The 144,179-nt window shown below is 39.0% G+C and overlaps 6 protein-coding genes across 6 annotated transcripts; 3 read left to right on the top strand and 3 right to left on the bottom strand.

The window, feature by feature from the left end:
* The first annotated feature begins 49,845 nt into the window (after nucleotides 1-49,845).
* Nucleotides 49,846-76,575, top strand: quob (quattro b). Its single transcript, XM_079460031.1, has 23 exons — nucleotides 49,846-50,122; nucleotides 58,188-58,385; nucleotides 59,693-61,601; nucleotides 62,395-62,565; nucleotides 63,160-63,283; nucleotides 63,572-63,665; nucleotides 64,079-64,165; nucleotides 65,059-65,175; nucleotides 65,333-65,428; nucleotides 65,565-65,713; nucleotides 65,937-66,075; nucleotides 67,463-67,582; nucleotides 67,940-68,134; nucleotides 68,545-69,599; nucleotides 70,254-70,503; nucleotides 70,824-70,913; nucleotides 71,207-71,437; nucleotides 72,230-72,400; nucleotides 72,564-72,741; nucleotides 73,540-73,656; nucleotides 73,758-73,967; nucleotides 74,328-74,521; nucleotides 74,675-76,575. Exons 1-23 carry the CDS (start codon nucleotides 50,120-50,122, stop codon nucleotides 74,714-74,716), a joined length of 5,940 nt encoding a protein of 1,979 aa, XP_079316157.1. The 5' UTR covers nucleotides 49,846-50,119; the 3' UTR covers nucleotides 74,717-76,575.
* A 192-nt stretch (nucleotides 76,576-76,767) lies between these two features.
* tgm2b (transglutaminase 2b) lies at nucleotides 76,768-88,298 on the top strand. The gene is made up of 13 exons (XM_079459615.1): nucleotides 76,768-76,870; nucleotides 79,876-80,055; nucleotides 82,256-82,474; nucleotides 82,670-82,788; nucleotides 83,300-83,428; nucleotides 83,613-83,793; nucleotides 83,922-84,057; nucleotides 84,503-84,606; nucleotides 84,703-84,942; nucleotides 85,513-85,788; nucleotides 85,879-86,039; nucleotides 86,285-86,421; nucleotides 87,532-88,298. The coding sequence occupies exons 1-13, from the start codon at nucleotides 76,867-76,869 to the stop codon at nucleotides 87,680-87,682; spliced, it is 2,037 nt and encodes a 678-aa protein (XP_079315741.1). The 5' UTR covers nucleotides 76,768-76,866; the 3' UTR covers nucleotides 87,683-88,298.
* A 2,937-nt stretch (nucleotides 88,299-91,235) lies between these two features.
* On the bottom strand, nucleotides 91,236-94,126 carry vstm2lb (V-set and transmembrane domain containing 2 like b; the record flags this gene model as incomplete). The annotated part of the gene is made up of 4 exons (XM_079460060.1): nucleotides 94,019-94,126; nucleotides 91,908-92,098; nucleotides 91,665-91,709; nucleotides 91,236-91,574 (listed from the first exon to the last, which is right to left on the bottom strand). The coding sequence occupies exons 1-4, from the start codon at nucleotides 94,101-94,103 to the stop codon at nucleotides 91,236-91,238; spliced, it is 660 nt and encodes a 219-aa protein (XP_079316186.1). The 5' UTR covers nucleotides 94,104-94,126.
* Nucleotides 94,127-109,571: 15,445 nt separating this feature from the next.
* tgm5l (transglutaminase 5, like) lies at nucleotides 109,572-115,787 on the bottom strand. Its single transcript, XM_079459552.1, has 15 exons — nucleotides 115,737-115,787; nucleotides 115,336-115,515; nucleotides 114,452-114,865; nucleotides 114,122-114,240; nucleotides 113,680-113,808; nucleotides 113,422-113,599; nucleotides 112,970-113,105; nucleotides 112,676-112,779; nucleotides 112,143-112,385; nucleotides 112,045-112,068; nucleotides 111,768-111,797; nucleotides 111,452-111,658; nucleotides 110,739-110,902; nucleotides 110,451-110,587; nucleotides 109,572-109,777 (listed from the first exon to the last, which is right to left on the bottom strand). The coding sequence occupies exons 1-15, from the start codon at nucleotides 115,741-115,743 to the stop codon at nucleotides 109,624-109,626; spliced, it is 2,226 nt and encodes a 741-aa protein (XP_079315678.1). The 5' UTR covers nucleotides 115,744-115,787; the 3' UTR covers nucleotides 109,572-109,623.
* A 10,726-nt stretch (nucleotides 115,788-126,513) lies between these two features.
* On the bottom strand, nucleotides 126,514-128,460 carry pxmp4 (peroxisomal membrane protein 4). Its single transcript, XM_079459800.1, has 4 exons — nucleotides 128,313-128,460; nucleotides 127,955-128,017; nucleotides 127,501-127,699; nucleotides 126,514-127,269 (listed from the first exon to the last, which is right to left on the bottom strand). Exons 1-4 carry the CDS (start codon nucleotides 128,423-128,425, stop codon nucleotides 127,009-127,011), a joined length of 636 nt encoding a protein of 211 aa, XP_079315926.1. The 5' UTR covers nucleotides 128,426-128,460; the 3' UTR covers nucleotides 126,514-127,008.
* A 3,064-nt stretch (nucleotides 128,461-131,524) lies between these two features.
* On the top strand, nucleotides 131,525-143,969 carry acvr1bb (activin A receptor type 1Bb). Its single transcript, XM_079460727.1, has 9 exons — nucleotides 131,525-131,803; nucleotides 135,244-135,489; nucleotides 135,612-135,860; nucleotides 135,944-136,174; nucleotides 136,640-136,807; nucleotides 136,938-137,094; nucleotides 139,997-140,121; nucleotides 140,207-140,337; nucleotides 141,095-143,969. The coding sequence occupies exons 1-9, from the start codon at nucleotides 131,740-131,742 to the stop codon at nucleotides 141,218-141,220; spliced, it is 1,497 nt and encodes a 498-aa protein (XP_079316853.1). The 5' UTR covers nucleotides 131,525-131,739; the 3' UTR covers nucleotides 141,221-143,969.
* The last annotated feature ends 210 nt before the right edge of the window (nucleotides 143,970-144,179 follow it).

Genomic DNA, 144,179 nt, shown 5'->3' with positions numbered 1-144,179 from the left:
ACTAGCATTTTACCAGATTATGTCTAAAACGGCCCGTGATTGGTTCAGGCCCGTGATCTGGGACAGGCTGCCCATGGTGCTCTGATGTTCCTTTTTTATCACAGTGTAAAGGTGGGATAAAAGTGTCATGTCACACTAGCTGCTGTATCCATTGGCCACCTCAGAGCCATTCATGAATTAACCCCAGAAATGTCTCCTGTGCCCATGGGTTACACCAGACAGGAAGAAAGGAGAATTCAGTTAGGTCTATTTTTGCAGCAGGTGCACCATCAGATTTGTGGCATTGTGTGTACATTTGTGATAGGGTGGTCTTTTGTCGTTCACTTACACTTCATTGAGCGGCGGTTGGCCTACCTGTAAGCTTCGACTGAACATCAGTCTGTATTTCCTGTTCTTTATATTCTCTTTCTCTGCTCTCTCTCTCTTTCAGTGTAACTGCTTTTTGTCTGTTTCTTGCTCTCGGTCTCTCTCTCTTTCAAGTGACAGCTGCGGGAACAACAATTAGGTCAAGCTCCACACTTGGGCCTATTTTAAGCTTGTAAAAAAACATGTCCATTTCAGTGTGGGCATTCAAATCAAAGTCTTGATTCAATCCAGGTCTATTCATACATGTATGAAATCAGTGATATTTATAAATATAAAGTTACAAATTTGTATTCAAGTCAACATGAAATCAAAACATATCCCCAAATAAAAGAAATGTTCGTCTGTAGAATCTTCAATTAGACGTCCCAGGTGTTATTTTGTGTAGGATCTATTGACAGAAATGCAATATAATATACATAACTATGTCTTCAGAAGTGTATAAAGCTATTCCCTGATCCTATTCGATTAAAATTCATTAAGCAGAATATTGGACTGATCTTTCATGAGAAAGGGCTAGACAACGTGCTGGTGGTTTTATCTGGAAAGGAAGAAGGCTTATGTTAATTCACAAGAACTCTGAAATAATATACGAGAGGGAAAAGAAGCACTCTCTGATGCCGTTTCCCAGAATTTCAAACATCTGCTTACAATGACCAAAGCATGCAGTGTTTTAGGCATTATAAAATAAATACCAAAGTCCCTTTAAGGGTCTAGCAATAAAATACGTAAGGAAACTGAGGTTATCATAATTCATGCATGAATGGATTAAGAATTATAACAGAAATAAGAATCAAGATTTTTATGAGACAAACTCCAATGAATTGTCTATTATAATTAACTAAAAAGAAAACCTTTTCCCTTTTCAGAAATGAAACCACTTTCATGTAAATTTCCATAAACAAATACACACCGACAGAGTGATTGATAAACATCTTCCAGTGTTGTTGATTTTCTCAATCAGTCATTGAGATTATAACATTAAAGCGTTTAGCACTACAGGCAAACAGAAAGATCAACCACGTGATTGCTGTGTGGACAAAATGGCCCCATGAACACCAGTTTACTCTGATTCACTCCACATGAATGAATTCTTGGACGGGGGAGGAAGATGGCGGCGTGAACAGTCAAAAGTTTCGAGCTCTCGGTGCCTAACTTTTAGTAGGAAAACAGTTAACATAGTTGTCAACAGAATTCATTTGCTTTAGATGGTAAGATATTCTGTAAGATATATTTGACCTTAAACATGCCTAAATCTGCACAAAAAAGGGCCAGTGACTCCGGGAAACCAGAATCACGTGTAGCGGCTAAAGATGGCCATGACTACGAAAGCAGTATGATTGAAGACACGCTTCTGGTAGAAAATGAAGAATTTCCGCCATTGCCTGTGACTCCAAGCAAACCTCCACTTGCAAAAAAACCAACGCTCGTCAAAGTTCACACTGGTAATGTATCTAATGCCGATGAGATTGTAACAGCGCTCGCTAATCTTATCAATACACGGAGTGATGCCCTGGAAACGATGGTACAAAACGCCTGTGCAGAAATAAAAGAGCTAAAAAACAAAATGCTTTACATGGAGAAACGAATGGACAGGGGTGAACAAACATCCAGGGTATGTATGAGTCGGGTGACGGATTTGGAACGGTATGGTAGGCGCTGGAACCTGCGGCTCAACGGTCTGCCAGAGACGACTACAGAGAATGTGCGAGAGGAGGTTATCCGCGTGTGCCAAGAAGTGCTACCACAAGAAGCAGCGAAACTACCTGATTCTATAGATGTCGCTCACCGGCTGGGAACCAAACGTGCTAATGAGACGAGGCCTCGCGCAACAATCATTCGGTTCACGGCCAGGAGATTCAGAGATGCTGTATGGAAGGCGGCTAAAACCAGTGAGTTTCTCCGGAATCAAGGCATGCAGTTTAAGGAGGATCTGACAAAGGAGGACAGAGACTGCAGACAGAAATTGTGGCCTCTAATCAAAAAAGCGCGCGATGATGGCAAATCTGCTTACTTTGTCGGAGGCCGTGCTTTTATTGAAGGAACTGAAGTCACGGGGTGAGGCAAGGATCTTTCTTTCTATAGGATAGTCCTACTGTCTCAAGATTCTCAGAAATCTGAGTTCATTTGTTGCACTGAACGCCATGATGCTGCTGTTAACTTCGTTCGCAATGTACAATATTAGTAACACTTATGTCCAGGCTATATCCTGTGTTCAGAAAGGTATATGGCTAGTTGTTAAAGTTTAACAGTAGCCTATGTTATATTGTTCTTTCTATTCTATCGATATGTTAATATTAAGCAAGAAATAAGAGAGAATTAACGTTTAGCCAGCGTGAGTAACTAAATAGTAGTATTTTCCTTCATATAATTACTGCAGTTATTCAAGGGACGCTGATCTCGATACCACTTTGATTTAATTTTTATACCAGTTTGACCAGACATTTTAGTTCTCTATTCTTAAACTAATCTGTCACATTTGTCACTTATTTCGTTTAATGCTAGGGGGTTAAGAAATATAGTTAAAAGGAAAGCTTTATTTCTCTTTGCCAAACAGTTTAGGGCGGATTTTTGTTTTGTACAAGAAGCTCACTCTATTAAAGAAGATACAAAATTTTGGACTTCACAATGGGGTAACTCGGTATGGTTCTCTCATGGATCTGAACACTCCGCTGGAGTAATTACTTTAAAGAATAGATTTAATGGAGATGTTCTTCAAACAGAATATGATCCTGCAGGACATTTTATTTGCCAAGTTATTATGTATGTTGATAAAATACTAATATTAGGAAATTTATATGGGTATAATAACACTTTGGAAAATAACAACCTTTTCGAAAAAATTGAAAATATATTTATGGACTGGTTACATAAATATCCAAATGCCATTCTGTTAGTTGGGGGGGATTTTAATATTATACTAAATGGAACTATGGATAAGTGGCCACCAGGTCGACCTAGCATAAACAACAACAATCTTAAAAACTTCATGGATAAATTCAACCTTACAGATATTTGGAGAGCCAAATTTTCACATAATAAGATATTTACATGGAGTAATAAATCAGGATCTAGTCAATCCAGAATTGACTACTGGTTATTGTCTGAGAGTTTTAACAAAGATGACGTAGAAGTTGACATTATTTCTACTCCACTCACAGATCATAAAGCTATCAGCATTAATATAAAATTTTCCACCGCAAGTTGTTTTATGAATGGATCATATTGGAAGCTTAACAATTCTCTGCTACTGTATGATGAAGTAAAAAAAGTAATCACTGGGTTGATAAGTAGCTTCTGGTTTAAAGCAAATAGGGAGGATGCATTTTGTTCAAATTGGGAACTTCTGAAATTTGAAGTCTCTAAATATTTAAGGAAATTTGGTAGCCAGATAGCTAAACACAAAAGAGCTAAAGAAACCGACATAGTTGTTGAAATAACAAAACTAGCAAATAAATGCCCAGACAATTTGATGGATGAAGAAAAATTACAATTGTCAGATCTGCAAATTAAACTAGACGATCTATATAGAAAAAAAGCTGAAGGTGCGTTTGTCCGTTCAAGGAGACGTTGGCTCGAAGAAGGTGAACAAAATTCACAATACTTCTTTAATTTGGAGAGACACCATATTAATAACAGCATTGGTAAATTAAATGTGAATGGGGTTGTAACAAAGGACCATAAACTAATTTCTAATTACTGTTGTGAATTTTTTAAGAAAATATATGCATCCAATTATTCTCCAGCGGTATCTGATGCCTTTCTGAGTTCTATAGAGGTGAAAACTATTGACAAAAATGAAAATGAACTTTGTGATATGCCCATTTCTGTTGAGGAAGTGATAGGGGCAATTAATCACTTGAAAAATAATAAATCGCCAGGTACGGATGGTTTGACCGCAGAATTTTATATGCAATTTATTGAAGATTTGGCCCCTTTTTTACTTAAGATGTTTATTGAAAGTATTAATAATCAATGCCTTCCACCCACATTGACTCAAGGGTTAATCACTTTAATCCCCAAACCAAAAAAAGATTTGCTTTCTATTGATAATTGGCGTCCAATTAGTTTACTGAATAATGATTATAAAATATTTGCCCTGATATTCGCTAAAAGACTTAAAACTGTATTGGATTCAATTATTGATGAAACACAATCTGGCTTCATGAGGAATAGGCATATCACAAACAACATAAGATTAGTTTTAGATATTTTGGATTATCCTGAATTTAATAAAGATAATGGGTTCATTCTTTTTCTTGATTTCTGTAAGGCTTTTGACTCCGTAGAACATCAATTTATTTTTGAGTCACTTAGAAAATTTGGTTTTGGCAATTTCTTCACTAACGCAATTAAAACCCTTTATAAGAACAACAACAGTTCAATTAAATTGTTGGGTGGCACTTCTGGTAGGTTTAATTTGTCTAGAGGAATTAGGCAGGGTTGCCCGGTCTCTCCTTATTTATTTCTGATAATAAGTCAACTCCTTGCTAATCATATTAAAGCCAGTCTCGATTAAAGGTATGACTATTATTGATAGAGAACTTGTTATAACACAATTAGCAGATGACACCACTCTTTTTCTCCAAAACGATAACCAAATACCCATTGCAATTCAAATAATAGAAGCGTTCTCTAAAGCATCTGGTGTTTATCTGAATGTAAAGAAATGTGAACTCATGGCGGTCAAAGAATGTTCAGTGGCATCTTTTTGCAACATTCCAGTTAAAACAGAAGTCAAATACCTAGGAATTACAATAAATAAGAATCAAAAGAATAGAAGTTCATTAAACTTTAATCCTGTTATCCAAAAAACTCAGAGGACGTTTAATCAATGGCTTCTAAGAGACTTGTCATTAAGAGGGAGAGTTCTGATCTCCAAAGCAGAAGGCATATCCCGGTTAATATATACAGCTATGGCTCTTCAGGTTGATGATAAAATATCGAAGGAGATTGATAGAATGCTTTTTGGTTTTGTTTGGAAAAATAGGATACATTATATAAGAAAATCAGTATTAATGAACTCGTATGAAAATGGTGGTCTCAATTTCCTGAATTTTGCTACATTAAACAATACATTTAAAATCAAGTGGATTAGACAACTTGTTAGGTATCCGGTCTCTATTTGGAATATTATTCCCCTCCATATTTTATCTAGTCTGGGTGGCATACATTTCTTCCTTGTTTCCAATTTTGATATTAACAAAATACCTGTAAAACTTTCTGCATTTCATCGTCAAGCTTTTCTGGCTTGGAGTTTAATTTACAAACACAACTTTTCACCACACAAATACTTTATCTGGAATAATAAGGACATTCTTTTCAAACAAAAAACTATTTTCTTTGAAAATTGGTTTCGAAATAATATTGTTCTGGTAGACCAACTTTTTAATTCAGACGGCCTTCTTTTTACTTATAAGGAATTCTTGTCCAAATATAATATTCCTATACCACCAAAGGAATTTGCAATTGTTTTTGGAGCAATTTCTTCTAAAATATGCATGTTATTTAAACAACAAAAAAGATTAGATTACCAGCAACTTCCACCCCTTTCACCAAATCAGTCCCTTGTAGGTAAAATATGTTTCTCCACTCATTATAATTATAACAGGTCAATAAGAGCCCTTTTTCAGGGAGATATTGTTTCGAGACCAAATGTTATTGCTTACTGGAGTCAGTTTGTGAGTGATGTTGACTGGAAAAAAGTCTGGCTTCTACCCAATCGCTATCTTTTAACAAATAAGGTTAAAGAAGTATCTTTTAAACTTCTTCATAGAATATACCCTGCTAAACACTATTTAGCCAAATTTAAAAAGGATATTGATGAAAGTTGTAGTTTTTGCAAAAACAAGCCAGAAACAGCTGTTCATTTATTTTGGCACTGCCCTTATGTATCTTTTTTTTGGCAAAATGTGCTTTGTTTCATTGTTGGAAATATTGATAAAAATTTTACATTACTGTGGAAAAATGTTCTACTGGGTGTTGTAAACTCAAAAGATAAACAACCCTGCACTTATTTTATTAATTTTCTTGTTTTAATGGCTAAATTCCACATTCATAAATGCAAATTTTCAGGGAAAAAGCCGTGTTTTGTTGCATTTGAACATGAAGTGAAGCTTTATATTGAGACAATATTGCCCTCGAAGAAACAAAAAGCTATTAAAATTCTGCAAGCATGTACACTCTTTGAAGTATTCCTATAATACTGACTGTACCTCCCCCTAGCTTTTGAAATGTTTTGAAATGTACTGTATTTCTATTGTCTGTTTTGATACTTTCTTCAATAAAAAAAAAAAAAAAAAAAAAAAAAATGAATGAATTCTTGCTACACCCACATACACGTTTACACTGGATTGATTTACTCATGCCGAGTGTTTGTGTGTCTGTGTGTTCGAGTGAACTAATAATGTCATCGATTTTAAAGGTCCAGTGTGTAACTTTTGGGATTATCTATTGATATAAATGCAATATAATATACAGTACATAGCAAATCCTTCAGAAGTGTATAAAGAGCTTTCACAATGAAGCCTTATGTTTTTATTACCTTAGAATGAGCTATTTCTATCTACATACACCGCAGGTCACCTTGCGTGTAATTGGCCATGTTCTGTCAGCCGTTGTAGTGTTTCGAAAGGGAGGGGTGGAGTAGCGGTTGGTTGCAATTCGCAACCTTGCCGCTAGATTTCAGTGACTGGACCGTTAAGGCAGATTTCAATATCACATGCTACATCAAGTGCTGTAAAAAAGGACCAGTTTTGCATCTCATTAATAAAAATTAAAACAGGGCTGTATGTTAACTTCTTTTTGCACATAGCAGGTCATCACACCTTTAAAAAAATTCTGAGATCTGTTTTTTATGCTTTCCTATACAGTAGTAAATACATTTGTCTATAAAAATACGGTAGTATACTATAATATTTACTACATTAGACTACAGTAAACTTATTGTAACCATAGTATATTTGAACCTTACTATAGTAAATATTACAATGTACTATAGTGTTTACTACAGTTTATAAATGTAAAGATAAAAAAGACTCTAACAGTGAAATGCTTGTAAAATAAACTTGGAACAACTTTGTGGATGAAGTTCATGTGTTTATGTCCTCGTATAATAAGATATAGGCAAATCCACGAGTGTTTACGCTTATAATATGTTAAAGTGTGCGATTAATTTACTTATAGACACACAGAACAAGCAGATGACATGTTTAAATAACGTAGTTTCGTGATCCTTCCACGTTTTCCCACATCGTGCAGATCACAGGGCTCTAGATCAAGTGGATGCAGCTGGAGAACAAGTTTTAATTGCAAAAACTAAATAAAAACTCAAATAAATAGTGATGCGCCTTAAGGTGGTGCACACTATAACATGTATTCTTAGCACAGACCAATTATTTCGTAGCATGTGCAACTGTACAGCCCTGAAAAATACTGTGAATTTTCAAAAGCTTCCTATAAATAAATTGATCATTTAAAAGCCATTTAAATTAATGGAAGAATAATGGATTTATGGAGGAAGAATGTAAAAAGCTGGCAAACAATCGTACTTAAATTCAACTTTAATCTAATCTAAAAGGTTTATTTTTATTTATTTTCATATAGCAGGTGTACATGAAAATCAACGATTTCACAGAATATTAAAAATAATTTCCCTAAAATTGAAAGAGTAAATAAACAATGTAGCAGGCACAGTCTGGTACTAGTGTAAGTGTATGAATAACATCTTTTGATGGAATTTGTTACAACACAGCTTCCAGACAACAGCTTTTGACCCCAAGAACACACAAAATCACAATATTTATCTCCATGTCAGTGTACATTACAAGTATGAAAAACGGCATTACTGCATGTGCGTCGAAACAATCCAGATCTTGACTTTTGCGATGAGAATCGCAAAAAATGCTATTTTCCAAAAGAGAAGTATTCTGATTTAAGCAGCAATAAGCAGTATTTGCATGCAAAGGCGCAAACTTTACGTCAACAACACCAGTTTACTATTACAACAGAGAAAGTATTCCTTTTTATACCAATTTTTGGACTGCACGAATATTAAACTAATAAGTGAGAAATTAAAACACTTATACAATTCCACATACAACAACATTTCTGCATATATAGAGCAACAGTCTATATCAAATATACAAAAGAGACCCTTGTAATGTTAATACATTTATAGTTATCTCAGTGTAAAGTTCCCGTACCTCAATCTACTTTACACAGATGTTCAACTCTACTCATGATGGAACCAGCGCTGCTTTTCTCCCAGTGGGCTTTTTTCTAACCTTGAGACAAAGAACTTCTTTAACAAGTGCACGGACGTAGGTCACAACACATAACATTACAAATGAATGTAGTATATAAATATGTAAATAAAGAGTACCTTTAACAAATAAGTGTAACAAAAATCAGAAACTAAATATAAAGCACCATTGATTTAATCAATGTCCATCTCTATAGTGGCCAAAATGAATATACATATGGGTAAAACCAGGCTACCAGAATAAAGCAACATTAGAAAAACCTCAGTAATACTTTATTTTACGTACTGTAGAAATAACTGCTCTGATCTTTGAATTGAATGAAATCTGAATCTAGATTTATTGCATGCGTGGTTCTCTATGTAAATATCGCAAACACTACAACGCAGTCCTGCAGAATAAAAGGTAGACAATATTTTATATAGTCTTTAATTGATGCGTTTGCCTTTCTTACACAACGTACACAAGTCGGGAATAAAAACACTTTACAGTAACTGACAGTAGTCATACATTTTATTCTGTTTCTATTTAATAACCAGTGCCAGTCTAACTGTAATATAATCCATAAAGCAGGTGATCGTGTTTTGGGAAAATAACACAGAGAGATGACTTGTGCTGAAGGTTATTTCACTCTGAAGGGAATTCCGATATGGGTCCATATGACAACCATGTAAATCACCTGCCTGCCTTTCAACAGACTCATTCTGTGTCCAGGTCTTTAAAGTGAGACTCCAGCTGTGATGAAGAACCTCAAACAGTTTTTCATCTCCTGCCTTTATGAAAAGACAACGGCAAGGGCAAGGGCAAGGTCAGCTTCTTTATTTAAATTCTAAGGAGGTTTCAGAACTCTGTTATATACTATTTAATCATCATTATAAGTAATTGGGACTTGAGTCTTAAATTCCTACATTTAATGTGGATGTCAATACCATGAAACTACTTAAAAGACTACTAAAAGAAGTTTATTTGCCAAACGTATCTCTTGAAGAAAACAAAGACACAAACATCTTAGATATATATTTTGAACACATCGATACATTGGTAATTAATCGTCGCTGTTATTCTAAAACCTCGGATGTCTAAAAGTTTTTGAATGAAATGGAAAAATCACTATTCTTTTTAAATGGTTAAAAACTGTGATGTCAAAGTTGACAAGCACTTTTTAATACTTTTCATTGGTTGCATATTTGCAAAACCAAGTGACAAACATAAAGTGTGATTTATAGCAATGTTTGGCAAAACATTTTAATCACGAAATATGGACATACAAGGTTTGGATTTGGAGATTTGGATAACTTTAATGATAAATGTATGTCTAATTTTGGACCCAATCTGACACAGCATAAAGTAATACATAAAACTGAAGTCATTCAATGATGTTTTCAATTCACAGATTACCAAGATGATGGTTAAAGCCAAACGTTAGAGGTCCAAAACCTTTAAACTTCTGCAACCATTTCGTCAAACATTAAAATTATTCTGCCAAGTACTTGTCAGACAGTAACTCCACTTTAAATATCACCATAACTGTAATTCACCACACACAGAGTTGAATTTCTCTTTTGTCTAGTTCCTAAGAATCAAAAGCAGTCGTGATGTAGCACCACATCAGGAAAAAGAGAACTGTCCATTTGAAGCTGTCCTCGATCTCAGCGTAATTGGCCTGATTTGTCGAGCTGCACGGCAAAAGAAGTGAATGAAAGTCATCAAAGTTTAATGCGCTGCTTTTAATACTCTCCCAAAGGACTGACAAGCCTCTTTACAATTAGACACAGTGTCCTGGAGTCACACGCGTGCAGACTGGCTGGAACAAGATGAGTTTAAAGCATAGCGTGTGCTTGGTCAATTACTAGTGAAACGTTCTTTGTGGCTCTCGATATAGAGACGTATGGGGTTCAGCAGAAACCCAACCTGACAAAAACAAGCGCTGTGATTTCAATGGCTCTCGTGGATCACAGACACACTTTAAAGGCTTATATCATGAGAAATCAAAATGTTCTAGACCTTTAAAAGGAGTTTACAGCACCATTAGAAATATGCTGTTACTTCCAGAACTGAAAAGTTCCTCTTAAAATAACATTTGCTAAAACTAAACTGTTACACAATCTGAATTTTTACAACTTTCTCATGTAAACAGGTGGAAATATTTGAATGAACACAAAGACGCACATTTAGACATCAACAGCACATATTCTGCTTTCAGGACCTTGGTCCATATCCAATTAATTTAGTGTAGAAGAATAAACATTTATTTAATTTATACTTCACCATCAGACATTCACACTGAAGCATGAGGAAGACACCGTAATCCCATTTACAGTGCATTTAATCTATACAATTTGTTTCTTAACAGTATGTGTGTCCCATGGGAATCGACCCAATGACCTTAAAACGCTGGGTTGTGATGCTGGGTTCTTCCCCGCCTACTTAGAATGTTAAGCTATGCTAATATGTTACTTGCAATTTAAGTGTTCACTGTTAACACATAATCAGTAGTTAACTGCTTTCATTTTTCTCTGAATTATTAGACTGATCAGAATTAGAGCGCAAGCACATTTCCATTTTCAATAGACACTTTTGTTTCATTCAGGGCTAACGTATATGTACAGTACATTTAGTCCTGGTTAGCTTAGCGTTCAGACTGGCATTTTAACAGCGAACCTAAAGATATCCAACCTAGCGCTTACGTGTAAAGTCGCAACGTGATTGTACAGCTTTTATGATTTATGACTTACCAGACATTCAAAACAATGCTGTGTGTTGGGTTATACATAGGTATATTATTATTTTTTCAGCAAGCTGGTAACCCGCAAAGAAGTGTTTAAAGCAGTCAAAAGGTGACAGGAATTCCTCCGTTACATGCACAAGCACAGATCTAATAAAAACTCCTTTTATATTTCCAAATAACTTTCGGGTCGTATATTCTTATAACTTCCTGTTTTTGGTTTGGTTCGTTGCAATTAGTCCGTGTTGGGTTCATATTTCATTCGAACAGCACCAGAGTTGGTTAACTTACAGAAGGCTGGTGCAACCCTACCCAACACAAAGACTGCAGACCAAGGTACCAAAGGAATCAACAAAACCGACTATTGACACTGGCAACAAAATCCAGGTAAAGGGGAGAATGCAGTAAATATGCTCTGGTAGATTTGTTGAAGCCATGAACAGCATCAAGGTTCATCCAGCAATAGACAATTCACCTGGGATGTTACTGTCTACCAATAAATCCATTTAGAATCCAGAGCACATGTACAGAAATAAACACACACTAAACCTGCCTTGAGATTAAACACTCATTAAACAGACACGGGTTCTGACACAAAAAAACTAATTAAATTTGAATATGAAAAGAAATCTGCACATGGCGATATGTGCACAGAAAGACAGAAAAAACACTCGGGGAAGAAATTGCTCATTTCACATAGCTACTACTTTAGTAGCACGTCCCTGATATGATTGACATCACTTCATTTGCATTATAATTGAGAAACGGCATCTATTGCCCTTGATTAGTCATTGTACATCTGGCTAAATGGAGCTGCTGCATAATTAAATGAGAGTTACAAACAAAACAAATACTGTATGAAAACCTGAGCAACCCAATCAACTGCGAGCGCGCGGTTCATTTCTGCTGCGGTTCACAGATGGCCCATAGCTCCTCTCCTTTATAAAACATACACAAGTGTCTTAAAAGCGAATCAGAATTAGGAATTAGCATTAGCAGGATTTAACAGAATTAGGAAAAGATGCAGCTGTTTGTTTCTTTTGTATGTAAAGTCAGCCATAAAAAGCGTACACGTCTCATAAAACGTGTGCAAGGGGAAAGGTAAACTTCATCTTCAGAAGGACAAACCTGTTTGTAACTCTTCTCTGTTCTACAGGCCACGGTCAGCCTGCTAAAAATACATTCCCGCTCTCTTTGTCTTCTGTCACATCTTTAATCTTCACCGCTTCGTCCTGTTTCTCTGGCTTCGGGGAAGTGAGCTTTTAAAAGATTCATTTTTAGCCAGAGGGCTCGTGACATCCTTATCACTTGTAGCCGTTATCATACAGGACAATCTTTACAAGAGGACGATCTTCCCATACAAGGTTACTCAGTGAAATAATTATCAAGGCAAATGTTGCTGATAGAAGTCGTTTCTGTATCATCTGTGACCAAACAACAGCTTAACAGAGGAAACGCACACACAAGTTGTCTTGTCGAGGATTTCTGTCATTTACAAAGTGTACATAAGCAAGTTCACTGAGTGTCTCTGCTGGAAATGTAAGATCGCAAGGAGTTGGTAATCATCTGACCGTGACACACAAGGTGGCAGAAGGGACTGTTAGTTCCTTCAAATCCAATGCAGCTGTACTGGCGAAGGATCTCTATACTGTCAGTGTCAATCAGTGCACATGTAATCAGTCCGTTTCATATGCAAATCAATAATTTACTGCATCATCACAACTGATGATGTGCCTACAATGTTTTATTGCGTAAATACCTTCATTTATCAGTAAACATGTTGATGCAGCTTCTATGAAGAATTTATACATCAACACAATACACCGCTGCCGAGAACCTACATATATTTTGAGTAAAAGAATATAGGATGCCCCTATTGGTTTTGTGTGGGGAGGGGGGGCAACTTCACGCAGGTGTTAGAGTGTTGATGCGAATGAATCATGAAACCACTGCAATGAAACAAACTTGCAGTTGGAAACATAGAAATAAAAGATGCATTTTAATAAAATAACATAATAATATAATAATTTGACTATATAACATATATGGACAAGCTCTACTAAAGCAATAAGCCTCTGGAAAAAAGCAGCGCATGCAGGAGTTATTGCTTTTATAAATTATTGGTTTTATAAAACCAAAACGGTTATTACATATGAGTCGCAAGGCCAGATGCAACAACAGTGGGATAGTGATACTTACACCGTGTCTACACCGGACGTGGTGCCCCATCCAGTGTGGACAAAATGTTAAATTATAATGGGTTCTAATTCGTTCTATTTTCTCTTGTCATGTCGCACAGCACCGTAAGGCTATGTAATGCATTCATCAGTTATAAATCAGGGTTTTTTATGTCACCTTGGATCACAGCTCAACCAATCAGAATCAAGGACCTGTCTTATGACTTCTTGTGGAGAAGTAACACTGTGGTTTTTCTATTAAACCTAACGGTAGTGACAGTAGGTTCCAAGAAAACATATGCAGTATTCCAAAATAAGATCAAGTTTTTACTAAGACCATGTAATTTCTAAAAGTATGTCCAATACTGGCATACTACAGTATCGTAGATGCTCAAAAGTTCTCCACTGAAGTATTCAACCTCTCATACAGTTATCTGCCCTAGGCAATGTGGTGTTTACCTATAAAATGTTTATAAAATAACTACACTTAACAAAATTATAAACGCAACACTTTTTTTTTTGCCCCCATTTATCATGAACTAAACTCTGTTCTTTCGATGTACAAAAAAGGCCTATTTCTTTCAAATATTGCTCACAAATCCGTCTAAATCTGTGTAAGTGAGCACTTCTCTACCGAGGATATCCATCCACCTCACAGGTGTGGCATATCAAGATGCTGATTAGACAGCATGATTATTGCACAGGTGTGCCTTAGGCTGGCCACAATAAAAGGCCACTAAACAATGTGCATTTTCTGTATTGGGGGGTCCGAAAACCAATCAGTATCTGGTGTGATAACTATTTGCCTCACGCAGTGCAACACATCACCTTTGCATAAAGTTGATCAGGTTGTTGATTGTGGCCTGTGGCATGTTGGTCCACTCCTCTTAAGTTTTGGTCCGCTCGCTGCCTGTTTCCGACCCCTACTGTAAAGGCTCTTATTGAAACCCTTGTCACAGTTCACATTTTCTGCCATAACGTAAATCTTAGCCTCAGACTTCACACCCATTGACTGTGGCTGAATGTTTTATTCATGACACACAAAAAGGGGAACACTTTTGAAATTATGAAATCATCTGATTGGTTGAATTCTTCTGACATATTGACATTGACATTTTCATGTCCCTAAACTGTGACCAGTTGCTTTACATGCCAGTCGGATGGCTTGATGGCGGTGCTTTGCCATAGAAAGCTATTATGGAGTCCATGGGGCTTTTGTCATTAGTATAAATCTATGCAAGACTAGACTGGATGGTATGTCATCTTCAAAAAGCTACTTAACCTATAAATAAATCAAATATGGATATAGAAGATTACGTTAATTATTTGGTGCACATGTAAAAATATGAGAGATATTAAACTTAAGTAAATAATACAGTTTAGAAGGAATTCTAAATTAAGATCCAGATTTCCATAGTTGACCAATGAGGATCAAGTAGAGCACTGTGCAATAAACTTCTTTAAGCAAGTCTCAGCTTGTACATAAACCCAATCATGTATTTAACACGAGCAAACCAAGACCCCCTCGCTCCCACTACCTTCTTCAAAAGTGTGATTTTTCATTCAGTGCTAATTTGAGAAAGACAAACAGCTCGGGGCTCTCAGGACAGCCTGCTTGACATTTTCACAGCGTCAATTATTCACACATTTGACAATACAGCCGACAGCCCAACAGGCTACTGCAGCTAAATGAATAAAGCATGTTATTTCCTTTTTTCTTTTCGCTTCTTTTTCTCTTTCCTTCTTGTGTCCTTCTTTTTCCCCGTCTGCTTTTTATCAATTCTTCAATGAAACATGTGCATTGTAACGTATAAAGTTCAAAATCACCATATTTCATGGCTGAAACAAATTCTATGAGAATGTAATATCACATTCAGTTTCACATTTATAACGGAACGCAAGTACGCTTTCAAACAATCTTTAAAACTACGTTATAACTACATAATCCTCTCTATCAGGTTTACCATCATAATATCATAAGAAGACTAGAAGAATTTACTGTACAACAGGACAGCTCACTTGGGCAAGCATGCAAACCAGCTAAATTCACCACAACACTGTATCTTTCCGCTCTTTGTTCTTTCTACTTTTTCCATCTTTACAGAGATGCCTCTTTTCTCCTGCAGCATAGCCTGAGTTTATGTAGACTTTTTTTGCGATTCACGTTTGCGTTTCTCTCTCTATTGATGCAACTCTGTGAAATCAGGCAGACGATCTGCGGGACAAATCGCTCATCTCCATTTCTGTGGACATTCAATAGGAGGAAGTGCATAAATAATGTAGACGTCAGCGATGTTCTGCTAGATCAGCCGTCTGATTCTGTCCAGATTGTGTTATACGAATGACTCGTCCTTCATTTTAACACACAGCTGTGTTTCATGGGCAATTAGGCCCTATTTGTCTGCGTATTTAGGTTAGAACCATCAGTGCTATGAATTGTTTTATATAAAAATCTCTGTTGGGATTTCGAAGGTCGTTTAAAATAGCTTGAGGAAAGCGTTTTCTCTCGAGCCTCTGTCGCACAGCGGAGAGAACGGTGACATTTTAGAATCAACGCAGTGTAAATCTTTTAGCCGGCGGATTTAACGACATGACGTTTAAAGACTGAAAACATTTACGGTGTGTCATATGTGTGTACGAGAGAGAGAGATGGCTCATCTTTACTCATGTTCCTTGTCAGAACAAAACTAAGGCACAGAACATGCTCTACACTTCTAGCTACGAAAGCCAGTTTTGCATTAATATGATTAAAAATGAAACAAACTGCAAGTCACATGTGTTGCCACAAGAGGAACTTTACATCATTTTTTTCAGGTGAGCTTCAGGTTGAACGGGCACTACTGTATACTGCTATAAACAGGTCAACAGTTTTAAGGAAGGTACGAATCAATTGGTACGCATCAATAACGGTAATGTAAAAATGGTTCTAAATGTAATGGTAACGATACAGAGAAAAAATACATCGTGATCACTTTCAGTGCTATTATTTGCTACTGCACGATAAATCGACAGCCAATAAAAATCATTATTGTGCACATTCAACATGTGAAACCGATGGTTAAATGCCAGTGTGGATGCTAATATTTTTCGGTCCTTGAACTGAATCTTAATTACTTAATACTATAAACTCAGTGCGTTATTTAATAAACTAATATTATTAAGTACATATAAAGTGACGTTTCTTAAAATGCAGAAAATCTATGTTCTGTCAAAATGACCTTACCCTGTAAATGTAAACTGTTGCTCTGTTTTGACATCAGTTGACCTGAGAGCTCATCGTAAAGGAAGACACATGCAATTAAACCTGCATAGCCAGAAGCATTTACCATCAATTGTGTAGATTATGTTGTTGCGCTTTGCGTTTTCCGGCTTCTGATTTTACTTTGTAGTTCAAGACCACAGTGAGGTCGCTTTAGCAGTGAGATGAGGTTTATTCATGCCAAAGAAACACACACACTTACTGAAATGGTGCTGCTAAAGTGAATGTTAATTTGGAGGCATAAAGACACAGCTGGTCTTGCAAGACGTGACTATTGCGTCACAGCGGAGAGAGAAACACTGCTCTCAGCCTGAGGAGTGTTTATATATCAGTAAGCACTATTGAAAAGGCTATTGATCTGGCTATGATTAGCAGTCTATTCATGTCCTTTGCTGTGACTGCTGGCCCTCACCCTCTTATTGACTCTGTGATGGACTGACTTCGGCCCATTCAAGAGAAGCCTGTCTGCCTTTTTACAATGGAACACTGAGATAAGATATAAACCCCCACGTTCTCTGAGGGTTTTGCTGCGATAAGATTTCTACTGCAAGGTAAAGTTAATGTTTGGTGTGACCGTGATCAATACAAAGCGAGAATTGGACTCGGACGGCACACAGAGGCAGCAGGATCAATTTATAGACGAAGTGCTATGCAAAGTGTAGCAGACTTGAACATTTGTGTTGAGTTTAGACATAGCTTTAGGACCACTGCTTCGTTTCATATGCCGAGCTACTGAGACAGATGGTGTGTATCTAAATTCACAAATTCCGTTCTGCATTTATTAATCATTTTAGTGTCAAATTTTAAATCAAAGCCTCCTTAGATGTACTGACATCTAAGCTTTGTACCAACCCTTACACCGTGTCTACACCAGATGCAGCATGACGCAACCAAAGACAATAGAACGTATTAGAACCCATTATGATTTTTAACTTTGTCCACACTGGCGCGACAATCCCATTAGAACAAGCCGTGTGTCGTGTCCGGTGTACGAAAAGTCCCTATTTAGTAGGATTTAAAGGCGCCATACGGTACTGTAGGGGTTGTGAAAAAGGAGTAAGAAAAACAAATTGAACACTGTAAAAAGACTTTAGTGGCTTACAATGTTTGGACAAACAGGATTTTCAATGATTTGGCCAATTGGTTCAAAGCAATAACAGAATACTGAACAACTATAATATTGTACAATATGACACAAATTAAACATTAGCATGCCAAGAATATTACTCAGAAGTGCAAACAGCAGAAGTTATCTGGATCTGCTAAAATGTGCCCACAGAAGATTCAAGCATTTGCCAAGCATCGCCATCCCCTCAGCCTGCCAGAGCATTATCACAGCTGAGGGTCAGAGCGCTAGCTTAAACTCAAATGAGCGCTAACACAATCTGAGCAGTTCTGTGAAATAACAAGCATCCGTTACACAACACGCTTTTCATTTAAAAAGGTGCAGACGTTGTGTGTGGAGCTTTTTGATGTAGGAGATGAACAAAACTAAAGAACACACAGGGAACTTATTGAAAAACAAGAACGACATAAATGACTACAAAAGGAAAAGTAAGACAACTGCTGAACAGTAGAGGCTACCGCTTATTCATTCATTGAATCCTTCACTCCCAAAATTGGTCAAAACCAACCTGCCTCAGAAATTGAATTGAAACGATCCCCAACACAGAACACACAGTCGTTTAACAAAGCTCTTTTATTTCCTCTTCTTATACAGAGATTATCTGGACAACACCTCTGGCTAGACCCCACCACAATCCTTCAACAAAACATTGATATAGCCTAGGGACACATTCTCAATATCAGATACACAATAAATCAAAAGGAAATCAATGTTCCAAGTCGACTAAACAGTACAATGCCAGCAAATAAAGCAGAATAGTGTTCAAAACCCACATTAAACCTGTGTGCTACAGAGGTCGATATAGTTAGTAATCTAACAAGCCCCTAGGAAAATGAACCATGAGTTATTAGGGAAATCACAGTAGCCTAGCCTACTATTTCCATAGTTTTACTACAAATAGCCTTACATGGTAAACTATGGTTACTGCTGCGAGACAGTAGCATATAGTAAATGTATATTTGGTTTCATAAACTATGGTATAGTCAAGCGTGTGCTGTCTACACAGAGAGAATTTCTGGCTTCTTGAAATCGCTTGGTGCCCAAAAAGCTGCCTGGGTAGGAAGCATCCTATTTTTTGAGACGCCAGAGCCGCATTAGACAGACAGCTGAGAAACACACACACATACAGTGCATGAATGTGTCTGTCTGAACAGCCTATATACAGAAACAGCTAAACACACAAGCCGCAACTTATCAACTCAAACAACAGTCAACGATTCGCATAAAATGATGCAGACGCGCTCTCATCCACATCAAACTCAACGACTCAAAAGTCAAGATATGAAAAAAGCACAGCGCACGTCTGAGTTTTTACCTCAGATGTTCAGACGGTTGTTTTCATCCGCTCTTGAGAAATATTAAACTTCCCAGTCAGCGCAGGTCTTCGTCTAAAACCGAGCTCAGGTCTGTCCGCGCGTGAGACAGCGAACAGTGTGTGCTGACGAGTTTTTAACTGAGATAGGAAATGTTTCGTTTCTCCTCAAAATCAATGTGTCTCCGGTAGGCGCGAGAACGAGCAGCTCGAATCTCCATCATCCCACCGCGCTGAGACCATCACACTCAATGAAGCCGTGCGCGCGCAGAGAGTGAGAGAGAGAGAGAGAGAGAGAGAGAGAGAGAGAGAGAGAGAGAGAGAGAGAGAGAGAGAGAGAGAGAGAGAGAGAGAGAGAGAGAGAGAGAGAGAGAGAGAGAGAGAGAGAGAGAGAGAGAGAGAGAGAGAGAGAGAGAGAGAGAGAGAGAGATCAGCACCACAGACAGCGACCTCCAACAGTCTCGTTACCGTTAGGCAAATAAATAACCATGGGTTCTATCATTAAGGGAGAGTAACCATGTCGTTTTCCGATTATAATTGACATCGACACTGTTATCGAATTAATGTCTTCTATGTAAATAGACTACTTATGACTCATTTCTAAATGGACAAAAACCGGAACCTACTCGCGCTGAATAATGACACCTATGTTTTCTGTAAATCTGTTTATATCAGAATATATTCTATATCCGAAATGTGTCCCATAGTTAATGCTAATTTGAATTATTTTCATGTTTATTACTGTGAAGCTGCATTGTATATACTCTAATGGTCAAACGTTTTTGGACACTTTAAAAAAAACTTGCGAACAAACGTGTTTTTTTCATGACAAAACTAATATTATTTTGGAAAAGGATGACCTTGGCGGAATAATGAAGAAAGAACAGCCAATAAGAGCACGAAATAACAGGGTGAGACCTCAAGAAGCTGCTTGATAAAATGACAATAAACAATACATTCTGCAAATTCTAGTCAAAAGGTGAAGACGATAAAATATAACATGTTTTAAATATTATTTTTAGTAAGCTTTACATAATTCTCTTTGTTTCCTTTGTTTTATTTCATCATTTTGATGAGTTTGTTTATGAGAAAGAATATGAACAAAACCTTTGACCGGTAGTGTAAATAAAGTTGACTTGACAGAGCGAAATATAAATGCTACTGGTCAATTCTAAATGCAATATTTTATGTTTATGTAACCTACCTCTCAACGTTATTTTATAAATTAATATCTGACCCTATTGTTTTCAATGAAAATTCCGTAAGATTCACACGTGAGACAGGTTAAAGATGCCCAATGAAGAGTGAGTTGAGCTAAATTTGCATTGAATAAGGACATAAAATCCAGTCTGTTTGTCAGATAGAGCTGTCATCTGAATGACCTTAATGATGTGGAAACAAGAATGCAAGTTGTGCTTTAATGCTATGGTGTCAGACACCAAACAGGACGAGGACCACAAAAGCGTCACGTTCAAACGTTTATTTAAGGGTTGGGGGTTAAGGGGGTTTCAGGGGTTCCGGGGGGGTACAGGAGTTCCAAGAGTCTGCGTGTGTGTGTTCCCCCAGTAGCCGAACAGCGATGGCAGGAGCTGGATGATCCGGGAAGTCCTGGGGGAAACACACACACAACAGCAATTGAAACGAAGCAGCAGTACAGTCAAGGACTAGGCGGTATTCGTAGAAGAGGGATGGAAGGCAGGTCAAGATTACCGGGGCTGGAGAACACAGAAGTAGTTGAGCGGGTCCGGGATCACAGGCAAAGAGTCAGAGACGTTTTCCAAAACAGGCAGGTAACGGGTGCTGGTTGCAGACGATCTGACAAATGTGGACTGAAAAGCAAGGCTTTAAATACAGGGCATGATGAGTGGTGAATGCAGTGCAGCTGGTAGGTAAACGAGGGTGAGGCAGAGCAGAGCAGGAACAGGTGGAGGTCATCAGACTTCAATCAGCGTGTGTTACCAGGCAGAGAGAGAGCTCATGACAGAACCCCCCCCCCCCTAAGGGACGGCCCCAGAAGTCCCCAAGAGTGACACCATGTCGGGAGGGCGGAGGGGAGCCGGTGGAGGGCTAGAATTCCTCCGAGCGGTCCGAGTGAACCTCCTCATCTCGGAGGGAGCTGGAGGGTCGTGGACAGAAGACGGGACAGGTACCGAGACAGGGTCAGGCACAGGACAGGAAGCCGGGCGGGCAGGACGGTTAGGGACCCCTCTGGGGCGGCCCCTACGGATTGCAGGTTGATCAGGATGCAGACGGTGGAAGTCGGCGATGAGTGTCCGGTCCACAATCCGACTGGCTGGCACCCAGGTTCTCTCCTCAGGTCCATAGCCCTCCCAGTCGACGAGATACTGGAGGCCCCTACCTCGCCGTCTGGACCGAAGCAGGCGTCGAACGGTGTACACCAGCCCACCGTCAACGAGGCGAGGAGGAGGAGGAGGAAGCGACACGGGGACCAGCGGGCTTTCATGCGTCGGCTTGACTTTCGAAACATGGAAAGTAGGGTGCACTCTCATGGAGGTTGGCAACTGGAGCCGGACTGCGGTTGGGCTGATGACCCTCTGGATAGGGAACGGGCCGAGGAATCGAGGTGCCAGTTTACGCGACTCCACCCGCAGTGGGAGATCCTTGGCTGACAGCCACACCTTCTGGCCAACACGGTAGGCGGGTGCCGGCGATCTTCGGCGGTTAGCCCCAGTGGCATAGCTGACAGCTGACTTGAGTAGCGTGGCACGAGCTTGTGACCAGGTACGACGGCAACGGCGGGCATAGGCGAGGGCAGACGGGCAGGACACATCTCCTTCCTGGCTGGGGAACAGGGGGGGCTGGTAGCCATACACACACTGGAAAGGTGACATACCAGTGGCAGAGCAGGTGAGGGAGTTGTGAGCATACTCTATCCACATCAGTTGTTGTGCCCAAGCCTGGGGTTTGCGAGAAACCATGCACCGCAGCGCCTTCTCCAGCTCCTGGTTTGCCCGCTCGGATTGACCATTGGACTGGGGGTGGAACCCAGAGGTGAGACTCACTGTGGCCCCTAGAAGACGGCAGAACTCCTTCCAGAATGTAGAGGTGAATTGCGGTCCTCGGTCAGAGACAACATCCCTGGGCAGCCCGTGTAGACGGAAGACATGATCAAGAACAGCCTGGGCAGTCTCTCTGGCAGATGGCAGTTTAGGGAGGGGAATGAAGTGTGCCATCTTGCTGAACCGGTCAACCACAGTGAGAATGACCGTCATCCCACCTGATGGTGGGAGGCCAGTTACAAAGTCCAAGGAGACGTGGGACCAGGGTCGTGTGGGCACAGGCAAGGGCTGGAGTAAACCAGCAGGGGGCCGAGTGGAGGACTTGTTCTGATTGCAGGTGGGGCAGGCACGGACGAATTCTCGGACATCCCTTCTCAAAGAAGACCACCAGAAGCGCTGGGCAAGGAGATGGCAGGTGCGGGCGGAGCCCGGGTGGCAGGCAAGGCGGGAGTTGTGTCCCCACTGTATGACCCGGGACCTCAAATTCTCTGGGACGAAGAGACGACCGTCTGGGCATGCACTAGGACCCGGATGGTCACGGAGGGCCTCTTGAATTTCCTCCTCGATATCCCAGGTCAGGGCAGCTACAACGCAGGGATCGGGCAGAATTGATGCAGGTTCCTGGGAAGGGGCGTCATCCTTATGAAACTGACGGGAGAGAGCGTCCGGCTTGGTGTTCCGAGAACCTGGGCGGTATGACAGGGTGAAGTTGAATCTGGTGAAAAACAAGGCCCAGCGGGACTGTCTGGGGTTAAGACGTTTGGCATTGCGGATGTATTCGAGGTTTTTGTGATCGGTCCAGACCAGGAACGGAACGGTGGACCCCTCCAGCCAGTGACGCCACTCCTCCAGGGCAAGCTTGACAGCCAACAGCTCACGGTTTCCAACATCATAATTGCGCTCTGCAGTTGAAAGCCGGCGAGAGAAAAATGCACAGGGGTGCAACTTGTTGTCCTCCTCTGCCCGTTGAGAGAGTATGGCCCCGACTCCCACGTCCGAGGCATCCACCTCAACAACGAACTGCCGGTCTGAATCCGGCATCTGGAGGATGGGGGCAGTGGTGAACCGGGCCTTGAGGGTATGAAAGGCTGTGTTGGCCTCTGGGGTCCAGAAAAAGGGGTGTTTGATGCTGGTCAGAGCTGTGAGGGGAGCGGCGACGGAGCTGTAGTTCCGGATGAATTTCCAGTAGAAATTGGCAAAACCGAGGAATTGCTGCAACTTCTTCCTATTCCCCGGAACTGGCCAGGAGGTAACTGCCGAGACCTTTGCAGGGTCCATCTGGATATTGCCTTCAGCGACGATGTATCCCAGGAATGACACAGTCTGAGCATGGAACTCGCATTTCTCCGCTTTGACGTAAAGAGAATTCTCCAGGAGCCGTCGAAGAACCAGCTGGACATGACAGGTGTGTTCGGACAGAGTTCTGGAGAAAATTAAGATGTCGTCCAGGTACACGAAGACGAATTTATTCAGCATGTCCCGCAGCACATCATTCACCAGCGCCTGGAATACCGCTGGGGCGTTGGTGAGGCCAAATGGCATTACCAGGTACTCATAATGGCCGGTGTGGGTGTTGAATGCAGTCTTCCACTCGTCACCCTCCCTTACTCGGACTAGGTGGTAAGCATTTCTAAGGTCCAGTTTGGTGAAAATAGTGGATCCCTGGAGCAACTCAAAAGCAGAGGTGAGTAAAGGCAGAGGGTACCTGTTCTTCACTGTGACATCATTCAGACCTCGATAATCAATGCAGGGGCGAAGAGACCCATCTTTCTTTCCCACAAAGAAGAACCCGGCACCAGCAGGAGAGGAAGACGGGCGGATGAGTCCAGCTGCCAGGGAGTCCCTGATGTAATCCTCCATAGTTTTTCTTTCAGGAGGGGATAGTGAGTAGAGGTGACCTTTAGGTGGAGCAGTCCCAGGGAGGAGATCAATGGCACAGTCGTACGGACGGTGTGGGGGCAGAGATGTGGCTTTGGTCTTGTTGAACACCTCTCGGAGGCCATGGTAACATTCAGGGACATTAGAAATGTCGGGGGCAGTGCTGGGGGGTACTGAGCCGGGGGGCAGCGAGGCAGCACGCAAACAGGTCAGGTGGCAGGCATTTCCCCACTCTTTCACAGTTCCGGAGGCCCAATCGAGGTGAGGATTGTGAAGACGGAGCCAAGGGTAGCCCAGGATTAGGGGTTGGCCTGGAGAGCTGAGCAGGTGGAAGCGGATGGTCTCTCGGTGGTTTCCTGACACCATCATTGAGATGGGGGCTGTGATGCTGGTAACTGTGCCAATTACGTGACCGTCCAGGGCCCGGGCTGGAACAGGAGTGGACAAGCGATGGCTTTCCAAGCCCAGCTGACGAGCAAGTCCTGTGTCAATAATGTTTGCTTCTGCGCCAGAGTCCACCAGGGCTGCCAGGGTGTGGGTGGAATCAGACAGGTGAAGACAGACTTGGATGAGGGGTTTACGGCTGATGGAGGGCTGAATGTTCATTGAGCTCATCCGGATTCCTCCTACATCTGGTGAGCTCCGGCTTTTGCTGGACAGGTGGCGACTCGATGACCATCACCACCACAGTACAGGCACAAGTTGGAGGTGATGCGTCGCTGGCGCTCTGCAGGGGTTAGGGAGGCGCGGCCGATCTCCATCGGTTCAGACTGATCCGGCTGGCTAGATGGTGTGGCAGGTGCGGACAGAAGGGCAGTTGGGACACTCCGTGTGCTGGTGGATGGACTCTGGCGCCCTCTCTCACAGCGGCGGGCCTGGATCCTGCGGTCGATGCGGACAGCCAGAGCAATGGCTTCATCAAGAGTGGGGGGTTGATCATGGGAAACCAGCTCGTCCTTTATGTAGTCCGCCAGGCTGTGGAGGAAGGCATCCACCAATGCTTCCATGTTCCAGGAGCTCCGACTTGCCACAGTTCGAAAGTCAATGGAGTAATCCGCAACAGTCCTTCTGCCTTGGCGAATACTCATCAGGGTCCGAGATGCCTCTGCTGTTGTGGATTCCAAATCGAATACCTTGAGCATCTCCTCTGCGAATAGGTTGAAGGTTGCACATGCTGGGGTCTGGCGCTCGAACTCCGCCGTTCCCCAGAGTCGAGCTCGGCCCGTCAGGTGAGTGATCACGTAACCGACCCTCGCCCCTTCAGTGGCAAAAGTCCTGGGTTGCAGGGTAAACTGGACACGGCAGCTCGTCAGGAACGCCCGTACCTGGGTTGGGTCGCCGCTGAACCGCTCTGGATTGCCGATCCTGGGTTCTGGGGCTCCGGCAGCCACGGCAGCAGTGGACTGGGCAGGAGACTCGGGTACTGGGCCGGTGAGCAGGCTGGCTGGGGCTGGGCCGGTGGGACCAGGCAGAGGAGAAAGGTTGGTGAGAAGTTGAATGATCATTGCAAGTTGTTGCTGTTGCTGCTGGAACTGCTGAAGCTGTTGGTAGCCGGCTTGAAGTAGGGAGGCAATGTCAGTAGTGTTGCGGTTTACCTCTCTCTCTGTCTCTTCCAGGCGTTGCATGGCGGTGGGTGGTTCTGGTTCGTTGGTTTCCATGCTGGTTCGACCGTGCGCTGGGTCCATGTTTGGTCAGATCGTACTGTCAGACACCAAACAGGACGAGGACCACAAAAGCGTCACGTTCAAACGTTTATTTAAGGGTTGGGGGTTAAGGGGGTTTCAGGGGTTCCGGGGGGGTACAGGAGTTCCAAGAGTCTGCGTGTGTGTGTTCCCCCAGTAGCCGAACAGCGATGGCAGGAGCTGGATGATCCGGGAAGTCCTGGGGGAAACACACACAACAGCAATTGAAACGAAGCAGCAGTACAGTCAAGGACTAGGCGGTATTCGTAGAAGAGGGATGGAAGGCAGGTCAAGATTACCGGGGCTGGAGAACACAGAAGTAGTTGAGCGGGTCCGGGATCACAGGCAAAGAGTCAGAGACGTTTTCCAAAACAGGCAGGTAACGGGTGCTGGTTGCAGACGATCTGACAAATGTGGACTGAAAAGCAAGGCTTTAAATACAGGGCATGATGAGTGGTGAATGCAGTGCAGCTGGTAGGTAAACGAGGGTGAGGCAGAGCAGAGCAGGAACAGGTGGAGGTCATCAGACTTCAATCAGCGTGTGTTACCAGGCAGAGAGAGAGCTCATGACATATGGTGCGTTATGAATGGTTGTAGATGTCGAACTCCAGTACACACTGTTACACACAGTACTGAACACAATACTTATGTCTTGACAGACAGACATGAATAAAGTCTTGATTTTTCTACAGGCTCTAGTGTGGAACAGAAAGAGAAAACTCATCTTACCCTGAAAACCCTTGTGGACTGTGACGTGTTAATATCTTATCTTTGAGGAGGAGATGCGAGTGCTTGACTCATTTAATATGATTCTCAGAAGTGATGCTTGATGTATTTGGATGCATTTATTTTATGGAAAATAAACTGGATGAAAGCAGATGTCAAAATCAAGTGTACAAACAAATCTGAAAACTACCGTTAATTCTTTCTCTAAGAATGTGGCCTTTTTAAACTACACATTTTTAATCAGGTCCACCTCCACTCACAGCCAACACATGGACCTATAACAAATAAAAATGGGTATAATAAATGTTTTAAATATTTCATATATACCATGTTTTATTTGGTAAATGTATTTGTTTATATAATTTCTAGACCTGTAGTTGACCTCTGATATTTAACTCTCTAACAAATGGCAATTTTTGGCATGCCTATCTTTGAATTCCCTTTTCCACGGAATCAAAGTTGAAGCAAGATCGAATTCAAATCTGTCCACAGAGGTGAAAGTTTCTGCCACTGTAAGGCCATAAAAATAATGAAAACAAAAAATCTTTGATATAATTTATCAAGGCAAAACAAACACAAAAACAAATCTCCCAAAGCATTTTCTACATTACAAAAAGTAAAGCATGCCAAAGCCACAATTTAATCTGATCAAACCTTTTTTTATTCTTATTTTTATTATGCAATCCATTACATCTTTCTTTTCCAATTAATCTCTATAATTGTCTTTGAGTATTTTGCAAGTACTTTCTTCTCTTTGTATACGATCAAAAGTTAAAACTACATATGTTTGTCATACCAAAACAGCAGTGCTGCTTCATGCAGGGCGGCCAAAACATCCACGAATGGTAAACGGTAAATAAAGGTGTTTTGTATCCGTCAGTATCATGCGACCATCCTGTTCAATAAAATGCTGCATCTTTTACTCGTTTTGGAGCTTTTTACTCACTCAGGTTTCCCTGCAGCGAGATCAGATGAAGATCAGACAGAGATAAGTGGGAAGATGTCAGATGCACACCATGAGATCATGTGACGTGGCATCTGATGGCCAGATGGTTATGAGACACATGATTGCCAGTGTTACAGAACATCCATGTTCAGACAGGAACAGCTGCCCTACACCAAATTTAGCATTAATCCGTTTTATAAAAACTGCAAAAAGGGGCTCACAAAAACAGCTTTCAGTTTTAGGACATTAGTTAGGATTATGTTTTTAGGATATGTGAAATAGAATCTTTATAAGATAGAAGGGGGGTTGACAGGGTCATAGCGCAGGCCGGACTCAATCCTGCGAGAACCGCAGTTGTAATATGGAATGAGCATATCGCTGCTGTCCTTCTGAAACCTCCATATTTCGGGATTTTACTTTTGCCATAAATAAATATTATTTTGAAATCAATATGTTTGTCACTGGGTTTCGCAAATACAGTATCTAACCAATAAAACATATTAAAAAGTCAAATTTGGTAACACAGTATTTACTGTACTTTTATCATTTCCTGAAAAACAGTGAAGTCGGACATACAAGATTTTGGAAGAACAGTGAAGATATGTGCGAACCGCTACACCACGGTTCTCATGTGTTTGAAGCTAAAGTCTATTAAAACAATATGTGTGCGTTGAAACTGAACAGCTTAAAAACATGAGAAGATATTTTGAAAAACATTGGTAACTTCTACTGTATGGACACAAAACCAACGCACGACAATGAGTGTCATCGCTGTTCGGTTTCCAACATTCTTTAAGATCTTCTTTAGTGTTCTGTGGAAGAATGTCAAGATGGTAAGTAAATGATGATAGAATTACAATGTTTGTGTGACTCTCACTTTAAAGCAGTCGAAGTAGAAATATAAGAACGATACTCTGACCAAACAGATGCAAGGCATACAGTTTTAACACAACTATAGGGCCAATATTTACGAACCTCCGACTTTTTGATGTTATTGCATAAACTTAATGTTACATAAAAAGAAATGTTACACATTTCTAACTCAGGACTGCCTTAAATGGAGGTGCTGTTATATTTGAGCTAACTTCTGGGAACAATTCTTAAAACCCACAAACACATTTGAACTTATTTTGTAATTTCTAAGAGAACACATATCACTTCAAAAATGAATGTAGTAAAATGATGTTAAATTCATAACCTTACCATGTCTCTTTCTTTCAAGCTGCTTTTGTGACCAAACAAATCGCTCATATAATCTCGCATGGTGTGTGAGTGACTGCCTAGAAATGACTCTATAACACCTCTTCACCAGAATGCAGAACATCTCTCAGAAGAGCTCTTAAAAAGATCTTAGTGCTTTTCTCATTAATTATCACTTCCAAAGATGCACTTTTACAACATCAAAACAAGTCTATTCTCAAAGCTGCGATTCACACAGTTTCCATAGCAAGAGACAGAGAAGAATGAAAAAAACAAAGACACGGTATTAATGTTTGAGCACTCAGATAGCTTTACGACTGGCACATCTCCTGGAATATAATGGAGAGATTATTGGTTTCAGTTGTGTCGAGTGACAGTAAAATGATATCCTGTCTAAAGGTTAATACAGTCAAGATGTTAAAACTAAATGTTACCAATTGCACAAGACCATGCATTATAAAGTTAATAAAATATACAGTAAGTGAAGTGGCTTCACGTAGCGTATATGGGAAGTGGGTATACACTGCATAAAGAAGAATGTGTGTCTCAATGACTGTACAGCAATGCTGTCAGACAAATTATTTTTAAAACGGTCTCACCGAACAGGAAATATCAGCACAAACAACTGTCAGGAAAACATGAGCCGACTCCCCCCCCTTTCTAATGCACACAAACATATACATTGCTATAATGATAAAATATCAATCTCACCCGCATTATGTAACCTTTGGCCCATACCCATGATGCATCTATGCGAGGCTTCATTACTGCAGCATTTTTTGCCACAAGCTGCTGTTATTTCATAGGTATTCCCATGAAATCACCACAATGAGGTTAAGACTGTTGGATTTTTATATGTGGTATAACCGTAGGCAAAAATATAAACCTTAAAAAATAAAAGCACAGTACTTCTCAAAAAACTAAAATATTTGTGTCATACTACAGACACAGCCGGTGGAGTTATGAGGTTTGTTTAAATTGCCAACCTACTGTAACAATGCAATTTTACTTTTAAACCCTTGTTTCCCATGGCTAGGACAAAAAGTGATGCCTGAACATTCTGAAAAAGCAATCATGCTGAAATTAAATTCTAGAATTTAAAAACAGGATCCATTCAAAACATGATAAGAATTGCCTTTACGATTCAGCGATTAACTGTGATTTATCGCGTCCAGAATAAACGTTTGTGTTCACATAATGATACATCTGTGCACTGAACATATTTTGTATATAAACAAATACTGTACACATACATATATTTATGGAAAATATAAAAATTAATAGATGTTTATTGATCATTTAAGTTAAAATAGAGTATAAATAATACTATATATATTAAAATTAATATATGCATGTATGTGTACGTATGTGTTTCTAAATACAAAATAAATATGCGCAGAGACATATGTTACTGTATGTAAACACAAACTTGGATGCGATTAATCAAGATTAATCATTGAACAGCCCTATAAGTATATAAAAGTTTCTGCGTGCACCTTAAAACACATTGTACATGAGAACAACATTCTTCTAAACAAAAGAATGTGTGCACATGTTCTTGTAAGATGTTGGTTTTTACCCAGCATTGCATTTTCTGTGGTGGATTCGGTGATGTTGGTCTGAAACCACCAGAGCGGCTATTTAAATCCACATCAGCAACACAGAGAGAGAGAAAGCGGGAGTGAGGGAGAGAGATTGCTCAGCCCAGGGCGAAACACAGACGAATACACAAACTACTTCAAACACACAGAAATCACACTCTGGCATTCAGTCTAAATGGCCACATGTCATGTTTCCCTTTTACTCATCTGACTTCAGCCTCACACACACACACACACACACACACACACACACACACACACACACACACACACACACTGTTAGTGCACGAGGTAAATTGACATCAAACAACGCAACCCCCGACGAAACATCATGGCCGACCCTCTTGTCCGGTTACAGTAAATCCTGTAAATGACAGAAGCGTCTGTTTCCTCTCTGCCTCTACACATTTCATTGAATGAGATGAGGTCCGCTGGTGCTTTTGTCTTCTGTCAAGCCACTGCAGGATTAACTGGGGCATTTTAAAAAGCAGATTATGGGAGGATTTGTTGAGCAGATGAGACCGGTCCTGTTCTCCTCATGTTCCATTAACTAATTGTTATGTCTTACCTCACACGCTCCTTTGACCAGACCAACACGTGCTGCAGGATGGAGAGCATGATAGACATCCAATTGAGAGAACGACATCCTCTAGATCCTGTTTATTGTTTTTTTCACACAGCACATGTACAGATGTCACTTTCACAGTGCCCTCCACTATTAATGGCAGCCTTGGTAAATATGAGCGAAGAAGACTGTAAAAATAAATCTGCATTGTTTCTCCTTTTGATCTTTTATTACAAAAATCTTAAAAATTCAAGTAAAGAAATGTGAAGTAGGGGGAATATCAAATTGTGATTTATTTCTCTAATACACCCTGACCCCAATTATTGACACCCCTAGAAATTCTTATGAGTAAAATAAATATACCACCAGATCTTCATTGATGTGGACCTACTTTTATACCAGAGGTTCTGGACATCTTGATCAGATATATGGCATCATGTTTTATATCAAATACCAACAGATACTGTATAAACATCATGATAATGGGTCGTGGTTAGGTCTTCCATCAGCACATTGGTTCAAAACAAACATCCAAATCAACACAAAATCTGTAAATTCACACAAAATCAAGATCTTGCCAAACATCCCAGTTCACACACCTGAACCCTATAGAAAACGAGTGGGATGAACTGAAGAAGAGGGAGCAACAACATTTGAAGGATCTGGAGAAATTCTTTATATATTTTACTGTAGTTTAATACATAATTGTAAACTAGTTGTATGCTTATAGTCTACAAACGATACACTTCACTTACACTTAAAAGTACACTTCTGTGGACCAATTTAGTCCCAAGTATAGTATTGTCCACCACTATATTTGAAATGTCTAAATAAAAGATCAATACAAATATACTTAAACTTTGCTTATACTCACTGTGCATCCACAAAAGTTTCATTTATGTCTACTTTCTCATTTCTCCTAAGCAGCTGAGACGAATATGACAAACTTTACTAAACCCATTGTGAGAATTATTATTTTTTGTTATGAGATTTAAAGAAGCAATGTCTGAGCAATACTTTCCATTCAGTAAATTGCATAAAACGTTTGGAAAATGATTGAGACAAAAGGCTTCAGAAAAGCCTTTTTCCTAAACAGTAATAAAAAAATCTAGATTCAGTGCTTTAAACATTCACCACTTTCACAATAATGCAGATGTGCACAAATCATGAAAGTGGTCAATTATGCAGTGATATATCTTGAGCGCTGATGAAGTTTTTCCTTTTTGGTGTCCTGACAAACACTGTATTGGTGCTGCAGTGTAAAATGTCAATTTAATCTTTATCTTGCTAATTGGATATTGTACATTATGGAACACAAATAACAATGTTGCAGTCACAAAAATATTAACAAAACCATAAGTCCTTCAAACACAGAAAATCTTTAAACGAGCCCCACATTTTTGCCAGTACCATCAGATATATGTATACTGCCATACTAGAATGCCCTCAGGCTAAAGGGCATCCTGGCTTATTTCTAACCCTGTCACTACCAGCACAAACCATCAACTGTGACAATTAGGCCATTAAATCAGACTACAGAAGAGCATTTCAGACTGACATCTTCTCTTGCCCAAAAACATTTTTTGTTACTAAATGTCCATATCGGTTCTTGCTAGCCTATTAACAACAGAAAGTCTAATGCTTTCCAATAGAAATATTATAAAACATCAGCTGTGTACCATTAAAACATCACAAATTTGTTAGTGTAGTTTAGAGACCCGCAAAGTGGGTTGTTAAAGCTTCCATTAAAACCAACACAATACCCATTATAACCCTTACTTTAATCCTCTTTAATGGTTTCTATTGTTTTTTTCAGGAAGGTAGAACATATAGCAATGTATTAACACGTATAAAACAAGATATTACACATTATTACACATCAACTAATTTACACCATTTATTATTTATTAATAATGACTCGTTTTTACCATTTATTATTTCTCGTTATTTAACGATACAAATACAAAATAACACTGATGTAAAATGGGACGGATTTGACTTCAGAGCCAAAACTGTGGGCTCAGGTTTTACATACATTTTATGGCTCTAAACCATTGTCCGACTGGCTGAGTTCCATGTTTAACCAGCTATATTTGTATCCGAAAAGCATGACAAAACTTTAGCGTTTTCCAGATACACATTCCCCATCTATCATCCGTGTGAAAATGGAATAACATATTTTGGGATGGTGAAATATAATAATAATAATCTTGGTATTATGATTAATAAAATAAAATTATTTTTTATCCCATGTCCATACCTAACAGAAAGGCACAGAGACAGTCTACATCACCATTACACGATACATCGTCTACTTAGCACCATACACGTCATACGGACATGTCTTGGGGGCTTTTGAAGAAGATTTTTCATTGGTTTCTTGACAATATTCAAGTGTGATATCATCTCTATATGCATCTAAATCGAAGCGAGAATATTGGATTAGGTAATATAACAGATTCAATCTCACTACATTAGGTTAGACCAATAAGTAATGTGTGGGAATTAAGGTAGAAATAGCTCTCTAACTTAATAACTGTCTGGATTCATTTTTCACACGTTTATTTTGTTCACACTGAGTGTTACCTGACCAGGGTATTTGCCTAATCGCATACAGACAGCAAGTCTTTGGAAGACTAAAATATTTCCGTGTGAACATAACCAGAGTAAATACAAGCCATTTAGTCATTCATAATGTTCACTCCATCACTCGTTTTGGCATAAACAAATAACTTTTCAAAACAAAGACGAGCGAGAGGGTGAACACAGAGAACACTGAAACCCTTGATGGATAAACAAATCAAACTGTGCTGCAAAGACCTGATTGCTTTGGGGGAAAATATTGAAAATATTAGTCTTAAATTTGTAGCATAACGTGCAAAAGTATTGACCAACAAAACGACATCATCTCGCGGCAGTTTGTAAATATTTTACAAAGAGACAAATTCTTATTAATTGAACGTTTTGTACGTTTTAGTATCATTTTCTTTCTCCCGTGATGGGAAGGGGTGGGGCTAGAGAAGGTGCTTCAGGATGACTTTTTTCTAACAATCATACATTTTTGAATGATTTACATGTTATTATATCGTACGAATAAACCACCCAAAAATAGCAAAATAAATTTTGGGAGTGTGAAGAGAGAGTGGGAAAACTACCTTACCGGTAGAAGCAGCAATATCATTACCATATCACATTACCGTACGGCACCTTGTGTTTCTCCACATCCTGCCACCGCACCATTATTCACTGAAGCTAATGGGATCTCAGAGGGTGTCTAAGTGCCCTTACGTGTTAACGCTATAGGGTTTGCTCAAATCCAAATAGTAAAAGAAATCTTTGACCTGACAGGTGAAATAAAGTAAAATAAATTATCTGTTCACATAGGTGCGGCTGAATGCGCTACAGAGCGTTTGGAAGGTTTGTGTGTGCCTGAAATATCACCAGACTACATCTATTAAAGTATGCGCGCTGCACAGCAAACGTCCTCCTTACAGGCAGTGAGTTCTGAAGACGAGAGAGGAATAAACTTCAGCCTTAACTGTTATTTTTATGACACAATGAGAGATCACTAAGCTTCTGATTTGCCATCGAGCAGCACTGGTACACACAGACATCATGACCTACTTCGAGTTTGGGCTCACAGTGATAACTTTGGACCTGAATGCTAAAAAACATGAATACCAAAAAGCAGCATATATACATCAAGTTCATTCTGAATACCTTAGCAAGCACCCACAACACCCTAGCAACCACAGAACAAGGCACAAAACATCCCCCAGAACACCCGAGCAAAGAACTAAGCAAAACACATAACCACTTATAATGTATTATCATACCCTGGCAACCCTCCAAAACAACAGTGACGTGCACTCTTGCACAAGGAAACCGCCAGGGTTAAAAAAACATTCATTAATTTTGTTACATGTCTGCTTAAAAACATGAATACTTCATGGTCGTGGGCTAAAGTCCATTCAGAACACATTTGCAACCACACAGCAACTACCACATTATCCTAGCAACCACATAGCAATGCACCAAAATCCACTCAGAACAATTTAAGAACCACAAAGTGATGCCATGAACACCAACCCTCCCCCCCAGCAACCACGTAGCCAATTGGTTCAGACTGGTTCAACTGACCCCTAAAATGTCTTATCAAATCACATAGCAACACCCTGGCAACCACCCACAATACAACTGTGACAGACATGGTTGCACAGGCAAAGGTAATGAAAGATCAACAACCTAGTAAACACTTGGACATATGACGTGTGGATATCAGCTTAAAAACGGAAATACATCAAATCCCCTATGAACACTTTAGCAACCCCCTATCAACCATGAGCAAGGCACCATAATAATTTCACTCAGAACCTTAGCAACCACTCACAACATCCCAGCAACCTAGTAGCAAAGCACTAAAATCCCCTCAAGTACCTTATCAACCACATAGTGATACCAGCAACTGCACAGTGAAGTTGAATGAACCTCTCTGAATGTCTTAATAATCACATAGCAACACCCTGGCAACCAACACTTTGACAGGCACGCTTGCAAAAGGGAAATACTAAATAAAATAATACAACCACTCATGTGGGCCATGAATTGTGGAAATGGCTGATTAAAAATATTTAGCTTTAATCATGTTCATTATCATCATTGTTGCCATAACGATGAGCTGCTCTCTCGCATCACAGCATCCGTTATCATGCAAGAAGGACTACACAGCTCCAGCGTTCTTAACAACACAAACAGGTCACTTCCAGCTCTGCCTATCTGCAGTGCGGCTTCACAGAATCACCCAGGGCTTGTGTGTGTGTGTGTATGTGTGTGTGTGTGTGTGTGTGTGTCTCCGACGGCTCTCTGACCCAAATTCGGCTTCTCTATCGAGCACGCAGGTGAAGATTTGTCACACTCCACCTAAGCAGGCCTGTGCTGCAGCATTCTGCATGTGATCTCAAAGTGGCTATATTTGTTCTAAGGAGGACACGATGCTTCTCTGTTTTCCAGAAACTTCACACATAAGTTCACAGTGGACTAAACAGACGTGTGACAAAAACAATGCTGTGCCTACATTCTCCTTTCGATGTTGAATATGATCATGTGCAGGGCTGGGGAGTAACGTAATACATGTAACTTAATTATGTATTTAAAATACTTAGAGTAACTGTATTCCATTACAGGTACTTTTAAATGGGTGGGAATCAAATTACAGTTACATCCGAAAAGTATTTTAGATTACCAAAGGGATTACCTGCAATGTTTAGGTCATTTATTTCATTTAAACATTAATATAAATTGTAACAGACAATTAATGTATGGAATATAATCTCCAATGAGGGAACACTGTAAAATTGATGTTGTTTAAAATAAGCCAAGTCCTCTGTTTGGTGATCCTTTTGTTTTATGTACCTTATTAGTTTTACAAAGTATTCTAAAGTATTTAGATTTAATTACAAAATTTGTGTAATCTAACAAATACTTTACAGATTTTTGTAATCTGTAGTGAAATGTACTTCCCAACCCTGTTTCTATAGCCAGATGTAGGAAAAAAGCTTAAGATATCCACGTATTTTCATTCAAACAATAAACAATTACACCCACATGCTCACACATGACTGCATCCATGTCATATAGTACTTTAATTCATTTAGGTCTGACAAATAATAAAGCAATATTTCTCATGTAAAACATGGCTCACATGCGCCATCTAGTGGATGATGTTGCTACTTCAACCAAGGTTATCATAGTTTACTCAAATAAAGCTATTGAAACATTTCTGTTATTTAAAAAAACACTGACCAAATGTTATTCGAACACAAATTAAAATCGGTTCCTAAGCAAAACACTAAAATAAAGAGTTCAGAGTAACTATTTTTAATAAACTAAATATATGTTATTAATATATGTAAACAGAGATACAATTATTATTAATAAAATAAATTAATAACACAGATTAAAAGTAAGTATACTTTCTTATACACACTAAAACTATTAACTAACTTAACTCGTATAATAATATAATAAACACATAATAACATATAAGAATTAAATAAAAAATTCACGTAACCAAGTTTCAAAGAATGAAACTGAAATGAACATGAAAACTACAAATTTTAAAATAAAAGCTTTCAATAATTTTTTCAATTAAAAAACAAACAATTTCAATAAAACTATAATAAAACTAAAAAACAACACTATAACTTTGACTTCAATACATTTCTGGCAAGTAGCAATTACAAAATTCTTATCACTTTAAAATCCTTGCCAGCAAGTGACATTTTTGTTCACAATGTAACATCAAAAAGAAAGAATAAAATATAGCAATGGGTAGCAATTGTGCTTTGTAGTTTTATTTATTTGAAGTTCTTATAAAATCAAACTCTCTCTCACACACACACACATACGTTGTTTCATAAAGTGACAGTTTTTAAACTTAGCTGACCTAACCCCACCCCTAACCAAACCCTCACAGAAACCCTGAGAACTTATGATACATTGTTTATATTATATGACACTACCCATGTAGTAATACAAATCTATGTCCTCGTAAACCACATATTGAAACACACACACCTGTTGGCAGCCGCACCTGCCACTGTTCTATCTGCTGTCGGTCGACTTCACACACATGGAGTTACACAGCTCAGATTGGAGGAACGGCAGAGTGAAGACCCCGGCTCATGGTGAGTGGGAGAGCGTTTTCATTTACAACTCTATCTGACACTGAAAACACATGTGCGCTGCACTGTTTGCATGGTTACTTTAGGAAGGACTGTTTTGGTTTTGTGTGTTTCTTTGTTGTTGTTTCTCTTTATGTGTTTCAAAACGAAACAAAAAAGAGCATCAAACATGACAAAATATAAAAACGCTTAATCTAAATTTTGTTTATACGGTTACAATGACTGAAAGTACAGTATTCATTTGTCACGAGGTCACAGTGACAGTCAATAATAATAATATCTTATAGAAGGACATGAAGTAAGCAGTGTTTTTGGCAGGGGAAGTGTTTATAGCAGTTTCACTTCAGTCTGTACGTCTGACAGGCAGCAAGGGACTTTACAGTATGTGTTCTGTAAATTCTCTTTAACATTATCTGAACTGCCTTAAATATAACACAGTACAGAAATTATCTCTAACTTTATCAATACTATGTCTGTATTTGAGCTCAGTAAAGCAGGACTGGGAATCAAATTATGGTTCCTTTGGTACGTAGGATAATAAAAGGGAGAATAATGATACTTGAATGGCCTATTGAAAAGAGAACGTTCAGGTTTATGTCAATCCACCTGCAGCCTTCAGGCAATAAAAGATCTCAATTCATTCTCGTGCTCAGATTGTTGATTCAGGATGAGATCCTTTCAGCTCAATTCAATGTATACACAACAAGATTCCTCTCTGAATCGAGCGCTGATGAAACAGGCGGAAAACAGGTATGAATTAGATTTGGAAAAGCCATTTTTAATCTTTTCAGAGTAACCCTGTAAACGTATTCTTCGTGCATATTACATCAGGTGATGTGAGGTAACATATACTAAACCTAGTCAGCTGCTTGTGTAGTATTTTAAGTCATGCATGCATTTCCGAATGGTAACGCCATTGATTTGTCTACAGCGTCTTTCAATAAGTCTCTATTGAATAGATATTAAAACATATAATAAAACAATCCCAGAATGCATCGCAGGAAGTAAAAATATTCATTAATGGACTACTTGCACGTAGACATCCGCGTTCACCTCCATGCTGCTCTGTCCTTTTCGGAAAAGTGTTCAGCATATCTAGAAGCAGAGGTCATGGTAGATTGTTTATATATAGAACGGTCACTTAATTCAAATAATAAATTCTGTTTGTGATGTTAAAATGCTTTAATGTGGGTTTTATTACAGATCTTAAATTAGCAGCAGTTCACATGCTTATATATTTTATAAATGTATACTAGACTCCTGAAAACAACCTAAAAAACAACCTTCCATCGCTTTCCTAAACGGTGTTAGTCTCATTCATATATTATATTTCATACATTTTAATGACAATAAAATGACATCATGCAATGTTCTATGTGGATTTTAAAATAATTGTAAATACATATAACCGGAACCTAAAGAGCCGTATGATTTCAAGTTAGAAGTACGTCACGAGGCTACGTGCATCTAGTCCATAACATTATAGATATTTCTTTTATTATTGTAATACATTCTGTTAGGCGATCTGAAATATATTATAACTATGCATCACCTGTCTGTGTTGATTCCAGACAGACTGTCGGTCCATCACGCACATTCAACTTCAGCAATTTCAGTTACATGTATTAGGGCAAAAACAGGCAACACAAGTGATAACATTGTGTCTTAGATACAAACTACTCGATATCCATATCTTGGCTGTTTTAGCCTTTTTAATGCTTGTTTAGTCTCATTTCAAATCATTTCAAGTCATTTTGAGGCCCTCTTTAAAGTTTGTTGAGGACCCCTAGTGGGCCCCACCCCCTGGTTGGGAAACACTATGTCAGCTTTAGCTTATTTTGTAATGTTTTATCTCCAGTCTCCTGATAAACGTCTGTGTGACCCGCCCACAGTCAGAGAGTCAGACATGAAGTCATTGTTCAAGTCCACCTCAGACCCGCGCGGGCTCATGTCCCGTCTGCTGTGTATGATTGTACAGGAAGTTATGTCTGACTGTCTAATCCCTTCAGAGGCCAGAGCTATAAACAATGTTATCATGCTCCTCTGGTTGTTGATGAACCCTAGACAAAAATACAGACTCAATATGAATGTATAATTCATTTATGGAGGGGAAAACCTTGTTACAACACTTTTGGAGATAAGGAGTTAGTAGAGAATAATGTTTGTTTGAATCCTTTAAGTGTTACTGGTCAGCTGCTTTAGAGTCAAGAGAGCAGAATGTACATAGAGTCTTCTGATCCCTTAAAGGAACAGTTCACCAAAAAGTCTCATTTGCTCACGCTCGAGTTGTTTCAAATCCATGTAAATGTCTTTGTTTCGATGAACACAGAGAAAGATATACGGAAGAATGCTTTTAACCAAAAACATCTCGGCCACCATTGACAACCATAGAAGGAAAAATGATAATGGAGTCAAAAGTGCCCCGGAACGGTTTGCTTTCCTAGATTCTTCAAAATATTTCCTTTTGTGTTCTACAGAACAAAGATATTTATAAAGCAAATTTTCCTATGGAAGTCAACGGTGGCAAAGAAGTGACTATATAATTGACTATAAAAGCACCTTTGTGCACAGTTTGTATTAATGTGGCACATTTTTTACAATCTAACTGCAAACAGTCAACATTTCTAAAAATGAGCTACTGCTTATAGCTCGAAGGACACCTTTTGTCAGATTTGAATACTGAGGAATTCATTTTCAATGTAACATACAGTACAACGGTCAGTCAAAACTGAAAGTCATGATATGTGATGTTGACATTAAATAGAAGAGTTTTGTCACCTGCCCTCCAAACCTCAGAACATAATTATAACAGGCAGTTTGTGTGTCGGTACAATGCGAGTGCTTATGTGAGAAAACCTAATTTTGGATGTGATGGCTCAGCATTAGAACAAATGGAGACAGATGTCATTTCTCTGCGTATATGACAGCCAGACTACCGGTTGATAACGTGCTTGCTTCGTGTAAACACATATAATGTTCTCACAAACAAAATGCAGGCATGTTTGCTTTTGCTTGCAATGTCCAGACATTCTCTCAGACAAACAGCTTTAATCAAGTAAACAATCAGAAGAGTTATGTGAGCTAAGAGTGTCTGACCTCCTCAGTCTTTAAACTGTATCTGTCACACAGCAATAAAACATTGGGTCATTATTTACTCACCGTCATGTTGTTCCAAATCTCTGTGATTAAATTTTTTTCTGTAAATCAAAATGAGTCTGTTCAGTCGACACAATACATTACACTGTTAAACTGTGAGTTTACATTAAACAATTTAAAAAGTAAATTTTAAAGCTGTGAAATCAATGGAATATACTGTTTAAATTCAGTAAATGTAAGTAGAACATTTTAATAAATCTGAGTAACTCAAATATTTCTATCAAAATATCAACCAAAAATATTAAGTGTATATCAAAAATATAATTGAAGTATTTGTTTTCTTTAGAGAAATTAACTGTTGGATTTTTAATATGTGCCACTAAATGAAATGATTTTAAAAACGTTTTATTTAATTCAGTGTATTTAAATGTATACATAGCTGTTTATTTTTTAATATTTACTAAGCTCACATAATTATTTTTAGAATGTAGGCCTATTGCTTACATTTGTGTCAGTTGCTTTGTATTGTATTATGACTTTATTAAATATCATTTATAGGTTTTTTGGTGAACATTCTATTAGACATTACCTTTTGACTTACTCCTTTGAAGGAAACATTTAAATTCATCATTTATCCTCACACTGAAAAAAGTACTTAATTGCAAAAATTTTTGTGTTAATTTACTTAATGTTTGCACACAGTTTTTAAATAAATGAGCTTAAAACAAATGTGTGCAAAAACGTGTCACACAATTTAAGGTCTTATGTGTATGGAGGATCTATTGACAGAAATTCACTATAATAAATATACATAACTGTGTCTTCAGAAGTGTATAAAGACGTTTCATAAGGAAGCATTATTACATTAGAATGAGCTATTTCTATCTACACACAAGGTGTCTTTGCAATTCGCCATGTTGTTTCTACAGTAGCCATAAAAATACAAAGTGCTCTGTAGTGCGCCTTCGTAAATACGTTATCTCCATTGGCAAAGAAGCGAAAACATGACAACATCTTAGCCCTGTCAGAGCTGCCATAGAGCAGGATGATTTGATGTAGAAAACTATACATCACTAAAAAGGGACTTAAGCTGTTTTGTGATGACATGAATTTTCATTTGTTGGGCTGTGCAGGTTCCATTAGCCAGCAGGGGGCCCTATTTTCACTCTGTTTTCACATGAATGTGCAGCAATATTGTTGAAATGCGTGTACATTTTCCTCCTGATGTTCCTGTATGTAAACAGGATGTCCTCTAGGCCAGATTGACTACATTTCCTCCTCCATGTGTGCGACTGTAAGCCCCTCTCACCTCTAAAGGATACAACATCAGGAATCTTCTTACAATCACACAGGCTCTCATGCGCTCCGGGCAGCATCTGAAAGTCGTTAAAACAAATGATGAGGGGGAGAACAATGCCGCGGAGTCTCTCCATCAGTTGTGTTGTCTGAACAGGGTCACTGCGCTCATGGGAAGCTGACGCGATTTGTCAGTCTGTGACAGCAGCGTCCTGCAGTGCAAGATGTTGAACGTCAACTGAAACAGTACCTCTTTATAAGTCATGTAAGGTTATTAAGAGATAGTTCACCCAAAAATAACAACTGTGTCATTTATACACCCTCGTGCTATTCAAAACCCGTATGACTTTTTTTCTTCTGTGAAACACAAAAGAAAATATTTTGAGAAACGTCTCTGTGGTTTTGTGCCCATACAATTGAAGTCAATGGGGTCCAATGTTGTTTGGTTACCAACTTCCTTCAAAATATCTTATTTCTGTTCTGCAGAAGAAGGAAGGCATGCAGATTTGAAATAACATGAGGGTGAATAAATGGTAAATTAATTTCACTGGTGTGGACAGAATTTCATGACATTCAGAACAGTTTCCTATGTCATCTCTAGCACAAGACTGATCACTTTCTATACAGGCATTCACAAGAAACACTTTTTCTGTCAAACTCAAAACATAAGTCAACTACACACCTTGTGTCTGTATATCGGAACAGTCAAAGACACATCTGCAACAGTTTAAAATGCCAAATGGAATTACAGTTCTTTCTACTGAATGTGTGTGTGTGTCTGCGCGTGAGTGTGTACGTGTGTGCGTGTGTGGGAGTGTATTGACCGGTAAATGTATGCGTGCCTCCAGCATTACACAGGAGAATTGTATTTCCCTCTAATTCAACAGTGAAAAGGAGAAAGGAACCACAATAGGTATTTTAATGACGGCACATTTCATGTCTACTCATATTAAGAGCAGCGGTGGAGCAGAAAAGTGCAGGACTGAGGTGAAATAAGGTGTGTTTTGGTACTAACCATGATTAGGGTGTCTGGCTCATATTATATTTAAATAGGGTGTGACTCTCTCTCTCTCTCTCTCTCTCTCTCACACACACACACACACACAGTATTCAGAAAGTCTGCATCCCGCCCTTGACCAGCGCTCCTACTGTCCTACAAACTCCTATCTTGTGAGGCCAGTGAGCATTCCTTAACATTTACTCAAACGAGCAAATAAAAGAATGCATTTGGAAGATGCTTTTATTAAAAACGACTTTCATTGCATACATTTAATCAGTATGTGCGATATCTGAGATCAAACCCATGACCTTTGCGTTGCTAACACAATACTCGCGGCTACAGGCTCAGGATGCTTTCAGACCTGCAGACTTTTTAAATAGACCTTTTTTGCAAACAAAGATTAAATAATAAACACATTCAATTATACACGGCTTTTATCTTGTTATTGACGATGAGAAGAAACCTCTGATCATATTCCAGCCGCACCCTGACACACACACCCCTGTTTCAGTCTGCGTGGGAGTTTGCCTTTTGACCTGCTTATATACTGCTATTAATTCAATTCCAATTCTAGTGGTTTGCACTTTTTGCATTGTTGAAAAACAGCTTTACAGTAAATACATATTAGTACAGATAGCAGTGGCAAAAGTAAAATTATTTGCATTTTTTAAGATGTACAGGAATGCTTGTCATTGCATCCGAAGGCTCGTAAAATGCTTATGAGAGAAGACAATGTATCAAAACTAGAAATGCACCGATACTACATTTCTCCACTGATTCCATTAGCCGAGTAATATCTACATATTCTGAAGATTAAATTAATATAACTTTCTGAATGTTATTAATTTATATAGTGACTATTAATATTGAACATCAAACTGGTGAAGTTTCTTAACATTTTTCTATACACAGAGTAAAAATTCAATACATTTTCCTGTCGTCTTTGATTGACATGATATATCAGCCCTGATCATCGGTTGTTTTTAAACTATTGACCGAAGTGTGAAAACTTGCTTGTATTGACCAATACTGATTATTGGTCGATATATCGGTGCATGTTTAATCAAAACTGTTTATCATGTTTTGACACTGAGGGCTATTTAAACATGCATCTATGTGCACGGTCTAAAGCACAAAACGAAATGAAAACTGCGTCGGGCTGAAATGAGCCTGCCGCAGCATTGCGCCGAGTATACGATAGAGCCCTGAGACATTTAAACCATTTGCATGTATCAAATTAATGGGACAGCGCTTTCTAGTTTTAATGGAAAGGGACCAAAAAAGAACTTTTAACTTTAGGGGCGGTTTCCCGGAGCCTAGTCCCAGACTAATTTAAATGATATAAAAAGTAGAAAAGTGTGTCTTAATCGAAAAACAACTTGCACCAACATATCGTAAAATATATCACCGATATATGATTGTTTTGTCTCAAGATGCCCACCAGTAATGTTTTTTGTAAAGTATGTTTTAAAAAAATGTAGATATCCTAATTTAAGATATATCCCTGTCCGGTAAACCACCCATTCAACTTTAACATATATTAATTTAACAGATGCTTTTAATCAAATGAGGATGCATTTAACCTTTGACCTTAACAGTAAGATCAGAAGTGTACAAAAAACTACGTTTAATAGCTACGTTAAATCAAATTCAGATTACTTAAATTATTTTAAAAAACTAGTTGCATTTCATTCAATTTATGAAATGTTGACAGTTGAAATTTGTGAAATTATTTTCATTACCTAATTATGGAAAAACGTGGTAGTTTACCCCAAAAATATTCTGTCATCATTTACTCACCATCTTGTCATTTCAAACCTGTATTTTTCTTTCTTCTGCAGAACACAAAAGCAGATGTTCTGAAGAAAGTTGTTAAACCGAAAAGCACTGGCCCCCATTCACATTTCAATTGTTTGGACAAAAAACCAATTGTGATTGGGGGCTAGTAAACAATATTCTTCAAAGTATTTTCTTTTGTGTTCTGCAGAAGAAAGAAAGTCATACAGGTTTGGAATGACATGAGGGTGAGTAAATGATGACAGAATTTTTATCTTTGGATGAACTAAGCACAACTTTTCACAGTGTATGTTTGCAAAGAGTAAGAGATAATTTTTGTATTAGTCTTCCTACTAGTATTATAATGGTTCAAGGTGATTTTTTCCACTGAACACAAGCAAACGCTAAAATGTCTACATTTATCAGCAGTGGTCCATCTCTGTGTAATAACCAGCTGGTAATCGTTTTTTGTTGACCTGCATCTGAAACAAATCAGAATTGATTCTTGATTGACTGCAAAAAGTCTTACATCAGTTTTATGAGAATCATATGATAATGGCGAGTTACTAAACATATGACCAGAATCAGATTAGACTGGACCTGATTTAAGGTCGTGTCTTAGGTTTCATCAAAATGACAACAGGATGGTTTTCCCAGGGCCCCTGCCAAAATCTTCAAAGGGTGAATCGTCCTCATGGTAGAAAATAAAGCAGCAAGAAAGTGTCATCAAGAAGCACCACCTTGATTCTTTCAACTCCAAGCTGTTTCTTTTTGGTTGGGCAGCAGTGCAAAGAGATCCCGATGGACCAGGAAACCTCAAGTGACTTAACCTCAGATTATACTGAAGGCTACTGCTAGAGTAAGGGTCTCTTACCACTGAAGCTTATGATTTAAAGACCACCATGAGTGTGTGTGGGGGGTGGCACCTACTGTACAACACTGTGATCTAGAAATAAAGAACATCATTCAAACACACCTCATATTGCCTCAATTTTAAAAGGAATGTCCTAAGAGGTCTTACAGTCAGCGTTAGATGGATGATTCAAAGATACAGTAAATCCAGAGGTTACAAATTCCTCTACCTCATTCTTTACGAGCCGACTCTACTGTTAAAGGTCCAATGTATGCAATTGAGCGGCATCTAGCGGTGAGGTTGCGAATTGCAAGCCAGGTCTCACTCCACTCCTCCCTTTTGAAGCACTACGGCGACTGACACAGGACTAAGGTGTTGTCACGTTTTCTCTTCTTAGCCGAAGCAGATAACGTAACTACGAAACGTGCTCCGAAGAGCAGATTGCCCGTTTAGGGCTACTGTAGAAACAGCATGACGAAGTCCATACAAGGAGACCCGCGGTGGATGTAGATAGAAATAGCTCATTCTAAGGCAATAAAAACACATTATGTAAGGTCTTTATACACCTCTGAAAGACAAAGCGTTGCATATTATATTGCATTTCTGTCAATAGATCCTCCTAAAAAATAAACATTGGCCCTTTAAACCAAAAAAGTCCTCCCGTCCCGGTTTCTCCTTTCAAAAGGTTGAACGTGTCATTTATCAAACAAAAGGTTTTGAATGAACTGTGAAATCCCGTTGTTCTGTCTTCACCAGCACATATCATTAAAAAGTGAAGCTCATTCCTGGAGTCAAAATATTAACACAGACTCATGAAAAAGCTGCAGATTGAATGTGAAACAGCTGATCGTGTTGGAGAAGCGCTCTGCTATTTACTAGACAATAATACATGTTTAACATGTCAAATGCATGAATCTGTTTAGGACTTCACACGCAAAACCAGCCAGTAAACCAGCTGTCAAAACTTGAAAACATTTGCTTATTTCACCACACACAATGAATCAAATCATCTACATCTGTCTTTACTCCAGATGTGCTCCTCAGGGAACAACTGAGAGATTAGACATACTTCTGTTAGCTCATTTTTTCTGTCTGTGATGAAAGGATGGATTTAGCATTTAGCATTTTACAATGTTTTAAAGCTTGTCAGACTAAGATTGAGACAAAAGTTTATCTTACTTTACAATGTGTGTGTGTCAGAAAGAACAGCTACGTCCATAGGAAAAAATTCACATACGGCCTGTAACCTCAAGTGTCTTTAATGAAACACTGAACGCTGACTCTCTCCCGCACGCACAGCTTGAATCTGCTCATGATGGTTTCATTAAGTATGTGTGTTTGTATTGTAAAATACCACATAACATTTCAGGATTAGTGCTGATTTAGGGGATTAACTGAAATTGTACCAATACTTTAAACAACACATTATGTGCATGTGTTTATACTGTAACTACGAAGGAGGGATTATTGCTTTTGTTTACAATGAAAGGAAATGGGATAGGAGAAAAAAGAGAGTTTCTGTGTGTGGGCGATGCAGGGAGAGTAGGAGCGACCCCCTGATGGAGGGTGAGACCCCTGCTGGCTCAACAGCTTCAGGCCTTTAGGCTGGTTTAGGAGTCTTGTGTTTAATGCAGCAGAGTCCAGCTGAATCTACAGCCAACAGCAACCACATCTGTCTCTCTCTGGATCTCTCCCTCTGTGTGTCTGTGACGCTCTGCTGTTTCATGCTGTTTTTTTCTTTCCAAATAATCAACACATTATTTCTTAATAATACATCTCTTTTAATTGTCACTCATGCTTGTTAAGTAAAACCTCTTAAGTATTGAGTATACAGAGCCGGTTATTGGCTTTAACTCTCCCTAAAGGGATAAATGTTCATTTATTTATCATCATGTGGTTCAAATGTGTATGACTATTTCTTCTCTAGAACAAAAAAAGAAGATATTTGGAGTAATGTCTTAGTGGTTTTTGTGTTTAACAAAGTACTACACTTCAGCATAAGTGACTTTTACTTAAAATTATTTTATAACAGCATTTATATAGCGCTTTTCACAATGTAGAAAGTTCCAAAGTAGCTCTACAGGGGAAAATAAGAAAACCGAAAACACAAAAATGGTAAAACACAGAAAATGGTGTTTATATAACAGGTTAAATTATTCTAGTTAATAATATCATATTAATGCAGTCTCCCGGTGGTTTATTTAGCATATTTGCATTATGTGAATGCTTGTCTAAAAAGATGTGTCTTTAATATAGATTTATATAAGGCGAGTGTGTCTGATCCTCTAATAGCGCCGGGGAGGTTATTCCAGAGTTTAGGTGCTACGAATGAGAAAGCTCGACCCCCTTTGGTGGATTTAGTTCATTATCAAAAGTCCTGAGTTTTGAGATTTTTGTCTTGTTTTGCCATACAATTGTCTACAAATCAAGACGCATTTTCTTCAGAAGCAAGGACAAGTCTTGTTTTCGAAAAATCTAAATTGAGTAAATAGTTTAAAAAAGCATAAAAAATCTACAATGTGGCAAAAAACTTTAAGATTAAGATTTTCTTACCCAAATTCCATATGTTTTTATTGTTTTAAAAAGGCCCGGATTATGAAATGAAGAGGCATCTAATGGTGAGGTTGCAAATTGCAACCAACGGCTCACTCCGCCTTTCTAAGCACTACAGTGGCTGACACAGAACTAATATGTCATCATATATTTGCTTATTTGCCAAAGGAGATAAAGTTTTTATTTAACACGCTTTATAGAGCAGATTGCCCATTTATGGCTACTGTAGAAAAAACATGACGAATTCCATGTGAGGGGACCAGCGGTGTATGTAGATAGAAAAGCTCATTCTAATCCCCAAAAATTACACGTGGCACCTTTAAACTTTAATTTAATTGTTCACTTTCATGAAACAATATTCCATATCTTAGGCCACTTTGCTTCTCAAATAAATGTATCTTGATTTAAGAATTTGACAAAAAAATTTATTCGTTTTTTTGCAGTGTAAACTCATCCAAACCTTTTCTAAATGATAAGTAGAGATCTTTGCGGGTAGGACATAAAAATCACCAAAACTCTGCTGGGCTCACACCAAACGCTTTATCCTGGTTATTCGCTCTTTATTACTTGCGTACACGAAAAACATTACACACAGAGAGTGTCTTCACACGTCTGGACGGTCAAACAAACAATGCGCTGTTTATGCAAATGTTTCACTCGTGTTGAAAATGTTCTACTTTCACGGAAGCCACCTGATTCGCGGCATTTGCGTCACCGGGCGCACGTTCACTTCTATTTTGCGTCTTTGCATTGACATTATATGTAATTTACTCACGTAAATCGCTTATTTTCTGTCTATTACACATTAAGACAGAGAACACATACGTAAGTTTACTTGAATATCATTGAAACTTCGGGATTGACCTTATCCTGGACGTAACATTACCCTTGCAACTATGCAAAACAGTTTTGCACAAGAAAATCTCCAGTTCATTGCTTTTTTGTTCAGAACATTCTGTGCGTTAGTGTTCTCATCTCTGACCATATCTGCTTCACACGGTTCAGACAGGCTTTGATATAACTTTTCATAGACTCTTTCATTCTTATCAGCAAATAACAGCTATTACACGGATGCATCCATCTCCTTCCCACCAAATCTTCCCTTCGCTCATTTATTCATTTGTGTTATTTCCCACGGTAACAGCAAGGCATTGAACAATGTTGGTAACTTGTGATCACCAAATTCTTTATTTCAGTAATCGGTGAAGCACAAGGGCTCTTTTATCCACACTGATAGTCTCTTTTTGACGTTGATGCTATCAGAAAAAGAAAGAGAGAGAGAGATTTTGTATAATGTTAAACCAGAGTCAGTTTTTTGTACTTTTCAGCGACTCTCATTCAACTATCTCCACTTAAAAACGTCTGTGAATAATTTTCAGGTGTGTGCGTGCATGTGTGTGCACGCATATGTGTGTGTGATAGAGCGAGCGAGAAAAAGAGAGAGAGTCACAAGAGCGGACAAGTGAAGTTTATACACATTCCAAGCCATCTGTGCCAAGAAACTTGCTATCCCTCTCTCTGATGTGTTTAGAAGAAAAAACTCAACTGTACTAAAGGAAATGAAAGAGTTTAGGAAGGCTGTAGTGGTCGCTTTGTTAGACTAAATGTGTGCGTGCGTGTGTGTATGTGTGAAGGGAGGTCCTGATTTGCCACTGAGAAAAGTATGAAAACCCTTCAGGGGGATTTCCTCTGAAAGAAAGACCTCCTCCTCTCTCAGCCTTTACTTTCTCTCTCTCTCTGTCACGCTGAAAACGCTCTTTACAGTCAAGACAAAACAGCGCAGTGAGTGGACAACACCGCGCTTGACATTTAGCAGTTTTCAGCAGGCAACTTGCAAGAACTTGCTAAACAATGGCTGTCTTCCACTGCATTCCAAATACAACAGCACAACACACACCCTGGATGCACCTCTGGATGTAAGGAGTCATGGGAATGGTGCCAGTTTATCTCCAGAAGTAAATCGGGAGTTTGTTTTGTTGGAGAGAGGATGACAGCACAGTAGACTGGATCCTGTCATCAAGATGGTAAATAAAACTCGTTCGTTTTTTACGTCTGACCCATTGAACTACTGATAGCTGTCTGATGTTGAGGGTTAAGATTTAATGTTACATTCAATTTCTTTGTAAGTGCACAATGAATTGTTCTGGTCAACCAAAGCTCTACCAACTTCAGAAATTCAAGTTTGAGATATATTGTGACCTCAAAAAACAAAGCTTGAGAGCTTGTAAAACTGACTTATGATCAGCTATCTTGTTCCTAACACTAGTCTCTACGTATCTCACAGATACGCACTTGTTTAGATTAGACAATAACTAAAGGTTATGTACACAAGTTTGAAATGAATATCTGTCTTTGCATTTCATATGTCCACCTATTGTATCAATGACAGCAATAGTGGAGCTATTGCAGACTTAGTTTATGCAAACATCCATGTGATCTAGAAACTTGTGTGCTTTAATGTCACAAATTAACTTGCAAAACATTTGATCCGTGACTCAGAAGAAGCCTTTACATATGAACTTTGCATTGCCAAAAAAGAACACAGATTTAAAATGGTCTTAGACATTTGGACTATGATCAAGAGCTTTCACACAAGACCAATTTTCCAAAGCACATCTCAGTTTCGTGTCTGGTTTGAATGACTGATGGTGTTCGGCTGGGGGACAGTTGTTAGTTATTTGATCAGGTGTGTTTTATCTGATATGTGGTTTTTTCTGACATTTCTGTTGACCCAACATTTGTTTAAGTCTTAAAAAGGTGTACACACATACAGTATGTAAAATATAAATAGGGTGTCACAGTCAAGCTTCTGTAGAGAAAAGAAAATCACATGCATTTTGCCAAAAACAAATTAATTTTTTCAGGATAGCGTGTTGGGCTCTGAGCCAGTGTGGTATCCACTTTTATTATAAAAAAATAGTGTTTACTAGCCTCATCCTCACTATACAACTACACTATCATTAAGAGAGATCTGAGACCAATCAGAGAAGTCTCATTAACATTGAAATGAAACATCAGACAATCTCAGTAGTGATGCCTGCTCTTACAAAACGCTTACGTTCATGTCTCCCTTGACTCTCAATCCACTTCCAGATTTGTATACATTTGAATAATTTGCAACAAATGAACGCATTTGGAAAAACGAACAATACTGATTTTTACAAAACCATGAACTAATAGAGACAATGGTTTCATATTGTACTGTCAAATTTAAATACATATCATCACTCGCAATGCTTCATGAAATTTCATTTCATCAGGAATTTAAAGGAATTGTTCACTTTCAACATACATTTTTATGATAATTTACTCAGCCCTGTTGTCATCCAAGACGTATATATATATATTTTTCTTTAGTCGAAAATAAATTAAGGTATTTGATGGAAACATTCCTGGATTATTCAATGGACTTCAAAACGGTTCAAGATCAAAATTACAGTTTCAGTGCAGCTTCAAGGGGCTTTAAACGATACCAGATGATGAATAAGGGTCTTATCTAACAAAACGATTGGTCATTTTCTAAAAATATAAAGACGTATATGCTTTATACAAATGCTTGCATTGCTCTGTTCTGCGAAGCGCGTTCACAACTTCACGTGTTACGTATATACGTTGAAAAGGTCACGCTTAAAGGGACGAAATCCAGGATACGCACATGAAATGACCATTTTAAACAAAAAACTGACGCAAAGACAATTGAATATCTGTCATTGAACACTCAACAACTTTTGAACTGTCCTCCTTCTCCACATTTGTAAACACTGAGCTCTTTGAAGCTGCACTGAAACTGTAATTTTGACCTTCAACCGTTTGGAGTCCATTGAAGTCCACTATATGGAGAATAATCCTGGAATGTTTCCATTCTGGATTTGTCTGGATTGATTTAAGCCTTTATCGAAGAATCTTTTGAAATCTCCATGGAGAAAATGAAGAAAAACAAAGACTGGGGCCGACGCTCTGTTCTGTTAAACCAGACCAAGGTTAGTCAGTGAATGAGATAAAATTCCTCCCTGTACATACCCAATTGAGTACATCAGCAGAATTAAGTGTACAGTAGATTGGTCTTGCAAAAAAAATCTTATTATGCAACACTTGTCAACACATTACTGTAACATCCTAATGTGTCTGACTCTGAGTTTGGGGATATTTCTGCGATACGTTTAGCGTTCCTTTATGGGAGGGCTGCACACCTGCACACTTGTTTTCATACCACATTTAATGTGTGCGTTTTACAGCTGAACTCGACGGATGAAAACAACACCAAACTCTCACATTCACGCACACAAACAACGCTCTCGCTGTGCTCGGGCCGTTACGACCTCTGACAGACCTTGACAACACCAGCAACACACAAGTACAAATATTACCACACAACACTCTCACACACACACACACGCACGCACGCACGCACGCACGCACGCACGCACGCACGCACGCACGCACGCACGCACGCACACACACACACACACACACACACACACACACACACACACACACACACACACACACACACACACACACACACACACACACACACACACACACACACACACACACACACCTAACCACAGAATACACACCTCCTGGCAGCTGTTATGCTAGGTTTTAAACCAGACGACGTCCACAGAAGTGCACTTATTGACAAACAATTTCGTCAAAACTGAAAGTCCCAAAATAACAGGAATTCCGGGAAACATTTGTGCAGGCTGGTTAAAACAGGTGGTTTTTGTAAATGTTTTTGTTTCCTGTCTGTTTGTCATTTGCATATTGCTAAGCTAATACTAACAGCATAAAATGCATAGCGCACAAATATGTGTAAAATTGGCAACACTTATTATTGGACAATTTGATCTACGGTAATGTCTAGAAGAGACTTCGTAAACCGTGTAAAATGCTCACGATGTAGAAATCTCGCTAGCTTTTGATTTTACATATTTGTATTGGCGTTGCCTACTTATTAAATTGGCGAGCTGTATACTGTCGAGTATGATCCATTAAGGACAGAACATAAAGTGAATAGGAAACAAAAAAGTAATTTTTCCAGCAAAGCTAACACATTTTCACTGATGATAACCACACGGCCAATGATGACATGTCGTAAAACATCTTGCCAAGAACCTGCCGGCTGACATATTTGTATGCCTTTGTATCACATTGAAGACGAGCATCAACAGCTGTGCGTGATGTGTATTTTGTTTTCTCTGACCCCTCCGAGTTCCTGTCATGCACACACAGACGGCACTGATTCACTTCTGCTCTTTATTAGCATGTTGCACGTGATCCAGATGTTCAATCAGTTGGTGTCTCAGATTCTAGATCAGTATCTTTAGATCATATAGAGCAAAAAAGCCAGGTTTAAGGTGCATTTGCCAAAACCACAGTAAGTACATTGTAAGTTCTTTCCTATGTCTTTGCCATTTCTTCTTTTCTATCAAACAGTCTCATAATCTACTGCATTTATTTTATCCCCACACCGATGACATCAGCGATTATGCTACTCCGTTAAAACCACTATTATCTCTCTGTTATCACACAAACAAACAAAGTGCAGTATATTTTCATGAGTTGTGCAATATTGTAAGATCCTAAGTTGGTCTTCTTATATAATGCAAATAATAATGACATTTGGATTTCCGATCGATCGGCACCCTGATGGTGGAAACAATGCAAAACATTCAAAGAATTCTCAAATGTGGTAAACTGAAAGTGATATTCTGTACATGTGTGCAAGAGTTACGATGGGAGTCACGGCTGTCTGTGTGTTTTGAGTTGCTAATATTTATTTTGGAAATATGTCCCATGACCCTCAATCAAATTCTAATGAAATATGATATTCATCATCATTTGGAGGTAGTGTTGCGGTCTTGGATCTCAGCGAGAAACCACAGAGCGTTGTTTCATCTGAAGGGAAAACTGGGGAGAAGGTCAAGAAAATATACGAGTTATTTAATAAGTTGGCAGTGGGTAGAGAAAGAAGTGTTCGCAAGACCTGCGAGTGACAACGGTGATATATGACTGTGTTAAGATTAAATATGTCCGGACTCATTTATGATTTGCCTGTAGAGACACAAAGAATGTGTAATAAAAATAAAGGCCATGAGAGATAAAACATTGTTTATTTGTTTTCTGAACAATGACAACAGAGGTCTCTACTATTCGCAGATCTTCTGCAATAAAAAAGGTAAATGTAAAAATATAATGCACTAACAATAATTGTGCATCGGATAGCAAAATAATAAAAAGACATTTCCTACATATTTTGTTGATGACGTTAAAGGCACGCCCAATCAAATTATGTGGCATTCTGGTGCAAATTCATTGGTCGAGCTAGTCAAAATAGACAATGTGCCAACGTGGACAGGTGGTGTGACGTGCCCTCATCCTCGAAAACTATGAAAAATTCACAATTAATTTTGTATAAACTATTCAATTTAAAGGAAAAAACACACTGGCTGCATTAAACGCAGATGCACAGAAGAATAAAGACCACAATGTTTTGTGCCATGACAGAACATGAAAACCGTAAATTTGAAGAGACATTTAGAAAACCAAAATGGCCTATTTTTCTATTCAGTCTATGTTATATTAATCATGTGGGTCACCACCAGATGATGAAAGTCGGGGTTCCAAACCAAACACCTGCTCAAACCCCAAGAACCAGATATCCATCCCAAATACCCTATGCAACAAAAAATTATTATTGATGATAAGATCCTTTTTTGCTCAACCTGTTTCGAGAAAGCTTAGGAAAAGTGTAGCCTGACAAGTGAACAAGTGAAGTAAAAAAGGCGTAGCGAGTCAGATGTTGTGGATGTTTGTCTGCTGAGAGTGGGCAGAGGCTGGAGAATGCTCCATTACGCTGTGAATGCAGAACATTGTGCCAAACTCCTTCTGTGAGGAGTAAAACTACAGTGGCTCAGACACAAAGACAACAGTGTCTTAAAGACAGCGAGGAAAGGAAGGACAAGACGGAGACGTTGCTGGAATTTGACTGCTGAAATGAGAAACTCTGAAAGGCTTTAAAATCAGATTGGTGTTTATCTCAGGAGTGCAGATGGATTTTTCAGGCTTCGACCATTTGTTTATTCAGTTGCAGCCCTGAAGTGATAACAGAGCTGAAGAAAGGCTTTTAAATGCCAAAAGTGGCGCTTTTGTCCTGTGCCAGATGTACAAGTCGAGACATATTTTGTGCGCATAACACACAATTTAGACACTGTATGGTGCCTTCCTGGAACTATTTGCATTTCTTATACATATTTATACACATATCGTATTTCTATTTACGATTTCTTATTCCTCAAAACCTGTATATGACTGTTTCTTCTGTGGAACACCAAAGATATACTGTAAGAAGAATGTCTTAGTTGTTTTGTGTCCATAGTCTCATACAATGGAAGTCAATCGTAGCCAGTGTGGTGTGGTTACCAACGTTCTTCAAAATAATTTAATTTGTGTTCTGCAGCAGGAAGAGAGTCAAACAGATCTAAAACATGCATGACACTTATGATTTATGAAGCATGTCCGATTCACATGACTAAATGAAATCAAATCTCTCAGAACGAAAGCTTACAGCTGAGCTTTGGTCTGTAAAATGCCATTTTCTCTCTCTCTCCCTCTGTGTAATTACAGACAGCCTTACGCATTGCAAAATGTGAACCCGCATTAGATATTTACATTTAATGCAGGGTTAGAAACCGTAGCATCAAATCCAGTGACTGGGGCGAAGCTGCAGGTGAGAAGATCCCGGCACATCTGTTAAACATTATTTTCTTTTAGATGGATGCTTCACACATGAAAGCATGTACTTACAAACATCTCCAGATATCAAATGAGCCTTTCCATGAACTTTCCAAAGTTCAGCCAGGAGGCTCAATCCAGGCTGGACTTTGGTGCTCCATATATCCATCCAGAGATGTGCGATTGACAACCTCCTGAATGGAGTTTCCAGACAAGGGGAACAACGCCAGGCTCCAGATATCCCTCATTTGGGATCCGGATGATTTATTAAATGAAGTTTGACTTGGACGTGTTGGGAACGCTAAGGTGTGGATGTGTAATGCAAGAGGATGGGGGGTAAGCAGAGCACCGGGCACAGGGCCACATTGAGAAAGTGATCTGGGCAGAACAAGAGGAGTGTTTACCTAAAGGGAAACGATTTCAGGAGGTTCATCCAGAGGACCGGCGAGGTTACGCATGCGTCCAGAGTGGACCACCCTGAATGAGACGCAAAAATAACAGTTCACGGATAAGTAGAAAAGCTATTGTGTCTGTCTACAGTCGTACCAAATTATAAATCATTAAACATATCGAGGGAGGTGGTGTACTAATACTGCTCAAAGACAGAAACACAAAAAAGTTAAGAAGATGATAATCAAATATGCTTTTCATTCATCGCCAGATTCCGGGAATCAGCGAGCGAACCCAGGGCAGACAAACTCACAGCAGATAAACATCAGCATACTTCTCCGATGAGACATCTGAAGTCTGTGTCACTCAATGACTAAAACAATAGAGATCAGACTGAGGGTCTGGAGGTGAACGTTGCCCCTCAGTTCATGAAACATCAACATGAAGCCACAATTAAACAAATAGATTTGATGAAAATGTGCCTGGTGCCTGGTTCAAAATGCGATAGAAAGCGTGGCATTTTGGGTGGTTGCCAAGCGTTGCTAAGCTGATTTGTTTTTGTTTGTTGTTCTTCTCAAGGAGACATAAACTTCCTGTCTGAGATCCCACACGGGTCCTGTAATCATCCTAACCAGACGTCTGTTGAGCTAACAGCTGAAACAAAACAAACCAGCAAAATACATATCAGGATTTAAAGGATTCGTTTCTTTTCATGGTTAATCATTTCACTGCGCTGTATGAAGATCATTTTAAACATTGAGTCTAACAGTCTTAAACTCTGACCTGTGGAAGTGTGTTCTTCACCCTTGAACAGGTTTTCTCAGACTCATTTTCCACACAACACTCCCAGTCTTGATCTTCCTGCATCTGCTTTGCAAATCATTCCAAGTCGAACAATTGAAACCCGAACGCAACATTTTCATGAGCTAGCTGAAATACTGTACATGCATGATAAATATTTGGGAGAGCAAATATGAGAATCACCAGTGTATCTGCAGTAATCCTACATAAGCGCATACATACAGTACACGGTCACTGATGTTTCTGGATTATGCACATATGTTCTGTACGAAAACATTTGTAACCCCTCTCTCAGCACTGGGCTGGTTCAGACCCAGTTTTCTTTGTTCTCCTTTGTTTTACTTGTCTAATGAGACAGATCTCCCCTGCATGAGCCATCTCAAATGAAGTGTTTCTTGGACAAACATACTTTAAAGAGCCCATATTTCCTTCAGATGGACAGATCTATTTCATGAGGCCAAAATCTTCATTGTCTCGCTCTTGGGCTTTGCAAGTGAGATTTAGGAGGGGTTGAAGTTATGAAAAGGTTTGGCCTCGGGCAGTTGACAACAGCCTCATTTCACTGCTTCAAACAAAGGATTCAGGGCGTTTATAAATATAATGCCGGCAGTATAATGTGTCCTGAGATGTAACACTGGATATTTGTTACAAGAATAGAGAAACTAATTCACAAATGATTGCTGTCCATTGAACATAAGAAATTAAATGTTATTATGCCAAAATATAATTTAAACCTGGGGAAAATAATATTTCAAAAATATTCACATCATGATAGCAATCGATAATTAAACCGGTCAAAATATGAAATTATATATCTTCCGTAAAATCACTGCATCTGACCAGTCAATCTATGTATTTGCATTACTTTTACGCCCTGCTCACACATAAATCACAAGCTTAAAAGGATGTTGTAGTGTTTTACTGTAAGGTCTCATCGGTGAATGAAAGTCATTGATGTGAAGAGGTGTGGCTTGGGGAGAGCTCTGAAAAGAGGGCGGGATCTTTCCCCCTTTTATATTTCAATGCTAGCTTGCTGTATATCATGCTGTAATAAAGTTAGGATCTGTTCATTTTGCAGTTGGCTCCATTATTTGAGGTGAAGTTTTAATCGATTGACAGCCCTAAAATAAATCTCTCTCTCTCTTGATCTCTTCCCATCAGAACCCGTCATCTCTGGAGTGGTCCATTCAGAGCGCGCTGTCGGCCCTTTACCCGCCCTTTGAGGCCACTGCTCCCACTGTTCTCAGCCAACTCTTTCGCACCATTGAGGAATGTTACCATGGAGATGCACTGCAGTGCCTGCTGGACTTTCTCATCCCAGCCAAACACATCTTAGAGAGTGTACAGCAAGCTGCGTGTGTGAGTACAACATACTCAGCGGAACACAACATCAGTGCTTAAGATCTGATATCTGACATCAACACCAAACAACTCATAGTTGATGAAAAGCTTATGAAGCAAACAAATGTATGTAATGCTTTAGATTACGGCCCGTACTGCATAACTAACCACATTTTACAGCATAACTAATTGTAACAGTGATGGTCCTCTACAGCACATATCTCTAGGTAATGATAAACAATATGAAAGTTTGGGGAATCAAGAAGTCAGGAAATTCAAGAAATATTTATATTTATTGACTTTTCTTTACTTAAGGAGGTGTCACAAATTATTTATTTTAATTATGCTGAATATTAATGTGTAAAATGTGCAAAATCAATGTTGATATCTTGAGATTATAATCAAGTATTTCAAGAGTGGTTTGATGTGGATGTTTATATAGCATGCAGTTCCATCAGCCGTAATCTAAAGCGTTACCCATTCTTATTTTGTTTATAAAAGGAATAGTTCAACCTGAAATTAACATTTTGTCATTATTAACTCCGCTCCCTCCAAACACATGACTTTATTTCCTCCAAACACAGAAATACTGGATGTGTAATGCAAAAAATATTTCAGAAACTAAAAAGCAGTCAACATTTGAGTCCTCTATTCCCAAATCTAAAGTAATACAAATTAAATATGACGGCTGCGAAGACTTTTCTTAGTAAAACACGATTTGAATTTCAGTCACTTCCTCAATTAAAACTCAAGACTTGACATACAGCACACATTTTCTGTGGACTACTGTTACAATCATTTACAGTATGGTGCTTTTCTGTCCTGTTTAAACTTAATAGGCTGTGCTCACTCTATGCTCTACTTATCAAAAACAGTGAAATTCTTCAGAATTTCTTCATCTTACACAGAAGTACAAGTCAAATGGTTTTAGAATAACATGGCAATGGGTAAATGATTTTGGCGTAAACTAAAGTTTAAAGAATCAAGTGGGTTTCACTGCAAAATGAAAGCAGTTTCCTGCACAGTCCTTTCATCCGTGGGGATTTTTATGGTACAGCTCCCACATGCTACCTTTTCTTGTCCACTAGACAAGGATTCTGCTTTATTTTCAGAAAGATCAAAGCCCTTCTGAGGCAGATTCATCTGAAGGAGATTCAAGAATGTTTGTCTCCAAGCCAATAAATGGCATCAATAAAGTCAATCCCACCAACGCCATTGATAAGTCATGAGCCTTTAAGAATCTGGCGGTCATAAAATCCTTTACTCTTAAATTTATTAGCCACTCAAACTACTTTTTTATTTCCTGTCTTTCTCTTCTCTACTAGGCTGCATATTCTGATGTCCTCTTTCGCTGTGAGGGATGGCCGTTGTGCCTAAGTGATCGGGTGGTGGTTCAACTTGCACCTATCAACCCTTTACTGCTCCGGCCTGGAGATTTCTACCTGCAGGTCGAGCATTTTGGAGATCAGTCAGCCCGAATCGTCCTCAAAAGTCTTCTTGTGCAGGAAGACCTCCTGGGGCAGGACAATCCGGTGCTTCAAGCCGGATCCAGAGTGCTGCAGGGACCCGAAGTTGAGGGGATACCAATACCCGAGACGTCCTACCCCAGCATTTTCACAGAGTCTTGGTTAAGAGAAATAAACAACGGCCGTCATGGTAAGCCCCTACATCAGTGTGTGCTATCCTCCGACCGGGGGGTTGTAAAGGTCCCTTGGACTGAAATTGCCAACCCAGAATTCCTTGATAGACCCAAAGCTAATATCTGGGCTGAAACAACATCATGCACGATGGCAACTCTCAAAGTGGATGACCTTCAGACTAAGATATCTGGAAACGTGGCACACTCACAGTTACCTGTAGATCTCCTACAACTTGAGATGGAAACCAGGATCCTTCCTGCCGAAGATGGGATGGTTGTTTCAGTTCAGCTGGTGGAGGGCGGCACCAGATTGGTTAAGGTTGAGCAAGGAAACCCAATCAGCAGTTTTGCTGGAAAGCCGGTTGGTTGGGTCTCTCCCAACACCTGGGACAGTAGACACAGCCGAGAGCTGGAAGGGGAATATGTGGACTTGCTGGAGTTCGCGAAGGAGAAACAGACCCTCAACAAAATAGCAATGCCAACACAACCACTAAGCTTCAAGCTGGTCAGGACCGCTCAACCTGAATCAAAAAGCAACCTGTGTGATGAGCACTTCAGCGTCTTGGATAAAAACATTAACCCATGCTTGCAACCCACACAGCCATCGGAGAGCATGCAGAACAATCTAGAATCCAAATGCAGGTATCGACAGTCCTACATGGCAGCTCTACGAAACCCTGTACATTTTGAGAGAGCAAGTATGCTCCGCCCCGTGGATGAATCAAAGCCAGAAGTAGCCGAGGCTGAGCCAAGCTGTGATAGATATGGAGTTGGCCTCCAACATCCAAGTTGCATGTCTGGCGAGACACCAAAGCAAACAGACAAAAACCCAATACAGGGCTTTGAGATCTCAGCCCAAGTAGAGCAAAGTCCAATAAACGTCTGTCAGAAGTCAACCCGGCCAAGTGAGAGCATACCTCATGGCCGTAGTTCGAGGGAGAACTTGAAGTCTCCTGAGCAGTGTACATCACAACAGAGCCCAGACACGTCCCAAACAAAACACCACAAGTCACATGATCTTCACGAGACTGCAGTGGGAAATAAAGACAGGGAAATACCTGACAAAAGACTCCACTGTCTAAACGACTCCATCAAACAAGATCAGTTTCAGGTGCGGGTCGGCGGTCAAAAGCACGGCAAAACCCAACACTTACCTAAAATGGGGCTAAGGGCATTACCCGACCACAGCGGACTGAGACAAGATCTGTGTTTGCGGCGACTCAATGTCATTCAACAAAACCAGCTCACGCAAAACTCTGAACAAACATCCCTGTTATTTCAGCATCAATGCAGTAAATTTCAAAATGAGAACAGTCCATCGGATTACAAAACCCCCAGTGATGGCAGACAGCATGGAAGAGACTTGGATTCACCTGCACAGGTGTTGAAAGTGGCAGGTAAAAGCCGGCCAAAATTCCGCTCTTCCTCATCCGTCTCAGAAACAGCCCGAGAGTGCATGCAGTCACACAAGGTGACCAACAGAAGCCACAGTGACGTCTATCCAGGGATCATCCCGACTGTATCCATAATCCAGGGAATAAAACACACTGCTAATTTGGTGTCCCCGAAACTAACCAGACGACACGAACGAAAGGGTGAGTGAGATTTTTGAGATACGAACTTCTGGTTGTAACTTGTTATGAGATGTCACAAGCATTTACATCAAGCACAAAGAAAAATCCTTCTGTAGCCCCTTTCTGTTTACATTAATTGATTGCATACAGATGTTTTTCTTTCATCAAATCTTGATTTGCTTTTGAAAGAACACACAAAGAAACTGCACAGTCCCTGGTGAACAGCAATGCTTAGTCATTAATATGAAGCCCTGTCTCGAGTCTTGTAGCTGTCTGCCATTAGAATCCTCACTATGTCATTTTGCATGCTCACAACAAGCGCAACTAGGCATTTCGGCAGATTTACAGACAACCTTTACCCTTTTCCTCTGCTGGGAGGAAAATATACCCATCTGAAAGGTCATCTTGAAAGAGTGCAGTGTGACACAGGTCAAAGGTCAACAGCACACGCGGCGTTCCACATGGGGAATTTCTGCAGCCCTTCATCTGATCTTCCTTTTTTTGCAGAACAGAACGAAGGCATTCATTACAACCAAGCGCCAGAGTTCAAAAATAACTACACCCCCAACCGTTTATGGGGGAGCTGTTTCATGTCTTTTTGAATGGGAAGAGGAGGACGGTTGCTTTAGTTTTTTTAAAGGGACTTTTTTTTCAATAGCACCATCTAGCTGTTAAATGTCGTCTTTATACCCAAGAAACAAAAACAAGGCTTGGATTTGTTGCCAAACTACAATATATTTTTACATAAATCTAGATACATACAAATACATCTAGGATGACAATGACATGATGATCATTTTTTGTTTTTGAAAAGTTTCCTTATCCGGGAAAACTGGAGCTCCAGTTGGCAATGGAAGAGAGCTTCAGGACATCAACAATGACCAGCTCCAGATGAGCCAGACTGAGAGCGCAGGGCAGGCAACTCTCTTTTCCCAACACCCCACAACCAAGAGTCTTCTACACCTAGGAATGATCTGTTTGCCAGGTATGCCTACTGTTAATTTACAATTGTAATTTGACATTGCAAAATCATGGATTAAAGCCTGGACTGGTATACAAAATGTAGAACAAAAATGAACATACACAATAATTCGAACTCAGTGGCAGGCTGCAGCAGTTAAAAAAACGTTGTAAGGCAGAAAATGTTAAAAACATTTGCAGTACACAACAAAGCATGATGCAGGGCAAACTATATCCCACAATGCAATGTAGTCAACCTTTGATTTACAATGTGATTAAAGACTCCTTTCTCAAACTGCCAAAAGGTAATTCGCACAAATTAAAAACGATTATGCAACTCAAATGCAAAGTGATGAGATTATGTGCATAATGTATTTTATATAGAATAATGTTTCACATACTATTTTAAAGCAGTAGTAGGCAGTATGCAATCCATACTGCACAGTAAATGATAAACTTAGGATTCTATGAATATAGTAAAAATACTAAAGTACTGAGTGCACCTTTAGTAGTCAGAATGGAAACATTCCTCATAAAATCTGCCGTGGACTCTGCATTTTTAATGGTGATATGACACAACAAAACTAAAAACTAATGTCTATCCTCTTACCAACATCAGGGAGTCGTGATAGAGCTGGTCGAGCTGTGGTGGAGGTGTACGGGGGACGGACAGGGTGGGCATCGGCCCAGCACTCTCCTCTGGACCTCTGCAGACTGCTGCTCTACCTGCACTCCATACCCAGGTACCAAACACATGAGAGATGTCTGCACTATCACCACAAGAGGGCAGTAGCTGCATGAGTAATTCAGAATGAACAGGATTATACACTTGGAGAGTATTTGAGTTAAGCACTTTTTTTAATTTTTAGAACTTTTGAAATTTGATTTCGATATAAATTCAGTTCCTGAACGAGAGTTTAAAATCAGGTAGCATATAAAATATAAAAATTTATCTAAAGCATTTTTTACATTCAAATGAATTAATTTCAAAGTCATGCACGGTCTTGAATACATTGTGTGTATTTATGCAGGATGGAGGTGAGAGATCTGGGACTGACCGTTGTGATTGACAGCAGGAAATCTCCACCGCCCTCGGTCTTCTATAAATCTCTGCTCTTGGTTCAGGTAAGGACATGCCTGCCAAACCAATACAATACCCTTTTTCTCCACAATATATTAGAAAAATAAACAAGATGAACAATGTATTTGCATAAATGCTCATAATGGTTACAGGGCTAAAAGATGTACACACAAATGATTGTTGAGTAGAAGGAAATAAATTCCCAAATTAAAAATGATTTAAATGATATAATAAAAAATGTTAATGAATAACTGTTATTATTTATATTTAATATGTTATTTTACTTTGTGCACCATTGTTATTATATTCATAAAATATGTTTACACTGTTCTTGTTTGTACTTATATATTCTGTAACAGAAAATTTTAGTTTAATAAGAATGATTTAAAGTAACCTGTTGTTTAGTGGCTCATTCACACACTGACCATTGTGTGCCTTCTCGCCTCTATGTGTATAGGAACAGGCCCTTCATGCAGTACACACTATTGTTATGCTTGTTGAGAAAGACGTGAATCCTCGACCCGAAAGACATCCTGGTTTACAGGTAGCCCAAGTGAATCATCACACCAGTCCCAACACATCCACAATGACTCAATATTGTCCTGCTGCCCACGCCAGCTCTTCTATTTAACATCTGACATCAACGAGTTCAGAATCAGACCTACTGTACACACTCTGAAGCTGCTTCATGAGAGAGCAGCTGTTCTGAATGAGTCGTTTAAGTAAACAAATCTTTCTTGTTCACGCTGGTGGTGCTTCGTTGTGAGCGTCTGAGCGACACTCATTGTTCTAAACAAGTCTTTAAAGTGAACAAAAAATTATTTGCCCATCTCAGTTGTTTGCTAGGAGCAGCATTTATCTTGTTAATATTCTGTGATACTGCGAAGAATAAACAAGATGAACTTATTTTAGCTATGTTTGCATATTTGCACCGCAGTGCTCTTTACTTCGTAAAGTTGACTTAGCAGTTAGCACAATTAGCTAAAACTAGCTGTAAATGAGCTAATTAGATAGCAAATTAGCTAACCTTTTGTTTATAAAAATCCATGGACTTGTTACCGTTGTGCACTGTCCTGCGGTATCTTAAACAGGTCAGCTGAGGTACATTGTTCACATTGAGGTGTGAATGCTATTAAAACACTGATTAGATTCAGATTTTTTATTGAAATGTGTTAACTGTACTTGCATTTGCTGTTCATATAAAAAGGTTGTTGTAATATTACACGTACAAGACCGAAGTTAACTTCCGGTCTATGTTTGGTTATAATCTAACAATTTATTTTATATTACATTTATAGTTATATTAAATCATATTAATATTTTATTATATATTAATTGTATAATTAAATAGGATTAAACTGGTTTACCTTGTGTACATAAACACTAACAAATGATGGCAAACCTGCGGTCACCTGCTTACATTGTCATTTCTATCAGATAGATGTTGTGACATCACTGAAGGCTCTTCATAAGGTGGTTGATGCACAGCAGTTGACCTCTGACCTCGGAGGAAACTTTCCTTACAGTCACGAGGACTGGCTGCAATTTCACCAGGTAAAATCAGTCGAGATTCCTCCATCTTTTGCACTTTTGATCTATTGTGACGGTGTTTCCACTGTACTGTAGATTACCTTGTGAATTCAGCGTCCACTTTAATGGATAGGAACAACGTTTAGCTGATGGTTGAATGTTGAATATTTGTGTGTTTCAGAAACTGTCCCTCTTTCAACTCGACCTACAAGCGGCATCTTCATTATTGCATGCAGCAATCAGAAAACTGGACGTTAAAAAAACTGAATCTGCACAGGTAAAGCTTCATGCAAAAAATGAACAGATTTTATGAACCAACAGATGTTAAACCATGTTTAGAATGTGTTGGTTTTACCTCATCGATGATAATATGCGAGTATGCCACTCCTAAACTAACTTATCCAATTTTACAGGAAGTGATGTCCTGTATCCAAGAGCAACGAAGATCCATGAAAATAGTGCTTGAAGATACGCGTTTGGTCACACTCCAAAGAGAAGGCGGGGCTATTCTCGCCAGAATGCGAAAGGAGGAGCCAAGATTTGTTCATTCGGAAGACAACAGGTGTGTTTTCTCGCTTAGTTTGAATCTCATCAGGCTTAATATGGGGTCACTAAACCCTCTCAGAAATCCTGATGTTTGGACATCTGTTAGTTAATCCTGTGGTTACCCCATTCACCATGAGTTTGTCAAGCTAATAACACATACAGAAATAAAAGCTACTCTCTTTCAGTGCAAATGCATCGCAGGGCTTATAACATCCTTATGTTTGCATCTCTCTATTCAGGCACTCAATGGAGTCTGTGACTTGTCTGTATAACCAGGTGGAAGAGGCCGTTCACACACTAGTGATGAGATCGAACCAGTCCCTGCAACACCTTGAACATGTTCTTTTGGTGAGAGAGACGGCAGATTCGCTTAACACGGTATGACACAGTATTTTAATGACATTTTTGTTATACTCACATCTCACAGATGATACACAAGTACATAAAAGGTTACACTGTGAGCTTGTGGTTTTACTAAAGAGTAAATCAGCCAGTATTATCTAAACATGCTGTCTTTGTCATGATCCTGCCTCTCCTTTGTCTTGGTTTTTGAGTCTTGTGGCAGGATCATGTCAGTCCCATGTGTTTTGTGTGGAGAAAGAGCATTGTTTTGGTTTGTCACGCCATGCTCTCTCTCCGGTGTCGCGTCCTTTAGCCCCGCCCCATTGTTTCCCTGTTAGCAGCCCATTAGTGTTAGTCTTGTCACCAGCCCTGGTCCATCTTTCCCTTAGTGTTTTATTCCCCTCACCTGCCTCGTGCAATCCTCCTGTTAGCTTTCCTTTAGTGTTTCATTCATGTCACCTGCCGCCACTCTCCCTGTGTCATCAGTCTTTGTTAGTGTTTCCCTTTTTCAAGCCCCAGTTTCCCTCTGTCTCTTGTCGGTTCATTTTGCACATTTACTCTTCCTAGTCTGTCTTGTTTACCCTGCCTTGTATAGGATTACCCGTGTTCCTGTTTCCTGGATTCAATTTTGTGGACTTATAGTTTATTTATTATTCTTAGCACCTCTTTTGTTTTGTCCCCCTTGTGGGAAGTTTTAGTTTTCGGTCTTGTCTTGTTTTTATTCATGTTTTCCCCATCGAGGGTATTTGTTTAAATAAAGTTTTGTTGTTTAACACGTCTGCCTGCGCTTGGGTTCTGTCCAAACCTCATGACAGTCTTAAAGTGATTGTTCACCCTAAAAAAAAGAATGTCCTCCTGTCATTTCAAACATGTTTGGCTTTCTTTCGCAAAATACAAAAGAATTTTGTTAACTGTCCCCCATTCATTTGCATTGGTTTTGTGTCCATATAATAGAAGTCAATGTGGGCCAGTGCTGTTCGCTTGCCAACTTTCTTCAGAATATCGTCTTTTGTGTTCCGCGGAAGAAAGTCATACAGGTTTGAAATGAAAATAATTTTCCTTTTTGGGTGAACTATCACTTTATCAGCACTGGGCTTCAAGGAGGTTTCATAAGAGGCTGAATTTAAAACTCCTCAGCTGTTTATCTTTATGATAACCTCTGGATGTGGCCACCCGGTATTGATCATACAGTACACCCACAAGTAGTGTACATTCTATTTCATGTATATTGACTTAAGACTGGCCTAACATATACAATGGTCTTGGATTTAGTTTCTTTTGCAAAAGTCCTAAGAGGCCCAATGAAGACGCTCACCAGCATCCAAAACAAAATGTCCTGGTTTTGACCAGCTGTTTTCAGCTGGGAAAATGTTTAAGCTGCACTTAAGTCAATTGTTTTATCAGTGATTGTGAATGTTTGTAGATCCAGACCTGGTGTAACGCAGAAGAACAGTCATGGAAGGACAACGTTGACAAGGAGGAAACTCTGCCGAAACTTGAGCAAAAACTAAAAGATATTCAGTCTGTTCTGATGCAAGCAAAGGTAAACCAACTTGAATGAGACTCATCTGAAGTGTGTCATTGCAGTTTTTTATTTGCAAAAACATTAACAGGTTCCACATACACAGATAAACAGATAACTAGTATTTATAAAGCGCATCACAGGGTTAAAAAGTTGATGCGTTACTGCCAGTGGTGTGGACTCCAGCATGTGTTATCATTATTAATTTATGTGAAGGGGTCAGCACGTAAATCAAAGACATGATGAAATACCAGTTTATTTTCTGATAATGAAAATAGTTTGGAAATATGCTATCTTTAGTTATGGATGATTAAAGGTAAAGTTTATGAGATTTCAGACATGTCTGAGATATTGCTTGACATGTTATGTGATTTCAAGGAGAAAAAGGAGAAAGGAATGTTGTTGATAAAAGCAGCGAAGAGAAATAGGCAAGAAACACAGTTTCATGAAACGGACGCATTTCGCTGCACCGTCACCAGCTTCAAAACCACCATGACTGGCTTCCTCTTAAGGGCTGAAGAACGTAAATCTGAGCTGGAGATATCTCTTGACCTCTATCGTTTCTGTGAACAGGTGAGCTCGCAAATGTATAAAATCTACCTGAAAACTCAATTTACCCCTAAAGGCTGATTGACTGATACAACAAATTTCACTGACATAATAAATTAAAAAAATTAAATGAGAGGAATGCAAGGCAGGGATTTTATTTGAGAAAGTTGAGATTTAAAGTAAAAGCACTTTAAGAGAATGCATTGCACACTCTGAATAGGATGGGAGGGTTGCAAAATCAGTGAGGTCAGCCAAAAAACAAAGTTGTTTCAGAGGCAGAGCACTTTTGGAGACGGAGAAACTGCTTACTCAATAAACTATATAAGTGTAATAACTTTGAAAAGAAAATTCAAGTTTTTTGTTCCTCTGAATAATTTTTTAACAGTCTCTTTCCGTCTCTGATTGATACACTTTTCATCTTGTTTGTTTCACAGGCCTCAACTCTTGTCAAAGAGTGCATGCAGTATTTGGGGAGCGTGACCTCTCACTCCTTCAGCGTGCTAAAGGCTTTTGAGGAGAGGTTCAGAGACTTCTCGCCCCAACACTTTGAGGAAAAAAGAGAGGCGCTGTTAGAGAGGCACCCTGACGGGATATGGATGTGGAATGCAGTCTGGGCTCAGTGCCGAGACATCAGACAGAGGCTAAGCGAGATATTGCAGGCCTCTTATAGAAATCAGAGCCCTCCGACATCTCCACAAAAGGAAAATGTGGCGACCAAACATCCTTACAGCCACCTGGAGAGTCTGGCCCAGAATGTGTTTACCACTTCTACTCCTGAAAAAAGGGAAGGTGACCCCCAGACAAATCCAGCCGGCGATCATATAGAGAACCAAAACTGTAACACTGAGACTGTGGCAATATTAAACTTCCCCTTTAAGCCAGTGCAATATACATTATCAAACTCAGAGCAAAGTTCAGCCAAAGTCTGGTTAAAAGACAGCAGTCACCCTTTCCACCGAAGGTCAAGTGAAGGAAGTGTTCAGAAATATCACAAAGTCCAGATCACAGAAATCAGGAAGTGCCCTCTGATGAACTCTCACAGCGATGGTGATCTCAGGAACGCCGAACATCCCGATGAGATGTACTGTTCAGCACGCTATCGACCACTGGTCAGCTCATGTAGTGAGGGCTCTTGTGCATCCACCAGCTGTAGCATTTCTACAAGTAAAGACAATGCTACAGTTAAGGCCATTACCCAGACATCTATAAATTCATGTCAAAAAGATTTCCTACCAAGAGCATCAAGTCTGGTCAGCTATGCAGAAATAGCATCATGCAATGGACAGAGCTCTAGTCTGTCTCACAAAGACAGCTTTGGTTCAAGCGTTTCTCAACCGAGCCAGAGTAACCGAGCCAAAATAAAAAATAAATTCAGCGATGACACCAAATCAATGATGTCTCCAACAACACACTCGGTCATTCCAGTCAAAACGCAGGACGAGTCGATCTCTATGCCTACTTCTACATTGGAAATCAACAGTACTGTATTGTAAGTCACATGAGGAATCTGTACATTTCAAGAAACATCTAGTATACAGCTATATTCCAAAACCAATTGAGTAGTCTTGTTGCCTAAATAGGCAGCTAGCTTATTATAAGTCAGCATCAATTTGACTTCGAATTGACTGTAGAATTTGCATTCCTCTTAACTTTGTTTAGATTTTTTAACTGATTATAGTATGTTAAAACATGGATGATCCATATTATCATTTAGAGACTTTCTTTCTTCCGCAAAACACAAAAGAAGGTCTTTTGAAGAAAGTTTGTAACCAAACAGCGCCGGCACCTATTTACTTCTATTATATGGACACCAAACCAATGCAAGTGAATGGGTGCCATTCTTTAAATATCTGTTTTTTGTGCTGTGCGGAAGAAAGTCGTTTTTGAAGTTGATCTATCATAATTTCTGAATAAAACGGAAACCAGACCACACTTTCGGGGCTTATTTCTGCGATGACAACCTGCTGCCTGTACATTATCCCTTATATAAAACATGTTAAATGCCATTAAAAATCAAAAACACAGTCTTATCAATTCATCAAAATGTTTTTTCATACAACATTTTGTAGGATGAAATCTGCAGAAGAATGTCCAAGAGTAACAATGACGCATGCGGTTCATTTTTCTTTTTGCCTTCTGCCAGAAAACTGCGGCTCATCATTGAGGAGTTGCTCAAAACAGAGAGGGAGTATGTGAGAGCGTTGGGGTACGTCGTAGAGCACTACATGCCCGAGCTAGAGCGTCCTGACGTTCCTCAGGACCTGCGGGGACAGCGAGGAAGCATCTTTGGAAACTTGGAGAAACTGCGTGATTTCCACCAGCATCACTTTCTTAAAGAGCTGGAGATCTGTCTACAAGAACCCTTCAGTGTGGGACGCTGCTTTTTAAAACATGTGAGAGCTTTAAGCACGACCCGTCATGAGTCTACACTAGCCCAATATATGTAGTAGTCAAAGTAGGTATCAAATGACATTTGACACAAAATTAACTTGTGGCACCACTACAAACAAAATGATACCTGGGTCAATACCCATCTAATGGTACCCATCTACTGTAGATAACACTCTGGGTAAGATTCTTGTGGTGCGTCGACATAAAGATGTTCAGAACAGTCACAGATACAGGCAAAAACATACATGATAACATATGATGACTCATGATTACGGGATATGTTTTCCAGTCGGTGATTCTAACCATATGTTTCTCAAATCAGAAAGAAAACTTTGGCCTATACGCTTTATACAGCAAGAACAAACCTCGCTCGGAGAAACTGCTCATCAGTCATGGAAAAGAGTTCTTCAAGGTGACTTTGTTTGTACCTTATTCTTACTTGTCCGCAGTTATCCTTATTTTCCTTAATAGAACATGAGACACTGCTGTATTTAGTAAGAATGATAAAAACCTAAAACGTATTTGAATGTAAATATGTAAATTATAATCGTAGATTTAGGAAAGGCTGTCAGAAGATACATTTTAGCGATACTATGCATTTTGGGGTCTTTGTACGTACAGATTGCACACACAGATCACATTCATGTGCTTTACTGTGTGAGGTGTTTCTTCACCTAATATTTGTTGTCTTTGGCTTATTTTCAGGAAAAACAGCAGCTGCTGGGAGATAAGATGGATCTGTCATCATATCTCTTGAAACCGGTGCAGCGCATCAGTAAATATAGCCTGTTGCTGCAGGACATGCTGCGGGAATGCGAAAGCGGGCCACATGCAGGCCACGAGCCTGTGGAGATACAGACCGCCTTAGAGATCATCCAGTTCCAGCTTCGCCACGGCAACGATCTGCTCGCCATGGATGACATTCAGGACTGTGATGTGAGAATGGAGATAAACACGCAATAAACATTTATACACATTACACTGTGCCCAATATAGTAATAGGTCATGTAGTTATGCTGGTATCAAACTTTATATTTTATATTAACAGGTAACTGACCATGTTGACTGAGAGAGGATGTTTTTATAGAAAAGGATAGATGGGCGTGATGTTAGGGCCGATGTTGTTGACCACAACACACATTGACTATAATTACAAAGATAAATACCTTCATTTTTCTTTGCCTTTATTTTAAGACTGTGCGCTTTAAAAAGTACAGAAGCTCAGGGGGTGGTGAGAATTATAGATAAAGTACACTTTCACCACTCACACATACAGTAAGTGGCAAACTGTTCTTTGAAAGAGAAATCTTGTAGATTAAGGATTATTTAAAGAAAACTATATACAGTATACATTTAGAATCACAAAGTGATTGACTAGGGTAAATCATTGTTAGATACATTTTCTATCAACAGTCTTCTATGACTGACCTGCAAGAATGAATGTACAGCGCCGTGGGAGAACCAGGGAAAAATACACAACACACAACTATGTGAGCGTCTAGCTGATTCCTGAAGGCCTCCAAGTAGTAGACAAAGACGAACGCATACGAGAGCCTTATAAATATACTTAAACTATCATAAAAATCTTTGGTGTAAATCAATTTCTAAGCATATAAAAACAAGATTTGCTGCAATTTACTCTACATGCATTTTAACTTGGCTCAGTTTTGGAGAGATCAGGATGTCTGATATAATATATTGTTGTAATAAATTGTTTTGCCCGTACAGGTGAATCTGAAGGAACAAGGACAGCTTATTCGTCAAGACGAATTCCTCTTGACCTTCAGGAAGAAAAAATGTTACCGTCACATCTTTCTCTTTCGAGATCTCATACTTTTCAGCAAAACTAGGAAAACGGATGTGGGGAATGACATGTATATCTACAAACAGTCCTTCAAGGTAAACCACTGCTGGCATAACACTCTATATAAACCGGTAGTCAAAAACATTGATGGCTATGCATATTTTCGTATAGCTTAAAAAAAACATCTTTTTGATAATAATTCTTATTTCTTTTTCGATGGTGATGCAACTGTATTATTGTCCATCTCTTGTGTCTCAGACATCAGACATTGGTATGACCCATAATTTTGGAGACAGTGGGTTGTGTTTTGAGATCTGGTTTCGAAGAAGGAAGTCACAGGAAATATACATTCTTCAGGCGCAAAGTCAAGAAGCGAAAGAGAATTGGACTAGAGACTTAGAGCGAATTCTCTGGGAACAAGCAATACACAACAGAGGCAAGCAAACTTTTTCATACTTTATTATCATGAAACAGAATTGCTCTGTGCGCTGTAAAAAAACAACCCGCAGAATCTACTCAATAAAATTGAGGTAACTGATGAGAAGTGTGGGGAAATCAAATATTGCCTTGTCCTTTTGCACCGAAACATTCATTTCTCACACCCTTTGCATGACACATGACCTTTTCCAGGAAATGATTGCAGCTGAATGTCAATCTTTGTAACTTAGAATTAGTGGCTCCTTCGTGCTTTCCTGTCAGCGTGTGAGTCAGTCCTGTAACATCAAAAAATGAACACGGAGAATACTCAATGGAAAAGATTTTCACAAATTTGCTGCTTGGTATAAATATACAGTATATGCCAACCCTGAGTGGTTAAGGTTAGATTCAAGCAGTCAACAGGAGAGATATTATCAATTTGTCAAAATGGGTGTTAGGCAAGCTCTCCGGTGTGGTGCAGACTTTCAGTAAATTATGTTCTTTAATGCTTGCCAGAACCCCTTTTTTTCCAAAACCCTGTGCACTCACACACACACTCACACACACACACACACACACACACACACACACACACACACACACACACACACACACACAAACAAACACTTGGAAAGGGTTGTAATTACAACTGGAACAAGAGAACAGTGGTGCATCATCACACATACTGTACAACACCAGATGCCATATTAACCTTATAAACAAGCAATATTATTAAAAGATTTAGTGCTGTAACAGTATAAACACAGTTGTCTGCTGATGTCAAATGTCCTGATGGTCTGTGATGGTCTTCACACAGAAATCCGCATGCAGGAAGGAGTGTTCATGGGCATCGGTCATAAACCCTTCATGGACATCACACCGAGCGAGATGGCCATCAATGACAGAGCCATCAACTGTGCTTTAACAGGACGAGGTAAAACATGTGCAAGTGCAGTGTTTAATCCATGAGGAATCTTATTCAACTCAAATTGAAATGTAAAATTAACATATGTTTTATTTCCTTGGACACCTTAGGTGGACTTCCTGTCCTTCGCTTGAATTCTACGGGTTCGGCCAGCTGTACGTCATCCTCCGGTAGCCATTCCTCATCTTCTGGGTGGGGCTCTCCTGTGGGACATCTGATTGGTCCCACCAGTAGAGATGTTGTCCGGTTTGAATGTGGAACCTCAGGAATCCTGGAGGAAGAGGATCTGGATCAGGATAGTGGAAACCAGAGTGTACTTGGTATGTTCACACAAGATATCAGATGTAATTTCTCATTTGGGATGGTCTCATCTCAACATATCTACATGCGCATTTACCCAACAATTTCTTTCCAAACTTGATGGTTGTTCATTTTTTTATCGTACAGAACATTTAAATCTTTCTGACGCTCTTTAGTTTCAGTGACCTCATCTGTGTCAGAGTCCAAAAACAAATTTAGAAATATGACGCAGACAGCATTTCAAATTACACGTTCTGCTACTGCTAACTGTCTTCAATTCAAAAACACTAATCCAGACTCATTTTAATTTCAATGCTTCATTATTTTTAGAAAGTAAATGTTTGGCTAATTGCACCCTTTGTTGTGTGTGTTTGTTACAGTGGACAGTTCTGAATCGTCCGGTGAGAGTGTGAGTTGCTTCAGCAGTTCAGCCCACAGCTCCCATTCTGTGATTGGTGGATGCGGTGAACACGGCCCATCTGAGGTGCCAGTCATTGGTGTGAAAAAATGTAAGGCCCACAAACAGGAAAGCAACGGGAAACCTACCAACCCACTGATCCAGCCAAGCTCTAAAGTATGAGGCCTACACATACCTGTTTTTACATTATTACAGTATGGTGCAATATATATATATACATATATATATACACAGTATATTACAGACACTATTATTAAATGATTAAAGTGCTTATTGATATACAATGAATTTTATCTTTGTTCTTCTCAGGTTCAAGGGAGAAACATAATGGGAAAATCAACAGAAGTTTAACCAGTCTTTATTCTTTGTACGTTAACACTATCTATCACATGCCTTTTATATTATCATGCATTATGCCTGTGGCTCACTAATGGACTTAGTAATAAAGCTTATTTTATTTATTTATTTTGGTGTGTGTTGGTTGGTTGAAACCAGAGGCATGTCCTCGGAAGTAAAGCAAAAGCATTAAATGAATGGGACGAGGGCCAAACAAAAGTAATCGAATTACACTTGAAGTATATTTTGTTAAAGATGGTTTCCATCATTGTAGTTAGTTCTTTTTTATGCTTAAAGTGATCATTTTTCTAATAAGCCTGTTTTTAATTAGTTATAGGATGTTTAAAAACAACGTGTGACAACGTGATTTGTGTGTCTGCTTTTGAGTTGTTGGGGAATTTGTGCAGGACCTTGACACTGCAGCTTCACCAAACACCATTACAACATTATGTCATCCATGCACTATGTCAGCGGCCATATTGTGGCTTCTTGTTGTCACTTAAAGCCTATAAAATATTTTTTTCTCCATTTCCAACTAAGTATGTTGGACAGGTGATAATGCACACAGATATGGGTCTTGTTAAGTATTTATGCTTAAGTGTTACTGTAAAACTCTGCATATAAACATCACAGATCTAAGTGAAAGAGACACGGTAGACATTGTGTCTTAAGAATACAAGAGACTACAGACAGCTGTTTACTATGTGCCCAATAAAAAATTTACAAATAACTTTTTTTAAATAGTATTGCAGTCGCAAACATGGAAAATTACTCTAATGAGGGAGGAGATTCAAAGACTTATTATATCTCATACCTCAGCTGATGTTTACTTGCTTGTTCGTCTGTTTGCACTCATCAAATCGGACACATTTGGGAATCTTTCTAGATCCAGAATACCTCTCCAAGTTTATACCACTGACAGTCAGGGCTTCATACACTTTTGGAATTTGAAAACCATCAACAGGAAGTCCAACAGGTGTGTTAGCCAAGAGTAAAGCTCACACACACAGGGAGAAGGCATCTCTTTAAAACCCGGACTAAACTAAATGTAATACTTTTTTATGCTTAAAGTGATCATTTCTCTAATAAGCTTGGTTTTAATTACTTATAGGATGTTAAAAAAGGACTGTGACAACTTGATTTGTGCGTTTGAGTTATAGCTTCACCAAACAACCATTACTGTGCCGGCTCCAAATTATTTCAGCGGCCATATTATGCTATATTATGCATATTATGCTCTTGTTTTCACTTATGAGCCTATAAAACATTTTTTTCTCCATTTCCAACTAAGTATGTTGGACAGGTGATTATGCACACAGATGTGGTGTTTTTGTATTCGTTTTATCATTTAAATCTATTTGTTTACCCCTTCATCCCTGCTGCCTTGCACGTGGGTTCTTCCACCACGTTCACGACAGATTCGTTTTTAGTAACTTATGTTAAACTGTTGTTTTGAGCCAATACCTTGTCATTTCTGCGTATGAGTAATAATACCATAATGTTTTTTAGTTTTTTTATGAGTACCGTCAAGGGTTAAACAAATCATGTGTTTTTCGGATTCAGCATGTTAAACTCCATCAATAAATGGCACTTTTAATCATTAATCATTGTGTTATCATAATGTCTGTGGTCTTCAGAAAACGGACTTTGTTTTTTGTCCTGTAAATGTACTGTAAAGGAACCATCTTGCCCGAAAAATTATCCTTTACCTGAGGTTAAGAAGATCCTGGAGAGATTACATTTTTTTATCTTAAAAATATTGTCTGAAGGACAAATGAACTGTCTTTTTTCATTACTTTATGTTTACCTTACTACATTGAAAACGTCGTGAATCTTCATAATTTAATTGCATAATAAATGTATCTAAATACCGCATTGATGACCAATCGTATTCTTGTAGTTTACAAATATCATGGTTCATGACTAATGGACATTTTTGGTTAATATTGTTGTGCTACAAATGTCACAATTAAACTGTGGTTACTGGAGAAATACCGTGTTTGATTTTCGCAAGAGGGGCGTGTCGCTCTCTCACACACGCGGGGGCGCGTCGCTCTGACGCGTCCAGAGGAAACGCGCTTTCGGTAATAAAGACCCGAGCGGGTCGCGCACACTGAATATCACAGACTCAACAGGATCACAACGACATCACAGACATTGAAGCCATGGGTAAGTGCCTCGACTCTGAGTATGACAAGAGTTTTTCTCATGTTTCTATCATGTAACTATAATAACCTGAAAATTGTTAGTTTTGTTTCATTCAATTAAGTCAATAATATTATTATTATAACTCATTTGACTCATATCAGTCTATTCCACTGTTTTATAGCAACTAAAGTCATTTGCAACCTATTAACTTGCTTGTCTTATTCTGTCCACTATGGACCAGTCACATTGTAAAATATTGAACAATAAGGATTGTCCTATGCATCACTTGCAATATCAATAGATGTAAATGCACTGTTTGTGTTTTTTCAATGCTATTTTATTCGCTTTTTTTCTTTTTAACTGTATCTGGAATATGCACATTTATAAATGCACATTTTATTTATAATTTATAGCATATCACGTTAAACCTTAAATTACGTTAAATTAAAGATGTTTTTTCTTGTGTCTAATATATCTGTTTAATTGTTGATGGAGGTGTTGGCATTAAGATGAACACTAGACCGTGTAGGTTATTTTGGGGCATCTCTGCTCTGTATGAATATACAGTTCAGTGTATTCATGAGTGTGGCGTCACCCTGCGTAAGTGTTATTTTTTCTGTTTGCTGTGTAGATTCCACTCCTCTGCATGTAAACATTACAGATCTAAGTGAAAGAGGTACTCATTACGTCTTTAGAATGTAAGAGACTATAGACAGCTGTTTCCTATGTGCTCAACTAAAATATTTACAAAGAGTATTTAAAAATAGTACGGCAGTCGCATAACCATACATGGAAATTACAGAAAAGAATCTAATGAGGGAGGAGATTCAAAGACTTATTATATCTCATACCTCAGGCGATGTTTACTTGCTTGTTCGTCAGTTTGCACTCATCAAATCGCACACATTTGGGAATCTTTCTAGCTCCAGAATACCTCTCCAAGGACCGACAGTCAGGGCTTCATACACTTTTAGAATGTGAAAACCATCAACTAGAAGTCAAACAGAGGTGTGTAAGCCAAGAGTAAAGCTCTCACACACATACACAGGGAGAAGGTATCTCTGTAAAACCCAGATTAAAGCTTTGTTAAAGAATACAGCAGAACTGATAGAAACCAGATGACACCCCACAGAGCACACACACTATTAATCTACACAAACACACAATTACACACTTGCACTAATTTCTTCGCCCTACAAAACATCTGTTAAACATAAACCCCATCCACAATACATTCTTTACATCTTTAACAGATGGCCCATAAGAAACATCTCCGCCTCAACCTTGAAACATACAGGTCAAGGTCCAGCTGAGACACATTATGTCAGCAGAACACAACATAGACGTTTGTAAAGGAACTGTTGTGTTGAAGTTTCTTACTCGGTATTTTTTGCAGTTCTAATCACAAATGTTTGTTGTCCCTTTGCAATTGTTTACTTAACACTGACTTTTGTGACAAACAAGCATTTCGACATGTGTATCTCAAGCACAGACGAGAAAGAAAGTTGTGTGAAAGTTCCAAGGCGTTTTCCTTTCAAACTCTGAAAGCCTTTAGGGAAAAGACAGGCAACCCCACCTGCCTCAAGGAAATGTTCAGATGGAAAACAGGACATGGGAGTTAATATGGTTTTGAATTTGTAAATGGAATGAATGGTATGCATTGAAATGATGGCCGACTCAAGCAGTTTGTTGTGATTTATAACCTAATCTTCAACCCATAGGTCATTTGTCCCTTCCTTAAGATACAACCTATTGGAGCGTTTCATTTTATTAGCACCTCCACCGGAGGCAACTCCCCAGAAACTTTCAACTCGATGTGTTGATGGGTTTATTGTGAGTGTTGATCTGAGGTTCTGGTAGCTCGGTTGGTAGAGCCATCTTATGATATCACATGCAACACGAGACAGTTTTTTTACGACAGCTAGACACTTACGACGCTTAATTTTAAAATTTAACTGTCGGTCGTAATATGCTGCTCACACAAACGACCCAAGGGGTCTTTTTTTTAGGACAGGCACATTATAGCAAGTAGTAACCACAGAAACAATGTGACTGCCATCTGGAAAGTGTTTGTTTACAAAGTTATCTAATAAAATGGCAATAAAGAGCTAACAAACACCAAGATACCATGGTTCTCATATCATACTTCTTGGACAACCCATAATGATGTGCACAAACTCTTGGATGTATTGCGATATATTTCAAGTTAATGAGAAATAAATGAAGGACGAAACTTGACATTATTCATCAACAATTTATTTATTGATAGTATTTGGATTGAGTAGACCATTTTAGAAGATGCAAACAATGCTGTTTAATAATAATAATAATAATAAATTTTATTTGTATTGCGCTTTTCTAGTACCCAAAGCGCTACAGTACAGTACAAAAGTAAATACATTAAAAATACATTAAAAAGAAAACAAACAAGAAATAAGACCAAATATACACATCAAGTGTCACCAATTTAGGCACAGACATCTTAAAAAGAAGGGTTTTTAACTGTTTCTTAAAACTTGTTAGTGTTTAAGCCGAATACATCCAAAAGAACATTTATATCCTAATCAAAATGTTCAATTTCTTTCAGATGTTTTATATATGTAAGATTTTAAATAATATTAATGATCAAAACTTCTGGTCCAGTGTTTACTTTACATCTTGCGAAGTGGTCTTTAATGGTGTTAAGAAAATTTGGTTTCACATAAACTTTAAATTAGAGACTCATCGATATAACAGCCGATTATTGGTATTTTTTGAAAAAAGCAATTTTATCTGTGAATCAATTTGTGAATCAATATTGATAGTCATTATATGAAATTATAACATTCAGAAAGTTAAGAAATATTAATGTAATTTTCAGAATGGGTTTTGGCAGATAATATAATCGGTATCAGTGAAAAATGTTACTATTGGTGCATCTCTACTTTCAATGTAACTTTTTGTCTACTTTCTTTGTATACCTTCTCTTTGTTTCGCTGTGAAAGTCAACCTGCAGCAGGATAACCTCCATCCTTTTTTTCTCACAGCTCTAGATATTGGTACTTGGGATCTCGCATGCAAGTTTAACAACACAGACCACTACACAGAGCTAAACGGCACGGATCGACTGATCGTGAGAAGAGGGCAACCCTTTACCATCAACCTGTACCTCAACTCTGGATCTTACCAGCCTGGAGTCAGTCAGCTTCACCTTGAAGCAGAAACAGGTAAACCTGACGGAGGGTTAATACTTGGAATACATTTCCTGCATTATTGACTTACCCTCACGTCATTGCTTGTATATACTATTGGCTATTTCTGAAAAAAAAGAAATTTCCTTCATCATTCATTCACCGTCATACCATTTCAAACCTTGTGACTTTCTTGATTCTGCAGAAAACAAAAGAACATAATTTGAAGACATTGATAACCAAACAACATTGGCCCCATTGACTTGCATTGAATGGACACAAAACCAATGAATAATTTCTCAAAATATCTTCTTTTGTGTTTCATTGAAAAAAGAGTGATGTACACATTTTGAACAACATGAGCGTGCATAAATTATGTCAGAATTGTTATCTTTGCATGTATGAACTATCCCTTTAATAAGTTTTACCAGCAAGATTCCCTAAGTCAAACAAGATCATGCTGTGGGAAAAGCAATTGTTGATGGTGAACAACCTGTCGTCAACCAGCTTGGACCAACTTCAAAATCATGCCAGCTGTTTAGAGCTGTCTTTTCAACAGGCAGCTCTAAACCATCTCTAGGCACGTGTCCACAGCTGCAGGCTCTTAGTCTCTGGGACTTTATTATCTGATTGCGTCCCCGCGACTTGAACCAATGTAAAAACGCACTGGAATGCCTTTATTCAAAGGCTAATTTGTGTCCCGAACCATTTTCTTTAACAGCAAAGTTCTTAATAGTTGTGTTTGGCTAGGGTAATGCTGCCGTTTCCATGTAACAGGATGTCATATTTCTGATGTGTTATTGACCAGAGAGGATATCAACAGTGTTTAACTCCTGACACACAGACGGGAAGAGGTCTGTTCACTCTGAGATAACTTCACTGTCAAGACAACAAGCCGTTTGGTTTGTTCGGCGGAATCTGTGAGGAGACATCACCACTGTATCAATTACAGAAGTTATAGTGGCGTCTACTTAGTAATGTTTTGGAAATAATTTTAAAGGTCTTTCAGATCCTTCAAAGGAGGGATCTGAGCCATTGAGATAACTATATAACAATGAACAAGGCGCGGCCTCTTTTGACCTGCGACCAGACAGAGCACCTTATGAACGCATTAGCAACGCTCTGGAAACCGTCCAAATCCTCTTATCAGAGGGATGCTGAATCTTGCATGGTGGTGCATGATCGCACACACTTTTATCTCTGATATTACCAATGACTTTACTCCTTTTATTTACACTGTGGTAACTACAGGGCACCCTAATGCTTTCCCAGCATAGGTCAACACACTGGCACAATAACACCGTGACTTGTGTTTGATTTTAATATTATTCAAACAGGAAATGTAATGTTAGTTTTGGAACGAGGAGTGCTGTTCTTGAATGCTTTCAAGTACATCTCATTCCAGTGCGTTTGTTCATTGGTTCAAGTCGCGGGGACTCAATCAGATCTTACATTCCCAGAGACTAAAGGCATGCAGCTGTGGACACGTGCTTAGAGATGGTTTAGAGCTGGCTGTTGAAAAGACAGCTCTAAACAGCTGAAGTTGGTCCAAGCTGGTTGACGCAAGGTTGTTCACCATCAACAATTGCTTTTCCCATAGCATGATCTTGTTTGACTTAGGGAATCTTGCTGGTAAAACTTATTAAAGGGATAGTTCATACATGCAAAGATAACAATTCTGACATAATTTGTGCACGCTCATGTTGTTCAAAATGTGTACATCACGCTTTTTTCAATGGAACACAAAAGAAGATATTTTGAGAAATGATTTGGTGGTTTCGTGTCAATTCAATGCAAGTCAATGGGGGCCTATGTTGTTTGGTTATCAACGTTCTTCAAAATATCTTCTTTTGTTTCCTGCAGAATCAAGAAAGGTATACAGGTTTGAAATGGTATGACGGTGAATAAATGATGAAAGAAATTATTTTTTTTCAGAAATAGACAATAGTATATACAAGCATATGAACTTCAAGGACTGGAAACTTTCAGACACCCTAAAAAAGTAATTTTCAGTTTTGTGATGAAAAAGAAAAAAGATGAAATATTGATCAGAAAAGACTCCTTCCACATACCGTGCAAACACATCTACAAATTCAGTTTATATCTGTGATTCCTACACACACACAAATGTTTCCAAATGGGAGTATCTCAGAAGGCAGCATTAGGTCTTGGAACAAAGTATTTACAGATTCTTGCCAATGTTTAATCACTGTTATGAACTGTGATTATTTCATAGGCCCGCAGCCCGTAGAGCAGTACGGCACCAGGGCTGTCTTCAGCCTCAGCGATGAGATCGACACCACATGCTGGAGTGCAGCGGTCACCAGTCCGCCTGGAGACACCGTTTGCCTTTCGGTGTGTGCAGCCCCTGACGCCCCCATTGGCCGCTACATCCTCACTCTAGAGGAACGCTTTCAATTTGATTTCATTCTGTTGTTCAACCCCTGGTGTTCCGGTAAGTAATAACAGATGTTGTTGCGTGTATTGCGTATGCTTTGGCCATGTGCCTTGAGGTGATAGACACCAGGAAATCCTGTTCTCCTCCCAGCTTGATTATAACTTCGTATGTAACTGTAAGCTGGTACTGGCAGGTACAAGCAGAAATCTGTGAAGATTCATACACAGTCATAAAACATATAATTATTTACAGGGGATGTAGTGTACATGGACAGCAAGGAAAAACTGGCGGAGTATGTTTTGGCTCAGGATGGTATCATCTTCAGGGGCAATGTAGATTATCTCACACCGCTGGCCTGGGACTTTGGACAGGTAACAAAAAACACACCAGAACAATTGCACATGTTCCTGTGGAGAGGCTTGATCTATCCATCCATCCATACATACATACATACATCTATACATCTATACATCCATTCATCCATCCATCCATCCATCCATCCATCCAACAAACCCACCTACCTACCTATCCATCCATCCATCCATCCATCCAACCACCCACCCATCCAACAAACCACCAAGCAACCCATCCATCCATCCATCCATCCATCCATCCATCTATCAGCATCTCTATCTGTGTCTCTCGCTGTGTGTCTGTGTGTCTGTCTGTCTGTCTGTCTAGCTATCTATCTATCTAGTGTGTTTAAGTAATTTCTTCTGCTTTAATTGGCATTTAAAAGTCAAATTATTCTTCTTATTAACAGAAACTATTGTTACCATATTAAATAGTAAGAGAAAATAAATTGTAAAGCCAATTAAAATACAGAGTAAATACAGTAAAAGGTATGTTTTAAATGTGTCTCTGTTTTATCGTGTGCTTCAGTTTGAAGAAGGAATACTGGACGCTTGTTTGAGAATCTTGGACATGAATCCTAAACACAAGAGAAACCCTGGGAAGGACTGTTCTGGACGCAGAAACGTCATTTACGTCACACGAGTGCTCAGTGCTATGGTAAGAGTCCATTCATTCGGCTACAGACCAATCACATGCACAACACAATGCTCTTTATGTGAAGCGTAGTTGAGCTAAGTCAACAATTTTTAATATGCAATGTTAAATTGTCCCTCATTTGGAGTTTGGATGACAGTGGAAGGAATACAATGCATTTTTATAACACCTCTATTTCCCATTTCAGATAAACAGCAATGACAGAGATAGTGGTGTCCTGGAGGGATGCTGGAAGGACACGTTTGACGGTGGGGTGAGTCCCATGTCGTGGAGGGGTAGTGTTGACATTCTGAGGACATGGGACAACGCGGCCTGTGCGGCTGTGCGCTATGGTCAGTGTTGGGTCTTTGCAGCTGTTGCCTGCACAGGTATTTCAACATCCTCCTACATTCCCACATAGAATGTGCATCTGTTTTATTTTTCCCGTTCGCAATGTATCTGTCTGCAATCATGTTCTTAACGTACACAACAGAAGCAGTTTTTTTCTTGTTCTCAGTGTCTCGCGCTCTGGGGATTCCATGCAGAGTCGTAACAAACTACCTTTCTGCCCACGATACCAACAGCAATCTCGTCATTGAGCATTATGTAAATGAGAAAGGTGAACCGGACGGTACAAGCAGAGATATGATATGGTAAGAACAACAGCTTGAGCTAAAGGTTGTGGGTCAGACTGTTTGTGGGTTATTCCATTTTTTTAATACAGACATTTGTGTCCCTGTCTGTGAAATCCAGGCTGAAGTTTAAAAAGGTAATTTTGAGAAAACAAAATCAAAGTTTCGTTTAAATCCTTGATATGATTTCAATCTTTGACATGACCTTACTCAGTCAATATTAAAGATATTAATGTCATATTGTCACAGAATTTTCTTACAAAACAGTAAATAACAAAACATGACGTGAGCTGGGTTTAACAGGCAGGGTCAGATTTATGTAAAAATACTTTAGAGATGTTTATCTAAATTACACATGTATAAGTATGTATGACCTTCATCTTTGGAACACCAAAGTTCTTCAAAATATCTTCTTGTGTGTGTCTCAATCACACTCATTGATCTTGTATTCATGGTTCTGTTTCAGGAACTACCACTGCTGGGTGGAGAGCTGGATGACCCGACCTGATCTTCCTCCAGGCTTTGACGGCTGGCAAGTGAGTGACCCGACGCCACAGGAGAAGAGTGAAGGTGTGTCTTATTTTCTGTAGCTTACTGCCATTCAGGAACAAAATATACTAAATATATAAGAATGATAAATTGTGTCATCTGAAATGTGTCTCTCAGGGGTGTACTGCTGCGGGCCGGTTCCTGTGCGGGCGATAAAGGAGGGTGAACTCACCCTGAAGTATGACGCTCCGTTTGTGTTCTCCGAGGTGAATGCAGATTTAGTGTACTTCCTGAAGTATAATGATGGCAGCACAAAGAAAATCGTGTATGACCAAAAGGTTGGCCAGAAGATTAGCACCAAAAGCATGGGCCGGGACGAGAGAGAGGACATCACACACCTTTACAAATATCCAGAAGGTTAGAATACATGAGAAATCTCAAAATAATCTCAAACTCTACTGACATTGTGTCATAGTTAATATAAATGTAAAACATCAATATAAAAATTTAAAGGGACGGTTTATCCAAAAATAAAAATTCTGTCATCATAACCCTTGGGTTGTTCCAAATCTATATACATTTATTTGTTCTGATGAACACAGAGAAAGATATTTGGAAGAATACCTGTAACCAAACAGTTTTTGGACCCCTTTGACTGCCATAGTAAGTTCCCCAGAACTGTTTGCTTTTCTACATTCTTCAAAATATCATCTTTTGTGTTCAACAGAACACAGAAATGTATAAAGCAATTTGTCCTATGGCCGTCAATGGTGGACAAGAACTCTTAGGTTACAAGCATTATTCCAAATTAAAAATTTGTGTTCATCAGAACACGATCATTTCAACAACTTGAAGGAGTTTTCATTTTTGGGTGAACTGTTTCTCCGATTTCACAAATTTCTGACGAAAACTTTCTAGTAAATATTTTAATGGAAGCTTCAGATGTGGAGGGATATGACTGGTGATGATTCACAATCTCTGCTCCAGGTTCTGAGGAGGAGAGAGCGGTATTTGAGAAAGCCAACCACCAGAACAAGTTACTGCACGAGCAGCCAAACCCTGGGCTGCAGGTCACCATCAAGCTGTCTGCGAACATCAGAAAAGGCTGCGACTTTGACGTGTTTGCCATAGTGACGAATAACACGCAGACGGAGAAGAAGTGTCGTCTGGTGTTTGCGTCACGGGCCCGGTCTTATAATGGAGTCACTGGGAAGGAGTGCGGCTTCAAAGATCTGCTCAATGTCGAGCTCGCACCCGGAGCAGGTTGGTTGGTGGCCATTTCAATGCAACATGATGTTCATTGTGTAAAGATGGTTTGTTTTACAAAAAGTATCTTCTTGTATGATTTTACAGAGAGGAAGGTCCCACTCAGGTTGAACTACAGCAAATATTGTAACAATCTAACAGAGGACAACCTGATTCGTCTGGGCGCTCTGCTGATCGATTACAGCACCAAGGAAGCAGTCATGGCCATGCGTGACATCGTGCTGGACAACCCTGACATCAAAATCAGGGTATGGATGCTCTTCATGGTTACCATGACAGCCATTCACAGCCACCTTCATAACTTTGCAATGGGGGCCGGTTGCATAAACTTCTAGACTAGTCAAAAAGTTTGTCATCTCATAACAATGGTCATAACTTGGTCAGTTACATAAAGGTAGTTTGGACTATCCAGACTGCTTAATTTAGCACCTATAGTTATGCAGTTGGCCCAAGGAGTCTGATTATTATCACAGTTGCATTCTAATGTTTCTAGATTCTTGGAGAACCCAAAGAGAACCGTAAGCTGGCAGCAGAGCTCACCCTACAGAACCCGCTGACAGATCCCTTAAAAGGCTGTTGTTTCACAATAGAGGGCGCCAATCTCACAGGTGGCCGTAGCTTAACTGAGAGGTAAGAAATCAAACTGCTTCATGTTTTAAAAATGAGCCAGCACGATCGAGAGAAACTTTGAAACTGCGTGCATTACCTTAAGACTTTATCACAGGTTATTGTAAAGAGACGAGAGAATTTAAAGAGTTCTAGACAAGTAGTGTTTCTGTGACTCTACAACACACTAGATGAGCTAAATGGCAGTGGTGGCATCATGACATTTTTGATAGATTTTACAACTTTTCAGACAAAAAAGTTATTGTACAGATTTATTTTCATGCTGTTCATAACATACACTAGCTATGTCTCATTTTGAAGACTTAAGGCCATTGCACATTGAGTCCTTCTGCACATAAAAAATACGACCTAACATTGTGTCAAACACATTTACACAATGCCACACTGATATTTTCATCATAAAAAGAAACAGACTGGGTTAGATTTTCTGCATTTTTCGCATCCGTAGCAAGCATTTCGAGAGGCGTTTTGACAATAAGAGACACCATACAAACAAGCGGCAAATACGAATAAATGCATTGGAATATTTTATGTGCAAAGACTTTTTGTGAAGTCTCAGTCTTCGAAGTAAGAAAAGAATTACGAAATGATGCCTCATGGGAAAATAATTAATTGTCAAAATGCCAGAAAAAAACGAATTTTTTAATTATGTGTTTTCTATGAAATTATGCAGTTTTGTGATGTTACGCGTGACGAAATCACAGCGTCATTTAGCAACCTTTAGCAACAAATCACCATTAACAATTGCCCCTAAAATGAGTTGAGATAAAGTGTTCATGTTAACATTTTCAAGTAATAATGTTACACAATAATTGTTTGTATTGCGATTATAACATACGGTACAGTACAAAGTTCTGTTATGCAGTAATAGTGTTAACAGATCAAGAAATGGAGTTCACTATGTTGACTTTAAAGTTCTGAGCCAACATCTGAAATCAGACTCAAATGTAAATGTTTATGTTAAATTGTTTAGTGATTAACGATTCTTACATGCAATTATCTTTTGTTACTGAGGTCAAACCATTTACACCTAAAAATAATAAACAAGGATTATCAGATGGGAGGCTGTGTGGTTACAAGTGAGTGTAACATGCAAATATTTATTCCCTCCAGACTCGATTGCAGCATTGAGCCCGGGACGGAGGCCAGAGTTAAAATCTACTTTACTCCCACCCAGAGCGGTCTACGCAAACTTCTGGTGGATTTTGACAGTGACAAGCTTGGTCACGTCAGAGGATACAAGAATGTTGTCATCGGAAAATAAGATCATCCATTCCTTTGATAGGGAATCATCTTTTTTTTACGTTTACTTATCAGTATTGTCCGTGTATAACTATATCTTTTATATACAGTATTTTTGTAAGAATGTGAAAAGTTAAGGCTTCTTAAGCAGTATGCTGTCGCATACAATGGAGTATAGCACAAATGGATATTATCAATGCGTCTTGTATTTGTACAACACTGATTTGATACTTACAACCTGCAACATTCCTGGTTTGTTTGCTTTTAGATGTGTAAAGCAGAAATAAAACTGCACATTATCAAATCAATAACTCAACAATGAAAAGTTATACGCAACAACAATGTGACTTTGACTAGTATAACAAATGTTTGCTTTATGTATCATTGTATTCATCAATGTTTTTCATTATGTCTTTCTCTCATCAGTCTATGTAACAGTGAATATTTACTCAGTCGAGATTCAGTCAGTATTTGATGGATACAATCGCTATACGTAATATCTTTATTCAAATGTTGGTTCTTGGAAATAAAATGAAATGTGATGCTGACTTTAAACCTGCTTTATCTTTCAAATGAAGACAAAACTATCAGCAACAATGTGTGGTAAATCAGATATTAAAAGCAGTCAATCATAAATCAGGAAATCATCTATTAATCTGTAGGAAGTAGTACAAGTCTACACAGTTATGTACACAGTTTTCCAGACTTTCATCTGTACATATTAGTCATCGTGTCTGGCCTTGCATTGATCAAACATATCGAATTCATCATTAGAGTTGCGAAACGCATATAGTAGCCTATAGCACTTGTTGTAATGTAAAGTGATTATCCCTTAAAAGTCATTCCCGAGGCTATATTTTCCTGACACATTTCCTCTCAGACACACATTAGAACATGGTCTTCAACTAGGCTACTTTTTCTTTGAGGGCCAGATTCCAAAAGTACATATAGGGTGCGGGCCAGAATTTTTTGACCATGTCCTCAATTCTTCTGTTATTTCGTATTTCTGCATTTCTTTTCTTTTATACTGTTTTTGTTACTTTTACTTATAGGTCATGTATTTAAACATGCACACAAAATATTGCATCCGGTATTTGAAAGATTGAATTTTGGTTGAATTATTGAAAGTCAAAAACGCTTATACGTTCAGCATATAAGTAATCCCTGCCCCTTGTGGCATTAAACTGCCGTTTTATAAAGCTTTTTTTAAAAAGTTTTATAAAAGGGGATTGCGGATTATAACGTTGTAAATAACAGTGGTGGGAATTACTTTTGTACGTAGCAGCGTCTGGACCCTGAAAGGTGTGGCCTCGCAGGACATGCATTTACAGTTCTGAAAGTACTGGTGAACCGGAAGTTGCGAATTTACTTCCGTAAAAAGTTGCCGTTTTACTTTCGTATTCTGACACATTTCCGGGTGAAAAGGAATTTCAAAGGAGAAAATTAGTGGGTGTGGCTTGCATTTTTCACTGCAAATTGATTGGATGTGTAAAACCAGCTGTTGAATTGATTTTGAAATGAAACTGATAGAAGACTGACAGTTGAGGGGGAGGAGCTAACAGATCATTTACGTCATTTGATATGGATAGTCATTTCAGGGAGGAAGTGCATTTTCATATTTTAATTGAAGATTATGAGGGTACATCAATTAAAAAAAAGGAAACGATCCACATTGATAAGCTATTTACTATAAATGCTGCAATATTACATGAAAAAATAAGAATTGTAATTTTTCATTTCACTGGGACTTTAAAGTCTCGAGATGATTGGCGGGCCAGCAGTTGACTAGCCTTGCCTAGACATTTTATTTGGCCTGGGGTTGTTGCACAACTAGGCATTCTCTTTCCGGCTGGCACCTCTTCTGATGAAAGGTGGTGATTAGGACATTATTCCGCTCAGAGTTTTAAGTGCTATGAATGAAGGTATTGCATAGTTTTCTTGTTTTAGCCTGAAGTGCTGTCAGTTTGTCTCGAAGGGACAGTTCATCCAAAACAAATTCTGTCATCATTTACTTAAAAGGTTCCAAATCTGTAGGATATATTTCTTTGACTACAATTATACATTTTCCTAGGTAATCAATGGTGGCCAAGAACTGTTTGGTTTCAAGCATTTTTCCAAATATCTTTCCCTGTGTTGTTCTGAACAACGAACTGTATAGAGATTTGAAACAACTTGAGAGCGAGTAAATGAAGACAGAATTTACATTTTTGAGCCAGCTGTTCCTTTAACCTAGAGACTCATATAAATAAAAAAATAGACACAAATTTGTAGAAGTAAATCCTGGAAAAAATCTAAGTCACTAAATCTCAAACGACTGTTTTTCTTCAAATATTGTTCAGCTGTTGACATGATATACAGAAAATGTTCCAGTGGGGCTGATATTTTTTAGGGTCATAGACCTTGCCACCAGGGGGATATCAATTTCGCTGTTGCTCAGTAGAGTTAATGAGGTTTCGAGCCTCTGTAAAGAGACACTGTATGCTGGCGACACCTGCTGGTGAAAACGTTATAAAAGCATATCGCTGGTATTGTGCTCTGCTGTGTTTCAGTAAACTTGAGAACTCCCAGCACATAAGATCACTTCCAATGAGTGCAGAAGTAATGGCAATTTAAACACAAATGGCGCTTTTGTGACATGGTTGTGGACGCTTCAGCTATAAAGCATGCAACAATAGCCATCTCATTGGCTACTGAATTTATACCATCGAAGGCAGCCTTATCAAAACTGTGACCAGGGTGGCAGTTACTGTGATTCAGGGAAGAAATCAAACATTCCTAAACTACATAATTTATGATTTCTTTGGATAAAGTCTAGGTTAAAATTTTTATTGTGTGGCCAGCCAAAGCAGAACTCCCGTGACCTGATGTGGGTAAGACCGTATACAACTTTGCATATTTCATTCTTAAGGTGTTTGTACGCACAGTTAAGAGTGAAATGTCAAAACTTTTTAAAAGCCAATGTTTTTTTTTAATGACAAAGTAGACAAAAGTTGAATTATTTATGAATACAGAATGGAAACCAATTCCTTTGGGATTACATATAATTTAAATACAAGATCATTTACATATAGTTATTAAAAAAGTTACAGGACAACAAAGCGGAACCCAGCAGTTAAAAGAAAAAGCTCAGAGTAGTAAACATTTATGTAAAAGCCCATTTAGTAACTAGCTCTTACTTCAAAGATTGTAATAAAACATACACAATAGTCGTGACCAAAGATGAGTAGACAGAATACATAGATGTCGCTACAAACATTATATATCATATACCAATGTCATTGTCTGCCTTTAGTGTTTTATATTTCAATTTAACATATTAGAATCAGCCATAAAAAATCAATATTGGTGAACAAATATAAAACATTTATATGTGTATGACTAACAATCAGTCATTTACTTTAGTCAATAACAGGAAACCACAGAATGGTTTAAAAGGACCTCTGCTCTGTTTTTATTTCCTTCTTCATTTCTTCTATCATTTGTATTCACAACTAATTCCTCCTCTCATCTCCCCCTCCTCTAGATTGTGCAGTCTTCATCGGGGCAGTCACTGTTGATGTGCGTTGCATGCGTGTTTAACTCTCTGATTGGTGTTTATTTCCTGTTTTGTTCACCTTGTGATGGTGTTGAAGACCCACGTTTGGAAACTGATGGTCCATTTCCTGCCTCATCTGAGCTGCCGCTATCTTATGGCGAATCCTCCGGTGGTCATCATCACCAGGTTGGTTTTTGTTTGACTTGTTTTTATGTTCTCCATCATCTGGCTGTACTTGGAGATATGCTTGAACTCTATGTTGCTGAGCTCGTCTTTCACTAAAATCAATGACTCTGCACTCGTACGTGCCCTCATCTGACGGTTTGATGCTGGAGAGGCGAAGCCTGTGTGAGATGTTGCTGCCGACCACTTTGACCACCTGAACAGAAGTATAGTATTGTTGACCACTCTTGCAAATGATATAGAAGTGGTGCACATTAACAAGAGTGTCAAAAAATGAGAAACTCACACTTATCTTAGTTTCTCCGTTTGATGTTTCTTTTTGTGAAAGCCCCTGTAGAGACACAAAAGCAGATCACGGGAAATGAAGTTTCTGTTGTTGAGAAGCAAAAATGAGGTCATCAATGTCTATTTATGTCTCTAAATGATGTCTATGATTATTACATAAAGTTAGCCCAAAATGGTAGATTTTTCTTCTACATTCATTGCTAATGTAAACATATATAAACAATAACATGCAGGGTATAATAACAAAGGCTTTTTTTGTGCTTTCCTGTTTGGTTGTCCATCCAGATTTTTCTGGCCTCTCTCGACTGCGTCTAGCGTACCACCACTGTATCTCCAGAGACACAGAGGAGGAACCCGCTCCCCTGAAGGAACACTTTAACTCCACATCGTCTCCGGCCTGAGAGATGATGTCATGAGGAACCTCAGTGAACAAAGCTGGAAAGAAAGAGAGAGAACTGTAGTAATGAATCACTAGATTTTATTATTTAAGGTCCAGTTATGAAATCTTGCGACATCTAGTGGTCATCAAATCGTTTTGTGACTCTGTCACAATGTAATGCAGCTGCAGATGCTACAAATGTCAGTTTAATTCTATGGGTCAGCGAAAACTTCAGGATCTGTTTTATGAGGTTATAAATGCCCATTCAGATGCAAACATAACCTTCAACTGCCAACAGGTATAACCCTGCATGACAGAGTTTGTGTGGGTTTGTGAGAAAGAAAAAAATGAAAATCTGAAATGGTTGATGGCATCATGATGTTTGTTCTTTCTCAGCTCAACAAGGGGTTCACTAATCTCAGCAGGAGAAAGACCTTCGTGTTGATGAAGACAGACAGTTGAGGTCATACCCAGCTGGATATTGCCATTTGAACAAAGCCCTCTATAGTCATTATTAAACCAGCTCTCACTTTGTTTATCTAGTCAGCTTGCTTCTGGTTTAGGGGAGGGGCTTCAGTATTGCTTTTTCTAAAAATCTTTTTGTAGGATTTACATCATACGAATTCACACGAATTAGCCACCTGGTAAAATATTTGAAAATTTATATTAGATCAGGCAAAATCGATTTGAGCCAGAGCCAGGATTTATGAACTCCCAGTGGAATAACTGGCTGTAGTGTACTAACTGATTAGTGTTTCAAAGGTAACCAATCAATAACCAGCTCATTCTGTTTGTATTGATGAACAGGCAGGTAGTGCATCAAACTACACAACATTCACAAAACATTATTCACTGGGGAGATAACAGAGTCATTTCCCAGCAGAATTCAAGAGACAAAACCTACCTGGGCTCCAAAAGAAAAAACAGAAAAACTGTGTGGCATTCTGACGGCACACAATTGTGTTGTTTTGTGAAATAAAGACAATGAGAATGTATCTTGTTTTCAGTCAGCTGTGCATAAAAATTATGTATATTCAACGGCACTTTAAAAAAAATTATAGATGGTCAACCGTAAGTAAAGGGCGATTACAAATAACTATGCAATACTATGCTGTCAAACATTTCTGAATTTGGCAGATTTATGGTGCATAAAACATACGTTTATCATGTGCAGGATTCAAACCATAACATCCCAACCACTCCAAACGCAACTGAGCTACAGGAGCACCATCTTAAAAATGGAGGAGTTTATAACAATTAACATACTAAATTAAATAGGTCTACTGTAACAGGTTGAGAAGAGTCTGTTGAGACTTTGCCTAAAAGTAAATGAATGGTAAAACATTTCAGGAAGTGTGTGCTAGGAATTCTGTGGTGAGAGGGTGTTGTCTTGGTTGACTGGGTGCTCCTAAAAAAGGCACAACAGGCTCTGAATGCCCTTGAAGGTCTGAACATTTGTGAGACTTCAAGAGAAGACGATCCGAATCTGCTCTTTGAGAAGATGAACAAGAAGTAAAGAACTGTTAAATGTAACAAAAAACATTTCTAAAATCCTAAATAATTAAGTGTTCACGAACCTGCTAGATTATCATTTAAAAAAGCATCTGAATGTTTAAATAAATGTTTGACAAGACCGTGGACATATTAGAAGGCTTTTTGCAGCCCCTTTTTAATGCATACTTTCTTCAATAAAGGTGTGCCTAAAATGTCAAATAAAACAAAACGAAAATGATTTAGAAACATTTAAAGTTTTCTTTAAAGAAAGGTGCCATATTCTCTCAACACTTCCATAGCAACCTACAATAACAACTTAAATGAATTTACTTACTAAGACATAGATAAAAGCCCTTAAATAAAGACACTTGGTGAGAACTTGGTGAGCATCCAACCTAGCCATCATTTGTGAGCATCATTTTCAGAAATGTGCATATGGATGCAGCTCACTAGGTTGTCGACATCTCTTCTTCAAAACATACCGTTTCCAGAGACGCGATCATCCACTTCCATATTTGCGCAGATAATTTGGACACAAAGTCCCACATAGTGTAAAATCCAAAGCATCTCTCCTAACGAACTAGTCTTTCCACTCATCAGCAGTAAACGTTGAATCCTTTGCAGATATAATCTTATCGCAACCGACGCTGAGACGGCACCGGATCGAGCCGCGGTTCCGTTGCGTCTCGCTCCGGTGCGCACTAATTACTCGAGTCACCGTGGCGGAGGAACACACGGGCGGGAGAAGAGCGTTGTGATGTGGAATTTTCAATTAGGCGGAAGGATGCAAGGTGTTGATTTATTCCTAAAACCGCAGCGCATATCCATTGCGTAATTAGAAAAACACTAATATTTTAGTGTAAGACACCTGTTAAGATACGATTTGCTGTTGGTTTTATATAATATTGCTCTTACACATATTTATAATTGTAAAGAAAATATCCCTAATCATAGAGAATCAGATCTGTTAAGCCAAGTTCTTTCATAGGCTATGAGAGAGAGTTTAAAGTTACCGAATCCTCCATCAACAAAAATTATTTGTAATCTTTTCTTAATAAAAATCTGAATTGTGCTTTATTTTGGTCAAAAACAGAGCTATAATATAATCATTATGGGGTATGTTCAACATCAATGGTACTTCCACTGAACATTTTGGACAGCCTTGTACATGCCATCAGAGCATCTGCCAATGAGTTTTCATTACTCTGTTTCAGGTTGAGTGATGGCAGCTACTTTGGCTTCAATTTCGAAGAGATGCCAAGAGCTGGAACAGATGCACAGCTCAGAAACAGCCTTCAACAACAGATGCAAATATGACAGAAAAATAAGAGTACATTGCAGCATTGCTTAAAAAAAAGGAAACGCTAAATATGTTTACTACGAAAATAAACAATGTCAACCAAGAAAGTTCCTGTGACAGTAATTAGATTCCATGATGTAAACCACAAGATGTTACCATGGAAAGTGCTCTTGAAGATGGTGAAAGAATTATTAATAAATTATTATCCCTTAAAGTTTGATTTGAGTGTTCATGGCTTGGTTGCGCAATAGTCAATTTAAGATAATAAATCAAAGTTTAATACTTTGGTTGGGTGTATATTCAGAGTTTCAACCATGAGAAATAGTAATGTTGAATATTGATGCTTGCCTCAGCAAATGATGTTTCTGCACGTGAAATATGTTTCTATGACATTTGGGCACACATCGCTGATGTTTAGTTTCCATCTGCTCATATTTTAAATAGATTACATTCTGTCCAAAAATGAAAGTTCTGTCTTGCAATAGAATTAGATTGCAATATGAAAATTTGCATTATACATACTGTGTAGTAAGAGATAACAAGACAGACAGACAGACAGACAGGTGGCTGTGTGAATGAGGTCAGTTGTTTTGTCATCTCTAAATGGTGAAGCTTTTATGTGTCCGGAACATGACAGCTGATATTTCACAGGCATGATAATTGCCCTTGAGAGGCAGAAAATGGCACCACTATTCAATCACAATCACTCTTACTGCCTTCTCACAAACCTACTGTTTTATAACACGTTTTACTCTTGCTAAAACTAAATCTAGACAAACTATTTTGCCAAAGCTCAACAATCTCACATGGTTTACAATTAAGTTTAAGGTCCAATGTGTAATTTTTTGGAGGATTATTGACAGAAATGCAATAAAATGTACATAACTATGTCTTCAGAGGTGTTATAAGACCTTAATGACCTTAGAATGAGCCATTTCATCACCCTTACATGGAATTCATCATGTCGTTTCTACAGCGGCCTTAAAGGAGTCGTTCATTTTCAAAATAAAATTTCAGGATAATTTACTCAATGTCATCCAAGATGTTTATGTATTTGTTTCTTTAGTCGAAAAGAAATTAAGGTTTTTGATGAAAACATACCAGGATTTTTCTTCATTTAGTGGACATCAATGGACTCCAAACTGTTGAAGGTCAAATTTACATTTTAGTGCAGTTTCAAAGGGCTTTAAACGACATCAGAGGATGAATAAAGGTCTTATCTAGCGAAACGATCGGTAATTTTCAAAAATAAATTAAAGCTTTATAAAAACAAATGCTTGCCTTTGTGATACACACAAAGTATGTACACAATTGTGTAAGGTTGTGCTTTATTTTAATGTTTCTTATTTTGTATTGTTTTAAGTTTATTCACCATATAATTTATCTATGCAGCGTTTATGTTCAACAGCTATTGTTAATTGAGAGATATGGAAGGGAAAAAAAGGGACTCTTATTTTGATAGTCTGATCGGAGAGTTGCGAGAAGAACAACAAACTGCGCATGCGTCCTCAGATCAACTGAGGAGCTGTGAAAGAGCAGATGCAACTCTCCTGTCTTCTTTTGACTTTATCCCTGTTTTACAGGTTACAGTAATCTGGCTGCTGGGTCTCTGAAATCGGGACCTGCAACAGATTCTTGGGGGCTCGTCCGGGATCAGCTTCACGTGACAGAGGGAGCTGATCCAATCATCTCAGAACCGTCGGGACCAGGCGACATTGCGCTCGAGGGCGGCAGCTGCTACATCCACGGGCGACGAGACACGAGGCTTGTGCCAGGTGATCTGTAGACGGTTATCTCCATCCTGAGGTTGAGGCTGCAACGGAGGAGACAACGTAGAACGAGATCATGGTGGATCGTACGAGGAAATGCTTGGTGTGGGACATCCGGAAAGATCTGACCACACTAAAGGCTGACGATTTGTTTCACATTGCCAAGGCCATTGGGCCTGTACAAGGTCAAGAGTCATCTGAACTGGACCTGGAGGACTGTGACGGTTGTTTCAAGTACATCGATGCCTTCATGTCGAGTAAATCCTTGCTTGAGACTGAGGATCAAGGTATGAGTGGACTGTTGTCATTACAAGAGATTGTAAAATCAGCAAAACAGATTTGCACTGCCATATGTCCATCTGACATTAACACAAACACTCATAACACACATACTTCACGCACATCACCTACTGATGACACTTATCCACACCAGCATCTCACAAACTCAGGGGGTGATGGAGGGGTTGGTTCTGAAACTAATCTGGATATGCAAAAAATGCTTGCAGAGTACGAAGAACTTGGCAAGAGGATCCGTTCACATATGTCACCTACCAGACACACCAACCTGACCCAAGGTGCAGAGCAGGGAAGCACCTTTCCACCACCGCCCCTGTATCAGACTGAACGACCTCAGCGGGTTACTCAGAGCAGTACATTCCCCACGCTGGGACTCCCATGTATCCAGCCCCGCGAGTTCAAGATACACGGAGGCCAGATTGGCGACCACTCGTCAGACATCACATATAACAATGTATGCAGACAGATGGACGCTGGCCTCAGAGAGAACTTCAGCGATACCGACATTGTCAGAGGTGTGTTAAGAATCATCAAACCCGGCATCTTCAAAGACATGCTGATCAATAAAGATGACATGACGGTAACCGAGTTAAAGGGGTTCCTCCAGTCACATCTGGGAGATCGGAGCAGCACAGAACTATTTCAAGAACTGATGTGCACCAAGCAAAGCGACCACGAGACCCCCCAGCAGTTTTTATATCGTGTAATGGGGTTGAAACAAAAGATACTTTTCGCAGCGAGGCAAACTGATTCAGACCGCAAGTATAGTGTAGCCACCGTGCAGGATGTGTTTTTACACACAGTCTACCAGGGCCTGAGTCATCGATGCAAGGATATTCGCAGCGAATTGAAGCCACTGCTTGCTGACAGTAGTGTGACCGATGATGCCATCCTCAGACACGTAATGAAAGTTACAAGCGACGAAAATGAGCGACTGCGACGGCTGGGCCCCCTGACCAGAACAAAGCAGTCCACAGCAAGTAGTGCCCAAGTCCACAGTGAACCTTGCAGTGAAGAGGGGGCGAAAATAGAGGCTACTGTGAAAAAGAACCAAAATGACCCGATCAAACAACTGACTTCAAGACTCGACGCTTTAACCAACATGGTGGATGCACTACAACGCTCCATGGCAGCACAGGTGGACAGAGGGTGCCAATGCTTAAGAGGTCAACCAGCTCCCCGCAAAGTGACACGCTCGCGGGGCTGTCCCAAGTGTACAGAAGAAGGGCGTCAGGACTGTCCACATTGCTTCATTTGCAGTGAGGAGGGGCACCGGGCAGCTGGATGCTTGAGACGACCTCAGTGGCAGGGAAACGGACATCGGCCACTGTAGAGGGACCACCAGTGACCGCAGAACAAAAGTCCCAAACTGTTTACACCAACTCAACACTGAACAAACCTGGAGGAAGAATAGCAATAGATCAAAGACATACCAACCAGAGACAAAATGATAAATCAACAGACCTGAATGGGGACCACAGGACGTGCCAGACCAAAACTGACACCATTATTAAGCTGATAGGAAGCAAAGCTTTAACCCAGTGCAACTTGAATGGACTCACCGTGAGGGCACTGCTTGACACCGGGGCACAGGTCAGCATGGTTGATCGTCAGTGGAAAGAGAAATACCTGCCTGATATTGATGTGAGACCACTGCAAGACCTCCTTGGATGTGGCAACGATCTGGAGGTATGTGCTGTTAATGGAGATCCTATTCCATTCGACGGATGGACAGTCATTACAGTTAACTTAATAGGAAACGAGGATCCCAGCCTTTCCATCAATGTACCGTTTCTAGTTAGCAAAATGCCGCTTGAGAGACCACTCCTGGGCTTCAATGTGATTGAGGAACTGATTAAGGGGCGACCCGAACAGCTCACGGAAACACTCACTGCTCTATTAGCTGGTGCCATTGATGTCCCAAACGAGAAAGCCCAAACCCTTATCAAAGTCATACTCACTACAGAAGAAGAGGAATGTGGTCGTCTAAAGGTTGGACAGAGAGGAGTCATCATCCCATCAGGGCAGATTGCCTGGGTGCAATGCCGGATCACGCCAAAGTTAACACAGTTGGGCTCTGTCGCTTTGTTTGAACCACAAGAGGAGAACACCCATCTAAGATGCCTGGATCTCGGAGGGGGACTTCTGGAGATACCCAAGAGAGGTGACCCATGTGTATCTGTACCCATAGGCAATTGTACCGGATGTGACGTAACACTACCGCAGGGCACGATTCTCGGGACTCTTCAGCAGATAGAAAGAATCGTGGATCCGGGACAATTAAGCGAAGCAAGGCAAATGGTGAGGGTTCAGACTGCAGGGACACAAGTGGCAGATAGGAACACTGGCTTGTGGCATCCTCCTGTGGACTTGGGGCATCTAAGTGACAGTCAACGTGAACTTGTACAGAAGATGTTATACGAGGAGTCTAGCGTCTTCAGCAAAGGCGACGATGACATCGGATGTATCCCCAGTCTGCAGATGTCAATCACTCTTGAAGATGCTATTCCGGTTCAACGAGCATACTCCGCTGTACCGAAACCCCTGTTCAGTGAAGTCAAAGGCTACATACAAGAACTCCTGACCAAAGGATGGATTGTCAAGTCCAAGTCGCCATACGCCGCTCCAGTTGTCTGCGTTAGAAAAAAAGATGGCAAACTGCGGCTCTGCGTGGACTACCGGCTCTTAAACAAGAAGACCATCCCAGATCGTCATCCACTGCCTAGGATTCAGGAGTTAATCGACACACTTGGGGGATATTCCTGGTTCAGCATTCTAGACCAGGGTAAGGCCTACCACCAGGGCTTCATAGACGAGGGTTCCAGACACATGACTGCATTCATTACACCTTGGGGGCTTTATGAGTGGGTTCGGATCCCTTTTGGCCTGTCAAACGCGCCGGCTGCTTTCCAACGCAGCATGGAAGAGATGCTCGACTCGCTAAGAGATGAGTGCTGCATACCCTACCTGGATGACGTCTTGTGTTACGCAAAGTCGTTTGAAGAGCATGTAGAAAGCCTTAGGAGGGTACTAAGGGCTCTCCGATGTCACGGTGTCAAACTAAAACCTGAAAAATGTGAGATGTTCCAGAGCGAAGTCAGGTATGTGGGGCGCCTTGTGTCAGCAGAAGGAGTGAGAGTAGACCCAAGAGACCAGGAAGCCGTTCGGTCTCTCACACGCAAGACTCCACAGACAGTAGGGGATGTACGAAGGTTACTGGGTTTCCTCAGCTATTACCGGACATTTATCCAGGACTTCTCCAGGATTGCCAAACCCCTATACGAGTTGCTACAGGCAAAGACAGGGGCCGAGCAAGGTGGGTCCAACCGAAGGAAAGTTAAAGGGCCACAGGTCCCCTCAAAGACTCCGGTAGAATGGGTGCGAGATCATCAGCAGATCCTGGAGAGACTAGTCGGCATGCTAGAGAAACCACCAGTGCTGGCATATCCGGACTTTACCCTACCTTTTACGCTCCACACCGACGCGTCTGAAGAGGGCCTGGGGGCGATTCTCTACCAGCGACAGGAGGGGAAGCCAAGGGTAATTGGATATGGGTCCAGGACACTGACAAAAGCTGAGAAAAACTATCGGTTGCACAGTGGAAAGCTTGAGTTCCTGGCCTTGAAATGGGCAGTCTGTGAAAAATTCCGGGACTACCTATTCTATGCCCAGCACTTCACGGTGTACACTGACAACAACCCACTGACATACGTGATGAGCACAGCAAAGCTGAATTCGGTGGGCCATCGCTGGGTTGGGGAGTTATCTGACTTCCGGTTCGACATCAAATACCGGCCAGGGCGTGTTAACATCGATGCCGACACTTTGTCCCGTCTTCCACTGGACCTTGAAGCTTTTGAGTTTGAGTGCACAGAGGAGTTACCTACCACCATTGTACAAGCGGCCTGGGAGGGTAGTCGTGTAGCCGGAGAAAAGGATGTGGCCTGGATCGCTGCCTTGTACATGTCTACCGTCGAAGATGAAGTACAGACATTCAACACGGGGTTGCCAACAGTCGGACTGGAAGAGTTGGTCAAAGCCCAAGAGGAGGACCCAGTGATTTCGCAAGTAAGGCAGTGGAAAGTTGATGGAGTCAATCCAACTGAGGAAATGAGAGGAAACTTAACTGGAACCAGCAGAAAGTTCATGTACGAGTGGAGCAAGCTGCATGTGGAAAGGGGACTTCTCTATCGAAAGACAATGGGAAGGAAGCAATTAGTTCTCCCAAGTAGGTACAAGAAGCTGGCCCTTGAACACCTCCATGACAGAATGGGACACGTGGGGACAGAGAGAGTACTCAGCCTGGCGAGGGATCGATTCTACTGGCCGTACATGAAGACTGAGATAGAAGGGTACGTGACCAGGAAGTGTCCCTGTATAAAACAGAAGAAACCTACCGTACATGTCCGAGCACCAATGGGTAGTATCACTACACACTCACCCATGGAAATGGTATGCATTGACTACTTGCACTTGGAGCCAAGCCGCGGAGGGTATGAATATATCCTTGTGGTCATGGACCACTTCACCAGGTTCGCCCAAGCTTACCCAACGAAGAACAAGTCGGGACGGACTGCTGCAGAACGCCTGTTCCAGGATTACATCCCGCGCTTTGGATACCCGGAAAAATTGCATCACGACCAAGGTCGTGAATTTGAAAACGAACTCTTCCGCACTTTAAGACAGTTCACTCGTATTGGCCACTCTCGAACGTCGCCATACCACCCCCAGGGCAATCCAGTTGAGAGGTTCAACCGGACCCTGTTACAGATGTTAAGGACACTAGCGGACAAGGAAAAGGAGAGGTGGAAGGATCACTTACCGCAAATTGTACATGCTTATAATTGTACACGGCACGAGTCCACAGGATACTCGCCCTTTTTCCTGCTGTACGGACGACATCCTCGCCTTCCAGTTGACCTGATCTTCGGCCTGGTGGAACCAACGGAAGAGATCACACCGAAGGGATATGCAAAGCAGTGGGCACACAAAATGAGTGAAGCATACCAGATCGCGGAAAGCCACAGTCGACAGTCAAGTGCGAGAGGGAAAGCACAGTATGACCGAAAAGTGAAAGGGGTTGTGCTGAAAGCAGGAGACAGAGTGTTGGTCAGGAACCTTGGTGAGCGAGGGGGCCCAGGAAAGTTACGGTCCTACTGGGAAAAGGCTGTATATGTTGTGAAGGAACAAGTATCGAAGAACCCTGTGTATGTCATATATCCTGAAAACAATGACCGTGGAAAGACCAGGACACTACATCGAAACCTGTTGCTACTGGTGAACGACCTACCCGTTGATGCTCCAACGACAACACCTGGATCAAAGAGACCTGAAAGACAGAAAAAGACTGTGAGAGATACAGACAATGACAATCTGGATGATAGAGACTGTGACCTAGCCAGCTCTGATGAAGAGAGTAGTGCAGGAGGATACTGGTTAAGAGCTCCAGTCGACAGGCCGACATCAGGAAGCAACAGACCCCCAGAGCGAGATCCTGTAAGGGAAAGCATTCAGGTTATGCCGGGAGGGAGAAGCCCAGGACAGATTCAGGACAGAGAAGGGCAGAGGATAAGTGAGAGTCCATCAGAGAGAAGAACAGCTACTTATCTTGAGGCACTACATCCAGTTGACGCTGACGGAGGAGATGTAGCAAATATCGGAAGTGACACTGATTTTGTCGACAGAACTGAGGCTCTGGAAGAGGAAGGAGAAACCAGTGTAAGGAGGTCAGCTAGAGAGCGGAGGCCAAGACAGGTTTATACCTACGATATGTTGGGCCAACCCGCGATCCACCCTTACACACCCACACTGAATTCAGTTACTGCTTACCCCATCTCACACATGCCTGTTTGGGGTTTACACCATTACACCACACCCGTCACTTACCCCCACATGTACTTTCCTCAAGTTCACGCACCTTATGGGGTTACTGCTGCTGTTTATTAAGAGTGGTTAAAGTGTGTGGTAATGAAAAGTGTAAGTTGATTACTAGAGCTTTTCTTATTTTGTCAGGGAGAGTGTGATACACACAAAGTATGTACACAATTGTGTAAGGTTGTGCTTTATTTTAATGTTTCTTATTTTGTATTGTTTTAAGTTTATTCACCATATAATTTATCTATGCAGCGTTTATGTTCAACAGCTATTGTTAATTGAGAGATATGGAAGGGAAAAAAAGGGACTCTTATTTTGATAGTCTGATCGGAGAGTTGCGAGAAGAACAACAAACTGCGCATGCGTCCTCAGATCAACTGAGGAGCTGTGAAAGAGCAGATGCAACTCTCCTGTCTTCTTTTGACTTTATCCCTGTTTTACAGGTTACAGTAATCTGGCTGCTGGGTCTCTGAAATCGGGACCTGCAACACCTTGCTCTTTTCTGCGATGCGCGTTCATGACTTCACGTCATACGTAATTACGTTGAAAAGGTCACGCTTGGCGTAGGCGGAAGTACCGAGTGAGTATTTACAAATGTGGAGACGGAGGACTGTTCAAAAGTTGTTTAATGTTCCATGACACATATTGAAATGTCTTTGTGTCAGTTTATTGTTTAAAATGGTAATTTCATCTACGTCAAGCGTATATACCTGTATACTCACGTGACGTCATCGTTTTCAGACTGTACCGACTTGCAGTTTACCTGCCAGCGAAAACGGCACTGTTTTCAAAAGGTGCACTTATAGTCCCCTAAAACGCTGTTTCCGTGTAAACGGACAGCCAAAGCAACAGTCATTAGCCTGACGTTCTAAATATTGATATGCATCCAGCAAGTTTATTACATATTACAGCTTCTTTAGAGCTCCGAGATGCAGGCTGCAAAACAAAACTTTCCATTTTATTTTTACAATTGTAATGAAAATACCTCAGTAGCCTTCTTTGTACGCATGAAGGCATTGACATTACATTAACATAGTAAGAAAACCATGTTAGGTTTTCAGTAAACATGGTGTTTCAATGGTCCTGTTTTGTTAAAATGTAGGCAATAGCAACTAGAACTGTTATGATTTGCTCATCAGTTCTGATTATAAGGACTCTTGAATTGCAATCTGCATAAATATGTGCGGGTGCAAATGTGTAATTTAAATAAGATGCATAATAATGAAATAGAAACAGGAAGAGATTTACTATAATCACATAGAGAGCATTGTTCATTATAAATGAGCCGCAGGTTGATGCTGTGAGCCTGACATGAAAACCCTCCTGTGCAGAGGTTACATAATGTGCATTTTAAACCCAGTAATTTATTCTTATTCACTATGGCAACAGTATTAAAAAATGAGCTTTTAAGAATCACCGGGATACATAAAATGGTAAGTGTTTTAATTGCTCACGTGTGAAAGGGGTAACAAAGCCATTTCGCAGTACAGCATGGAACTTGGCATCTAAGGCTTGGCTTACATGACATTTATTTTAGTATTCTTTTGGTTATAACAGGATGGGATGTTCTGGGATAAAACAAAACATAGTTTATAAAATCTTTAGTTGATTTTCATTGAAATTTGCGCTGATGTTTCTAAAAATTATTCCTGATTGATGATGTCATTAGGACATGGCATTGTTATATTACAAAGAATCCTGCAAACTAACTAAAAGTTAAAACCAATTTCTTAGACACGATTTTGATAGCACAAAGCAAACCCCAATATTTTTAACAGCATCTATTAACTTTTTAATGCATTAATAATAATTTTAATAGAAATAGAATAGAAAAGAAAAGAAAAGAAAAGAAAACAATATGACTTCCATATTTTGTTCTATAATATTAAGTTTATATTTTGATTTGTAATTGAATTTACAATGTATTGCACATTGCTACCCACATAGTTAATGGACTGTGCCATGTGTACAGTATATCTTTCCCACATCTGCATACTGGAAACTTTTTTAATTCATCTTGTGCACACATACACTTTTGAAAAATGCAATTGTGTTATGCCTGGAATGTCTCAAAAACTGAAAGACATCAGCTTTCAAATCCTTCAGAAAGAACACAATGTTCTCAGTGAGTTGATGTTTAAACAAGAGGTTTGTTATACACCTGGAAAAAACTACAACACAGCTGTGCCATCGGATATAACAACTGCTACTAAACGAAAAATCAGGTGAATAAATTGAGTTATACCGTTCTTTCCGGAACGTTGAAATCGTTTCCCTAGAAAAAAACAAAAAATCCTGCGTCAATAAACATATGCAGATATTGTTGTATCACTTACGCAGGTTGCTTAAAAGAAGAGTATGAGAAAATTACAGTCAAGAATACACAATATAAAAAAGAAAAGCAATTCAATCTTCCAGTAGGTATAGCAAAACTCAATAACAGAGGCCATTACATCTCAAGGCCACAAGAATCTTCTACTATTTTCTTTCTATAGCAGCAGAAATGTCATCCGACCGACTCGATCATGTCACAAACGAAATGAAATGCTTTTTTTTCTCTTGCTCAGTGCTCTCTGCTGTTCACAGTCGTCTCACTGACTATCCATCGGCACACCGTAAAGGTCAGAGGATCCTTGGGAAATTGGACAGGTGAATATCACAGGATCACAACACTGCAAGAGTGAGTGTTTGCAGAACTGAAGATACTCAGCTAGGCTATTCTTAATTCTATGTTATGAAATATACATATTTACATAATGTATACTGTTCCAATCACATACTGTATACTTTTTAACAATTTTAACAAATTGTCTAACAGATTTGCCAAACAAATCATTTACATTTAGATGCCTTAATGTACCAAACATTTTTTTATTCTAAGGGAGAGAGTGTCTGGGGAATCACATTAACAGTAAACTGCGACTGAATTTTGGAAACCTTAAATAATATTATATGTTTATAGAAAAATAAATAAATGAATAAAAATATGAAATTATCCTTTTCTATGTTACCTTTCTATACTGTTCTGCAGGACGTCAACCCGATTCAGCAGGAGATGATTTACCCATCCCAAATCAAACTGGGATGATTGTGGGAAAGTGGTGCTGTAATCATTTAATCTGAACACTGCTGTTTAAATGGTTGCATTACAGGAAGGTTGCCTTGGCTACATCGCTCCATCAGACTACACCACTGATCAATAATAAAGAACTGGATTGCTCATGATGCCATAACAATGAAGCTGCCGCCTGCCATGTTGGTGCATACAAACATTTATTAAAATAAAGTCTGGAATTTATGCAACTTACAGTTTTTCAGAATTGATAAAACACATTGATTGAAATCATCACTAAGAGCATTCATCAGACACTACAGAGAAAAATGGAGAACACGGCATCCATCAATGCAAGGTTTATTGCATATGGTAAAAATAAATCACACCTAAGTATGGTGAATTTTGTAGATATTACTAAAAAGAGAAGAAAAGAAAATGTCTTACATTATTCTTCCTAAGAATCAGCTCTTTAAAGCTGGTTCTGACCAGAGGACATCATCTACATCACATGTAATGTTGTGCCTTGCCAGACACGGGCAAAAAAACCTCTAGTGTGGCGGATCCAGCCTTGACAAGACTGCATGTCTATGTCACAGCAGCCCAGTTCCATTGCCCGAAAGAGATTTTCCCTCGTATATGGGTTTTGGACTTTTCACCGCCATGCAGAGAAAAACTCTTCTATTGGGTTGAGGAAAGGGCTGTATGGTGGAATGAGCACATTTCTAAATTTGGACACAACAGTGAAAACTCACATTGTCCCAAACTTGTCTGCTGGTCTCGCTCAAACAAAGCATTTCTTAGACCATCCAGAAATGTGTGAAGAAGTTCAGTATTCCATGGCCCAAGGGTTGCATGTGCCTGGAGAACTTCAAAGGTCTTGAATTCATATTTTCAAATAGTTGTAAATTTAATCTATTGATTCAACAATACACTCACCTAAAGGATTATAAGGAACACCTGTTCAATTTCTCATTAATGCAATTACCTAATCAACCAATCACATGGCAGTTGCTTCAATGCATTTAGGGGTGTGGTCCTGGTCAAGACAATCTCCTGAACTCCAAACTGAATGTCAGAATGGGAAAGAAACGTGTTTTAATCATTTTTAGCGTGGCATGGTTGTTGGTGCCAGACGGGCCGGTCTTAGCATTTCACAATCTGCTCAGTTACTGGGATTTTCACGCACAACCATTTCTAGGGTTTACAAAGAATGGTGTGAAAAGGAAAAACATCCAGTATGCGGCAGTACTTTGGGCGAAAATGCCTTGTTGATGTTAGAGGTCAGAGGTCAATGGGCCGACTGATTCAAGCTGATAGAAGAGCAACTTTGACTCCCGAAGTATGCAGCAAAGCATTTGTGAAGCCAGGACACGCACAACCTTGAGGCGGATGGGCTACAACAGCAGAAGACCTCACTTGGTACCACTCATCTCCATTACAAATAGGAAAAAGAGGCTACAATTTGCACGAGCTCACCAAAATTGTACAGTTGAAGACTGGAAAAATGTTGCCTGGTCTGATGAGTCTCGATTTCTGTTGAGACATTCAGATGGTAGAGTCAGAATTTGGCGTAAACAGAATGAGAACATGGATCCATCATGCCTTGTTACCACTGTGCAGGCTGGTGGTGGTGGTGTAATGGTGTGGGGGATGTTTTTTTGGCACACTTTAGGCCCCTTAGTGCCAATTGGGCATCGTTTAGATGCCACGGCCTACCTGAGCATTGTTTCTGACCGTGTCCATCCCTTTATGACCACCATGTACCCATCCTCTGATGGCTACTTCCAGCAGGATAATGCACCATATCACAAAGCTCGAATCATTTCAAATTGGTTTCTTGAACATGAGTTCACTGTACTTTATATCCACAATAATAGGCCTAATCTTTTACATTGTAATCCATTTATTATTATTTGTATCATTTTAAATTATGTAATATTTGTCATTATTGTGTGCTGCTGCACATCCCTTTGTGTGTAATAAGCAAAGTGCAGTCGTGCTGTGCATCCACTTTAATGCACATTGTAGCGAGGTAGGCGGGACGAAAGCCGGGATGCGAACAGCTGACGCTCGTTAACACTCACGATACCGGTCTCGTATCACGGAGGAGATTGTGGAGCATATAAGAGGACGAGCGACCAGACCGTCAGTGATAGAGGGCCTGGATTTTATGTTGTGGTTATTTATGTTTGATTTTTATTAATTAAAAGTTAGTTTATGTTCGCCAGTTCCCGTCTCCTTCCATCGTTTTATGGATCTTGTTACAGTGATGCCGAAACCCGGGAGGAAGGAGAGACATGCTGTCCAAGAGTCCTCGCCGCCGAGTGGCCAGCGGCTGCCCGAAGCGGTTGTTCTGGAGCAGAGGAGACCTCGCCGTCGAGTACCTGGCTATGGGCCATGGGGAGCGGGGCCAGTCGTCACCGTCTGCCCGAGGCCGGAGCCTGTCTCATCAGCCCAAGAGGGGACCAGCGGGGGGCGGCAGAGCCGAAAGCGGCCACCGCCTGCCAGGGGCCGGAGCCTGGGTCCGTCCGCCCGAGGGGGAGGAGCAGGGGGCAGAAGTGCCGAGAGCGGCCACCGCCTGCCAGAGGCCAGAGCCTGCGTCCGTCTGCCCAAAGGGGAGGACCAGGGGGCGGGGGACCCGCTACTGTCTCCCTACCAGAGGGGCCACCGCCGGCCGCCAGGGGGCGTGAGGTCTGGCTCTCAGGGCCACCGCAAGGCACTGTGAAGGAGAGTACCACTGCTGGTTGAGGACCGAGCGGCAGGATGTCGGGGAACCAGATTTTATTTTTTTCTCCCCTCTCTCATTCCGGTCGCTCGGAGTGCTCCTGTCTCTGTTCGCTCGTCTCGTCGGTTCATACCCCTAGGGGATAGTCCACCGAGGCTGGGTGACCCCCACCCCAGAGGGAAGGGGGAGGAGAAAGCACAGTCTGGGGGTTCCCCCGGCCTGTGACGGGCGTTGGGGGTGTTAGCGAGGTAGGCGGGACGAGAGCCGGGATGCGAGGTTAACGAACGGAGTGTTAACGAGCGTCAGCTTTACGCGCACCGGTCTCGTATCAAGGAGGAGATTGTGGACCATATAAGAGGATGAGCAACCCGGTTGGTCAGTGAGAGAGGACCAGGCCTGGATTTATGTTGTGGTTATTTACGTTTGATTTTTATTAAATAAAAGTTAGTTTATGTTCGCCGGTTCACGTCTCCTTCCTTCCTTTTATGGATCTGGTTACACACATATTTCTAACATGCTTTTTAGATAACAAAAAATACTGCACCATTGACCAAAGACCAGGTTTCAGTTGGTCAATGGCGCAGTCTATTTCAGTTGCCTCAAAAGCAACGCAAATACAATGTGCCTGAACACACCTTGTTTTCAGACCAGCACGCCCATGGGTGCACAAATGGTCACAAATCCATTTGCTATTTAAACAATGTGGTGCCCTTTAGTGTCAAGAATCAGTTTTATATATGTAAAAGTATATAAAATAAAAATTCTTAATTTTCAGGCTTTTGCCTGAATAAATTTGTCTTTTCATTTTTAAAGTTATCTAAAGCAATGACTATATTTATAATGATATTACATGTTAAAAAAGGAAACAAGAATAACTTACATAGCTTTTTACTTTAATAAGGATTTATTTCATATTTAAATTTAATTTTGTTTTTAATTTACAAATAAGCAATACTTTCAAACTACTTATTTATTCTTATCAAACATAATATAAGAAACACTGCAATATGAGGATTACAAATTTGATGAGTTGAGTAGACAGTTTCCGATCAATCTGCTTCAGATCTTCAAGCCTGTTTAACATTGATGGTCACAAACCCATGGAGGACGCTGGGCAGGTTTTTCAACACTAAACTAGCCTGGAGCATCTTGGAACCTGTCATCCTTGGAGTGAACTGAACAGGTCGTTTCATGGTCTCTCCAGGCTTCAGGGATGGGAGACTAAAAGACAGAAGAAAATAACATTTAGGAAATTATAGAAATAAATATGTATACTTACAACTATGGTTCACATTTCACTTTGATTTGAACTGTACTTTCAAATGTGAAAATAATGTTACAGTAATAGATAATACAAAACGAACATAACCTTGTCCAGATATAAACTTTGAGATATTTTGGGTGTTAATCTAGGATTGATTATGTATCTATTTATATTTAATATAAATTAATTAATTATTATGTATATACATTTTTGTGATATGCATTTAACAGCAGCGTTCGCACACACGCTCACAAACGCACACACAAACACTTGCAATTACAGTGTCTCAGAAATGCTGCCATTCAAGTCTACAATCATATTTCAAGGAACACAAATATCCATCTGTTAAATTTCTTCCAGAGTATCAATCTCAAGTCTTTCTGTAAGACACCCATCCCCATTCGCAAACACAGTATATGTGTGACACAGTACAGGCACTTGTACTTTTCCTCATTTGTAACTGGCTTTGGATAAAACTGTCTGCTAAACAAATGCTGATGTATATGATGTCACTTTACTCATTTCTCAGGTATGTGAAGCGAGTTGACTCTAAAATACACTGTACTGTAGTTTCTTTGACAGGCGCCCCTGAAACAAGTTAGGATGAAATAACACACTGTATGCATGTACCTGATTTGAACCTTCTCTTCCAAGAGTCCTGAACCCATGACCGTGAGCTCTCCATTCACTGGAACGGCGAAGGGGCTCTTGAAGGTCACTGTGGCAACTTGCAGCGTATTAACTACGACAGAGTTCTCATTGGCGATCTGGAAAAATGACAGTGATCTTTCAAAATTGATATTAATACTTTTCGTTAAATTATTTAATAAACGTGTAATTTCTTTCCTAATAAGGCAGTGACACAAGTGTTTATGTAGTCAGTTTATTTGTTGGTTTGTCCATTACAGGCTGACATACCTGTATAGTGAGAGTAGGGCTGATGATGTTAAACTCTTCAGAAGCCAGTGTTCTCTTCTGAGTCTCTACGTCCTCTAAAACCACAGCCAGGTTAACCAGATAATCCTCCCTCACCTCTTTAGATGCATAATCGCTGAAAGAGATCTCGTGTTTGAAAGTCTTAGCTGGTGAAAGATAACAGGAATCAGTCATAATCTGATTTGACTCTGACATATGATGTATCTGCCTGGAGGACATACAGATTTTTATATATATTGCAAATTTAAAGAAACAGTTCACCCATAAATAAAACATTCTGTCATCATTTATTTACCCTCAAAACCTGTATGAATTTCTTCTGTGGAACAAAAACTTATTTTTGGGTGAAATATCCCTTTAAATATGCAGGATTATATTTGCTTATTATTTAGATATACATTATGCTTGCATTCATCCAATTTCTCAAAGTAAATTTTTGGCAGCACAAATAATTTAATAATACAGTAAAATAGTTAAATAGTTATGAGCATAATTATCAATAGATCAGTAAACTTCGGGTCTTTGCCACCACCAGCTCAAAGTCGAGTTTAGCTAGGTGAATAAAATTCACACAATTAGATAGTTCCCCATTGTAGACATTGTTTTTTATGTAAATACGGTTCCATTGTAGTATGCAGGACCGGTGGTTGGAAGTGAATGTCAAAGCATCAGGCAGGTTCTTGTAGAAATCTTACTTTCTTTAGGAGCGAGCTTCAGATCATTATGAGCCTCCCAGAAGGTGTTGGTGGGATTGCTGTTGTACTCTTTGTTCTGAGCATTGACGTGCACTTTAAGCTCTTTGTTTGTGCTCTCATTATTGGTGACTGTGACGTTGAATATAATGTTTTCTCCAACTACAGGGGTCTCCAGAAGTCCCAGAGACACAACAACATTCTCAGGAACTACATGCACAAAAAATGCACAAACAAAAGTCACATTACTGTGTTATAAAGCAAGTATGCAAAAATAAAAGTTTATATTGATTAAAAATCTGTAAATGCTGGAACTCACTAGCTCTTGCTGCTTCCCGGGATGCAGTTGCTGGAAAAAAAGTGTTTAATGTTAATGAAAAACATGCATTTTCAATCTAGTCAAATCATTTTCATTTGTTCGTGTTTTTAAAGTTATTACACCAATACTGTAGATAAAAACCAAGATATTGTTTTACATGTTTCTGAGAATATATTTTGAATTCTTATTCTAATAATAATTCTTGTCTCAAGCAAATTTACTTCTCAAGTATTGACCTTCTTTTAAGAATGTTTATATTTCATCAGAACTGACTCACCATGGAAGGAAGGTTGTTTTTCAACTGAAAAAAACAAGAACATTTTTTACAACTTTCTCATTAACAGCAAGCCATTATCTCTCTTCTGTTTTTCTTACCGTTCTTCTCGATTTTATATTGTGAGGTGATGTTTAAAATGTTCATGGATCCTGGCTGCTTAGTGCAGATCAGGGCTCCGACTCTTTTAGTATCAGTCTCGGATGACAAAACCTTCCCATTACGCACAACCATTGTACGCACATCAGCATTCACTTCAGCGTAGACAAACGGTACATCGTACTGCGTCTCAACCTTCCTGTCACGAATGGCCTTCAGAGCAGCAGGGCCGCATCTATACATTCCTGTAGCGGAAGATTTAAAGATTCATTTGATTTGAAAAATACTTCAGAATGATTTTCATTTGAACAGAATCCAAAATTCTCCAGCTGGAAAACATGAACGTTAAAGTTCAAGTAAAATGTAATTATTTCCTTTGTTAGTACACAATATTAATAATAATAATAAATATAATTTTGTGGTTAACAATTTATCTGTGCCAATCCACAAAACATTTTTTATTTGTCTGATTTTACATTACAACACTGAAGTAAAGTCAATCAACTTCTGGTTCAACTTGACTTTAATGACTGACCTGCGCTGATCTCCTGGGGTGTGGGGTCGAGAACCTGCCAACCATCGTACTCTTGACCCAGATCAGGCCTCTTCATCCACGACTCCACCCACACATGAAAGTTCCTGAAAAACATTGGTCGTCAGAGTAAAAACCTGATTGACAACCGGATTTGGTTTAAAAGCATAAATGTAAATACTAGTGTTAGTCTGATAACTATTCTCCAGTTAGCATCTTATAATATTTAAAAACATTTATTAATTTATTTTGATTATAAAGCAGTGCCATTAGTCATTTTTTAAAGATGTAACTCACCAAATGCTATCCTTGCTGAGAGATAGCTTTTTCCCCAACTCTGAGTAATATTCCTCAATCACCATGTTTCCATTTGTGTCGTGGGCGGAGTTAAAGTTGGTGACCGCACGAGTTGGAATGCCAAGTGCCCTCATTACTGTTAGATGAACAAAAACACATTTGCGATTGAAAACCAATCTTTGTGCATAAAAGTTTGTCTTTCTCAATATCAAATAAGGGATCATGTAAAAGTGGACAATGTCTCAAAATAAACCATGTCAGCAAGACCCCAAAGGCCTATATTTGATCTCTCTATGTGAATACTTACCAAATAAATAAAGTCCTGGATTATTGATGTGAGATGACTTTTTAATTATGCAAACAAAGGTCTGTCTGCACAATACAGGGAATAAACAAGCAGAATCTAATATTCCAAGGTGAAAAACTGATATATTAACTGATGTTTGTCATACCTGTGCACATGACAGCAGCATACACCCAGCACTGGCCATATTTAACAGGTCTGAATTCTGATTCTGACCATTTCCTGAGGATATCTGCACTGCTAGACCATGTTGATGGGTTAACCCCACCCTTGTATTCACCCGACCAGTTTCCCATCAGCACACCTCTGTCATCTTGACAGTTCACCTGTTCAAAGACAAAAAAAGGCAACAGTGAGTTAAAACTGAGAAGAATACAAGAGTGTAAAACAGAGATGAGATGCTCACCATCGCCGAGATCACTCTGCCAATGTAGACTGGATTGCTGCGGTTCAGTAAATCTTTTTTCCTGTCGGTTAGATACTGAGGACTCAACTGCAGCAGTTTCATACAAATGTCCAGTATCCCCTTTTCATACTGTTAACATGTGGAGAACAATTTAAAAATAAAACAAAATCTAATTTAGATCCGAAATTTACAACTTGTTGTATAATAATGCACTTGAGAGAATAAGGAATTATAAATCATACATTACAATCAATATTGTTTTAATTGTTTTATGTTGTTGAACAGTTTTAATGTATACCAAATGAAGCACAAAATATGTCTATTATTTTAACTGTGAGAAGTAAGAAACAGACAGAGTCTGCATTGAATAAACTATTGCAGTTAAATCCTGTAACATCCTTTCTGTATTTTACGCTGTGTGCAAAGATCAAACGTTGCTCACCTGATCAAAAGACCACGGTCTTGAGACGTAGTTATTCGATGTACCTTTAAAGAGCAGTCCAATATCACTCCTTACATATTCATCTCTCAGCTCCTCAGACCTTAGAAACACAGAATCACCTGCACGACAAAACACAACAATAACAAATGAAAACAATATTTAACATATGTCCACATTATAATTTCAATTTTACAATTACAACATTACAATAATAATTTCAATCATTTAAACTAACTTCATTATATTTTCAATTGTAATGATAATTTACAATAATTGTAAATATTACAATTAATTCAAAGTGAATACTTGTTCACATCTGGGGAGGCTCACCTTCACACCAGGGGTTGCAGAGCAGTGTGAGCTGACCGAGCGAGTGGGTCTTCACACTTGTGCGGGTATCGACTCTCAGGCTGAGGGTGTAAACCCCCACAGAGGCGGACGGTGTGCTGAGCACCGAGACTGATATTGTGCGGGGTGAGTTTGGATTGGGTACACCCCGCTCCAGAGTGGCACTCCATTGAGTCTTAGATGGCTGTCCGGCACCAGACAGAGTCAAACCAGACCCAGGCAGTCCAGAGCCAGACCCAGGCAGTCCAGACCCAGATGCGGGCAGTCCAGATCCAGAGGCGGGCAGTCCAGATCCAGAGGCGGGCAGTCCAGACCCAGGCAGTCCAGACACAGGCAGTACAGACCCAGATGCGGGCAATCCAGTCCCTGAAACGGGCAGTTCAAAAGAGAGAGGGCCTGCACAGAGGATATTATGAGTGGGCATTTGGAACACAACAGTTGGGTCTCATTATCACATTTTGTAGCTTAAACAAATGACAATGAAAATCAATTGATGACTTATTTAATTTTTAAAACCTATTAAAGAAAGAATGGGGAAAATATGCAAAAGTGGGCGTTCACTATTGACCTCTATACAGAAACGAGAGATTACACGTGAGAATTTTGGATTCAAAAAATGAATGAATCAATGCATTTATCCAGGAATGATGAATGCATCTTTGTGGGTGAGGTTTTGGGCTGGAATTTCAACGGTTTTAGGTTCAACCCCAAGAATGATTCATGAGCAGAAAACCAAATGTTCCTGGTCTCCCTTTAGAATAAACGTGCTGAAAACTAATACAATTCTGACAAACTATGAGTAACACACTAACAGATGAATTTCAGTTTATACGGACATAAATGATAGGGATGATCCAGAACGTTACCTAGGACGACTTGGAAGACAAGTTTATCCTTGCGTGGATCTAATGCCCGTCCATCGAAGTTCACCAGAATCTGAAAGGCCTGTCCTCTCCTCAGGACCAGGGTGCTGGAGCTCAGACCATTGGTCTTGTGATTAAGCTGGTTTTTGGCCGATTGCAGGTCAACACTTTTAAACTTGAACACTACACAAAATGAACAAAATCAAATCATGAACTATGAATTTAGGCACAAAACAGATATTAATAACAAATAATTAACTATAATTGTATTGTAAATGTATATTGAATGATAATTATTTAAAAAAATTCAGATTACTTCATATTTCTATATAGTACTTATTTATGGTAAACAGGAAAACTGTTGATAAATAAATTAAATAACTAAAAATCAATGTCAAACTCACCATCCATGATATTCTATCGAGTTGTTTAATTTCTGCTGTACTGTGAATGCTGATCCTTCATTTGTTCTCCCTGTTTTTATAGGAGATTCTCGCACCCCTCCCTTCTGAAGTGTCACAAAAGTGGTTGAGCCACATTCACAATAAAAAAATGCCAGATGATAGAATCAATGCAACTAACACCTTTGACTCACATGAGAATTGTGCATTTAACTGTACAGTAGTATGTACAGTGTCCAGATACAGAATATTAAACACACTTATAATGTAACATCTGTAAAATAGGAAAGTCGGTAATTATTTGCCTAATTTTTGTAAAAGTGAATAAGATAGTTCATGTTTCATGTACAACCCATCACGCTCTCTAAGATCTCAAAACTCAGACTTTTGATAACACCTAGAATAACTGAATCCTCCAAAGGGGGCCGAGCTTTCTCATACGTAGCACCTAAAGTCTGGAATAACCTTCCCGATACTATTCGAGGATCAGACACACTCGCCCAATATAAATCTAAATTAAAGACCCATCTTTTCAGCCAAACATTCACTTAATGCAAAATATGCTAAATAAACCACCAAGAGACTGCTGACAATAGATATTATTTACTAAGTGTTTATATATATATTATGTAGTCCATATATGTGTTTTTAATTTCCCCTGTAAAGCTGCTTTGGAACAATGCATATTGTGAAAAGTGCTATATAAATTGAATTGAATTGAATTGAATTGAATTGAATTTTAATTTTTGCTCCATGCAGCATTGCTTGTAATACAGGACTATCTACAGATTTGCGCCCAAAGTATGTTGTGCTGTAAGGTGGCACAGCAATTCATGGTTTAGAATCAAGTGAAAGACCTTCAAGACATGTTAACTAAACATCGTATTTAATTAATAAGTAAAGCCATTTAAAAAAGCCACTTGAAATTCCGGAGAGAACCCAGACAGAATTAGACTTCTAGGTTGGCTTACAAATCAATAACATGACTGAACAGTTCTGTTTGAAAATGTGCACTGTATGTGATATGATTACATTTATGATTGATAATTGAATTACGACTTACAGTAATCACATAAAATAATCAGAAAGTGTAATCTTGTTTTAACGATTTAGATTAAAAACCACCCATGTCATATTTCAGCCCAAAGTATAAAAAATCTAATTTGGCACATAAATACTGTAATAACTGTAATTATTATTTTTGCATTGATATTTATCTTAAGGCTGTTTAACCGTATAGGAATCAAGACTAGTCCTAGATTAAAATAAACATTAAAGATGTCTAAACTGTAGAGCTTGCAATTACATACATCAGTGTAATTGCTTTGTCTCATAATGCACACAAGTAATGTTTTAAGTGAGGGATGTTTGAAAAAACGACTAAAATGTCCTATTTAAACTTAGATAAACGAAGTCCTGTATTAATCGAATCCCTGTCCGGAAAACCACCTCATAATTTCAATTCTTATTGTCTTCTGTTTACATGCATGCTTTTAGTTATTATTTTCAATAAATGAGGTCTCAGTTAATCCTGACAAACCTTAAAATGTATCATTTATTTCCTGGGATTTTTTGGGATGATATACAATCAAATATAAAAAACATTCATTTCCTGATACATGATTTACACATCACAGTTTTCTTTTGTCTTTTTAAGTGGCGTAACATTACTGTTATTGTCAGCATCTAGTCTGCAGCAAGGAAATTATTTGGCTGTCCACACCCATACTCAGGCTAACGCAGAGCGTGACGATCTATCATCATTTATGTAACCGCCAAAATATTGATGGAGAGGAGTGTTGTCAGGACTTGTCACAGTTTCACTCAGTCACTCCTATACTCTGCCCTTTCCCAGAGGTCTTCCAGTAGTTACAATTACATTTATAAAAACAACTTCCGGCCAATTGCATGAGGAAAAAAACTTGTGCTAATGAAACGGGTTAAATATATAAATAAACAGATATTTCTTGAAAAACAGACTGCAGTAAACAGTTGTTAATACATTTGAAAGTGACAAATCTCAGTAGGCCTATAATTAATTCAGCCGATTTGCCAGTTTAAAGCCCATCCCTATAAATAAACAAGTCTTTTAGTGTTGCTATCCTGACACTGAGATTTACACTTATCAAAGTAAAACGTTTTTAAGTCATAAAGCACAAGTAATCTAATAGGTTGTTTGCAATCGCGCTGTTTTGATGACACGCAAAGTGCAGCAGGTGGGTTTCTCCATAGGCATTTACTATCACAATCTCAAATTACCTACTGTATGTTTTGCATTGTTTATGGTTCAAATAGAACAACACCATAAAACCACAAGGTGTTTTTATTGTCTAACAAAAGATGATTGTTGTCATGATTCTCGTGGTGAGACACGGCGAGAGGACCCAGGTGCAGACAGCGGGTAACAAGGGGTTAACATATTTAATAAATAATAAAACATAGACCCACGTGGGGGTAACATAACAAAACATGGATACAATAACATGACAGTACTAAGACGAACTACACTTAAACAAGACTAAAATAAACTTTAAACATTAACTACAAAACTACACATGACTGGACTGGACTGGCAAGAACTCACCACACAAACCACAATGAACCAGCACAAGACAGAAGACACAAGGGCATTAAATAAGGGACCAAATCAAGAGGGGAACAGGTGAAGGGCATTAATCAATAACAAGGTAACGAGAGGATGGGAACAGAGACGAGACCAGAGAAAGTGTATGGAAGGCCATGACAATAATTGCCTCTCTCCACATTAAACATGAGGTTCTGTCATGATCCTGCCACTATACTAAGAGAAACATGACATGATGCAGCAGAATCATGACAGATTGTGATAAAAACACATTGTGGTATAACATATAACATATAACAGAATACAGTATATTGCTGAAAGTAATAGCGGGTGGCGATTTTTCAATTTATATTTATAAACATTTTCCTCATAAGTACATTCTCAAAGCTTTACACTCCTTTTTTTACACCCACCACTGTTAAAATGAACAGCAGATACAAAGTAAATTTCGTAATAAACTACTGGAAGAGGAAGAATTCTTAAATTGCCAATGTTGTAACATGATTTTGTGTCAATTAACACCACCAAATGACTCATATGCCCAAACCTTTTTTTCTTTTTGTTTAATCAAACAGGAAATACATTATTGCATCACACCAGCATATATAAGTTCTTTATACAATCAACCCCTTATTTAACAAAAAAATTTAAAAGTTGTCAACCAATCGAGCGATGAGCCTCATGAAAAATTATTATTATTACAATCAAATAAACACCTTACAGTATATCATTGTTTTTCAAGTTAACCCTAAACGGGAGATGAGATCTGTTTGGTTACTGACATTCTTCCAAATATCTTCCTTTGTGTTCATCAGAACAAAGAACTTTAGTTTAAACTTTTCCTTATATCAAAATTACAATGATACTTTGTATCATGATGTTTCAGTGTAGTCTGGACCTGTTTTCTGTCCAATTTACTAACTTCAACTGTTCTCATATTAGATAAAAGCGTCTGAATAAATCTCATCTCTCACACGATGATTAATCAAGATTATAATGGAGAGTGTGTGCATAAAAGTGTAGATGTAGTGTTACATGTGGAGAAAACAAATATGCTATACTTCTAACAATGTACAAATGTCTGAAGTAATTAGGTGCATCCAATGTATTGGGCCGTGTATCGAGTGGCGGTGGGGTTATAGTATGAGCAGGCGTATGTTATGGACTACAAATGCAGGTGCATTTTATCGATGGCATTTTGAATGCACAGAGATACCATGACGAGATCCTGAGGCCCATTGTGGTTTCATTCTTCCACGACCATCACCTCATGTTGCATCATGATAATGCACGGCCCCATGTTGCAAGGATCAGTACATAATTCCTGGAAGCTAAAAACATTCCAGTTCTTGCATGGCCAGCATCCTCAGACATGTCACCCATTGAGCATGTTTGGGATTCAGCTCCCCCGGACCCCAATACACTAAAAGTGCATTTTAGAGAGGCCTTTTGCACATAATTTTGAGTTCAGCTCAATTTCAGACCCCCGTTAACAGTAAAACTCCACATTTTAGAGCGGCCTTTTATTGTGGCCAGCCTTAGGCACACCTGTGCCATAATCATGAACCTGATCGGAAGAACATACTGTATGAGACAAATATTTTCAATAAAAACCAAGCTATGTGCAAGTGATGGTAGTGGTTGGAGCCAGAGTGTGCGGATACTTTTAGGACACTATACTATACTATACAAAGACTTAAAATAAACTCAAAACAAGAACAACAAATACACTGACCTAGACTTGACAAGACACATGGACTCACCACACAACCACAATGAACCAGCACAAGTCAGAAGACACAAGGGCATTAAATAAGGGAGCAAATCAAGAGGGGAACGGGTGAAGGGCATTAATCAATAACGAGGGTAACGAGGATGGGAACAGAGACGAGACCAGGGGCCTGTACCATGAAGCTGGTTTAGGTGGCTAGCCAGCTATGTTTCAGTTTAGTTTGTGCCAACCCTGGGTTTTAGGTACCATGAGAGTAGCTCGGCTTTCTTCGGTGTTCGTCGCCATGGTATCTTACGCTGCACGGCTAACCTGCTCCGGGGCAGATTATGTCCTGGATTCAAGATCTCAGACTGAAGTTTGACCAATCAGCTGTGAGAAAAGAAACATATAGGTGACGTAACTGACTCACAGTGCGTGTTAGAATGGCTAGTTATTTTTTATACGGTTTAATCAAATAAAAATATAAAAATATATATTACAAATATAAAATCAAATATTGTTTACTATATAGGTAAAATCAGATTTTACAGATTTGCTGGCTTTCCCTTACACTCACATGAAATTCAATTTACTTACTTATATTCCACTTTTATTGTATCACATGTATTTGCATTGCATTTTTTACATTCTTGTCTGTGGTGCAGAACATCTAGAAACACTTTCAGTTTCACTGTATTAGGACATTTTTCTTTGTCCTGAACCGTAGTTTTTATTAAGGCTTCAATGAAATGACTGACCTGGTTAATGGCGCAAAGACTAGTCTATTAAAGGTAGAGTCTTATGCATTCTGTTGTAAAAGCAGGCCGTTTTATTAAGTGTTATTCTTATATTTTCTTCCGCTTCTCTGTGTTGCAGAACACACCGCTATTTTATAATTCTGAGCTCCGTTGTCTTTCTGCAAAAAAAAACTAGTTTTTATCATATCAGACTAAAAGGAGACCAACATGCAACCAGTCCGCGTTATTTTTTGGGCAACTTGTTTGACATGCTCATCAGTACACGGTGCATTTATTGATTTTAAACACGTAGGATGTCAGACTTTACAATGCAGAAGTGTTGTGGTGTCATTTGCCTGTGAAATTAGCCGTTTGCAGCTTTAACAAATTTGTACAGAAGTTCAGAAATATATGAGAATGAACTTTATTTGCACGTGACTCCTCTCATGTGTACTCGGAAAGGAAATGATGAAGCAGATGTAAGGTTAACTGCTTCTGCTGCCTGAATGGATGTTTTTTGTCCGCGCGCAGGTTAAAATTGCAATATGCGGGAGCTTCAATGAACATTGTTGTAATATTTCTGTACCCATGCCTTACATAAAGGACACGGACCCCTTTGTTCCACCGAGGACCCAGCAGATCCTGTTTGCCCTACAGCACTACAGTAAATGTGTGTACTATATAGTCTTTTAACTTGCGCATTAACGCAATCAGCAGTGTTTCTGAAACACTTCTCTCTTGCGTAGACAGCAGAAACATATCAGTCCATGACTGAAATTCTTTTTTGTGTTCATATTGTGGAAATCGCTTTATCCATTTATAATGCGATTGGTTTAGCCATGCTGACGTCACTCGTTCATGTGCACGCGCGCGCAAACTAATCTTAGCTTCAGGATCAAAGCTTGAGTTGACAAAGAAACTCCATGAGCTGCTTCATGGTACCAACAAAGCTCGATCACGTTGGTTTGGTTTTGTCAACCCAAAACTAATCCAACTACCCTGAGTTTGTTCAGCTACATTCATGGTACAGGCCCCAGTGAGAGTGTCTGTAAGACCATAATAATGGCCTCTCTCCACATTAAACATGAGGTTCTGTCATGATCCTACCACTATACTAAGAGAAACATGACATGATGCAGCAGAATCATGACAATAAACAAAGCTTACAGTGCAATATAAAAAACTCATTCTGAAGTCTCGAGAGAATTTGCGAGATTTCCTGTGTTCACAGTCAGGACTCTGTTGGTGTGTGGTGTTTTGTCTTCGTCACATCACGGCGTACCACACATTATACGATAAAATTATTTTTGCATTATACGAGAAAAACTCTTATAAGATTAAAAAAAATTGGTGTGGCCCCAGCATACCACAGATTTAGACAGATTTGTAAACAACATTTGCGTGAAATTGGCCTTTTGTGTACATAGAAAAAGTCAGTTTAAAACGGTTATATCTCCCAGATGCTAATTTTGTCAGGGTTTAATAGCATATCAGTTTACCGACTTCCTTAATGCTCACTCGTTTTTTATAAAAGGAAAATAACTTTTGTTTTGATTTTAAAAAGGGTCTTTAAAAAGGAAACAAAGCATAATTTTATGCAAAGACTTCATTCACGTTTACATTTATTTATGAGGAAGGTGGTATTCAAATAAATTATACTTCAAAACTACTGATTTATTCTAAAGAAACATGAATATAAGAAACGCCGCAATACGAGGATTACTATTACTACTTTACTATTTTACTATGCATTACCATATGCTGAGTTGAGTTCATAGACAGTTTCCCATGAATCTTCAAATTACTTCAGATCTTCAAGCCTGTTTAACATTGATGGTCATAAACCTATGGAGAACACTGGGCATGGTTTCTCAACACCAAACTAGCCTGGAGCATCTTGGAACCTGTCATCCTTGGAGTGAACTGAACAGGCTTTAGTGTGAGACTAAGAGACAAAAGAAAATAACATTAAGGGAATTAAATAAACATTTTACTCACACTGCTTCTATTGCTCATATTTACCTTGAAGGATTTGAACTGTTTTTTTAAAGAAAATGTGAAAATAAAATTCCAGTAATACATAAATACAAAATAAGATTTGTTTTAAATGTTCTGGATGTTAATCTATGATTGATTATGTGATTTATAAAGCAATTGAATAATTGAAAATGTAACTGCTGCACACACACACGTCTAGTGTGACGCCTGGAATTTACAGTTTAAACAAAAATGATGGTTTTGAAAGTAGAGTTTGTCACAAATCAATAAACAGAGCTCAATCCGTTGTTATGTTAGAAACCCCTCCTTATTCACAAACACAGTGTGTTCAGTATGCACCTGTACTTTTCCCTCATTTGTAAGTCACTTTGGATAAAAGTGTCTGCTAAACAAATAAACGTTGAATAACACTTGCCTAATTTCTCAAGACTGTGAAGCAAGATACAACTAAAATATACCAGAGTTGACAGGTGACCCTGATACAAGTTAGAATTACTAACTTTCATGCCCAAAACTATGAATGAACTCACTGTATGTACCTGATTTGAACCTTCTCTTGCATAAGTCCTGAACCCATGACCGTGTGCACCGGAACAGCGAAGGGACTCGTGAAGGCATGTTAACCATGACAGAGTTCTCATCTGCCATCTGCATAGAAAAATGATTCTCGACTCGTCATTTGTTTATACAAATATTTTATTCTCTCCCTAGTAACACAAGTGTTTAGACCACACTATTTCATTTGTGACAGCAAGAAACCCCTCTAGAGTTGAAGGTTTGTCCATCACAGGCTGACATACCTGTACATTGAGAGTTGGGCTGATGATGTTAAACTCTTCAGAAGCCAGTGTTCTCTTCTGAGTCTGAGAAATAGCTTTTCCCCAGCTCTGAGTAATATTCGTCAATCACCATGTTTGCATTTGTGTTATTGACCGTACAAGTTGGAATGCCAAGTGCCCTCATTACTGTTAGATGAACAAATAATACATTTGCGATTAAAAACCAACCACACAAATGACTGTCATGCATAAAAGTACATCTTTATCAATATCAAATAAGTAAGGGAGAACGTACAGTCAGTCATTGACTGTATTCTCAGTTTTTAAGAATTAAATCAATTTATAGTTTCATCCTGTGAACTAGCGAAAACATTTCTCCCAAATTCCAATTTAAAATGCTGTTTTTTATTTGCATTCATTGGCAAAACATTTAAACAGGACAAAGTGGTTATATTTTTACAGATCTTAAGAAAAAAAAGTTAATATTAATTTTGATACAACAAAATGCTAATGTTCTTACATGTATTTTAAGACCAGTTAAAAAAATGTGACCTCTGCTTTGAACCCATCCAGTGAGTATAACAGATGCACTGCAAGTCATGAACACACAAACACCTGGAGCAGTGGGCAGCTATCACTGCAGCACCCGGTGAGCAAGTGGTGGTTAGGTGCCTTGCCCAAGGGCACCTCAGTCATTACCCGACAGCACTGAAAATCGAACCGGCAACCTTGTGGTCACGAGTCTGACTCTCTAGCCACTTGCATTCTAACTTTTGTGCATTAATACTTTATTTTAATCATATTTATTATAATATCCAATCCTGTACATTTCTCTGTGAAATCTCTTATTTTAGTAGTCATTTTCTATACTCTCAGTACAGTATTGACAAACCTTATAATTTAGTATTTCCCTTTGGGGAAGATACAGCTAATTGAATTTAACTGACATTTCCTGATTTGTGATTTATATATGACAATTCTTTTGTGTGAGATTATCATTATTTTAATTGGTATCAAGAAGCTTCTCAATTCCCGAAAAGGAAATAATTTTATATAACACACCCACATTCACTCAAAGGTGTGAATATCCATCAGTGATGTAACATGCACCTTAGTATTAACTGGGTGTGGAGTGGTCAGGGCTTGCCGCGGTTTAACTCGGTCACTCCTCTACCCTGCCCTTCCCAGAAGTCTTTCATTCCATAACAACTTGAGTAATATATACAAATATCAAACTAAAACAAATCAACCTAAACTGACACAGAAGTAACCCAGTGATCATCTTTACAAAACATCACATTTCTGTTTAATGAATAGTAGAAAGTACCTTATTAAATTAAATATAAACATAACTTGCAGAATTTAAAATAAATCACAAATTCTGAAGTTAATTTCTCTATGTGGGATTTGTGAGGAACATATACCCTATTTAGATAATTTCATCATGAAATTATCATGATTCTTTGTTTCAGGCACTTCCCTTTAAATGAGCAGGTGTTTTAGTGTTGCTATCCTAAAGTATTTCCATCACACCGCATTATGAAGTGCATGACACACGAAGGCTAAAGGGTATAATTAACGTTTTAGTAACATGTTTACTGTTTCTATTTTCATCTTGAATCTACTTAACATTGTCCAACATTCTTGAAATAACAAAAAATGTGAAGAGGGTGAATACCAAATAGAAAACAAAGTTTCTGCCCTTAAATACACAGACATGTTTACTGTCACAACGTTGACTTGACATTTAATTTAATAAGAAACATCTCTTGATTTAATCAGTATGTTTTTTAACGGTTAGGAATAGTTCTTTTTACGTTTAAGTTCTGAAATTTTACAGATTTAATTTCACAAGCTGATTGCATCACCTGGATATATTAGAAGCTTATAATAATTAAAATGCCATGTTAAAGAAAAATACTATATATTTTTATTTAATGCAAAGCATTAAAGTACATATAACATAGCATGCCTTATGTCTCGTCTCCTATAGATCCTATTCTATTCTATCAAAAATATCAATTTCAGTATAAAATGTACTTGTTCACTTAAACATAAAACTATGGTTGCTCCTAAAGCCCTGAAGCTAACAATTGACTTATTTATTTGTGATTTTCTAGTAATTAAAATAATAAAAGTCTGTGTGTAAAATAGATGTGTTGAAATGTAATTAAGTATACTCCTAGAAAGGATGTGTTAATTATTAACATATTGTTTTGTTATGCTATTTTGTGTTTTGTCTGAGAAGTAACAAAGATTATGTTGTTTTTAACACAACCGTTATATTTTCCTCATAATTTCTTATAGATTGTATACCCTGTTACGCGATGTTAAAAAGTAAAATCAAAGAATCATTTTAATTTGTCTAACATGTTGTGACATGACTTCCACTCAAGACTTGACAACATCAATGACTAATATGTTCAATCTTTATTTAATTTTTTATTCACTTAGAAAATACATTCTCAAATCCACATCTGTGGTAATATATTCTTACATTTTAGTTATTTATACAATTGTCCCTTAATTAAACTAAAGAAGTCCTCACCCAATTTTGTGTAGCTGTGATGAGAATGTCGTTAAACTGTGGACTATGTTAATATTATTACAGTCAAATCAACTAGATACAGAATATCATTGTTTAGGACATATGTGCAGGATTTTAAGTGTGATTGTAACATTAATATGTTTTTAATGTTTTCATAGAACATTCCTACTGGAAAATATTTGTATAGTCCATGCCCACTGTTTTATATTCTCTCATATTGTATTCTGTATTTATTTCTAACTGTATATCCTGCACTTGCTAACTGCACTTCTGGTTAGACCTAAACTACATTTCGTTACACTGTACTTGTGTGTAATGACAATAAAGTTGAATCTAATCTAATCTAATCTGACAAAATATGACAATATGACATACAAACCACAAAAGACAGATCCCCGCATTTAAATAGTCCAAAAATCAAAATGCCATTACAATATATGACTTTATTACTATTTAAATAATAAATCTTTCAGTGTTAACCGAAGACTGCTTTCTGTGAGATTCACTTTAAAACCGTCGTCATAACGCACATGAAGATTTATCAAAATGATAATAGGGAGCTTGTGCAAGTGTAAAATAGTGTTATGTGAAGAAAGCTAGTCGGCTGTACTCTATACAATCTACAAGTCAAAATCACTTCAGTTCATACCCTCATGGGTGTCAAATTCCAGTCCTGAAATCTCACCTTCTTGCAGGGTTTAGCTCCACACTAAACAGACACACAATTCTTGTTTAGGCCTAAACTCTGTAGAACAACAACCCTCCAGGACTCTAGTTTTACTTACAATAACTGGTTGGGGTTATACAACAACATGCTGTACCTAAACTCTTCATTTGTGTCACACAGAAAGTGAAAGTCACAGTAATTAAACCATTAAATTAGACAAGCGGAAAACCGTTTTGTGGTCTCCTGTGGGTTCAGTTGGTTTTGGGTTTGTTATAAATGAGAAAGTCTGAAATATCATGCCATGTGTTGCTGTCGTGATAAAGGTAATTCATGGACGAATGAAGGGAGGGTTGAAGTGTATGAGGGTGATACTCAAACAGCCAGAGCACAATACCCCACACCAGTGTGGCAAACAGTGGGAAGGGATCTCTCTTGGGTTGGGGGATGTAGCCCTTTTCCATAGCCAATCGAGACAAAGCAAAGAGGATTCTGGACAGCAGGTACATATTTATCTGGGGGAATTATAAATTACACTGAGATTAACACTTTTCAAAGCAAAACATCAAACACTTTTTAAAGTCATAAAGCCTGGGTAATCTTATTCTAGAAAATGTATTCATTGTAACAAACACTTTTGGGGCCCATTGTAAGCCCACTGCACGGAGAACTCAAATTAATCCATTTTTTCTTGTTTTACTCATCACATATCAATCCAAATACTTAATAAACTCAGCTATGCTCACCTGGCTGTTTATGTTGTTATTTTCTCCAAACACAAGCCAGCCTCCAACACACGCAGCGAGGAAGGCGTGAGACTGGAGCTGCTTCCCTTGTATGTGCTGCTGAATTCCTCGTAGACCTTTATACGTGAACACAAAGCAGGCCAAGTTCCTGGAGTGGGTGTAAGTGGCCTGAGCTATCGCTCTTAACTTCTCTCTCAGACTGTTGTGTAAATCAGATGCAAACATAACGATTAAACTGTTAACATTCATGCACAAATTTTTTAGTATATTTCAGCAGTCATATTATAGTTTTGATTTGCCCAAGGTCCTCGATCTTTTTAGCTCTTAACTGTAATGCACATGCAACAGTCGTTTCTAATGTAAAGTAGTTATAGTAGTATAATATCTGCTTGCAATGAGGAAAAATGAGAAAAATGCTATGCGGTTTTATTGGCGATGTCAAAGTTCACTTTACCTTCCGCTTTTGAACAGAAACGTCATGACAAGGGCATGGGGAGCACGAATTTTAGCACCATATCTACAAACCAAAAATAATAAAAGACTGTTAGACTTTAAAATAATAATGACATGTTATCAATATTCTCTTTAACCTATCGAAATATTTTATCAGACATGACTTTAATAATTGTAATTTTGAGTCAAATAAATGTGTTAGCTTTACATGAGAAAAAAAACACGATATTCTTTCTATAGGACGTGTAACGTTAACTTAACATAGTCAACTGTAAGATATACCCAAATGTAATGAACATGAGAACAACACTTTACATAAAGTGTTTCTCACACATGTGATAGTCAAACGATTAACTCACACAGCTCCATTCCTAAAGCCTTTAACAACAGCCAGTGCAGTTTTATATTCGTGTTGTTGGAGGAGATTGTTGACTGTGTACAATACAGTTTTCAAGAGATCTGAAGCTGCCATGACAAGTCCGGACGCTTTACACCGTAACACACAAGTGCGATTGTATATCGTCGTCGAAAGGAAACTTTATCTTTGATTATAGTTCCGCCAAAATATATTTGTATGGAATGCATTGTGTGGTTGTACAAAATTGTACATAAATACCAATAAGCTGCTACTATGTATGTAATTATGTAATGCTTATACATTATTTTAATGTATGTACATTGTATCTGTGATCTGGTGTAAAGTGAACTAAAATGATAAAAAAGTCTCCTCTTGGCAACTTTACATTTTATAAACGTTATTTCGATTTCTGAGCCGCGTTAAACAAATACAATACCAACTAATGTGGTTGTGATAAATATAGTTTTAATGTTGTTGATGTCCAGCTGATGGCAGTATAATACCTGTTTAAGGGGCCCTTTGATTTAATCAAAATGTATGTCAAACAATCTGAACTCTCTTTGTGGGCAACAGGCATATCTGTTAAACTTATATTAAAAATGGTTCTTTCGATACACTTTTATACGCTATTGCCACTTTTTAGCCCAACTGTCAGTAAATTATGTTTAGTATCTATATTTACATTTCAAAATATATACATCATTAAAAAAAAAGTGCTGCTTTAAAACCTGCGACCCCAACAAGAAACTGATTTAATCAACAGCGGATCTATGTTTTGATTGCCAATACATATCATTATTTTGGTCTGATTTGTATGAATGGCTTAACAGTTCAATTGTTGCCATTTTCTAAAAATGATAAACTTTCTGGAATTATCATGAAAGTTGGTTGAAATTTATTTTAATTGACTGAAGAAATGAGCTATTGGAAGACCCTGATGTTTAGGAGGTTTGTTGTTTTCTTATTAGGGTTTCGAGCCCGTAGGGCTGAAAACCTATTGTATTTGTAAGGATTTTTATTATTCTTCTTTATTATTATTCCGCCATAAAACGCGTTGGCCAGCCCAAACCGTAAGTCGTAGAAACTCGAGACTTTGTCAATTGGTTGTATCTGTGCAGGTTACTCAGATACAGTGAACCAGCCAAATCGGCCCATAGGTGGCGCTATAGCGATGGTTAATGCGTTTGGGCTCAATGCTCGTAAACCGGATGTCGCACAACAAAGTGTTTGGTGTCATTTGAATCCTTGGCTCCAAACTTAAAAAATGGCTATCTCCGATTTCATTTCCGGTATGCAAATTTTTCCGCTAATTTGCATTTTATGAAAAAAAATAAAAATGAACTAGTCCCTGGATTCTTGCCCGATCGGAACCAAACCAACGCTGATGAATTCTGTGGAGTGTGAATGTAAATATTCATTGAAAAAAAGTTGAAATTTCGATTCAGGGTCGCTAGGGGGCATCAAAACGTCCGAACCGGAAGTAGAAAATTGTAATAAAATGGCCATAACTCGTGAACCGTTTGAGATATCTTCACGTGGCTTGGACCCTATGTGTAGACTCTCAGTCCAGGGTCACAGTAAAAAGGAATTGCCGTTTAGCCACTAGGTGGCGCTATAATATACATGAACTCGAAAAGGGCTATAACTACCCAACCGTTTGCCCGATCGACTTATTATTTGGTATGTTGTGTCTTTGTATCATGCACCATCACTGTATAAAAGGACTTTGGGGTTTCTCAAAAAACATGGCCGCCATCGGCCAACGAAGTTTGAGCACTCATTAGACAGGGTTAACGGAGGCCGATCGAAACGACACTCGCTGAGCTTGTTCGACTCGTGGTCCTGAAGGTATGTAAGAAATATGAACTCATTCGGCCACTGGGGGCGAAAAAACTTTTTTGGAGTGCTTAAACAATTGTGTATCACGTGATATTTGACTTATACCCAAACTATTTACATCATATGATAGCTCTTCTCATTCTGAACAACTTTGCCTCTGGAAATGCTTCTTTCGATCAAACGGATCGTGAGTTATCGCTGATGATGCCAAAAACCTACTTTCGCGAACTAGTCCCTGGTTTTTCAACCGATCGGAACCAAACTAATGCAGATGACTTCTGTGGAGTGTGAATGTAAATAATCATTGAAAAAAAGTTGAAATTTGTATTCATACACGGTAGGGGGGGGCCAAAAACGGAACTGGGCGGAGCCTATCACATTAAAATGGCCATAAATCCAGAACGGATTAACACATCATCATGGGGCTTGGGTCATATATGTAGACCATCACTCCGAGGTCACATACAAAAGAAGGTGGCGTTTGGACACTAGGTGGCGCTAAACCAGTGAAAATGGCAAATTTGACGCGCATTTCAATTCTTAAACAATTGTGTATCACGTGACATTTGACATATACCCAAACTATTTACATCATATGATAGCTCTTCTCATTCTGAACAACTTTGCCTCTTGAAGCATTGCTGTCAATAAAACGGTCCATTAGATATCGATGATAACGTTAAAAACCTACTATTGCTAACTACTTCGCGGTTTTACGCCCTATTGGAACCAAACAAACGCAGAGTGCTTCTGTGGAGTGTGAACATCAAAAGTACTCGAAAAGAAGATGAAATTTCTATTCATACACGGTAGTGGGGGCCATAAACTGAACTGGGCAAAGCCTATGACACTTAAACGGACGTTGTTAGAGAAGGGTTTCAGATAGCTTCACGGGGCTTAAAACATATGTGTAGACCATCGCTCTGAGCTCACGGTAAAAAGAACGCGGTGATTGGACACTAGGTGGCGCTATAACGGGAAAAATGGCACTAAAAACTGTAATTATGCAGCGGTTATACATCTACAGGTTCTGATACGCTTTGAAAATTAACGTCTCGTCCCAGGAACTTCAGACTTCTTGAGTTTGAAAGCACGTTCTCTCCAATTTAAAAGCCAACAACAATGAAAATTGGATACTCATTAACGAATTGTCCAAATGATTTGACAGTCAGAAAAATAACGTTCTTGTAGTATACGTGCATGTTTCTGTAATCATGCATAGTTTCTTTGAGTTCATACTTGTCATTTTTCTGTGTGTGTGTGTGTTGGACTTTGATCCTTAATGCGTGTGTTGAGGTGTGAACCCCCTAAACTGTTCATGAATGCATGACTGCTTTTGACTGCCTTAAAACTCGAAACCCGCTTAAAGGCTGCTTGCAGCTTTAATCTTTGTTTCATTTTTTTTCACTCTGTACTTTTGTTTTGTAGTTATTTTTGTATGTGCTCTGTTTTCCTTGAAACTTTTGAAATGCCTTTTTGTATTTGAATTTCTGAAGCATAATGACAAATTAAAAACATAAAGAATCAAATGCGCGTGCTCGCCACATTAACTCTCGTGTTCATATCAGTGAGATGGGAGTCCTGTGAGGATGGACCCACGGACAATCCTGCGGCTCCTGTTCGTTATATTTGGATTAAACAGAGTTTGTGAATGTGAGTGTTTATTCTTTCTTTATTTCAGTAGCGTTTAATTCACCAGACTGAGTCTGAAAGCGTCTTTCGTTCGCTGAGGGTTGTGAGTTTAACACGACAACAACAACATGGCGCGCGCCTTAAACGACCGTCTCTATAAACTCTTCTGCTGTTCATTTAATGTCTCATTTCCTCCGTTCCCTGTGTATTTGATGAACCTGTATGGATCTGTCAGTTGTATTTCACCTATATTTTAATTTAGCTGTATTTAAACAACAACCCAGCAGGATGGTGGCGTTTATGTCTGAATATTGTATGGGTGATGAGCTAGTATGCTAACAGGCTAACTTCGTTTAGTAACTTACGTGGCTTTAAATAGGAACAACAATCGCTTTGAACTTCCAAAACGTTTGTGTTTTTCCTCATTGTTTTGTTAGCTTCATTTTACATTGACGGGTAACGGGTAATAATATTACCATAACTGGTATGTCATCAGGTATGGTTGCTGAAACAGATGAGATTTTACAGACCACATACTAACGTCTTTTGACCCTCAGTGGTATTTTACACACGTGTTTTCTTGTAAACGTGAGTTGTTTTGTGGTTCTAGTTGAAATAAATCTGTTTATTTGTCAATTTGTTTGGTTTTTTAGTATTGCGGAAGTGATCGGCATCCACATTGATCCTTTACTCTTAAAGTGCACATTTGTTGCAGGCCTACACGTAGGTTGTGTTTGACATTTAGTTAATGATTTGGTTTATTTGTTGTAGGGAAGTGTCTGGACAGATGGTCACCACACCTGCATGTTCTCTCTCACTATGAAATTGATGTTTTTCAAATAGGATTTCAATACCAGAATATTATTCTGTATCATATAAAGTGTATTGATGTCTTGGTATGCCCTTTACCTCTTGAATTATAATACTATTTCCTGTAACAACGACCGAGTTAGGGTCACTAATGCTGTGATCTCATTCAGGGGTTTCAGGCTTTACAGAAATTGCTGTTGCAGTTCAGAGACCGTGGATGTGACCGAGCAGTGACCCCCATCTCTCTATATTTATTTGTCTCTCATGTCAAATATAGTGTGTTTCATTTGTAAAAACTCATAACTACTTTTGTATTAGTGTAATATTTACTATAGCAAACTTTACAGTAAATGTCCTAGATACAGTACCGTTTTTTTACTTTATAATTTCTGTAGTTTACTTTAGTATTTACTAAAGTGAATGAATTTACTACAGCTAGATACTACAGAATACTGCAGTGTATGTTGACAGAGTGTGATGGTTACCATAATATTCTACAGCTGTAATATACTACAATTTACTATAGTGCAAGTATAAACATGTTGATGTCAGTTTTGAGGTTGCGAATGTAGCAATCCTGTTTTTGGATTTTACAATTGAACTGCTCCAGGCTGGATGAACTTCTGGTTGATATATTGCAGGTAAACCTATAGAAGTCCATACCTGCATGCATGGTGATATCACATGCTGTCATACAGTAACAGTATGACATCATCGATCATGTCATTGCATCTGTAATCCTGTAGTTTCGCCCAGTTCACCCCCCACGAGGTTCTCACAGTACACAGGCTCATTAAACACGTTCATGTGTCAATGACATTAAAGGGGTCATATGGTTCGAAAACATGTTTTTATGTGTCTTTGGTGTGTTTTAAGTTGCCCATGCAAGCATGTATTAGACCAAATTCTTAATTTAAAGTACAGAAATAGTCTGATGTTTTGATTGTTCATTATAACTTGCGGGTAGAACGAAGCCAAGCTTGGTGAAAACCTGTCATCCGGGGGTCACGTGTCTTTTCTGTACTTGGGGGCGGGGCGCCCACATAATGTAATGGTACGGAAACACTGCAAGTAAAGTGGACGTACCTGTCAGTACAATTGCTTTGTAACCTGATGTTCCAAATATGGTAAGAGGCGTTACATTTCTGTCACACACTTGCAGTCATCGACCAATCACTTCGCACTGGTTAACTGGCCAAACATAGCAAGCCTCTTTTTTTCAGAGCGATGAGCTTTGTAAAATATCTGCACGTTTCAGACTTCGAAAGTGCACGGTATGTTTAAAATCCAACGTTTTTTAACCTTAAATCGTGTATACACAGCATTAGATCTAAAACAAAAGATAATATTAGTTTTAGCCATGTCATACATGACCCCTTTAAATAACAGGACATCCTGATAACATAATACACTGTGTGGTGTATTTACTTTTATATGGCATTAAGATCAAGCAGAAAACCTTCGTACTATGTTTACATGTTGCAGAGAGCACAAAAATTGCAAGATCCACTTCATGTTAATCTGCCACTAGCTTCATTTGTTTAATGATTCAGTGTTTTTGTTGGAAACTATTCCTTTTGGCATGCGCTGTAGCTGGATTCAGTCACGCCACCAGCACAACACGCTGTAACTTGCATGCGCAAGTTGTGCAGAGAAAAGTTTGACTATAAATACAACAGTTTTGTATGTTATTATGTCTAAGCAAATAATTGCATTAGACACTATTGACTCTTACATATCACGATTGCTGGGAGGATTTTTATGTTTGCATTTTTTGCAGTTGTAACGCATTTAAAAAGTCAGCTTATAATATTAGATTCTGCACATCTCTAGGGAGATACACAACAAAAACATTTATCCACACAGCCAATGACAATCCAGCACAAATGAGATCAGACTGGCTGTGAGAGAAGTGTGTTTGATCTGACATCCATTTAAATGTGCTTTGGTAGCAGGTTTATTGAATCAGATCTGTCTGGCTACTCATAGTGAAACCATGGAGGCATTTCATATCGAATTGATTACAGAAAAAACATAACTGTTTTTGGGAAGTTAAATGAAAAATCATCATTACATTTTGCAGTGTAAAAGCAAACTTCATTACCTTCTTTTTTTTGTGTGAAAACTGGGGATGTCAAACAATTAATCACGATAAATCGCATCAAGAATAAAGGTTTGTTTTGTTTTATTTTGTTAGTAATTTATAATGGCTTATATCAAAACCAGCCAACTGTAGTTTGATTGATATTAATTGGAATGCACTGTAAAAAAAACACGATTTATCATCTCATTTTGGAACCAAACTCTTCATATATACATGTCTGTGTATGTGTTTATAAATACTAAATAAATATGCACAGTAGACAAACATATATAATGTAAACCCAGACTTTATTCTGTATGCGGTTAATCACGATTATTCTTTTGTCACCCCTGCTGTTCAAAAGGGGCACAACAGTCTCCACATCCATTCACATTTACATTTTCTAGATTTGCCACATGAATTTATCCAAAGTGCATACAATCTACATGTTCTTAATAAGTATTTTTCCTTCTCTGCATCAAACCCATGAACCCTGTGTTGCACACGCTGCTCTACCAATTGAGCAGCACTTGTATTTCTTAATTTTTATGTCTGTTTCTCTTTGCAGCGTTGTTCTGTAACTGCACCACACCGAGCTGTGAGAAGGATGGTTATAAGTGCGAGACAAATGGGGCGTGTGTGGCGTCGACCTCTGTAATCGGTGGACAGGAGCAGAATGTGCGTCTCTGCATCCAGAAGGAGAAGCTGGTTCCTCCCGGCCAGCCGTTCTACTGTCTCAGCGCTGAGGGACTGATGAACACACACTGTTGCTATACAAATTACTGCAACAGCATCGATCTCAAACTGCCGACCGGTGAGCATCATTACTTAACCCGACAGTACACAATATCCATTATCAGCCAAAAGGTCATCTTTACAGTTTCAACAAGATTTAAATAAAATTTGAGAGACTAACATGTCACGTTCCTCTGTCAGTGTCAAACCAATTGGGTGCCGGTCAAGAATGGGGTCCGGTTGAGCTCACAGCGGTGGTGGCCGGTCCGGTCTTTGTGGTGTGCGTGCTGGTTCTGCTGGGTCTCTTTCTGTTCCATCACCACCAGCGGGCCTACGGTCACCGCCAGAGACTGGAGGTCGAGGACCCCAGCACTGAACACATGTTTCTGGCCAAAGACAAGACCTTACAAGACCTCATCTATGATCTCTCCACCTCAGGATCTGGCTCGGGTTAGTATCACCTTTTTCTTGTTTCTGCCTTGTGTCATACACTCTTCTCAGCGAGTTATAACCTCTTTTATGTCTTTGAGCAGGTCTGCCACTATTTGTCCAGAGAACCGTGGCTCGTACCATAGTACTGCAGGAGATCATTGGTAAGGGACGTTTCGGAGAGGTGTGGAGGGGAAGGTGGAGAGGAGGTGACGTCGCTGTGAAGATCTTCTCCTCTCGGGAGGAACGCTCTTGGTTTCGTGAAGCAGAAATCTACCAGACCATTATGCTCCGTCACGAGAACATTCTGGGGTTCATCGCAGCTGATAACAAAGGTAAACAACACACATTTTTTACTCCTGCCTCGGACCTACGCCGTAGCCTCTACGCTGTAGGCAACGTGCCGTTTTTCATTTATTCTTGTGCGTCGTAGTCTGCGTCGTTAACAGTCACTTTTGCAGCTTCAGTTGTTAATACAGAAAAACATTTAATTTATTTTAGACAATTCATTCGGAAATGTGTATTAGTAAACCAGATTCTATCTCTTGAGGTTTTTTTACCTGAAGGGAGGGGGTTCAAGCCGTGCAATCACAGCACTTGTGTTCCGCGTCGCATTGATATGTGTTACATATTTGGAGAGGTGCGTGTCAGGCTAACAGCGTAGGGTAAGCGTCTCTGCGTACATGATTTAGGCTATGCCGTACCTACCACGTACACTAGAGAAGATTCTGGGAACATTCATGTTTAGAGTCAACATTCTTTCATTTATAGAAAAAATATTTTGTTTGTGTGTCTTACAGATAATGGGACGTGGACCCAGCTGTGGTTGGTATCAGACTATCATGAGAACGGCTCTCTGTTTGACTATCTGAACCGATACTCTGTCACCATTGAGGGCATGATCAAACTGGCTCTGTCGGCTGCCAGCGGACTGGCACATCTGCACATGGAGATCCTGGGCACTCAGGGTGAGTGTGTGTGTGTGCCTTTATTACATATTGCACATGGCAATTGGATAGTGCTGTTTCTTCTAAAATCAAAAACAAGGCTTCTTAGAAGGTGCTATAATTTGGCCGGCTAAGTGATGTTTGTCTACAGGTAAGCCCGGCATCGCGCACCGGGATCTCAAGTCAAAGAACATTCTGGTGAAGAAAAACTGCATGTGTGCTATTGCCGATCTCGGCCTCGCAGTTCGGCACGAGTCCATCACAGACACCATCGATATTGCACCCAACCAGCGTGTCGGCACCAAGAGGTACAGCCACTTTATTCACACAGACATACAGTAGGTACTCAACCAGAATGATCCTTCTGCCATCGCTGTCTCGATGCGGCTACTTTAATGTGTGTGGAGTCTTGTTTACCGCTGAGTGGCAGTCTATTCACAGATCTTCACTCTGCGCCAGTTGACGTATCAAGCTCATTGTCTCACTCAGCAGACGGGCAAGAGTTGAGAGGTTTAGGCGTAAAAGACAGACGCTGTCTACAATATCAAAGTTATAGGAACTTAAATCCAAAGGCACTAATAATTATATTAAATTCAAGTTATAAATACATAATTTAATTTAACATGGGTTAAATTTTGTCCATGCATTCAATCAATGCTTTATTCGGTTTTAATCATTTTCAATAAGAAGTGTGGGGATGGTTGTTGATTTTTAATTTATTCCAGAGTTGCGTACAGAGCTTTAATGTTTTTATTCGCTAGGGGTTTGTGCAAATTGAGACGGCTCACAGCTGGTGAGATCACAGTGCCTGTGCAAAACTCTGCACTTGTTTATCGCGATCTGCTTCATTCATAAAAATGGTAGAACCCAACTCTAACATGATTTCGCATTATTTCCTGAATGATAACTGAATGTACTCTACAAGAGCGTTGAATTTTCAACATATATCCCCCATATAGAATGAATACCACAGCAAACACAGCTGCATTTCTCAGATGTTAACCCAGTATTAAGTCAAAAACATATTGTTAGGCTACATTCATGTACATTGGATTTATTGTCATAAATCAAGAAATGTCTGTGCAGTAAGCTTTTTCATAATGTCAGGATTTTAACTGTTACTCACTGGGAGACTGACGATTTAGTTTAATCCATAAATATAAACAACTTGCATTTAACAAATATATTATTTCTGTAAGTTTTGGTATTATTGCAAATTGTTCTGGTATACTAAAATGTAAAGCTTCCAGTCCTGAACACAATATTTAAAATAATAATATACCCAAGTTAAACATACTTGAATAATTATGAAAAACACTGTATAAATAAATTCAATTCAAAAAATTTAAAAGTTATTTTAAATTTGTCAGCTACAACAAGTGCGCGTTCAGAGATAAGCCTTGTTCATGAATTGTGTTGTCGTGAATGTGTGGTCTGTCATAACATACAAAATGTAACTATTGATCAAATTTACCAAATGAAATCATGTTGTGAAATATATGGCATGGCATTAAACAGGACGTGATGAGATGCAGTGGATAGCCTACATGAACCACAGGTTTCATAAACATTGACCGAACATTGTTTCTTTGTTTTACGCCTTGCATATCATTTGTTTCTGAACCTATTTTTGTACCATTAGAAAGTTAAACCGGCTCATAATATTAAATCGTCCAAGCAAAAATGAGATCAGTGCAGTGAAAGGCAAGAAATAATTTTTTCTGTGTGAATTTTTTTCATCATCAGCTAAAAATATCAGAAACGGTTTATTTGTTTTGTAGCTCAACTGCTGACAAGATAAACATCTTATTTGGAATACATTTTAAAACCGCTATGTGCCGAAATAATTAGGTTCTTGAATAAGTTGAAGGCCTCAATATGAGACTGCGCTCTCGCAATTCGCATGAGCTGTTGCAGAATTTAAAAGGTGATTTCTAGTGCAGTTTAAGCTTAGGAAACTAAATGTTTGCTATAGTTGATGTCAGTTTTCATCAATGATTGTAAATATGTTGTTAAATTGGGATTTTGCCAGTGATTTTAGATATGAATGTAGCCAGGGTTAACTTTCCAGTTATATGGAGCCTGCACTTTATAAGTGATATTCAGCTCTTTGATTCTGCTCATACAACCCTCACCTCCTGCCGGAAGAAATCGCCCTAACACAAAGACTTATCTATTGAGAAGTTGCATTTTTAAAAATGGTTTGAAATGTATGCAGGGATTTTTACCTTTCTTACTTTATAAAGTGCTGTATTGATAAACAAGATATGAAAACATTTATTTGTTTATTTAAACGAGAGGTCATTACAGTGTTTTAATATGTACAATTTTATATTACAATTGAATATGTTGTGTAAATTAGGAGCATTACGAAAATAAAATGCATATTTTGGCAAACATTTATTGTTTCCTTTAAGTTTGGAGTTTAGTTTCTTCTCAGTGATACGGCTTCTTACATTTATTTGTCACCCTGCAGACATTAATTCTAAGCTCTGCTCTTTCAAAAAGCAAGACATCCCTCGTGAACTGAGAAGTGGAATCTGTTTTTAATAACTGACATGTCAATGCTTGTCATTTAAACGCAGGTCAATACACTATTTCGTCACAATTTAATTTAATACCGATGAAACTGTCTATAAAGCGCATATTTTGGCAGATATTATGTTTTTTCGTTCACGGGCCTGTGTCCTCATTAATAATTAAGTTATGTTACATTTTCATCTTGTTCAGTTTTCTTTTTCTGTTTCTTATAATAACATTGATATCTTGTCACATTCGCCCTCAGGTATTGGCTGGAAGACAGTATATTGGCCTTCTGTTATCGCGTTTATACATTCCTTTTGCTGTTTATCACTAGTCTTTCACCCGCTCCGAGTGAGCCTTGAACCGACAAGCATACACCGGACACCGGAGATGGACACACTTATGAGGAAGCTTGTCACATTGAACTTCACTGTTTCACAGTATATGTGGTTAAGTACTGAAGGTGCAAACTCAGCATTTTCACCTCCTGGCGGAAATTTAGCAAACTAGTTTCACACGTAAATGTTTTTAACTGCCGCTCTTCCCAATCGGTGGCACTTAACGCGGCGGTAGTAGGCATTCTGGTTGACTACCTAATGTACATAAACCTCCCTGTATGACAGACTGTCATTTTTCACTACATTTATTTACACGCAAAATAATTTCTGTGTTATTTGTGTGCATCAGGTATATGGCTCCTGAGGTTCTGGAGGAGACCATTAACATGCGTCACTTTGACTCATTTAAATGCGCTGATATCTACGCTCTGGGTCTGGTGTACTGGGAGATCGCTCGCCGATGCAATGCCGGAGGTACAAACAACAGACAGCAGAATGATTTCAAATATTAAGAATAATTTGTCTGGACTGAATAATAACCTTTTGTGGTGTGTGTCAGGTATTCATGAAGAATACCAGCTACCCTACTATGATCTGGTGCCCTCTGACCCCTCCATAGAAGAAATGAGGAAAGTGGTGTGTGACCAGAGGTTAAGACCCAACATCCCAAATTGGTGGCAGAGTTATGAGGTGAGCGCTATTAACCATCTGCTCCTTTTTATCTTCATATATTTTTTTTCTCAAGTCTTGATATGGTTCCATTGTAAATCTTCATTGGACTGGGGTAAAAGTTTTAAATCTGAAAGTGGGAGTGTACAAATATACAATATTTATTTAAAACTAGATTGAGTAACAGCATGGCAAATTTGGAGTCACTTCGTGTTAGTCCGCTGAAAATAATTTTGTAGTTAAAGAAAATCTAAGTAGCTCTGCTCATGGGTGAATAATATGCGAGTCATTCTGTGTCAAATCAACCAAATTTGGAGCATTTTCCCTGCTCAAATGTTTTATTTTTGTTTACTATTTTTACTGAAGCAAGACCAACATCTGTGGTGATGTTAAAAAATTATGAAATGCCGACGATGAATAGTAAATAAGTAATCCATTTATTTGTGAAGGGAGAAATACATTTACATTTTTGCCTGAAATTTGGAACCATATTAGAGGGGGTAAAAATGACATATGACAGAAATATGCCAGCATCATAAGTTTATTTTTACACAGAGATCGGTATATCTCTTTGTAAATATGTTAATTTGAGCAATCGATGCAATTTATGCCAGCGGTGACAACTCCTCTTTAAGGTGGAATATCTGAAGAACAAGTTTAAACTAGAAATGTTGGAGAAAAATTGGAGCCGGGGACCTCTGGTTGAGCTGACACGGAATGACCCTTGTGGTTTTAACACGCACACATGCTCTAAATTCTGTCTTTCATTTTTCTGCAGGCGTTACGCGTGATGGGAAAGATAATGCGCGAATGTTGGTATGCCAACGGTGCCGCCCGACTCACAGCTCTCCGCATCAAGAAAACCCTGTCGCAGCTCAGCGTAGACGAAGACATCAAAATCTGAAACGAAAGTGTGAGAGACTGGTATTCTTAGGAAAAGAATGTGTACAGAAACGATACCACTCGAAACTATCCTGCCAGTTTTAAAGCAAAGTATTTCCGTCCGCTAGATTGTGACGGGGCCTACCTCACCCCCAAAGCCAAAACTACTGAATACCACGGTACCCAGAAAGCCCTTGCGCTTTCTTTCTACCTGCTTTAAACGACTGTCGCCATCTGCTCTTCATATATCAATCTTTATCTTCGCAACTTTAGACTACTCAAAATATACTGCTGGCCCGGGTAACACCTGTAATCTCTCTTTATAATGAAATGGTTCTTTGGGGCAAATGATTAGATAACAGAACCCACAAAGACTCACATTTGACCCTTTTTACTTGGTTGCTGTGAACATTTGATGTGGGCTTGTTGCTGTGAGTCATTGATCTGTAAAAGGTCTACCTCGGTTAAGGTACACACACACTCCAGGAGATGAGGTGTTGGTTAAACCGGTAAACAGGTGAATTGGTGCAAGATGAGCTAATAGGAATGGACTGATAGAGATACTGGAAGAAAAATCATTTATTTACTTTTTTATAACCACGTTAGCAAAACAACCTTGTTTGCACTTTATTATGGAGGTTTTGCAAGTATGAAGTGGATTATAGCCATCTTAATTTTGGACTCGCTCACTCGCACACTGTTCTACTTATCGGTACGGAGAGATCTATTTATTTTAGATTTTAGAGCCATCATATCGTCCTTACTTTTTTATTTTCATTCAAATTCTCCTCCACTCCACAGCAAAGCTACTGTATATAGTCTATTTTTAAACCTTTGGAAATGTAAATAGCTTACCCTTTTTTATTTCTGAATTCTTTGACTAAGCTCATTTGAAGTGTCGGGTTCTTTCGTAAATGTTTCTTATATTCTGGTCGTTCGGCAGTCAGGTATTGCGATAGGAATGCGGGAAACTGATGTATGGAAATGTACGGGTCGCGGGTTTGAAAATTATTTGTTTTGTTTCGTGTACAGTAGAGCAAAACTTTTTTTGTTTGACCCAGTCTGTTTTTATAGTTAATCGTTTGTAGAGTGCGGCTTCTCATGGTAGCATTAATGGGATAGTTGACCCCAAAATTTTAATTCTGTCATCATTTCTTTTTACACGCATTTTATTCGAGGTTAAAAAAATTGGACGAAAGTGCTTAAACTCTTGAGCTCCTAAATTATTTCTATCAATGAAAATGACGACAAAAAAGCAAGGTAAGATAAAATCGTAGGATAAATGATGAACAGAAATAAATAGCTGGAAATCTCATCCTCTGCTGCAGCTCTCAAATGAAACTGCATTTTACGGTCAAGTGCTTTACGGTCAGTTTAGATGCAAAACAATCAATGTCGTTTAGCATTAGACTTTTAAAGCTTTGAATCATGAGTGAGATTTATGAATAATTTATGTTGGAGTGGAAGATTTGTAGTCAGCAGTTGTGACTTGGAAAGTCTGTTCCTTGTGTAAAGCTGTCATACATATTTATATTGACCGAGCAGAATGTGTATGGACTGCTTTTATTATTGCTTTTTTAACATTGACATCCCCACAGTTTCTTCAATTCTGTTGTATGAATATATTTTTTTGTGATGATCTGTTTCTTGAGATGCATGTCATGATTTAAGAGGAAATGTTTCATTCTTGAAACACTGGCAAGAATGATTTCATATTTTTTGACTTTCAAGGTTTGGTGTAAACGGTTCACGTCTTAACACCTGATACACTGTAGCTGACCCTGACAAGTTCTCCCCCTTAATACTACTGCCCTTCTGTACTCCACTCCTTCACAGGATATGCAAGATTTAAATATAATTTCTATAATGTATGATTTTTTTAAACAATCATGTTTTCATTTTCTTATTTAGACTGTTTTGCGGTTTTAGCCGGCTGTATTTATTAGCTTTTTTTGTGTCTCTGTTTAGTGGTTCATCCATTTTTGTAATGTGAATTAATTCAGGTTTATTTGTATAGCGCTTTTAACAGTAGAAATGCTCTTAAAGCAGCTGTACAGGGTTTTTGTATGCATTTTCATTTTTGGAATTCTTGGATCTCCCGACCTCTCCAGGGGGTTCTAGGACTGATGTTTAGAGTGTTTGACAATCTCAATAGTAAGTGCTAGGTAACTTGCTAAACTTGCTTCATTCATTTGCAACAATTCAAAGCCACCGTTCGAAAAATTTGTTTATTCCAGAGAATACCAAAAACATTTGGACATGTTGAGAAGGATGTGTTGATGGCTGTAATGTTTCTCTAGATATTTATTTTAATTTGTAATTGTTTGATGTTTGGATTTAAAAAACAAACAAAATTTGTGATGTAACACTGGATTGTTTTTGAGTCATAACACTACTGAGATCACACTAGCACGCTGCTAATTGTGAAATGTCTGTTGATGTAGTTTGGAAAATCTCATTTAATTTTTGCTTTTAGTTAGTTGTCTAATTCAAAGTGTGTACATGTTATGGATTAAGGACAGTCATTAACTCTATATAAACCCACATCAGGGTCATGATCACCCTTTCCGAGTTTATATTATGACATAATGTCCACTTAATTATAGCCTTGTATTATCATAAGGAACTTTTCCTTTAACCTCTGTGACCTTTGACCGCACAACCTACCTATAATCTGAGTGTATTTCCCTAATCTGAACAGGGATTTTGCAGGAATTTCCAATCATGTACATGGGTAATAAATGGTAATAAATATAGATTTTCCTACATCGAGGTTGTGTTTTGTGCTCATTCTTTGCTGCATTTTATAATTCTAAATAAGTATGATTTATGAGCTCAAACTAGGGGTTAATCGGATCGCTGTTGTCAATTGATGTGGTCTATGAAGTGAGGAACTCATTTACACCATATGTTCCTTGTAGGTGACAAAAATATGAATGTATCATCAGTGAATAAGAAACGACATGCATGCATAAAAGGGT

Source organism: Barbatula barbatula, assembly GCF_947034865.1.
Source record: "Barbatula barbatula genome assembly, chromosome: 7".
In the NCBI taxonomy this organism is placed as follows: domain Eukaryota; kingdom Metazoa; phylum Chordata; class Actinopteri; order Cypriniformes; family Nemacheilidae; genus Barbatula; species Barbatula barbatula.
Note: the sequence above shows the minus strand (reverse complement) of the source record. Positions and strands in the feature narration are given on the sequence as shown.

Excerpts from the sequence above, each read along its gene's own strand:
- quob (XM_079460031.1), top strand. Across the intron at positions 63,284-63,571 it reads TACCTGCACTCCATACCCAG|GATGGAGGTGAGAGATCTGG; the intron begins GTACCAAACACA and ends GTATTTATGCAG. Across the intron at positions 67,583-67,939 it reads CTGTTCTGATGCAAGCAAAG|GAGAAAAAGGAGAAAGGAAT; the intron begins GTAAACCAACTT and ends TGTGATTTCAAG.
- tgm2b (XM_079459615.1), top strand. Across the intron at positions 84,943-85,512 it reads CCTTTACAAATATCCAGAAG|GTTCTGAGGAGGAGAGAGCG; the intron begins GTTAGAATACAT and ends TCTCTGCTCCAG. Across the intron at positions 85,789-85,878 it reads CGAGCTCGCACCCGGAGCAG|AGAGGAAGGTCCCACTCAGG; the intron begins GTTGGTTGGTGG and ends ATGATTTTACAG.
- tgm5l (XM_079459552.1), bottom strand. Across the intron at positions 111,798-112,044 it reads AAAACAACCTTCCTTCCATG|CAACTGCATCCCGGGAAGCA; the intron begins GTGAGTCAGTTC and ends CTTTTTTTCCAG. Across the intron at positions 111,659-111,767 it reads CCGGGAAGCAGCAAGAGCTA|TTCCTGAGAATGTTGTTGTG; the intron begins GTGAGTTCCAGC and ends TTGTGCATGTAG.
- pxmp4 (XM_079459800.1), bottom strand. The coding sequence starts at position 128,425 with ATGGCAGCTTCAGATCTCTTGAAAACTGTATTGTACACAGTCAACAAT. Across the intron at positions 128,018-128,312 it reads GGCTTTAGGAATGGAGCTGT|ATATGGTGCTAAAATTCGTG; the intron begins GTGAGTTAATCG and ends TTTGGTTTGTAG. Across the intron at positions 127,700-127,954 it reads TTTCTGTTCAAAAGCGGAAG|TCTGAGAGAGAAGTTAAGAG; the intron begins GTAAAGTGAACT and ends TTTACACAACAG.
- acvr1bb (XM_079460727.1), top strand. The coding sequence starts at position 131,740 with ATGGACCCACGGACAATCCTGCGGCTCCTGTTCGTTATATTTGGATTA. Across the intron at positions 137,095-139,996 it reads CAGCGTGTCGGCACCAAGAG|GTATATGGCTCCTGAGGTTC; the intron begins GTACAGCCACTT and ends TGTGTGCATCAG. Across the intron at positions 140,122-140,206 it reads TCGCCGATGCAATGCCGGAG|GTATTCATGAAGAATACCAG; the intron begins GTACAAACAACA and ends GGTGTGTGTCAG.